At 39.4% G+C, this 144179-nt stretch overlaps 2 protein-coding genes across 7 annotated transcripts in view; one reads left to right on the forward strand and one right to left on the reverse strand.

The window, feature by feature from the left end:
• The first annotated feature begins 31116 nt into the window (after positions 1 to 31116).
• ERO1B (endoplasmic reticulum oxidoreductase 1 beta) lies at positions 31117 to 96027 on the forward strand. Of its 6 annotated transcripts, none has more exons than XM_058542970.1 (17): positions 31117 to 31411; positions 39148 to 39267; positions 45771 to 45854; positions 50381 to 50422; positions 52006 to 52088; positions 62067 to 62140; positions 67833 to 67953; positions 68087 to 68133; positions 70553 to 70564; positions 72434 to 72460; positions 82454 to 82546; positions 82678 to 82924; positions 83942 to 84011; positions 86353 to 86439; positions 87823 to 87956; positions 92995 to 93051; positions 95706 to 96027. In XM_058542970.1, the coding sequence occupies exons 1-17, from the start codon at positions 31310 to 31312 to the stop codon at positions 95719 to 95721; spliced, it is 1416 nt and encodes a 471-aa protein (XP_058398953.1). In that variant the 5' UTR covers positions 31117 to 31309; the 3' UTR covers positions 95722 to 96027. The 6 variants fall into 6 exon arrangements, 5 of the variants coding, with proteins under 5 accessions (XP_058398953.1, XP_058398954.1, XP_058398958.1 ...); XM_058542972.1 differs by lacking the exon at positions 31117 to 31411 and adding an exon at positions 33762 to 34017; XM_058542973.1 differs by lacking the exon at positions 31117 to 31411 and adding an exon at positions 37551 to 38501.
• Positions 96028 to 103414: 7387 nt separating this feature from the next.
• The window catches only part of GPR137B (G protein-coupled receptor 137B), a 50428-nt gene continuing 9663 nt past the window's right edge, over positions 103415 to 144179 (reverse strand). Inside the window, exons 2-7 of the mRNA XM_058542976.1 lie at positions 131626 to 131675; positions 123565 to 123787; positions 121243 to 121392; positions 118470 to 118598; positions 105324 to 105448; positions 103415 to 103825 (exon numbers count right to left, since the gene is read on the reverse strand). Coding sequence (XP_058398959.1) covers positions 103714 to 103825; positions 105324 to 105448; positions 118470 to 118598; positions 121243 to 121392; positions 123565 to 123787; positions 131626 to 131675 — 789 coding nt within the window. The 3' untranslated portion in view covers positions 103415 to 103713. The remainder of the gene's footprint in view (positions 103826 to 105323; positions 105449 to 118469; positions 118599 to 121242; positions 121393 to 123564; positions 123788 to 131625; positions 131676 to 144179) is intronic.

Below are 144179 nucleotides of genomic sequence, written 5' to 3' on the forward strand. Positions count from 1 at the left end.
CAAACATAGCCAGGTGGCAGTGTCAGCTTCTGTTTCAGTGAAAAACTTACTATTTTTAGGGTAGGTTGGGAAGGAGGGAGAACACATCAGTCAAACCTTCACACTTGCAGAACCAAGAGTCCTGGGGAAAGGAAGCAAGGGGTTCATGAGCTCTAATTGTGGGAAGAATCCTCTTGTCCCTCCATCACCCCACTTTACTCTTGGGTTCCTGTATCTGTATATTCTGCTATGGGAAAAATAAAACTATATGTATCGCTAATTCAAAGCCTACATTGCATCTGAAAGGCATTAGCCAATCCCCCATTGTGTCGTTCTTGGTAGCATAGATAAAGCTGACCCACAGAGGAGGGCAGAGCAGAGAGAAGATGTGAGAAAATGAGCAGGAGCTCTGATCAAAATGTGCCTGAAAACTAATATACCTTCTGACTTTCTGTTCTTGAAAAAATGAAGTTCATTGTCTCTGATTCCGTTTTAAATGGAGTTTCTGTTACTTCATTCCCCCCAAAGCATCCAAATAGATACACTGTGATACAGTGGAGGCCATGAAGAGAATGGTGAGAATCTGAGGTCCATTCTGGGATTCTTCCTTAATTCCTATTCCCAATAGCAAAGGTGCATAAAGATTACTTTTATCCTTCACTGGCAAAAGGACCATGGACTCAGAGCCCTCGGGAATGACTCTACTGTGGGTTCAGCCACTCTCCTGAATACAGATCCCTGACCAATAGAGCTGCTGGTCAGATGTGGCGATGGAGAAGGAAAGACATGAGTACTAGCTGTATCCTTTTAATCAAGCTTTACCTCAGTCTGTATTTCTTTTTTTCTTTGTCCTTTATTTGTTTTTGAAATTTCCCTTCTCTTTGTGCTTACCTCTGCCATCATTAGCAGTGTTTGGGCAAAGGTTAAATTCATAATGGACTTCAGAATATTACGAAAGTATTGAGATGAAATAAGAGATGGAATGGACGTTATCAGAAGCTGCGTAAACTCAGAAAACATCTAAATCTTTACTTCTAGATGCAAGTGGTAGGCGTGACTTTGGATTGCCTTTCACGGGTAGCAGGATGAGAGTGTTTACAGTTGTGTGTGGAAACTTGCATGATCTTAGGAAGATTTTTGGAAAGCCTCAGAAGAAGGATTTCTAGTGTGTATGTGTGTGTGTGCTGGGAAGCTAAGTGCTGGAATACAGTGCTGTTGGAATATAGGTGTATGTTTTCTGCCCAGCACCCGTCATTTGGAGAACTGTCCTCATCCACTCCATATGGTCGTTGAAATGTTAGCCCAGTTCCTTCGAGATCAGATGGCAAGATGGGATTAAATGTGTAAGAAATTTATTGGAAGAAGTGCCTGTCAGAGAAAACGGGGAGAAAGCCAGGAGAGGACGGAAGAGCTGTCAGATTTGGATGAAAGAAGAAGAGGTCTGATTAAAGAAGAGAGAGAAAATAGGAAGGAAGATGGAGTGGAAGAGTCTTAGACTGAAGCATAGTTCTCAAATCTGTTTGAGGGAGTCCTGTGTCCGAGGAGTCTGCGTCTTTCAGGAATGGGCTTGCCTCACAGCCCTGCTGAGCTCAGTTGTTGGCCGGGAGCAGCCTATAGAGGAGCGTAGGCTCTGTGCTAACCTAGTAATGGATTTCAGAGCACAGCGTCAGGGCCCTGCGTCAGTTAGGGCCCCTTGCAGTCGAAGATCTGAGAGGTGCATTCTGCTTGACTGCACAATCAGTAATAGAAGGGAACATGCTGGACTACCCACTCTCACCACAGGGAAGTGAGACTAAGTTGGGTCAACGACATACACTTTCAGGAATTTCAATTTCCATGGAGAAAACCCACCAAGGACTTAAGGTGTCAGCAGCAGAGGCACACAATGGCAGGGCCCACGCAGAGGTTCCTGCTGCTGAGGACTTTGATCTTGCCTTGATTTCATTTCAAGATTTTATGGTTCAGCACTTTCTTTGACTATGTGCATTGTTCAGTATAATTTGAATACACCCCTGTGTTTTAAAAAAATGTAGAGCTATTTTCCATTGCTTATAAACTTCCAAGAACCATAGCTGAGGTGGGAGTAGGGGGCTAGCTTTTAAAAATAACTAAATGCTTTTAGAGAAATATAAAAGTAGGTATATAATATTGTTCAAAAATTTTTTTAATTTACATACATGATATATTGTATGTGTTCTTCTGGAAAGTTGCTTTTTTATTTATCATTATTAAGATTCCATTCATGTCTATAGTTCATTATGAAATATTCCTTTGAATGAATATACTGTTCATGAAGAAGAGAATGGATATACCAGATGGTATATGGTATGCCAATGGTATATCCATTCTCTTCTTCATGAACAGTAAGAAGGATTATAATTTTTTGCAATTACAGATCTGTCTCTGAATGTACATTTTTGTGTCTTTTTGCATGCATTTCTATAGAATACGTATCTGAACATAATTGCTGTGTCCTAAAGTACCCTCTTTAACTATACTGATATTGCCAAATGCTCTTCATAATGGTTGTAACAATTTATTCCACTGTCAAGAATACAGACAATTTCTCATTGTTCCATATCACTGAAATACTTGATATCGTTAGATTCTTAAATGTGTTATATCCATAAAATGGAATTATTTGTCAGTGAATGCGGTACGGACATATACTATGACATGGATGAACCTTGAAAATATTACGCTAAGTGAAAGAATGGAGTCCTAAAGACACCATATTGTATGATCCCATTTATATAAAATGTCCAGAGGAGGCAAAGTGACAGAGACAAAGAGTAGATTAGTGATTGCCAGGGGCTGAGGGGTTGGAGGGAAATGGGGAATGAATGCTAATGGGTATAGGGTTTCTCTTGGGGGCAATGGAAATGTTCTAAATTGATTGTGGTGATGGCTTCACAATTTTTTGAATATACTAAAAGCCATTGAATTGTACACTTTAAATGCGTGAATTATATGGTATATAAATTGTATCTCAATAAAGATGTTACCAAAAGAAATATTTGGAAACTACTGGTCTAAATAGGGTAGGAAATACTAGCAAATAGTAACAAAATGGCTGATGGACAAATATGAAATAAAGAAGCCACAGATTTGTATTGCTTATTGGCAATGGGGTTAAAAAAATGTAAAATTAGAGGCGACGGAGTTTGCTATCCAGGTAGACTTGCAGACATGTGGTATTATGAATTGAAATGACATCAAGATGAGAGAGGGTACAGATTTTGTTGGCAGCACTGTGTGTCTCCAACAGCTGTGATTTCAGAGACTGTCAAAGCCTAGTGATGTTGAGTGGCAGAGAGCCTTTGGGTGTCCTATAAAATATAAGTAGACGACTACCTTCTTTCTTTCTGATGTACTGTGGCTAAAGTATTTTGTGAAAGTTAAAGGTAAACAAAACCACGAGTCACTTTATAAATATTTAAAAGGACAGAAAGCAATTTTAATTGCGTCAAATGTGGGTACCCTAGGACTGCAAATATAAGACTTCAAACTACGTGGACGCTCCTTGCTCTTTCTGGATAGCACACCTGCTACTCAGCAATGTTTTCTCATTCCTAGTGGAGGAATGATAAATTGCAATGCTTGTTATAGTATACAGTACATACTTTTGAGATGCTAAATATAACATAAATTTGTAGTTACTGATTACAGTATTCCCAATTATGGTTTTGGTGATACTGCCATCCTGGTTCACATCCACTTACATCTGAATGGACTTTCACTCTATATGGAACTATAGTTCTAGATTTTCCAGAGATCTTGATTTAGTGTGGTTTAACTATTGTCAAGAATAATGAGTTGTGAAGTCTATCTAAAGGTAATCCAGAGTAGGATATTCTCTTAGAAAGTATCAAAATTATAAAAAAAAATTGTCAGATCACATATCTCCTTTTGGAGGTTTGAAAATTTTCTCATGAAGAATTATCATGAAGAAAATTCTCTCTATGGAAGATTCTGTGTTATTCACTTATGTACATACTATTTCAAGAGTTTTCAAGAAAGGGTCCCTTAATAAGTTAGCTATAAGCTGATTATCATTATAGCTTTCTGCAGGCATGACATTTCCACAGCATAACATATATTATCTATATAACTCTGGCATCTTGACATTCATTCTTCAAAAGGTTCATTTGTGAAATAAAAACTTAAAAAACACTATAGTCTTAAAATGTTTATATTTTATGCTCTAAAGATGATTTATCTTCAAGCAAGCCCTGCCAAAAGGCCATTTGATAAAATGGATTTTCTAGATACCTGAAGTCCTCATTATTAACACCATTCCTTTAATGGCTCCTAAGGAGACGTGTGCATTTTAGCAAGGCTAAGTTTTTGGTTATTTTTTTTAACCTGGAAATAGTCACTAATTGAGTAAATGAAGTGGACAGCCTTCAACCAGAAAGGTGCTCGGCATCTGGTGAAAAGGGCTGATGTCAGGGAAAAGCCCTAAGAGGCTAGGACAGCGATGGCCACTTCAGTTGCTAGTAGGAGTCCGGAAGGTATGGACATTAGCGACATGGGCTGCTGGGGGTGGTGTGAGGGGGGCTGTAGGGAAGTGGTGCATATGCCCGTTCCAATGGCAGCAGCATCTGCTGAGCTCCAGCTGATGGTTGACACGTGGGACTCTTGTCTAAAAACTTTAGGTTTTTCAATAGGCCAGCAACTTGGATATAAACATGAACTCTTCTTATTGCTAAATGTTGACAACTAACTACATGTTTTAAAAACCTACAAGTCAACAATTTGCAAGCCAAACAGGTTAGTTCTGTGGGCTGTATGAGGCCACAGACAACCAGTTTGAAACCTTCACAATAGAACAACTCCCAAAGGAAGCTGAAGAATATTGAAGACAAAAGTGGCCCTCTTCTCAGCTGAACCTAGAGCCTACAGCGCCAGGAATTCTCATCTCTGCTCTTTGTAGACCACTCATGATTAAGCTCTGTACAATAAGTGTCTCTATGGGCTGGGCCAGCTCCCTCCCTGGAGATGGAGTTCAAAGGCAATACTCAACTCTCTGACCATTTTTAGAACAAGTAGAGGCCCTGTCCTTTCCCAGAAGTCACAAGTCAATCTTCTGAGTGGAATAAAATCATGGGGGATGCTGCTGCTACTTTTGCCAGGGATTTAAGAACATAAAAGTTATTGGATACTTACATTAATCTACTTTCCTCCGACATAATGATTAGTACTTGGCTTTTTCAATGACAAATCACTGAGAGCTTGGAGTATGAAAGTCAAGCCAGAGGGTTGGGAGTTGGCGTTATATACGCGACTAAGCCAATAAAGGTTCTACTACGGTTAAACGCATTGAGCTCTGGAGTCAACTGCTTCGTTCCAATTCTGACTCCACCACTTACTCAGTAACTATCTGAGCTTAACCCATCTGTAAAATGGGGATAATAAAATACCTATCTATGAGGTTGTTGTGAGGATTAAATAAGTTAAAACTTAGTGTGTCATATAGTTGTTTGCTATCATAGGGAAAAGGTTATTTTAGAAATTTGAGGAAACTGGGGCTCAGAGAACTAATTGACTTGTCCTAAGTCACACTACTTAAAAAAAAAAGCAGGTGCTGAGACTTGAACTCCAGTCTCTCTAATTCCACATACAGTATTGTGGTCTATTTACCCCACCCCCAAATTTTCTCGTAATGATGTTGGGTTTGTCTGACTGCTTACTATAAGTGATTTGTACATAACCAGGTTTTGCTACAAATCCTGGTTGCATTGGAATTTAGTATATCATCGGAATCAATGGTGGCACTTCTGGGCAAATAGCCTTCTAAATGATTAAGTGTGAGTTCTTCAAAGAGGAAAACAAGTTCAAGACAATAAGGGAAGATTCACAAGGCAAAGCTGGTATGGGTCCTATAACCCAGAAACAGTGGATTCCAAATAAAAAAGTTTGTCCCAAAGTAGAGAAAACTGAAAGCTTATCATTTGGTGCTTGTTTTGGGATGTAGTAGATCAATTCAGGGTTGAGTAGTAAACTAGGCAGTAAAGATCAAAAGAGGCCTCCTGAACTAAATGGCCTTGCAAAATTAGTGTACACCAAAAAGTTCACTCAAAAATATTTTTATTAGTTCAACATCTATCAGAGAAGGCCTTCTAAATAGCGAGTGCTTGAATAACAGTCATAAAACCTCAGCTCAGAAGCAGCTTAGTGATCATTTACAGGTAAGGAAAGCAAGGCCCAGACAGGTGAATGACTTGCACAAGGTCACACAGAGAGTCGTAGCAGAATTAAAACTAGACTCCAGGAACATGTATGTTAGTGTTAGGACCACGACCCTGGAATCAGATCACATAGAGCCAAATCCTACATTGTCTCTTGTTTCTTCTTGTTTCCTCTGTTACTATAACAATTTCTGAACTTCAATTTCCTCATTCTGTAAGCAGGAGAAAGAGCAGCCCTTGCTCCTGTGGTTGTTCTGAGGACGTGATCCATGACAAGCACCGTGAAGCCTGGCACAAAGTGAGCACTCCAATGCCATGGTTACTGCAATGATTGGCTGATAGCACAGTGCACTTTCAACTGCATAGTCACCTAACCATTTAGTAAGTAAATGATTCGAATGGACAGTTTTATTGGGCTGATGTAGAAAGACCTTTTCATCTCCGCCCACATGTCAGCTCAAAGCAGTCAAAGCCACGGGCAACTTGCACCTGCTAGATTTTGCCGGGCCTGGGACGAGGCTTCTTAGGAGACATGTTCACTCAGGGAACCAGAGTCTATCAATAATGGGTGGCAAACAGGGTTTCAGTGGGGTAGTCAGACTGTGGACTGGTAAATCTGGACACGTGAGCTAACACGCTGTTAACTCCCTTTGGAAACTGAGGGAGAAATCTCAGCCAAGGGAGAAGGGACAGGCAGGGGCCCATGAAGGAAGAAAGGAGGGACTGGACTTTTCAGCTTTCACCTACGGCTACTGGAAGCTGGAGGAAGATTTTTCCAGCCCTTTTGAGTGACCAGCTCACTGATTTTGCTGTCTTTCATCTTCTGAGACCTGTGCTATGGAAGGGGACAGGCTGGGCTATGGAGGTGACTGCCTCCCATTAGCTTGCCGAGGAGCTGCTGGTGGTGCTGGGCTTTGTGGGGCACTCCTCTGAGGCACTGGAGGCACAAGTAGGCACAGGTAGGCACAGGTGTTGGCCAAGGCACAAGCCCAGGCACCGGGTGCAGCCAGGGCTGCCAGGCTGGAGCCTAATAGGTGGATGCGGATGGGATGGGCTCCTTATAGCGATATCTCTGGTGAAAAAGTTGATGAGAAATGATGACAATAAAGTGAGTAAAATGTATTGGATCAATGTCAAAACTTTTAAATGTATTCGTCATACCTCTTGACTTGGGGTGAAATTCTTCATCAGCTGCTATTCTCATTCTCCTATGTAACCCAAAGTAACTTTATTTTAATTGTGGCAAAATATACATAACATAAAATTTACCATTTTAACCATTTTTTTTTTTTGCTTGAGGAAGATTAGCCCTGAGCTAACATCTGTGCCAACCTTTCTCTATTTTGTATGTGGGTCACCTCTACAGCATGGCTGACGAGTGATGTAGGTCGGTGCCAGGGATCTGAACCCGCCAACCCAGGCTGCTGGAGCAGAGTGCGCTGAACTTAACCACTACACCTCGGGATCAGCCCCCATTTTAACTGTTTTTAAGTGTACAATTCAGTGGCATTAAGTACATTCATAATGTGGTACAAGCATCATCACTATTCATTTTCAGAACTTTTTCATCATCCCAAACTAAAACTCTGTACCCATTAAACACTAACTCCCATTCTCCCCTCTCCCCAGCTCCTGATAACCTCTATTATACTTTCTGTTTCTATGTATTTGCCTATTCTAGGTATCTCATATAAGACGAGTCATATGATACTTGTCCTTTTGCGTCTGGCTTATTTCACTTATTATACAGTCTTCGAGGTTCATCCATGTTGTGGCATGTCAGAATTAAATTCCTTTTTAAGGCTGCAAAATACTCCATTGTATGTATGTACCACATTTAGTTTGTCCATTCATCTGCTGATGGCCCAAAGTGATTTTTAAACAACTAGATATTTCATTTCCAAGATTTCTAAAATTTTTAAAATATATAATAGCCTTTCATGCATGTGATCCCTTCTCTTAAATGTTTAAAGACATCAATTATACTTTTAAAATACATAAAGCCCTACCCTGTTTGCTCTGTTACTTCTGTTTTCTCCCAAGCAATTTAGTCCCTTTATTTTCTCTCTTCCACAGCGTCAGCTCGCCCCAGGTATTTGGTAATTTTAGATCATGAGGCTTATCTTCCTAGATAAGACTCTCTATAGAATGTCTGTTGCCTTTATTTGTACATCCTCTTGGGAGAGGGGGACTGTGAGTCCAGGGAGCACCACAGACTTATATCCTGGCCAATTTCTAGTGGGAATGAGGGAGAAGCAGGATGTGCTCCCCCTCTCACAACTCCAGCCTAGAGGCAGATCTCCCTCCCCTCTTATTGCGCTCCCCTCTCATTGCTAGAGAGGGACAGGGGAAGACCCAGATGACTGGGCTGCCTTTGCTTCAGTCTCCCAACTCATCAGCTTGGCTGTTGTCCCAGGTCCTCTTCCTGTGATAATTTCTCCCACCTCCATTTCCACATCTGTAAAATGAGTACGAAAATAGAAAGAATGATTCTAATAAATTAACATTAAATTTTTATCCTCTTTTCTTCAGTATTTCCATTAGAGAGAATCTTTTCTGGCACTATCAAGTGAATAATTAATTTTTTTAAAGAAACTACATTGTACCTATGGGGTGTGTATGTGTGTATATATATATATGTGATTTTAAGTAATGCCATATAAAAAGGAACTGTGATTTTTAAATTATGTTTTAAATGTGATGTTATTTGGATATATTTATTTGGAAAATGAAGCATTAAAATATTTCCATAATGCCAGGGGCTGAGGGTTCATATTGTAACTTAAACTAACAATAAAATGATGATCCATTCTTCTTAGGTAAAAATAATTCTCTTAAAGCTGTATAAATAAGTTAATACCAGCTACTTAAAAAATATGGAACATGGTCCATTATAATTATCAAATCAGTTCTTATATGGTATAACAATTATAATTTTAAAATGGAAACAATGTCTTTAATAGAGAACTTTTTTGTGGATAAAGATTTAGTACTCAGCAAATGTTGGTTAGGCAGAAAAGACAAATATGAAATTTCTAAACCTTATATATGGTCTAGTGAAAAATAAAAGTAAATGATAATGAAATAAAAGGCTTCAAAGTAACACGTTTTTAGTACCGTATTCCTATTTTAAGTTACCATAATTTTTTGATGAAGAAATTATTGCAAGCCATCATAAAGTTCTGGCTGTCTGTAAGCCTGCACTCAAGAAAGCCTTGGGTACCTCAGTTCCCAGGCTCTATGGCCGGGCTCAGCTCAGTACAACCAATGCAGAATAAGGTTCTGCTCAAATTATAGAACGTAATCTTTCTCTTTCCGCTTTCTCATTTTCCCTTTTTCTTTTCAGGTGAAGGAAATGTTTGCTCCAAAGATACTAAGTGTATTCGTCTGGCTCCTGATAGAGAGAGACAGAGAAAGAGAGAGAAAGAATATGAGAGGACTTTTTACAAAATGACCCAGAAATGAAAAATTTTAAATCATTGTAAGGAGGCTCATTCAGCCCATCCTTTCTTATTGAACTATATAACCTGATAAAGAGAAAGAATAGTTACTAGGCCCTGTAACAAGAACTGAATGAACCATGAACAGCAATCCATCCAGCAAACACTCTGACTTGCCCCAAACTACTAACTACCTATAAGATTTGAAGAGCCAATGATTTTCTTAACTCTGTTTGCTATTTTGTATAATCTCTACCCATGTTGTTCATATCCACAGTTAAACAATATGTGGAGTTCAAAGTCAAACATAAAATACTGCTTAAGCAAGCAAGCAGAGAGTCATTAGCATACACTCTTCCAAATTCCATTTGGCTACCTTCCACGTCAGGTAGACCATTGAGCACTGCATTCAGACCCTACGTATGGGCAACTTTCTCAGTCGGTTTCTCCATATAGATAACCATGAAGGCTAATCTTCATGTCCATTTGACAAATATCTGTCAACCGACTGTTTTTGGACTAGCCTCTGGGCCTAGGGCTGAGCGTTCAGTTGGGATCAATACAGACCCTGTTCCTGTCTTCATGGAGGTTAAAGTTTGGTGTCATTTGGAAAGTTTGTCATGATGCTTACTTTTGCAGTTCTTGTAATCCAAAATATGTTTCTATTTTAGCCCTTGTCTTTTATTATCTAGTTGGATCTGCCAACAAAGTTTGGAACAGCTATTGCAATTAAAGGAAAAAGGCCTGGAAATAGCAAGGAGTCAGTACGAACAAGTCCTATCTGTTGTTTCATTTTCCTCTTGCAGCAGCCTCATCAGGCTTATGGAAGGCAGGTATTATTGCCCTCACTTTACAAATGAGAATATACAGAGAGAGGGTAGATGACTTGGTAGAGGTCACGAAGAGCTACTTGGTGGTAGAAAAAGGACTAGAATTCTGGTTTCCTGCCAGGCGGGTTACCAGTGAGTGACATCACTCTTTTTTGCGCTTTTTAAGCAAAGTCTCCTTTCTATTTCTTCCAAAGAGCCCACCTTTGCCTGAAAAGAAAAATTCCAGCGCATCGCATCCCAATGGAAATTAAGCATTATCAGAATTAGTGTTACTTAAGGCCCCTTTAATCAGTTGTCTCATGAAATTCCCACTTGAAGACAGCTTTTCCAGAGACTTCCCAAGTTCTGAAAGTCTGAACTTAGGGCTGTTTCCTAGAGTTGTAAACCTTTAAGAATAGAAAAGGGCTTATAGGTACTTAGATGTTTACCTCATTTGAAAGACCACAATCTTCAGAAAAAGAGTTGGTCATACATACTTACCCATCCCTATCCTATCTTTCTCCCTAGCCAGTAGATCTTTGGTGTTATCACTAAATTTAATATTTTTACAAGTTTATTTTTATATAAAGTAGCTATATTAACCTAAATTTAAAAAAAAATTCAAATGTACCTACATTCTTGCAAGCATATCATACTGCTTTCATTTGTCTATGCTTTCTGCCCAGATCTCATCCATGTACATACAAATGCCATATGTAGTTTTTAGTCATGGTTCAACTTTTATTTTAAAAATGTATGTAAATAATAATACCCTGGTTGACTTAAACACTCATTTTATTCACTTAAAAGATTTAGGATTGATCTAAAGGAAGGAAAATCAAAGACCATTGCTCTATACTTGAACTCTCAACTGAAGAATGAAGCCTTTGTAAGAAATTCTTTCCTTTGTGGGTCAGAGGGAGTAGAAGAGAGATGTACAGTTTTGCATTTAGTCATGGGAAGTACTTTGAGGTGAGATTACATGTGGAAGCAGAACAAGAAAAAAAATCCTTGGGGAGGAGAGGGAATAAATGACCCATTAAGAACTAGTCTAAAGATTAAAAAAGAAAAGGAAAGATTGATTTAAATGCTCTCTTACAATACAGATCATCTTATAAAAAATGGCAAATATAGTAGAGCATAATATTATTTTCATCAGAATATATGCTTTTTTTCTTTTTTTGGTGAGGAAGATTAGCCCTGAGCTAACATCTGTTGCCAGTCCGCCTCTTTTTGCTGAGGAAGATTGGCCCTGGGCTAACACACGTGCCCATCTTCTTCTACTTCACAGGTGGGATGCCTGTCACAGAATGCCTTATTTTAGCAGTACATAGGTTGGCGCCTGGGATCCGAACCTGAGAACCCCGGGCCGCCGAAGTGGAGCACGCAAACTTAACCACTACGCCACCGGGCTTTTGAACATTTGTTGTCTTATCATAAATCACCTATGTAGGTCCATGATGGAAAATAGCCATTTTAACAGAAAAGTGAATGTTTAACATGAAAGGATACCAGAACAACGGGGTGCAACAATGTCTTCACAATCTATCTTTATCACCTGAGGCTTCTCTCTAGTTTTAGTTGACCATTCTTTCCTTCAAGAAGCTTAGATAAGAATAAATAAATAAATTCAAGAAGTACATGCAGTTAGTGGCGCTGGTAAAGCATATGTCTTGAATCTTCAGAGTGTAAAGCCTTCTCCATAAAATGCCTAGCATGGTAAGTAAAAAGGAAAGGCTCCTTGAGATGTGGATTCTATGCTCACTCATTATATGTAACTCGCTCCCTCACTGTAGTCTCAAGTGAGCTAGATTTTAGATTTGTTCTTCAAAAAGACTGAATATTATTACATGCTGAGGCTCTTCAGAGCCCTTCAGGCCACTCAAAACCACAACTGGTAAAATCAAGAATTGTAAGATTGACTAGGACCTTGCCACTCAAAGTGTAGTTCCGGGACTAGCAGCGTCAGCAGCACCTGGGAGCTTGTTAGAAAGGCAGAATCTCAGGCTCCCTGCAGACCTCCTGAATCTGAATCTTCATTTTAACAAGATTCCCAAGTGACTGATATGCTTCTTAGAGTTTGAGAAACACTAGACTAAAACACATCCCAGTGTTTTAGGATTTGCCAATCTGGCGTCTGCTTCTGCTCTCTGGCAACTTTATGTAAGTAGCTCCCAGACCCCATGGAAGGATTCTTCCTTGATTTTTTCCTATTGAATGGAGACAAATGAGTGAGGGATTGCCTTGAGACATGGTATATTCTCATCTTGGTCTGTATTTATAGCAAATTAAAAATAGGGGGCTAATATTCATGACTTGACAACAAATAAAATAATAACTCCTAATCTAATAATAACAATAATTCAGAATTTCTAGACAACAGTATTTTTAGTCCAACAGTCTGGAGATTACTATTCACAATTCCAAATTTGTCTCTAATTTGTATAACATTGTGGTTAGTTTTAAGTTTCTGTTGAGCAAGTGTCATTGGTTGCTTATTATCAGGAGTAGAAGTCTGAACACTTCTGCCCACTGTGTCTTGGTACTGGAGTCGCCAAGGAAAAAACAACACAGTCAGTCACTGGATGGAACACCGCCTTCCTCACATAGAGAAGAAACAGAGCAAGACCAGCTTCAATAGTGATTATTGGTCCCCCATGGCCAGCAGGCCCCCCTGGCAGCCAGTGCAGGGCGGTGGCTCTCACACACCCTGCATGAGCTGGGGCAGAAGGACCCCATTCCTTCCCCACAGGGACAGATATGCCAGCGGGGTTGGCCAAGTGCCATATGACACACTTGCTTAAGCAGAACCAAGCAGTACGCATTGAGTCTGAAACAGAGAAAGACATTCCCACATAAGGCGACAAGTCCTACACGGGCTGTGACAACTCTTCATCTCTTGGTAAGGAAGCGTTCCAGGCCCAGGGCCCATTCTTACATGGCCTTGTGGGGGTTGAAAGACTGCATGCAGAGACTCCTTTCCCAACAGTTTTAATTTTAGTATCCCTCTATCTTACGTTAACTTTGTATAAAAAGATTTCACTTAACACCTAAATTGAGAAGGTTCCCAAAGTAAGGTAAATCCCATTTCCCCTCATTACCTTGGCCCAGGGATACAATTCCTGCTTCTTATGAATGCTGACCCAAGAACTACAGCCTTTTGAGATACTTTTTAGTTGATAAAGTAAGCCATTAATAACTGTCTGAGTCTTTATATGCTGTGGGCCTTAAAGTAAACAACTCACTTGTTTCACTTAATTCATACACATCATTCCTTGACCAAGAGTTAAGGTTTTTTTTGGGGGGGGTTTTCTTCCACTGGATGGCTGAGCTAGAATAGTACCCACTGTTCCTTGGCATTATGAAATATCTTTATAGAATTTCCAATGAATAGGATCCCAGGGATCCCAGGCTGTTGCTGGTAAACAAGATCCATGGAGGCCTAGCCTCATACCCATGTAACCATGGTGGTACTGAATGGCTACACACTGCGTACAAGTGATCAGGAAAAATAAAAACAAACTGACAATTATAATGCTTAAATTTAGATGTAACAAATCTTGTCAGATTGATCTTACTTTTCACACACTATAGGGACTCAGAGGATAATATGTGTTTTGTTATGTACCACAGCTTTGTTGATGACATCCTTAACTGAACAGAAACCCTTAATTTTGTTGTAATAAAATTTATCAATTTGGTTTGTAGTTGTATTTAATATTCCTTTCCCACCCTAAGTTCCAAAGATGTTCTCCTGTATCATTTTCTATTAACTTTATAGTTTTGCCTTTCAAATTTAGCTATTTAATCCATCCAGAGCCCTTTGGTATGATGTTATGTAGAAATAATTTAATTTTTCTACATATAGTAAACTGGGTTTTTCCAATAGCATGTAGTAAGCAGTCTGTCCTTTCTCCATTGATTTGTGGTACCACTTTTATGGTATATTTGGTTGCCATCTATACACAAGTCTATCTCAAAGCTCTTTCTTCTGTTCCATTGGGTTATTTATCTGTTCTTTGGCCACTATCACCATTTTTAAATTTATTTAAATGGCTTTGAAGTATGTCTTAATATCTGGAAGGGAAAGTTCTCCCTCTTTTTTCTTTTTTTAAAGATTGACTTACTTATTTATGGACTTCTATTTATTTATATAAAGTTTAAAACAAGTTTATCGAGTTTCTCAAGAAAAACTAACTGGAATTTTGTTAGGGATGGTACTAGATTTAGAGATTAATTTGAAAATAATTGATACTTTTACAACATAAAGATATTCAATCCAAAATCATGGGATATCTTTCCTTTTTTCCTTCAGACCATCTTCTATGTAAGTGTACATCCCTTATCTCTTTCCTTCCCCATACAGTGTTGGTCAGGACCTCAAAATACTATGTTAAACAGTAGCAATGATATTGGGCATCACTTGTCTCGTTTACTATCTTAAAGATACCTTAAAGATTTTCCATTAAGAATAATGTTGGCAGTATTTTTGGTGTATAAACTTTATTGAATAAAGGATGTTTTCTTCTTTTCTTAATTTGCTGAGTCTTTCCCCCTTAGTCATAGCTATTGAGTTTTATTTTTTCCTGCATCCTTTGATGATTATATGGGTTTTCTTCTCCAATCTGTTAATACATTGAATTGTGTTAATTGATGGTTTAATGTTATTCCACTCTTACATTCCTGGAATAAACTCAACTTTGTCGTCTTCTTTATATGCTGCCTTTATATGCTGTCAGTGTGCTAATATTTGATTTGAGATTTTTGACATCTTATTCATGAGTGAGAATGCCTGTCATTTTCCTTTCTCAAACTGTCCTTGTCTAGTTTTACTATTAAGGTGATTCTAATCTAACACAAGGAATTGGAGACTATTTCCTCTGCCTTTATTTTCCAGAGGAGATTTTGTATGTTTGAAATAATCTATTCCTTTCAAGTTTAACAGAATTTGCTTTCAAACTGGCTAGATGCAGGGTTTTTTTTCCTTAAAAAAATGTGTATATAAGAAACTAGATATGTATATATAAACATATACATATATACATATATTTGTATGTTTACTGAAGTATAGCATACATCCAAAAGAGTGCAAAAGACATAAATGTTTGCCTTGATTTTCACAAAGTAACTTCAACTATGTAATCACCGCATTAATCAAGAAATAGAACATTACCTGATCACCTCTTTCCAGTTTACATGCTATTATTGTCTTTTTAAACTGCCCATTAGACATTAATGTTATTTTTTATACAGATTGTGTTTATATTAATTTGTGTTTTTTGATTTCTTTACTCATCCATTCTTGCATCTCAGACTTTCATTTTGGGTGGTCTTTTTCTTCCTTTGGAAGTATATAGTCTATGAGTTCTTTTAGTATCTGTTAGAGATAATCTCTCAGGCCTTAGTTATATGAAAATGTCTTTATTTTGCCCTCTTTTTTTTTTTTTTTGTGAGGAAGACCAGCCCTGAGCTAACATCCGATGCCAATCCTCCTCTTTTTGCTGAGGAAGATTGGCCCTGGGCTAAGATCCATGTCCATCTTCCTCTACTTTATATGGGACGCCATCACAGCATGGCTTGAGAAGTGGTGCGTCCGTGTGCACCCGGGATCCGAATCTGCGAACCCTGGGATGCTGAAGCGGAGCATGCACACTTAACTGCTGCACCACCAGGCCGGCCCCTATTTTGCCCTCATTTTTGAAAGATAGGTCTGATGGTACATGATTCTAGGTTGACACTTGCTCTCTGATTTTGAAGTTGTTTATTCCACTGTCTTCTCGCTTACATTTTTGCTTTGAGAAGTCTGCAGTACATTTGTCACTCCTTCAGAAGTGATCTGCCTTTTCTCTATGGTCGCTTTTAAGATTTTTTTCTTCGACTTTCTATTTTGCAATTTCACAGCAAAGTATCCATGTGTGGATTTTTTTTTATTCATCCTGCTTGAGATTCATTCTTAAATTTGTGGATAGGTGTCTTTTATCTTTTCTAGAAAATTCTTGCCCATTATCTACTTGAATATTGCCTTTCTTTCATTTTCTCTTTTCTCTTGTGGAGGACCAGAATTGGCCACCCCAAAATGTGTCTCTTTGGCTTGATTATTTTTAAGGACAAAAGACTCTGAAGGAAACTTTGACCTTCCCCTTAACTGCCTAAAAGAATTCAAGATAGAAGGCCTGTCCCAGGATAGGCCATCACCACAGATAACTCTGGGTATTGTTAGACAGGGAGGGTCTTTGCTAAGCCCATTTTTATCAAAGTTCTGTCTCTCAGGTCACATTGTCTATAGATAGCCCAGCAAACATTTGTTTATTAAACATTTGCTTTTACATCTCCACGTAAATTACCTTTCTCCACTTTGAAGTCCCAAACCACTACCCCCAACATCCTCCTTTGTCTTTAGCTGAAGATAGTATTTAAGGTGGTGGCTTTGGCTATTTTGTTGGGTTACTCAGTTTTCTTGGCTTTCTCCCATGTATATATGTTATTAAACTTTGTTTGATTTTTCTCCTGTTATTCTGTCTCATGTCAATTTAATTCTTAGACCAGCCAGAAGGACCAAGAGGGTAGAAGAATAGTTCTTCCTCCTCTATGCTCTCCTCTTGGGATTTTGATGCAGTGTCTGTTGGACCTCCTTGTTCTAGATTTCATGTCTCTTACCTCTTTTTCATATTCTCCATCTTCTAGTTTCTATGCTGAAATCTGCATAATTTCTTCAGAATTATGGTCCAGTTAACTAATTCTCTCACCTGTGTCTAGTTCTCTTTTTCATCTATCTGTTAAGTTGAAGTATCCATGATTATATTTTTCATTTTTAGATGTCTTTTTCTGTTCTTTTTAACATCAGCTTTGACAGTTCCTTGCTGTTTGTTCATTTTTAAAATTTCCTCTTTATTTAATTTGATCATACTTGAAATATGTCTTACATAGTTATTTTATATTCAGAATCTGATAATTCCCATACTTGGAATCCTCAGAGGCCTAAATCTGTTATTTGTTGTTTCTGCTGACTTTAACTGATAGAAGATGATTCCTGATTGTTAGGTGATTTTTTCAAAATTGTGACTTCATATTTGATTGAACTTAACCTGTGGGAATTCAGAGTGCCTAAACTGGAGTTGCTTTTCTCCAAGAGAGCTTTCGAGTTTGTTTCTACCAGGAGTAGGCGATACCACCAACATGAGATCACTTTAGTCTGATTTGAGGGTATTGGCTAAATGAGGAGCCTTAGACTGGACTACTTCATCACGCAATGCACCATGGGCTTAGCCTAATAATCATGTAATGTTATCTTCAATTGCCCCAGGAAAAGCACAACTTTCCTTTCTTTTCTACTCATCAGTCAACTTTCAACTCACTAGTCCTTTTAATATCTCTATTTTCCTTGGTTCCCAGTCTATTGATTGGAATAACTCCCTCACAGTATAAAGTGTAGGACTGCTTCCTCTTCCTCACAGTATAAGATCTTGTTTTGTTTTGATTACATCAGAGTTCTCCAACCTTGGATTAAGAGAGGCTGCTTTCCCTTTCCTCTGGAGAAGGGAGGTGGACTCATAGGGAAGATGGAGGCTTGAGGAAAGGTTATTTAAGGCCCTGAAAGTAGATGCATGGAGTAGGGTATGATATAGAAAATCTCAAGTGGAACAAGGCAAAAGTATCTCCACTGATTATAGCCTAGTCTCTGCTAAGCCTCCTTTAAGCCATAAAGCAGGGTTGAGAGAAAAGTGGGGTGGTGAGGCTGCAGTAATAGATTTACAGTGCTGATTCCTGACTCTTGGTAGGAGCTCCTGTCGCCCATCAAGTAAAACAATAGCGAGTTGTTTTTGTTACTGCTGTCAATGTATCAAACATGAGAGGGAAATTAAGCCAGGGAAATTAACCACTAGTGATATTTGATCTTTTGTTTCAGATGTCTATTTATTGTGATAAGGATGCACACAAGATTAATGTAAATGAAAATCCTATCCCACACTACAAATACAGGTTGAAAGAATTTAGAGAGATTGACACCCTGGCCGTCTCTGGAGATACTGATTTAATGAATGTAAGGGACCGGTCGTTGACAAGTCTATTCAGGATTGTTGAAATACACCGTGGCTTATGTAATATGAATTCTCTTTATCTAGCTATTCATTTATTTGTTTGACTTTCTCTTATTCTGTTGCAATGATCCCTAATAATGTTAAATCCTCCTGGCTGTTGTCAGTTGCTACCACCACAACACGTTTTGGTTCTATAACAAGGTCAGAGAAACTGAAATATCTGTGCCATTTAAGGCTTTTATTGAGGACACTGTACTGTCCTCTCTCGTAACTCTTTTTTTCCCCCCACATCAATAGTAGTCAGTGAGTTTTGTTGAGTTCTTATTATAATAGTAACAGTTAACATTAACTGAGTCCTTATCCAGGCTTGATATGATGAATGGGGATTCAGCAATGAACAAGTCAGGTATGGTCCTTCCTTATTCTCCCTGAGCTTAAAGTTGTCTCTTCTTTTTGACAATCCCACTCTCTTTCTTATTTAACCTCACTAGGGGCACTCAAAGTAAAAATGGTTGCCCCAATCTTACTACAAAATACTTACTGCCTTCTTTGAGAAATCAAAAATTGACCCTGAATTGAGGGGTAGGAGAAAAGGTAGTATTGTAAATTAACATTTTATCATGAATTTCCATGAAACCTAAGTATAGTAGATATCCGTTGGGTTGCCTTAATCAATCTGAGATAGGTAGCTAGGTAGACCCGAGTGGGGGATCACAGCTGGAGACCTTGCTACATCAAAGAAGCATCTTGCTGGCATCCTACAAGATACAGATAAGGGAGAACTAAGACCCACCTGGCACCGCCACTAGAGTCTGAGACCTTCAACCACGACAATAAAGATAACAAGTGCACAAACAACATATACAAAGCCTTCTGCTATACCTCTCTAGAGGACATTGACCTTTCTTTAATTTACATACGAATTCCATATGCATTAGCCCCCCTTCCTCTGGGGATGACTGCCAGGACAGTTCCGTAGATTCCTCTAGAAGGTCAAGAACTCCCCCTCCCGACCTTTGTGTGGAGGGAAGACCATTATTGGCAGATAATCAGATAATACAAATTCCCTTCTAAACAGTCCAAATAAAAATAAAACTAACCCAAGACACAGGGCAGATGCATTCTCTGGCACTGCCCGCTACCCACTTGGAGTGTATCTGACATTTCTTCTAATAAATCTTTGCTTGCTTGCTTGCTGTTGCTGTTGTGTTGGTGTCTGAATTCCTCTCTTACACTGACCAAGAACCTGGGCGATTGGACTCTTCAGTCTGGTTACAAATCTGCTCCCCAACTGACTCCCAAACGTCTGGCAACTGCCCACTTTCATCTACACAGTTCAAATAAAAGCATCTGTGTTTACACAAATTTGGTGATTCTGGGTCAAGCAGGTTCTGAGAATTTGGAATTGGGACCAAGAGATTATATTCTCATTCCAGAAAGGAAGAGAAGTAAATCTTAGAGACAGGGGCTGCCATATTCTGCTCATGTGGGCTGATAAGCAGAGAAAGCTGCTGTGCAGTGAAAAATAAAAGTTGACAACCAAAGAAGGGCAGAGAGATGAGAAACATTGAGATTCCTGAGGAATTTGAGCCCCTAATTCCAGTTTATTCCTACAGCCTGACTGCTTCCTTGCTCTTGTGGCCCATGAATTACTCCTACATCCTCATAACACATTCCTCCTTTCTGCTTAAACTAGTTCAGGTAGGTTTCTATTAATTTTGCACTAAGACATACAATTGGAATAGGTATGTATACCTAAAGGAAATTTTCTTCTGTTTGCCAAAGGCTGAAAAGGAAGATTAAAACTAGAAACATTTGTTTCTTGATCAACTCTGGGCTTTCTAAGAACCATTAGCAGGTTTAGTAATTTTGGCAAAAGTCTCTAGGCTTCATGGGTCAATTTGACCTTTGCAACTGTTCCTTTTCTGCCTTACTCCATTTGTATGCCCACTAGATGAGTCCCTATTCTGAGAGAACCTGGAGAAGTGCAGCAAGGCATCATTTATTGTTTATTGCATAACAAATTACACAAGTTTGGCTTAATTATACTTACGTTGTGATACTATATGTCTTGAGTCTGATCCAGCAACAGTATAAATTTCTTGGATAGTACTTACCTGCTACCTGGAGCACCAGAAAAATCATTCATGAGTTGCCTTCACGATTTGTCTTTGGTACATTGTTTTAGCCATTCTAAAGAGGAACTCTGATCTTATCCTCAGCCAAGGCAATTGTATTATCCTAACTGCTCACAAGGTTACTTTTATAACTGAGGATTATAGGGCGTTTACTTAGCATGGGTTAGAAAGTGCTTGGCATAAAGTCTACAGTGTTATTCATTCTTTCAACAAATAGTTATTGAGTCACTGCTATGTGTCAGGTGCTATTCTGTGTGCTGAGGATATAGCATAGGACAAATCAAACAAATATCTTCATCCTCATGAAGCTGACATTCTAGTTGAAAAGAAAAGAAATAAGCAAGTAAAATATATGGTATTTTAATAGTGCTAAGGAGAAAATAAAGCAGAGAGAAGAGACAAGAAGTATCAGGGCAAGGGGGATTACAATTCTAGATATGAAAGGCTTACTGAGAAGTTGAATTTTGAGTGAGTATCTGAAGAGGGTGAAGCAGAAAGCCGTGTACATATTTGGAGGAGTGTATGCCAGGCAGGGAACAGCAGTTGCAAAGGCCCTGGGTGGAAGCTTGCTCAGTATGTTTGAGGAACAGCAAGGAGGCAAATATGGCTGAAGATGAATGAGCCAAGGAGAAAGTAAATGGAGACAGGTTAGAGAAGTAATGGGGGGTCAGATTACATAGGGCCTCATAGGTCACTGTAAAAACTTGGGCTTTTATAATGAGCAAGAAGGGAGCCATTGAAGGGTTCTGAGCAGAGGAATGACATGATCTGATGTACATTTTAACAAGAGTACTATGGTTTTTGTTAATTTTTTGTTGAGAAAAAACTAGCAAGAGGCAAGGAAAGAAGCAGGAAGACCAGTCAGGAGGCTGTTGCAGTAATCCGTATGAGAAATGGTGTGGCTTGAACTAGGGTGGTAGCAGTGCCTATGGTGAGAAGTGATCAGATTCTGGCTGTATTTTGAAGAGAGAGCCAGTAGAATTTGCTATACAATCAAATTGGGGCAGGGATGCTTGTTAGACATCAAAGTGAATGTGTCAGGTAGGCAGGCGTGAGTCTGGAGTTGAATGCAGAAGCCTACACTGGAAATATAAATTTGGGGCTCACTAACATGATGGCATTTAAGGTGACTGGAAGAAACCACCAAGGAAGTGAAAGTAAATAACAAAAGAGAAGACCATGTTTCGAGGTCATGGAGATGAGGTGGAACCAGCAAAGGAGACTGAAAGGAAAGAACCTAAGGGGTAGGAGGAAAACCAGGGGTGTAGTTTTTCTGGAAATCAAGTGAACAAAGTGTTTCAAGGAGAGAGTGACCAGCTGTGCCAAATGCGGCTTTAGGTCAAGTCAGTGAGAACTGAGAATTGGCCTTTGGACATAGCAATATACAGATCAGTGGTGAGCTCTGATAAGAGCAGTTTTGGTGGAGTAGTGAGGGCAAAAACTTAATTGGAGTGGGTTAAGGAGATAACAGGAGGAGCAGAATTGGATACAGCAAATATAGATAACTATTTAAAGGAGTGTTTTGTAAAAAGAAAGGCAGGACAGAAACAGGGTCAAGAATGTGTTTTTAAAAGATGGAGGGGCTGGTCCCATGGCATGGTGGTTAAGTTCGGCATGCTCCAGTTTGGTGGCCCAGGTACGTGGGTTCGGATCCCGGGCACAGACCCACACCACTCCTCGGCCATGCTGTGACGGTGACTCACATACAAAATAGAGAAAGACTGACACAGATGTTAGCTCAGGGCAAATCTTCCTCAGCAAAAAAATAAATAAAAATAAAAGATGGATTAATTACATGTTTTTATATATTGATGGAGTAAGCCTGTAGAGTGGGAAATCAATCACGCAGGAAAGAGATGAGAGAACTGTTAGAGCAATGGCCTTAAATTGGCAAAGGGAATAGGGCTAGTGTGTAAGGGGAGGGATTGGCAGTAAGAGAAGAGGCAGAGCATGTGGGCACAGATGCAAGTTGGTGGGTAGATGTGGTAGTAGGAGACATATGGCTATACTTTGGTTTCTACATGCTTTTTGCAAATGAAATAAAATTTTTGGTTAACACACTTTCTTAAAAATATGATAGTGATGTGTGAGATACTCACTTTGGGATGAAAAGATTATCTTTAAAATCTGAAAAGTGCTAATGCTGCTAATGCTGTTGCTGTGAACATTGAGAGAAATGGTGTGCTAATATTCCAAGACAGTCTGGTGACTTTTCTCCCAAATAGTTCTTTCTGACACTGCTATCTGGATGTTTTAAAGTGTTTCCTTAAGGGGCCAGCCCGGTGGCGTAGCGGTTAAGTGCGCGTGCTCCACTTCGGCGGTGGGGCAGGTTGGGATCCCCGGCGCTCACCAACGCACCACTTGTCAAGCCATGCTGTGGCAGCGTCCCATATAAAGTAGAGGAAGATGGGCACAGATGTTAGCCCAGGGCCAATCTTCCTCAGCAAAAAGAGGAGGACTGGCAGTGGATGTTAGCTCAGGGCTAATCTTCCTCACACAAACAAAAAAAGTGTTTCCTTAATAATCAACTCTATTAAAATAACCCCACAATAATTCGTTCCGTTCATCTAAACATAAGCTCTTTGTTAGTTTGGATCTTTGAATCATAAAGTTTTTCTTGCTATTTTTTTTCTCAAAGTATACTACATTCCTATTTCCTGGGCATCATTATATGTAGTCTATTCTATTTCAAAAATTGGTAAAATTTACACAGGATAATGGACCATTTATTGAGTTGCTGGCATTGATGCTTGTACTGAAGATGAGAAGGGATAATTCTAAAATGTTTAAAATATGTTAGAAAAAGGCTTTTTGTTTGTTGGTTGCTTGAAAAAAGGCTTGGTACAGCTCTGTATTTTTTAGGTGGAATCACTGAAAGTCAGAATTGAACAACTCTTAAAAATCATCTGGCCCAATCATTCATTTGATGCTTAAATTCCCCTATAACACCCCTTCGAAGTGTTTGTCCACCTTTACTTAGCTGTAGTGCCAGGGAAGTAACTACTTTACTCCTCCACATCATAGAAATTAACAAACAAGAACGCATTAGAAAGTTTCTATTTAAAATGATAATGAATTGTATGGAACTTCTCAGGACAGTCAAGAGATTTTTCAGTTGTTACTCAAAATACGTAAATCAGAATTGTGCTTTTTACATAGATACAAAATGGGGAAATGCAGGTGGCATAAATACCTTGTGCAGCACGCTGAGGCATAGAGTCCCAAGCAAATTCTGGTCTGAAGCACTAGTCAATTCATACGTGAGGGCACAGAATGATGTGGGAAGTCTGAGCTATACAGTGCTATCTCAAAGCTACCCAAGGAAGGTCCTGTATCTTGATTTTCTTCCATAACCTTGACAGTGCTACAGACACTTTTGTCTCCAATTTAGCTCAAGGTAACTGGATTGCTGGAAGATTTAAAATCCCACCTTCCTCGTTCATAATTTTGGTCAGAAGATTGAGTTGATAATCATTAATGTTTAATAAGATAACTGGACACAACCACTCATCAATGTTTTTCTCTTGAAAGCACATTATGCAGACAGAGTGGAGAGACACCATTTCAGCTTGATGAATTTCATGTTTCATTTTGTTTTAATCTACATGGTTAAAATTAATTCCAGCTGATGTGGACTTTTTCCATTTGTGACATAAATCTCAGGGTAGGAAGTTTACTAAAAAATAATTTCAGTGGGGAGAGGGGAATAAATAGGTGGAGCACAGGGGATTTTAAGGACAGTGAAATTCTTCTGTATGACACTATAATGGTGGCTACATGTCATTATGCATTTGTCAAAATTCATAGCATGTACAACACAAAGTGACCCCTAAAATAAACTGTGGACTTGGGGTGATAATGATGTGCTCGTGTTGGTTCATTGATCGTAACAAATGTACCACTCTGGTGGAGGACTTTGGGGTAGGGGAGCTGTGTGTGTTGGGTGCAGGTGTATACGGGAACTGTATTTTCTGCTCAATGTTACTGTGACCCTAAAACTGCTCTAAAGAATAAAGTCTATTAAAAAATGATTTCTCAAAGCTTTCAGATATAAACACAAGTTTTTGAATAAGCATAACTACTAATTTCCAAACTATTCTTTTGTTATTAAAAAATTAGTTTTGATAAATTAGTAAATTTTTGCACATGGTGATTAAAAAACTACAATGAAGGCATTTGGTAAGGGACTTCTTTGGTAAATTATGTTGTACAGCGAAGAATCACTCTAATTTAGTTGTATGATAAATCCAGGGATGTTTGAAAAAAGCACCCCAGACTAGGCGTATCAGATTTTAAGACATTTTTAAAACAGAACCTGATAACTGGGGGGAAAGATTTTCCCAAGTAATTGTAAAGTAATCTCTGAAATAACTGGATATTTTCTCCAGGTTTTCTGATTGTTTTATAAGCTGGTAGCAATTGCAGACTGGTGAAAATAGGTAGTATTTTCTAAGAAATAGCTAGTTGATTTTATTGTATAGCAGAATAGAAAGTGAATCCTTGGAATCATGGCAGAAAGGAGGGGTGTAATGACCTGTTCACCCTTGGGGGGACTAGAAGAGTCCCAAGAATGTATTTTAGAATGGCGGCTCATCCTGCTTCTGGGGGTGACTGTGGACAGTCACAAACAATGAGACTTCCACCAGGATTCTAACCCTAAGAGATATTAGGTAAGATGCATGTGCCTTGCTTGTCTTTTTTCCAGAAAAGAGCACAGGGTTTTGATGCAATATTCTAAATGCAAGACGGTCGTCCTTCTCAAGTAGAAGGACAATATTCTTAAAGAATGTGTATCTGTGAGAGATCATCAAAAGTCCCTAAATAGACCAAAGGAAATAATACAAAATGGAAACCAGCAAGTATGTGATTCTGTTAAGGCCAAACGGAATCCTAATCTGAGTCAAGATGTTGGCAAGTGAGAGAGAATGATGCACAGGAGGTCGAGATCCTGCCCAACTGAGACTGCACACCCCCTACTGGGGGTGGGGGTGAGTAAGAGGGGACAGTAGGGCAGTAGAGGGGAGGAAGTGTGAATGTGCCCCTTGGACAAGAAGCAGCAGGACAAAGCAAGGACGAAGCAACTGACTGGACTCAGTACACATACTTGATTGAACTCAGGAAAAAGGAACTAAATTTGGAAAAACTAAACTTCTTGAGGTTCCCGTGACTGGCGGTACAGATTGACAAGAGGGAGGAACTCAGTCAGTGCCAACACAGAAACCCCTCCAGCAGCCACTTTTGGCCGAATATGACCTTCTCTGCCTTTCCTTATCTGCAGTCACCATCTCCATGACCTTGTCCCTCTCTGCTTGCCGTGATGTTTGTTTTCACAATGTGAAAGCATTCTCGGGGTTAGCCCTCCCTGTGAGGTGCCCTGGGCCCTATGTGGAGTGGACTGGAGTAGGAGAGTGGATAGAAGTCAGATAGTTCCAAAGTGTAGGTAGTTACATACAACTTTGTGATTATCTGAAGTCTCTTGCATTGTAGAAATTAGGCGGGAGAATGAAATTGGCAGAATTATGATGCTAGTTTTCCCAACTATTTACATTTAATAGATTTTCCCCGATCACATTACATATTAACTTCTATTATAATACCATAATACGTTTGTTATATAACAGAAGGCATTATCCAAACTGCACATATCACCAGGTAAACTCCTTTAGAAATGGAAATAATTCTAACTTACTCAAGTTTATCAGCTTTCATGCTGTTAAGTGAAAATACTTGAGAGTGTCACAGCTGAGTAAATATTAAAGAAAAACAATGAATGCTTTAGGTAGGGAACTCATAACAAGCCACAGGCCAGCCAAGTTCTTTCCTTTTGATTACTTTTAATCTCTATTATTTCTCAAAAGAAAAGGGGAAGAAAGTCCCTTACTAAAATTCAGAAATCCTATCATCAAGCAAAAATTCCCCTTATAACTAAGTTAGAGGCGGAAATCCTCTTTTAAAAAAATTGCCGTGACCAGTTAACACATCAGTACTATCTATAAATACAGTTGTTTAAACACAACAGATAGCCATTACTCAGCAGGTTCATTAATCACAATTCAGCTTGCTATGAGGAGTGAAAATTACTGGTGTTATTAAATTTCCACCCCATTACCTTAACATTTATTTAGAACCATTCATCAATGATTTCCTCCTTCATTAGAAGTCACAAGTTAACCAAGCCAAAAAATCATCAAAGAAACACAATACATTTGATCATATCTTGAAAATGTAAATACTTAGTGCAATTTTGTGGATTCACAAAGTCTCTTAAGCATTACAGTAATCCATTCGAGACAATTCTCAAGCCTTCACTTCAACAACCATTATCTATAGACATATCAAATAGTGCTTCAGAAAAAAAGTAATGGATTTCCAGTGATTGGTCTCAACCAGTCCTCTGACAAGTCTGTTACTCCCTCAGTCTTTCTGGTAGTCCCCCAAATACACCTCTGTTTAAGGAACTGTAATCTCTTGTCTTAATGAAAGGCTGCCAGTTTCATCTTATTGTCTTCTCCAGCAATGTTCCTGTCCAATGAAGCCACTTCCCAGCTGTCCACAGGAAACTTTCCGGGGCACCACATCCAGGACTGCTTCTGAGATAGACATCTTCTAAGATAAATTGAGATCCCAAATAGTATTAACCAGTCAATCAACAAATACTTATAGACTGCTGTTCACAGGAACTGAGATAGCCATTAAAGAGAATATAGTATAAGAAGATAGAGTCCTCTAAAACTTTACACTCTAGATGTCTATAATACACATATACACAAGAAAAGCTAACTCCTAAGACAGAGCAGCAGATTGTTAGTGCTAAATGAATGTCTCGGGTAGGAGCTGCACTAGGACTCTGGATGACTCACTCTGGCCTATGGGGATGAGATAGTTAGGCCATCTTCTCACAGAGGAGGGAGATATGGAGTGCAAAGGAGGGGAAGGGAAACAAAGACATAAGAGGGACGGGAGAATCATTTGTATTTGAGAGCAAAACGGAGTGAATCTGCAATAAATATAAATCTGCTTTTGTGCGTGGTAACAGTGTAACTACATTTCAAATATGAATAAGATTAATCTTGATTTAGGCATATTTTGACACTCTTCATTTGAAAAGGTGAAGCACACTGAGGTCATCCAAGGCTAGTTCTGTTTGGCTCCACTAAGAAACATGGGAAATATAGTCATGGCTGGCCCTAGCGTAATTACCTCTATACAAAGATTGTTCCTTGAGGTTAATCCCCTCCCATAATCTGTCCCAACCAAATCAATGATAAATTATCACTGTTTGCAATGAGGGAGTTGTTCTGATTGACTTCATAGCTGGCCCTGACGCTTCTCTGATCAATAGATCTGGGAGGCTGATAAGTTCTTCCATTAGAAAAATGTGGTCAATTTTTCTACACCATAGTTCCAGATAATTAGGTTCATCTAATCCAGGTGGTGTTAGTAAATCATAAATTACATTAGCTACAATAGGCATATTGTTGCTATTTCTGGGCTGCCAGTGTCCTGATGTGTGCTTTTTGGTGTTCCACACTCAGGACATCTGTGATGATTTAATGAATGTGTAAATACCAGCTGAAGAAAAAAAAAAAGTAAGTGCAAATGGAGGATCCGAATAAAAACATGACTTCCTGACGGGGACATCTGTTGCTTTTGTCTGTTTAGCATCATTTCCCCTTCTATTAATAATTGAAAGTAGTAGCACTCACTATTCATACACTCACTGGGTAATTATCTCTTGCTCATTCTGTGTAGCCTTGTGGGGTTGTCAATCAAGAAGCTTGCTCCCTCCCTGCAAGCTAAACTTTACAAGGAATTTGAATTTTGATAGGAGGGACAAAGAACTAAAAGTGATTGGAATTGATCAGTCCAATGGCAGTGCCCTGGAAAAGACTCTCCTTGCAGTCCTTCAATGCTGTCCTGATGGACTTATCTTTCCAGAGGCATGAGTGGTGAAGCCTTCCTGGTACTGTCAACTAATCCACATTTTTTTCATTTGCTATTAAAAAAAAAAATTTACCTAGAGCCCATTTTTGTGGCTTGCAACCAAAGGGGATTAGTGTGTGCACTTTCCTTTCTCTGCTACAACTTCCAACCATAGTGTTAGGGATGGAAAGATTCAAATGGCACGTCACTGTGGAACTCTGCAGGAAGCAGGGGTGACACCATCCATACATCTCACAGTGCTGGTTTCAGCATAGTTGATTTTACGGAAGGTAAAAGTGAATAAAGAGGCCAGAGTGAGAGAACAAAGAGAAGAGTAGTCTGTTCACAAAGGAACAATCCTTTCTTAACACTCATAACAATGAACAGTAAAACAGATCCCAATCGACATCACTCTGAATAAATTTGGGTACACCGTATCTCATCACAAACACCTGCAAATTCCAATTTCATTCACGAAGAAAAACACCCACTCATCCCCAGAAGTTGCATGTTGGGCTTCTGAGCTAAAAACAAATAGGGGGTATTGTTGCTGTTACTTTCTGGATTAGATAACCAAGAGGACAAAAGCCATCTGATTGCATTGGAGTTCTGTGCCCGCTTTCCTCTTTCCATTAAGTGAGCACTCAAATTGTTCTTCAATGACAAATCTAGAGGGGCTCTAACTACAGGCCATGGATTCTGCACGATATCACAAACACTAGAGGACCTGAGATTAAAGGTGCATTCAAGGACCTGAGATTTTATAATAAGAAAATTTATAATCCACTCTTTTTTAAACAACAATCAAAAATTACCAGGATTTTTTTTATAACATAATCCTGGGAAGTATGAGTTACCAATAACATCTAATGCAGTGCTGAGACAAGGAATCTTGAGAAAAGTCCACTGATTTGATAAGGGGAAAGCTTTAGTAGAATGATGAGGACAGGGCACATTTATATGAGGGAAAGAAGGGAATGGGAGGATAGAAAAGAGAGGTTTGGCCAAGAAGAGGAGAGATGGGAAAGTAGTTGGAAGAATCAAGCAAAAATTCTGTTTGTTTTCAACCTAGGGAAGAGCTGGACGTGTTTGGAGGCAGAAGAGAAAGAGCTGCTGAAGAGGAAAAAGACTGACAGGGCTGGCTTCTGGCCAGTCACACAGGGCTCTGTGCTTAGAAGAGCTCTCCACTTGATTTGGTGCTCTATTGTCACTGTCTTGAAATTCTTAATATTTTTTGAACCAGGACCTTGCATTTTCATTTTGCACTAAACTCCGCAAAATATGACCATGCTCCAAAAGGTATAAAGCACTATGTACAGACTCATTAATGCCCCCTTGCCCCCCACCCCCAAAGAGATGTGCATGCCCTAATCCCCAGAACCTGTGAGTATGTTACCTTATATGGCAAAAAGGACTTTGCAGATGTGATTAAGCTTATGGCCTATAGAACCTGGAAAAGGCAAGGAAGCATATCGCCTCCTAAAGCCTCTAGAAGGAATGCAGCCCCGCTGATCCAACTTGGATTTCTGACCTCCAGAACTACAGATAATAAATTTGTTTTGTGTTAAGCAAATAAATTTGTGGTAACTTGTTTTAGAAGTGATGGGAAACTGATACACATTACATAAATGTAAGGTGATGTATTACTAGTTTTCTAGAAATCAAGGATATGAATAAAACTAATAGCAGCTATTATTTATGGAACACTTCTTTGTGTGAGGCACCATACTAGGCCTTTTATGTATATAAACTTGTATATATGTAGTCCTACAACAATGTTTGAAGGGGGTATTACTGTGTTTACTTTATAGATGGACAAACTGAGGTCCACAGAGGTTAAGTGTTCAAGGCCACATAAACTAGAGTGTTTTAAAAGTGGGGCTGAACCCAGTCACTATCACTCCAAGTTTTTCTGTGTGTTTATCCCCATTCCCATATTTTATTATAAACTTTTGCGTTTGTTCCCATTCTTTAGCGTGCATTATGTTTGTATGTGTCAACAGAGGAGTGGGAATGGGAAGAGGCAGAGGATGACAACCACGTCTGCGGCGTATAAAAGAAAAGAGTCGCAGGTGGCTTATCTAGGCACCCGCAGTAGATGCGAGGCTATAGAAAAGTCGATAAGATAATACGCTTCAGACTGAAAGTCGGAGACCCCGCATGTTCGTTTCTAATTTCCGTAGGTGCTGGGCGAATCCTGGAGCCTCGCGGCTGTGTGGTGTCAGTGTCAGGGAACAATGACACAGGGAGGGCCCCCCACCCCAGCCTCGTTTCCGGGAGCAACTGCCTAGGGACAGGGCGCAGCGAACGCGGCCGGCGGGAGGGGAGGGCGCACCGCTCCACCCCCCCGCCCTCCTCTTGTTTTGGAGGCCCGCGTGGTCCCGCCTCATTGGCCGCCTTGGAGCCCGAGGGGAGGCGGAGCGGTCTCTGCAGTTGTAGTTCCCGGGTTCGCTCGACCGCGGGCCCCGCCTTCCGGCCGGAGGCGCCCTCTTAGCCGCGCGGGACCACAACTCCCACAAGCCCCGCGCTCGGAGGGGGCGTGGCCGGGGCCAAGGGGAAGCTGGGGGCGGGGCCGCCTGGGGGGATGAAGTGGGGGCGCTCGGCGCTCCTGCCTCATTTGCCGCTGCCGGGGGCCGGGGAGAGCCTAGGCGGCCTCCGGAGGGTCGTGCAGACCTCTGACCCTGGAGTCTCGCAGCCGCCGGGAGCCGTCCCGTTGGGTCGTCTCCCGGGCTACCCGCCGTTCTCCGGCCCCCAGGGGAGCGGCCGGCCGCAGTGTGGGGAGAGGTCAGCATGAGCCGGGGGGTCCGGCGGGCCGGCGCAGGGCAGGGGGCGGCGGCCGCAGTGCAGCTGCTGGTTACCCTGAGCTTCCTCCCGAGCGTCGTCGAGGCCCAGGTAAGCGCGAGTGATGACGGGCGGGGACCCCCGGCGAACGGGCCGCGGCTGTGGCGCGGGGAGGGCCGGGGCCGGCCCCTGAGGTGGGTGGTGGCGAGCGGAAAGGACTGGGGGCTGAAAACCTGACAGTCAAGTCCAGGAAACGTCTGCGAACCGCTTGCGGTGTGCGGAGGTGGCAACACTCATTGGGTAATGGCAGTAAAAAGAGGAAGATAGTGACGGTCCCCGAGGTGTTTTCGTTTGTATTTTTATTATTTAAGCGGCTGGGAGTGTGGCGGGAGATGGGACGGGAATGAAAGCATCCTCGGCTGCTTTGCGAAGAGAGCACGCAGAGAAACGGTGAAGCCCGCCCCTTCAAGGGTTGTGGCGGGGTTGGGGGTGGGGTACGGAGGAGAGGTGACAGACCCTGGGGCCCCTCAAAAGCGGACTGATTGGGAGGAGGACAAGACTTAACTTCCTTGAACTTCTGGCCTTGAGAGTCCCTCGGCTTTTACCCTTGCTTAAGCATCTTCCCTTGCTCAGGACTGCTATATGTTTACCCAGCTTTTACCCCTGTCTGCAAAGTCGCATCACCACGTGAGCCCAAGTAGGAGCATGGGGGTCTGTGTCTGGCTTTGTGGCTCTCTCAGTAGTGAGGTCATGGCTGGAGAGTAAATTAGGGTTTGAGGGTTGTCTTTGTGAAGCATATGATTCAGAAGTGTTCTCAATATGCTGGAAATGGGAGGGTTAAGTGGTCCAGAGCCTTTTGCCTTCAGAAAGGTGTTTACTTCTTGTTTATATAGTAGAATTTGAATAGACTGCTGCCAGGGGCTGCCGTGCCTTGTCTGCACCTGCTGCAAAGTGGCAAAACTGCTAAGAGCTGGGAGAAAAAAAGGTGTCTCAGATGGCCGGATAATGAGGGGAGATGTCATTTGAAGCAATTAAATGCTGATTGCTAAGAAAAATGGAAGGTAGCTGAGTGTAAGCGTGTAAACATGTTTTCCTGACTTTATTCAGACACTTTTTCATGGCGTTATGGTGTCCTGAATCCCAGAATGTCTGAATATTCTATTTGTGTCCATGTTTGAATATTTTAAAAATGAATGATAAAAATAAGAGGGGCAAACTTTTGGTTTTGGTATTGGGGAGCGTGTTAAAAATGCAGATTCTCTGGCCCTACTGCCAGATGTTCTGATTTAGTGGATCTGGATGTGATCCAGGAATCAGCGTTTTAAACAAGCCTTGCAAGTAGCTGTAATGTATTTATTCTTTGCACTATCTTTTAACCCCACTTGGAAAACACTGAAATAGTGGAAGTCTGGGTCTATCTACCAGACTTATGAATAATAAATTTTCCATATTGTTTTTGGCAGAATTATTTTCTAGTTACTTGTTGGGTATTTTTGAGTGGAAATTAATTTAGATATTTTTCTAAAAGGAAATTTTTCTCTTTTTCTTTTTATGTAACAGACACTAATTGTGTACTTTGTCACCAATCTAGAAGCTTCATTTTAGATTTCTTCACCTACCACTAATTATGTGTATTAAAGTTTTATAATTGCATACGTACTTTAAATTTTATTATATCCAAATAAATATATGTAGTTTTAATTTCATTGTGTTCAAATGAATATATGTAGTTCAACAGTTAAAGATTTGTGCATAGTCAAAGTAGCATTGAGCCAAACAATCCTCAAAAGTGAATACATTTCCAGTGGTACTTTCTAATATAGTGTTTGATTTTATTTTAGATAGTACTTTAATCTGTAACATGTTTAAATATACATTATCTCATTCTATTTGATACATCTTTCAGAAGTGGGGCTGTTGAGATAATTGAAGTTCAAAGCGCTTAGATGACTAATATCGCACATTTAAGTAAGTGAACAAGATTAAACAGAGCCTAGTGGGCTCCTTTCTGGTCTCTAGGGGACATCTCAGTGTGCTTTCTTCTTTGTATAGAAATAAAGCAGAGGGAGACCCAGGAAAATAAAAAAGTGGAACTTAGCCAGTTCTTCCACTTCTCTTCCATATACTAAATTGGAAGAAAAACAGTAAAGCATTAAGGGAAGAATTAGAGTTTTGAAAAATACCTCTATTCACAAGAAATTATTTAAGGAGATGAATATTTTGAATACATCTCCTTGCAATAAAAGCATAAAATTATTTTTGAGCACATAAAATGATAGGCATTTATATATCTCATACCCAGTTTTCTTATAAATGAAATGCAAATGTGCACTGTAATATGGCAAAGCACTAGGAACTAAAGACAGTGCATACAAGCGATATAACAAGTTAATCTTCCTGTAAAGAAGTAATTTCAGTAGGATATATTTTTAAATCTTTCTAAATGCATTTCCGAGGTGGCATGAAATCAAGGAATACACAGAGCCCCCTCCACCCCCCGAAAAAAATGGAAAGCCAGGACCTTGGGACTCAAACAGTGTGGTTCAGTCTCTTAGCGAGGATTTTTCCCAAACTGGAAGACCTTGAGCTTCTGCTTTAACAGCTGCGTGGGGTGGAATGGACAAGAAATGAAGCGTGTGTCTGCCCAAAGAGAGGAAACTAAAAGGAGGTCCCACCATAAAACTTGGACTCCGAAGAGCTACATCCTCAATATCAGGGTAAATGAGAAATGAGTCCCACTACGAGTAAGGGGAAAGCAAAGAAACTTGCTAAGGGAGAGGGGAGAAAGCTCCCTTGAGAATTTGTAACCATGAACAGCTCTTGTATAGGTTTGCAGGCTATATTCATGGCATCTGTGCTGGGAAAAGCTGCAGGTGGAAAACTGAATTTATAGCAGTCCCAGGTTGATATGCCCCAGTTTACTGGTAAAAGCAAATATCCATCCCCTCTGGAGGAATTTGTTTTCAACCCAGCCCTAAAGAATTCTTGAAGATAAAGTGCCAAGAAGAATAACCCACTAACAGTCAAAAAACCACAAAACATACAAGGCATCATGAATGAGGTATTAGAAATATAGACTACAGAAGTAGACCTGTAATGACTTTAGAGTCTGAAAATATCATACAATAATTTAAAATCACTATGTTTAATGTGTTTAAATTATAAAAGAGACAGAGAGAAACTTGCTTAAAGAATGACCAAAAAGATTAAAACATAATGAAATAGAAGTTCTAGAAAGAAAATTAAAAACTCAATGGGTAGATTAGATAGCTGATTATACTCAGCAGAAGAAATGATTATTGAATTAGACAACCATTTTATGTCTTTTTGTTTCTACTTAATCCTCCAACACCTCTTTTTCCATCCTCGCTCTTAGCTTCATACTTCACTAACAAAACTGAAGTAATCAGAGCAATCCACATCTATCCACCTGCTGGTCTTGGTACCCACATGTTTTGACTCCCTGTCAATTAACATAGATGAACTGTTTGTACTCTTATCAAAGGCCAGTCCCTCCACTTGTATATTAGGTCCCATGCCTTCTTTCTGTTTTAAGGACATGGTTGAGCAAATCTTCCCTTTGTCTCCTGGATCATTAATTTTTCCTTCTCTAATAGACTGTTACTGTCATCATAAAACATACTGTTAATTCTGCTATTTTAAAGTTCTCTCTTGACTCACCCCTCCTCCGGCTCTGCTCCATTTTTCTGTTCCCCTCTATAGAAAAACTTCTCAAAAGAGTTATCTTTAGTCCTCCTACTCTGGCCCTTGCTTCAGCCCATTTGTGAGACTTTTGCCCCTACCACTCCTCCAAAACTGGTCTTGTCAAGGTCATTAATGTCTTCCTTGTTGCTAAAGCCAATAGTTAGTTTTTAAACTTTAGCTTTACCTATCAGCAGCATTTTTTCACAACTCATCACTCACTGGCCCCCACTCCGCTTCACCCTTCCCTGCAAAAAGTATGGCTTGTTCCTTTCCCTCGAAGTTTTGCCAAAATTTCAGTGAGACCTTCTATAACTATCCCTTTTTTAATAGTAGCAGACCCAATTTTGCAATAGCTGTCTCCATTCTCTAGTTTTCCTCTGTATCACTTTATTACTACCTGACAGACTCTATACTTTGCTTATTCATTTTTTTTTCTCTCCTCTTATAAGAATGTAAGCTCTTGGAGGGCAGAGATTTTTGTCTGTGTTGCTTTTCTTTCTTCTAATTCTATTTTCCCAGCATTTAGAACAGTGCAAGGCTTATGTTAGGCCTTCAATAAATATGTTGAATGAATGAATAAATGAATGGAAAATAAATGCAAGTTAATTATTCAGAATGAAGCCCAGAGAGATAATGGGATAGTAAATATTAAAGAGAGCTTAAGAGATATGGAGAATAGAATAAGAAGGTATAATATGTCTGATTGGAGTTCCAGAAGAATGTAATAGAATAGGGAAAGAGCAGTATTGATTCCTGCATGTCAGTATGAAAAAGAACCTAATAGAAACATGAACAAAAGACATGAACAGACATTTCACACAGGAAGAAATACAAATGCCTTATAAAACATAACCTTGTACCGCATTATTGCATTAAAAAAAAATCAGATACCCTTTCGTGCTTATTAGATTGGCAAAAATTAAATTACAGATTAATATCAAATATTGGTGAGGATATGACTTAACAGTAACTTCTATCCACTGTTGGTAGGATTGTAAATTGGCACCACTGTTTTGGAAATAAGCCTGCCATTCCCTTGTAAAACTTATAGTAATTCCACTCCTAAGCATATTATCTGGAGAAACTCTTACACGTATATATTGGGAGATAACGTCCAAAAATGTTTGTATAGCATTGTTCTTTGTATAGGAAACAACCTAAATATGGATTGTATTAGTTTCCTGTTGCTGCTGTAACAAATTACCACAAACTTAGTGGCTTAAAACAACACAAATTTATTATCTTATAGTTCTATAGACAAGAAGTCTGAAAATGGGCCTTACAGGGTTAAAATCAAGGTATCAATAGACTGCTTCCTTCTGGAGGCTCTAGGGGAGAATTGATCCTTGCCTTTTCCAAGCTTCTAGAGGCTGCTGTGTTCCTTGGCTAGTAGCCTCTTCCTCTATCTTCAAAGCCAGTAATGTAGCATCTTCCAGTCTTTCTCTGACTCTGACATTCCTGTCTCCTTCTTATAAGGAGCTTTGTATTGAGTCCACGAGAATAATCCGGTATAATCTTACCATTGCAAGATCCTTGACTAAATCACATCTGCAAAATCCCTTTTGCCATGTAAAATAACATATTCACAGGTTTCAGGAATTAGGACATGAACATATTTAGGGGGCCATTATTCTGCCTACCATATTGATCACAATAGAACAAAGAAGTGGTGATATTTTCACATAATGTAACACAGCAGGGAAAATGAGCTACTATAAAACTTATCATCTTGGATAGATGCCAAAATGTTAGCAAAAGAAGCACATCATAGAAGAATTCACACATTAGATTCCATTGATATTAAAGTTCAAAAACAGAAAAAAACCAACCCTCTAAGTATATTGTTTAGGGATACATCATATGTGATGAAATTACAAAGAAAAGTAAAGAAATTAACAAAAATAAAATTTTGGGGGGCCGCCCTGGTGGTGCAAGTGGTTAAGTGCGTGCTCTGCTGCGGCGGCCTGGGGTTCGCCAGTTCAGATCCCAGGCGGGCACCAACGTACCACTTCTTGGCAAGCCATGCTGTGCTGGCGCCCTACATAAAGTAGAGGAAGATGGGCACGGATGTTAGCCCAGGGCTAGTCTTCCCCACAAAAAAAGAGGAGGATTGGCAGATGTTAGCACAGGGCTGATCTTCCTCACAAATCTATCTATCTATCTATCTATCTATCTATAGATATATATATATAAATTAATTAAATAAATAAAATAAAATTTTTTATCTCCAAAGGGAGGAAGATGGATGTAATTAATGAGGGACTTAAAAGATACTGGCAGTATTCCATGTCTGTTTTTTAAAAGTTTGGTGATACACTGGTTTTTGTCTTAGTAGTAGTCTTTAAGACTTAGAAGTATGTACATGGTAGTTTTGTATATCTTACCCCAGCCCCTATCACAATTAAAATATTTTTAAAAAATAAAACAAAATAGGGTGCTTTACTAATTATAAGTCAACAATTTAAGAAAAATTCATAAGAAAGAGTAATCACTGGATAAAATATTTGTAAAACCTAGACAGTTTTTTGGTTTGTATTTTTTTTTTCCCTATTATTTAGGGGGCTAGAATTTGAAGTTTCATAAGTAGTAAGCTAGAGCAGTAGAATGAAATTCAGTAGAGCTAGTGACAGGATCTTAGTAAGCAGAATAGCAAAGCATATAGAATTCCAGAGCCAAAATTCTTGATAATGATCCCTTGTTCTTTATCTCAAGGTAATATAGCTCTAAGTCTGTATGTTGTAGGGGAGTTTGGTGACACATTTACACTCCTCGGAAGACAGCATGAGAAAGAAACCACTGGGAAAAGACCGATTTCCGTTTTCTGATCACTCTGCACATATTCCTTCTATGGATCACATGAATAACCTTTAATAGGCTGAGTCCCATTTTTGTTTTTAAATTTTAATTTTCATTAAGATAATTGTAGGTTCCATGCAGTTGTAAGAAATAACACAGAGAAACGCCATGTACCTTTTATCCAGTTTTCTCCAATGGTGACGTTTTGTAAACATACAGTGTAATATTATAACCAAGACATTGACATTGGTACAATCTACTGATCTTATTTAGATTTCCTGTTTTACTTGTCTCATTTGTGTATGTGTGTATTTGTTCTTTTATCACAGGTGTAGGTTCGTGTATCTACCACCACAGTCAAGATACTGAATAATTTCCTCACCACAAGGATCTTTCCTATTGCTCTTTTATAACCACACCTACCTCTTTTCCCACTCTACTCCCTTACTCCAGCTCCCATCCCCTACTCCACTCCCTAAGCCCGGGCAACCGATAATCTGTTTGTTCTCCATTTCTAAAATTTTGTCATTTCAGAAATGTTATATAAATGAAATCACACAATATATAACCTTTTGGGATTGATTTTTTTCACTCAGCATTACTTCCTGAAGATTCATCTGAGATGTGCATGTCAGTGAATCCCATTTTAAAATTTAGCTGAAGAATGTTTTATGGAATTTTTGGAGTCAGCACTCACTTTGTAAATATCAGTTTCTCTTCTTAGATTAATGTATACTTTGAGTAGTAGATAAGAGCATGTATTTTAAAGTGTGATAGATGTGGGACTAAGTCGCATTCCTACTTTGGAAAAATTATTTTAACCTTGCTAAGCCTTAGTTTCCTTATATGTAAAATGCGGATAATAATACCTATTTTATAGGATATTTAAAGAATAAATGAGATAACATGTAATGCTCTTAGCACCATGCCTGTCACATAAGTGTTCCATAAATGGCAGTCTAAAAGAAAGATAGGGTTACAACAGCAATATTATTACAGTCTGTGACTTCCAGGTTAGTCTTAGAAAAAATTGCTTTACTATTCCAATGACTACTTGGATTTTATATATGTTTAGGCAGAGGGAGGAGCATTCAATATCTTTCTTTTTGACCACTAAACAAGAATGTTTAGTTCTTCAGAATGGGTATATCTAATCCTTCTATTGATTTTTATTTAATTGATCATGGTAAAAAAAGTGACTACTTTAATGTTCTGTATCTTAATTAGCAAATACTAGCTAATTTGAATGTATAAATTATCTTTTTATATAAAACAGATTTGTTAAGGTTGAAACATCAGTAATTTACATATTTTAAATTATATATATATATATTTTTTTTTTCTAGGTCATCGGAGTCCTAGATGATTGCTTGTGTGATATTGAGAGCATTGATAACTTCAACACCTTCAAAATCTTCCCCAAAATAAAAAAATTGCAAGAACGAGACTATTTCCGTTATTACAAGGTATGGTTATAATTTTTTGATTCTGTTGGTACCAAAATTTTTATATAGCTGTCTACAGATGTGACTTTTATCACCCTTTTGAAAACCCGTTTTGACTCTTCTCAGAACCCTATGTATATCTTTTATCATTGGAATGTGTTAAGTATTGTAGTGAAAACCTGTTAGTCGTTTTCAACACCAAGAATCTGAACCCTCTTCCTGTGTTTGGGGAATTCTTCATCTTTTAGTTTTGGTTTTGAGGCAGAGACTCTGCCCTCTACAGAAGCTGAAAATGCCAGGGACTTATTTTGTCAGCCTCCCTTGTAACTTAGATTCTGCAATCTAGACACACGTAGCCAGGTTTTGAGTTGTGCTGATGGCAGTGTCATGTGCTAGCATTGTTAGCAGTGCAGAGCATCACAGCAGGAGACATTCATTGGGTTACTCACTGAGAGGGCTTGCAAACCAGCCTGAGGATACAAGTAGAACACCATCCGTGGTAATACTGTAGAACTGGTTCTGAAATCTAACAGTAGTCTACTCTAGACCTCTACAAACTAACCAATGATAGTTTAAAGGCCACAGCAATAAGTCAATATTGAAAAGAACAATATTTTAAATTTAAAAACTGTATTTTAAAAGCTGCTGTTGTGCTTTGTCTGTGCTTTTGCTCTCAGTATTCAGTTGGGTTTATAATTTCCTTGATTTTCATTTTAAAAATTGAGCATGATTTTTTTTTAATCATGATTCTGTAAAGGTTATCTTAGTCCTTTAAATATTTTTGAGGATTAAAAAATCCAGTATTTTGGTAGTTTTAGGTTGTGCAGAAAGATAAAGTATAAAATTAAAGATTTGAGAGCCCATCCCCTTTTCCCATCAGCACCAAGAATATCCCAAAAAGGTGAATGTTTCTCCTCTATACAAAATCCTTTAGGAATGCAGATTCCATAAACTTGTTTTGAAGAGTAATCTTTTCCTAAATAAACGATTAAGTATCTATTATTCTAGGCATTTTACATACAAATAAGACAGGTTAGAGAATAGCTTCTTCTAATTCCCGCCCCTAAATCTACAAATCTATCTGCATTTGTAGCTGCTTTCTCCTGCTTCCTTTCTACTATTAAGTTTAACCATATGAAGTTGTTGCTTTTATAGGTCAAAATGGTTGAATATTGCCAATTTCATATGGTTCAGGATAATACAGTGGAGGAAGTGTTCCTTCTATCAAAGATCATCCCTTCACAGAACGTCCAGATCACATCTCCATTCAATATATCATGCCCCTCACTCTTTACTCCTCCATTTGGGATTGTATCTTCTATTTCTGTATCCCCACAGGCCTGGTCAATAGTAGGCACTCAAATATTTGAATAAATGAATGAATATCTTGTTTAATCTTTACACTGAAATCCTGTCAAGTCAGTATCATCCACATTTTACAAATGAAGAAGCAATGGTTTAGGTATCCTAGGTAGGGTACTTTTGTTGGCTAACAGAACAGAAGTTTTATTAAGAAAAGATGTGGAGCAGCTCACAAAATTGAAAGATAAGCTGAAGAAGCATACATCAGAAAAGATAGAAATCAGACCAGGAACTAATGGCCATTCTCTTTATGGTACCACCAAAATTTTGCATCCAATTCACCATTTTCCCATATTTTTCGCAACACTTTATACAAGAGTCAGATTTCTGGGAGAAAGGGTCAGTTGGTCTAGGTAGAGTCATGTGACCCATTGACTGAAAGAGGGAAAGACACTTTGGTTAACAGTCCTATTTGCATAAATATAAGGGGAGTCATTGTTTCTCAAAAGGAGATCAGGGGATGTTACAGAAGACGGAAAGTTGAAAGTTGGATAGGCAAAAATAACAATGTGGTCCTTAGCTAGCCAACATACAATTCATCCTTCTTATACGTGCAATTTAAAAAATGTTCTAACCAACATAATGAAATTACTCCATATGTAACCAGAACATACTCATATCCTCTCCCGAGGGAGGGTAATGCAATGATCTAGTTAATGCGTTTATCTCCAACTCTAGGATATTTGGGTGATATATACACCCCTTCTAGTTCTGTCAACCTATGAATTAAACAAAAAGGAACTTTAGCCACCACCAGTATACTCTACATACAATAGTGGCTGAAAAGGAAAGCTAAGAGAAGAGGTTAATTTTAAACATACACATACATAGTTATGATTCAGCAAGCAAGGAAATATAGGTAGAAGCAACAGTCTATCTCCTCAACTGGTCAGTTGGCTGCTATAGCTGGTATTTATAATTTCTCTCTTGTACCGTCCATTCTGTGTCTTTATTCACCAAATATTTATTGAATGATTACTTTGTAGCAGGCTGTATTCTAAGTGCTGTGGATACAGCAGTGAATAAGACAAAGACTCTGACCTCATAAAGCTTTTATTCTGATTAGGGAGACAAACAGTAAACAAGTAGATGATAAAATATAATTTCATACGGTTATAAAATAAATGATATGGAGAAAAATAAAGCAAAGTAGGAGATAGAGAGTAATTTGGGTGAGGAAGGTAGGTAACCCTATTTTAAAGAAGTTGGTCAGGAAAGGAGGGTACTTATGCTGTGCCATTGGAGCAAAGAGTAAGCCGTGACAAGTTCTGGGGAAAGAACATTCCAGGGAACGGGAATAGAACTGCAGGTATAAAGCTCTTGACTGCAGGTATAAAGGTTTAGAGTGTTTATACTGTGAGGAATAATAATAATATTGGTATAGCTGGAGCGAAGTGAATGAGAAGGAGAGTTGGAGAGGCAGCTAGGGGCTAGATAAAAAAAATTAGAGAGCCTTGTTAACCACAAAGATGTTGGATTTTATTCTAAGTATGATAAGAAGCTATTGGAGGGATGTGTACAAAATAGACTGTAAAGGTGAGACAGGAAATAGAGAAACCATTTAGGAGGCTATTGCAGTAGTCCAGATGAAAGATGATATGGATTTGGAAGAGGGTAGTAGAGTTGGAAGAGGAGAAAAATGATCGAATTAAATTTCATGTATAAAAGGTAAGACCAACAAGCGTTTCTGGTGGAGTGAATGTAAGGTGTGAGGGTAGAAGTGAAATCAAAGATGATGCCTAAGTATTCAGCATGTTACAAAAAAATATATCACGACCACATGGATTTTATTCCAAGAATGCAAAGATGAAGCTTTTAGGTCTTCAACAAAATTCAACACACTTTCCTGATTTTTAAAAAAGTCAATAAATTAAGAATGATGGATACTTCCTTAACATAATTTCAATCCTAGCATTAGCATTGCCAGCAACTTTCTTATGGGGAAACACTAGAGGAATTCTCATTTAGGTCAGGAACTAAGACAAAGGTACCTACTATCTCCTTCAGTGTTGGAGGTATTAGTCAGTATATTTTCAAATAAGAAAAAACAACTAAAGATATAAAAATTTTAAAAGAATATGTAAAATTATATTTATAAATGACAGAAGTATACCTAGAAAACTCAAAAGAAATAAGAAAATGAACAATAAAAAATGCACTGATAGGCTATAAACTTAAACAAAAATCAGTATCTTCATGATTACAAATAAGAACAAGTTAGAAGACATAATGTAAAAGAAATCCCCATTTACATTAGCAATGGAAAAAGATAAAATATGTAGGAATAAATGTATCAAGAAATGTGCAAAACCTAAAAGAAGAAAGCTTTAAAACACTCCCGAAGGACATGCAAGTAGGCTAAAACAAATGGACAGATGTCTTTTGTAGCATAAAGATGTTAATCCTCCCCACGTTAATACATAAATTTAATAGGATCCTAGTAAAAATACCAGTAGTTTTTTTTCTGGAGCTGGACAAGTTGTCACAACTTAAGTTCCCTGGGAAGCAGACTCAGAGACAGTGATTAGTGTGTAAGAGGTTAACTGGGGACTGTTCTTGGAACCAACAACTTAGGGAAGGAAAAGGAAGGGAGAAAATCAGGACTGGGCAAAGAGAGATGTAAAGCTATGATGCAGCCTCAGGGGAAACCTCAGGTGACCCTTTGGGGGCTTCTTAAGATGGGATGACCCTCCAGAGCTGTCCCCACTTGAGAGAGAGGTCTAGGCCTTTTTATCCCTATACCAGTCATTGAATGAAGGCCATCATAGGAAGGGGTGGTGTGACCTTGGGCAAAGTGGCTCTCTGCAGCTGAGGTTGGCTGCCTGCAGCATTTCCAGCAGCTGGAGTAATAAGACCTTTATTCCTGAAGGGTGATCTGAGCAGTGTGTTTCAGTGTCTACCACAGCCCACTCCTTGCACTGTATATTTGTTATATATTGCTGCATAACAAATTAGCCTAAAATGGAGCAACTTAAAACAACAAACTGAGAAGGTGGCATTTGAGGAAGACCTAAAGGGAGTGAGAAAGCAAGCTATGTGGATATCTGGAGAAAGAGCATTCTAGGCAGAGGGAACAGCAAGAGCAAAGGCCCTGAGACCACAGCGTGCCTCATGTGTTTGAGGAACTAGGAGGCCAGTGAACAAGAGGCAGAGAGCAGAGGAACCAGAACATGTAAGGCATTCTTGGCCATTATAAGGACTTGGATTTTGAACTGACCTGATTTTCATAGGTATTGTATGTGGAGTGAGAAAGAGAAGAGTCAAGGATGATATCCAGGTTTTGCCTGTAGAACTAGAATAATGGAGTTGCTGTTTACGGAGATGGCAAGAATTACTGGAGGGAAGAGCACAGTGGAGATGTCGGGGAGGCAGTTAGATAGACAAGCCAGGAGTTCAGGGGAACCTGGAGTTCCCAAATGTGCCATACTGTTTTATGCTTGTCTTTAAACATCCTGATCCCAATGCCTAGAAATCTCTTTCTCTAGGAAACTTCTAGTCGTACCCATGTTACCGAAAGGGGCCTTCCCTGACCACTCCACAGAGTTGACTACTCTCTCCTCGTGTTGCCAGTCTGTACCTATTTTTGCCTCTTCCTCTGTAATGTAGGTATTTACTTCTAACACGTAATTATTGAGGTGTCTATTATGTGTTCTAGGCACTGAGGATAAAACCAAGAACAAGGAAAAATCCTGGTCCTTACAGCAGGAGATGTAGAGAGTAAATAATAATTGGCTTATGATAAGTGCTATGAAAGAATATATAACAGTGTGTGGAGGCTGCATATTGAGCACTACTTTAGAGATTCTGGTCAGGGAAGCTCTCTCTGCTGAGGTGACATTTGAGAGAGTCCTGAAGGAGGTGAAGGGAGTGAACCATAAAAAGATCTGGAGGAGCAACAGTACAGGCAAAGAGAACAGCCACTGTAAAGGCCCTGAGACAGAAGGGGGCTTGGTGTGTCCCAGCAAGAAGGCCAGTGTGGCTGGAGGAGTGTCGTAGGAGATGAGGTCAGAGAGGTGGGCAAGAGGTCAGGTGATGAAGGGCCTTGCAGAGCTTGCTGCAGAGTTTGGATTTACCCTAAAGGTGATGGGAAGTCACAGGAAGGTTTAGAGCAGGGATTGATGTGATCCGAATTGTGTTTCAAAGAGATAATTATGGCTACTGTGGAGAGTAGATGGTGGTAGAAGCAGGGAGACTTGAACAGTCTAGGCAAGAAATAAGTGATGACTGTGGAGGTGATGAGAAGTGGATAATGAATTATTTGAAAGGGATAGAGAAGGGAAGAAACAAGAATAACACTTTGATTTTTGGCTTGGGCAATCTATGTGGAAGTCCTATTGAATTCCTGTCTTCCCATTGTGTTTAGAATATGAAAATCCACAGTTTTTACAATGGCTACAATGTCCTGTGTGATCCGTCCCTTGCCTATCTCTACCCTCATTCCCAGCCACCTCCCCCTCCCCCTCCCCACAGAAAGTTAGCTAAATTGGTGTTTTCCATTTCCCAGAACTGTCCAAGCTCTATCACCTTATCCAAACGCATGCTTCCTCCAACTTTCACCCATCCTAAAAATATTACCTCCTCAGAGGCCTCCTTCCTCCAGCCCCATTATTTTGTGTCACAGAACTCTGGATTTTCCTTTGTAGCGCTTACCACAACTTGTAATTAAATAAACATATAAATATCTAATGTCTGTTCTCTCCAGTAGACTCTATGTTCCAGGGGGGAAAGTGCTTTTTCTGCCTTTTTCCCCTAGATCCTACATGGTGCCTGATACATAGTGGGTGCTCAGTACACATTTGTGAAGTGAATGGGTGCGTGACAGAACCTTGGTCAGTGAAGTGGCAGTAAGGGGCTGAAAGACACTAACATAGTCCTAACATGCTTTTCCAGGCTCTTTTGATGAGCACTGTACTTGGACTTCATTCTTTTTTTGAAGTGTCAGAGAACTAATAGCAGTCATTTATTTTTAAAAATTAATATTACATCAGGGTGTCTGAAAAACTGCAGTCATTTTAAATTCTGAACATTATAGGTGCCACAGAATAGGAAGCTTTTCCTTCTTATTCACCATCATGTCACTGGTGCCCAGCACAGTGACACTTAGAGAGCATTGCAGAATTGCAATACACATTTACTAATGTTCATTCATTCTTTCTCTCAAGGTTAATCTGAAGCGACCATGTCCTTTCTGGGCAGAAGATGGCCATTGTTCAATAAAAGACTGTCATGTGGAGCCCTGTCCAGAGGTAAAATAAATTAAAAAAAAAATAATAGGGAAAAAATTGTTTTCTCTTGGACTTGTAGATAAGCGTGAACTCTGTATTTCAGGCTAATATCGATGGATTTGGATTTGTCATCAAATTTGTATGCTCTCAGCTCTCTCCTTTTTAACTAGATTATTGAAGATTTATTCTATACTTGTCACCAAAATGGGTTTGAAGAACTCTCATATCCAGTGGTATTGGTGATTGGATGTGGAAGTATAGTTTGATACTAAAATGGATGGAAAATCAGAGGCCTGTTCTAGGATTGGATCTATAGTTGACTAACTCTTATTGCATGCTTTATTGAATCTGCATCTTGTTTCATAGGCAAAGAAAATGCTACTGGACCTTAAATTTCAAATTTAGACTAGAAATTAGTGCATAAAGTGGGGAAATTTCAGGTTTGGAATTAGGTCTTTACTTGGTCTTGTTAGAATTTTAAAAAAAGGCTATACTTGTTGGTAAGGGAAGGCTACGTTTTAGACTTCGTTTTTTGATGTCCAGCATAATTAATTATATTCTTCTTCAACAGTAATTAGTTACGTTATATTTTCATTTTACTTTTGCTTTTCTTACCTAACCAGTTAGTTTGTTGTTCTTGAAAATAGGAAAAAATCATCTGAAGCCGTGTCCTTCCTAAAGGAAAAGTTAAAAAAAAATTATCTTCATTTTCCTTTAGGAATAAAATATGTTTTTTAACTTTTTAGTTTGAAATAATTTCAGATATACAGAAAAGTTGCAAGAATAGTACAAACAATTCCCATATACTTTTTATCAAGATTCCTTAAATGTTAATGTTTAGCATGTTTGCTTTATTATTCTCTCTATATGCATATATTTGTTAATATTATTGTTTTCTAAACCATATAGGTATAAGTTACCAACATGATGATCCTTTATCCCTGATACTTTAGTGTGTATTTCCTTAAAAACAAGATTATTCTCTTACCTAACCACAGTGTAATTAACAAAATCAGGAAATTAACATTAATTATAATACTAATGTCTAATCTATAGACCTTAATCACATATTGCCAGCTAACTTAATAATGTGCTTTTTATAGCCAAAAAAAAAAAAAGTTTCTGAACCAGAATTGTACATTGCATTTGGGTGTCATGTCTCTTTAGACTTCTTTTAATCTGGAATGGTCCCTCAATATTTCCTTGTCTTTTGTTATCTTGACTTTTTTTCTTTTTTCTCCCTCCCTTCCTTCCCACCAGTTATTTTGTAGAATATCCTCATTTTGGGTTTTTCTGATGTTTCCTAATGACCTAAGATTAGGTCATGCAGTTTTGGCAGGTGTACTGTAGAAGTGATGTTGTATTCTTTTCAGTGTGTCATAGTGGGTGGCACGTGATGTCATCTTGATCACTTGGTTAAAGTGGTGTTTGTCAGATTTCTTTTTTTTTTGTGAGGAAGATCAGCCTTGTGCGAACATCTGCCAATCCTCCTCTTTTTTTGCTGAGGAAGACTGGCCCTGGGCTAAATCCGTGCCCTTCTTCCTCCACTTTATATGGGATGCCTCCACAGCATGGCTTGCCAATCGGCGTGCGCCCAGGATCCGAACTGGCGAACCCTGGGCTGCCACAGCGGAGCACGCGCACTTAACCGCTTGCGCCACTGGGCCGGCCCCGTCAGATTTCTTTTTTAAAAAGAAGATTACAGATTTCACTGTAAAGTAGGAAAAATCTTTGAGACTATGAAAATATCCCATTTTACTTAATAGTTTTAGCATCCATTGATGACTTTTGCCTGAATTAATTATTTATGTGATATTTGCCAAATAGTGATTTTCTGATTCCATTTCTTCTGCATTTATTAGTTGGCATTCTATTGTATGCAAGAGATTTTTTTCTTTATTTATCTAATTGTATGTTCATGTAAGTATGAGCTTGAATTATTATTTTAATATTTTATTACTATCATTGTTTTTTATAACAGCTTTATTGAGACATATTTCACATACCATAAAATTCACTCTTTCTAGAGTGTACAATTCAGTGGTTTTTAGTATAATCACAGAATTGTGCAACCACCACCACTATCTAATTGTAAAACATTTTCATCACCCGAAAAAGAAACCCCTGCCCATGCACAGTCACTCCGGGTTTCCTCCTCCCTCCTCCCACCAGAAACCACTAATCCACTCGCTGTCTCTATGGATTTGCCTATTAGGGACACTTCATGTAAATAAAAGCATACAAGATATTGTATTTTGTGACTCGCTTCTTCTGCTTAGCATAATGTTTTCAAGATTCATCCATGTTGTAGCATATATCAGTACTTCGTTCCTATTGCCCAATAATTCCATTGTATGGACATACCTCATCTTGTTTATTTATCAGTTGATGGACATTTGGGTTGTTTCCACTTTTTGGCTACTATAAATGCGAACATTCAGGTCCAAGTTTTTGTGTGGGCATGTTTTCAATTCTTTTGAGTATATATCTTGGAGTAGAATTGCTGGATCGTATAGTAACTTTGTTTAACTATTTGAGGAACTGCCAAACTGTTTTCAGTGTGGCTGCACCATTTTATATTCCCACCAGCAATGTATTTTCTAATTTCTCTACATACTTGTCAACACTTGTTATTGTCTGTCTTTTTCATTTTAAGCATCATTGTGAATGGTATCTCGTTTTGATTTGCATTTCCCTCATGGCCAGTAATGTTAAGCATCTTTTCAGGTTCTTATTGGCCATTTGTATATCTTCTTTGGAAAAGGGTCCATTCAAATCCTTTGCCCATTTTTAAATTGAGTTCCCTTTTTATTGCTGAGTTGTAGGAGTTATTTGGCTTTGCACAGTGTGTATTTCTAAATTGTTTTCATATTGAAATAATGAGTTATTTATTGTCTACAGTGGATTATCTTCTTCAGTCTTAAGTTTCTAATAAGAATAAATGAAAGTGTTTATTTGTATGTGAATCCCCGACATAAATAGAATATTTATATGCATTCAAAAATTCCTGTTTATTCCTTTCCCAATCCCATTCCCTTCCCTTTCTCTCCAGAGATAAAAATTATCCCTTCATGTTGGTTCTTTTAAGTAATGGGAAGATATTCGTATTTCTCTCTCTTTGGGGGAAAATTCAGTAAGCATGTCACTTTGAACCCAAACTTGTCATGATACAGAGTTACAATCTGCATTCTATAATTTGAAGTCTAATTTAATTGTGAGGGTCTCTTAATTTTGTAATTTTGCAGCAGACTGCTTCAGATTGTGTTAGTGGCAACAACCAGGTTTATTTCATGCTTGATTTTAGTTACTAGCTTTACATTTATCATTACTTTTAATAATTCTTTTTTGTGATTTGTATGTTATTCATGATGATCATCTGTGGTGCTTACCCCAATATTTCTAAATGACCTGTATTAAGATTTGCTTAAGTGAAGTTACTGCATTTAACATCAAACCTTTTATAAACCTGCTGACGATTTTGACTTTAGCATATTATGCTATAGCAGTTAGAGGACATACAGTAGTCAGAGGGTGCTTTTAGTTAGCATTTATTCCATATTTTAAGTTCAGGATCTTATAACTGATTGCTAGATTTGACTCACGTTTTATAGTTTTCTCCTTCTGCCCTCTGTTAGAGGTACTCAAGACATTGAAATGATAAAATACGGACAGCAACTGACATTTCTATCTCTATGATCTTTTTATTGATAAGGAAAAAATCTCTTATCATCATTATTATTATTTACATTCTTCAGCCTGAAGGAAAATATTTATTCTGAATACTTGGTTAAAATTTATCTATGAAACCTGAAAATTTTTTAATAGGTAATTTGCTATTAATAGGCATAGGAAATTAGTCCCCTGGGTTGATCAGAAGATCAGCCTGTGATTGTCTGCTTTCAGATTTGATTTTTGTGTAAAATTGTGCTTGATAACCAGTTGTTATAATTCATAGATTTGTTTATTAAAGCCTAAAGCTAATAATTGGCTTTGTAGAAAAGAAAGTTGGAACTACATGTAGTTCTTCCATTGGTAAACCCTAGATTTAACCCTAGGTTAATCATATGGGTCAAAGAACTTACCCCTGCCTTCTAGTATTGATCCAAAATTGCCCAAACTTTAAATGTTAACTTAGAGTAGAAATTAAAATTGAGCATAACATATTTCAAGTAATTTTGAAATTTTTAAAAACTTCTGTTTCTGTGGTAAGAAAGGTCATGAAAAAAGTGATTTAGTCAGTTTTTTTTTAACCTAAAAATTATATAAACTTAAATACTGCATTGAGAGTTTAATTTAGAGCTGATTTTGATGCTCTGATTTTGTATATGACATTCGGTTGTCTATACTATGATTTACAAGTCTGTAAATTGGTAAAACTCATTACCTTTTACCTCAGAAGATAGTATGGAAACAGAATTTGAATGAATGTATATTTTCTCCTCATAGAATAAAATAGTCTTTGTATTAGAGCAATAGCATTACTAATTTGTGAAGAAATCCCAAAAAAAAATCATCATTTTTAAAATTTTTGTTATTGTTCTTTTAAGAGTAAAATTCCAGTTGGAATTAAAGCTGGGAGTTCTAATAAGGTGAGTCACTCTTCTTTGAATATTTCTGCTTTACATAGTGAATCTTATCATTTACTGTTGACAGTGGTTGCCGAAGAGAACCATAATGTGGTTAGTTGGAAATGGACACCTTTTGCCTCAGAATCCCAAATCCCTAATTGTTGTAGAAACAGAGGGTGTATATTCTTGCAATTAGATTATATAGCCTCTTTTGAAATACTTCAGTTCTGTTTTCAGAACCTCTAGAAGAACTATAAAGTGTAACTACAGTTCAGGTGGCCCACACAACAGTTGTTTTATCATGCATGTATTTTTAGTTTTCTATTTTAACTACTCAACTTGTCATATTCAGGATTCTATTGTATAGAGTAAACACTTATCAAGGTATTTTGAGCATAGTACTTGTAAATGGCATTAAAATATTCCTTTATTAAAGATTACCCTTTTCCTTTTATGAGCATGCCATCATTTACTTTGCCATTCATATGTTCTTAAGTAACAGTTTACTTCTTGTTCTTTACTGTTGTACATACGTAATAAAGATCATGACACCCTCTCTCTCTGCTTCCTTACGGATCCTCTCTTCATTTACTTTTTGTGTTCTCTGCCCTGTGTGGTCTTTTGTTTGTACTCACTCTCTTTCATTTATTTTTCTTTCAGATCTAAAATAAATAAATAAACAGTGTAAAGACAGTTAAAATCCTTCTGGACTCCTTCTCAATCCCATTCTATTTCCTCCCTTCCCAGAGCTAGCCACTTCTCTGAAGTTGATGGGTATCCTTCTGTGATACTTTCTATTTTATACTTTTATTCCACAAGTAATATACAAATATTTTAATATGAAATTTTAAAACATTTAAAGTAATAGTATATTTTTGTATTTCTTCAGGTTAAAAACATTTTTTCAGTTTTAATTTTTACTCAGTATTATGCTTTTGAAATTTTGTCTCTGTTGATATATGTAGATTTTGTTTTCACCGCTGCATAGTATTCAATTGTATGACTATGTCATGGGTATCCATTCCTCTGTTGATGAACGTTTCAATTGTTTTCAGTTTTTGGTGTTACAGACAATGATGCAGTAGCATCTTTGTCCTTTGTCTCATTGTGCACCCATGTAAGAGTTTCTCCAGGTCTGTATTTAGAAGTAAGATTGCTGAGCCATATAGGGTATGCCCATCTCAACATTATGAGATAGTACCAAATAACTTTCTAAAGTGCTTAGTACCTCTTTTTTGTTTTTGTTTTTAAATGTTGCTCTGGATGTGGTTTCAGTTGTGGGACTGCTGGTTCAAGAGTTGATGTGTTTTTACAGATCTAGATAAATATTGTCAAATTATTTCCCAAGAGGATTTTCTCAGTTTACGTCATCACCAACATTCCAATGCTAATTGTTATATTTTGAATGTCTTTACTTATTTAGTTGATGGAAATTTGTGACTCATTTTCATTTGTATTTCTTACATATGTTAGCGATTTTGATAATAGGATGTATCTATATTTAGTGTGTATTATCATTGACAGACTGACTATTTTGCCTGTGGAACCCGGAATAGAGAAAGATAATAATTACTAAACTTAACTTATTATGAACTTCCTTTCAGTACTTGAAAGTGGCAAACAATACCAAAGAATTAGAAGACTGTGAGCAAGCTAATAAATTGGGAGCAATTAACAGCACTTTAAGGCAAGTTTTATTTTAGTAGTATTAAGAAAATATTCTCTTATTTAGTTTATTTATATCAGAAATCTTCTGGCTTTTTTTTGTGATTTTGATAAAAAGTTAAAGTTTCAACTAATTTTTAAAAGGAAGAAGTTATTCTTTATCCTAAGTTCCATATAGCTTTGCTTCCTCTTCTAATTTGTTCTTTATATTTCTAGAATGTATCATCAATAGTGACTCTATTAAAAAGTAAAAATTTAGAAGATTGCTCAACTAGCAGGGCTTACGGATCCATTCTTCCTGATTACTATGAGAAAAGGAACTTGAACTTCCAAGTCTTTTATAAATAGTAATTCAATCTATATGTTACATTTTGAATGATAAAAGTTACTGTTAACATAACTGTTGACTTTTCCTTATTTGCGCTAGTTTAAACCTGCTTTTTAAGGCCAAGATAAAACAAGTGGTCTCAGATTATACAGCATAAAATGACGGAACATATCTATAGTTGGGAGTGGGGAATGGAATATTACTGAAATTTTAAAAATTTCGCTGTTTGTTTAGTTTTGTATTTATGTACTATACTTGTTAAAGACTTAGTAAAGTTAGCAGTCTTATTTATTATCTTATTTATTGAAGAAAAATTTTAGTATAGAAAAATAGAAAAGATAATATAATAAACACTCGTATATCCTCCACTCCTAATGAATAAATGTTAACATTTTCTACTATGTTTTTAAGAAAAGAGAAATATCAAAGATAAATTTACAATCCCCTATATTCTATTCCCTAATCCTGTTTTCTTCCCTTATTTCTTAGAGGTATCTTCTATCATGAATTTGCTGTATGTCCAATCCATGTTTTTTGTTTTTATTACATATATGTATATATATAGTTTTGTGTATGTGATTTTATTTTTCCTTTACGTAAATGATATATTACTGTACTTAACATTCTGCGTTTTCTTTTTACACTGAACATTTTGCTTTCTAGATCTGTCCATGTTAAAACATAGAGATTTATCTCATTCTTTTAACTGATTAATGGTTTTCATCATAGAAATATACCATATTTTATTTAAATATTCCTCTACTGGTGGACATTTAGGTTGTTTCAAATTTTTTACTTCTACAAATTATACCACCTCGAGCATCCTTGATAGTGTTTTTTTTGGTGTACACAAGAAGTAAAACTGCTGAATCTTCAGATTGCTCTCTTGCAACTGTTCTTGATATTGCCTAATGGCTTTCCAGAGTACTTGTGTGGATATATACTGCCTCCAGTGCTGAGAACTTTTTTGATTCTCCACGTCCTTGCCAAAAGTTGATAATGTTTTATGAGTGTGAAATAGTATCTCATTTTTGTTTAATTTATATTTTATTGATTACTAGTGAGTTTGAGCATTTTTTCATCTGTTTATGGGACATTTGAGTTTCTTACTCATTCAGCAAATGCATGAGTATTTGCCAAGCACTGTTCTAGGGTACTAGTAATGTAATAGTGTACATGACAAACAAATTCCTGCCCATGTGCAGCTTAATCCTAGTTGGAGGAGATATGCAATAAACGAGTAAAGTATATGGGAAGTGAGTAAAATGAAGATGAGTGCCAGGGAGAAAAATAATGCAGGGAAGAGCAATAGAGAGGGCTAGGAGTGAGGGGGCTTACACTGGTTTAAATTGGCTGGTCAGAGAAAGGCAAAGTGATAATAGGACGTTTGAGCAAAATGCTCATGAAGGCATGAGTCATAATATGGCTGCCTGGGAGATGATTATTCCAGGCTTGTATAATTTATAATTGTTAGTAAAACGGCCCTGAGGCAGGAGCATGCCTAGACTATTTGAGGAACCACAAGAAGGCGAGTGTGGCTGGAGTACAGAGATAAAGGACAAAGAAGTAGAAAACAAAGTCGTAAGATGCTAGGGATGGGGCAGTGGTGGGGTGTGGCAGGGAAGAGATCCTGTAGAGCCTTGAAAACAATTATTATGAGTCTTGCTTTTTTTTTGGTTTATTGTGGTAACATTGGTGTATAACATTATATAAATTTCAGGTGTACATCATTATACTTCTATTTCTGTAGGGATTACATCATGTTCTTATGTTCACCACCCAAATACTAATTACAATCCATCACCACACACATGTGCCTTATTATCCCTTTCACCCTTCTCCCTCCCCCCTTCCCCTCTGGTAACCACCAATCCAATCTCTGTCTCTATGTGTTTGTTGTTATTATCTACTACTTAATGAGTGAGATCATATGGTATTTGACCTTCTCTCTCCGACTTATTTCACCTTGCATAATACTCTCAGTGTCCATCCATGTTGTCACAAATGGCTGGATTTCATCATTTCTTATGGCTGAGGAGTATTCCATTGTGTATAAATACCACATCTTCTTTATCCATTCTTCCCTTGATGGGCACTTAGGTTGCTTCCATGTCTTGGCTATTGTGAATAACACTGCAATGAACACAGGGGTGCATGTATCTTTGTGCATTGGTATTTTCACGTTCTTTGGATAAATACCCAGCAGTGGAATAGCTGGATCATATGGTAGTTCTATCCTTAATTTTTTGAAGAATCTCCGTACTGTTTTCCATAGTGGCTGCACCACTTTGCACTCCCACCAGCAGTGTATGAAAGTTCCCTTCCCTCCACATCCTCTCCAACACTTGTTGTTTCCTGTCTTGTTAATTATAGCCATTCTGATGGGCGTGAGGTGATATCTCATTGTAGTTTTGATTTGCATTTCCCTGACAATTAATGATGCTGAACATCTTTTCATGTGCCTGTTGTCCATCTTTATATCTTCTTTGGAGAAATGTCTGTTCATGTCTTTTGCCCATTTTTTAATTGGGTTGTTAGTTTTTTTGTTGTTGAGATGCATGAGTTCTTTATATATTTTGGACAATAACCCCTTATCAGATGTATGATTTGCAAATATCTTCTCCCAGTTGTTAGGTTGTCTTTTCGTTTTGTTGATGGTTTCCTTTGCTGTGCAGAAGCTTTTTAGTTTGATGTAGTGCCATTTGTTTATTTTTTCTATTGTTTCTCTTGCCCGGTCAGACCTGGTGCTTGAAAATATGTTGCTAAGACCGATGTTGAAGAGCATACTGCCTATGTTTTGTTCTACAAGTTTCATTGTTTCAGGTCTTACATTCAAATCTTTAATCCATTGGGAGTTAATTTCTATGTATGGGGTAAGGTAATGGTCTATTTTCATTTTTTTGCATGCGGCTGTCCAGTTTTCCCAGCACCATTTGTTTAAGAGACTTTCCTTTCTCCATTGTATGTTCTTGGCTCCTTTGTCGAAGATTAGCTGTCCATAGATGTGTGGGTTTATTTCTGGGCTTTCGATTCTGTTTTCATTTTCATTTGTCTCCAAGTATTTTTTGATTTCTCCTTTGATTTCTTCGTTGACCCAATCGTTGCTCAGTAGCATTTTGTTTAATCTCCACATATTTGTGGCTTTTCTGATTTTCTTCCTATAGTTGATTTCATACTGTTGTGGTCAGAAAAGATGCTTGGTATTATTTCAGTCTTCTTAAATTTATTGAGATTGTTTTGTGGCCTAATATGTTATCAATCCTGGAGAATGTTCCATGTGCATTTGAAAAGAATGTGTATTCTTCAGTTTTTGGATGGAATGTTCTGTATATATCTACTAGGTCCATCTCTTCTAGTGTATCATTTAAGGCCAATGTTTCCTTATTGATCTTCTGTTTGGATGATCTATCCATTGGTGTAAGTGAAGTGTTCAAGTCCCATACTATTATTGTGTTACTGTCTATTTCTCTTTTTATGTCTGTTAATAATTGCTTTATATATTTAGGTGCTCCTGCATTGGGTGCATGGATATTTACAAGTGTTATGTCTTCTTGCTGGATTGTTCCCTTGATCATTATGTAGTGCCCTTCTTTGTCTCTTTTTACAGTTTTTGTTTTAAAGTCTATTTTGTCTGATATGAGTATTGCTACCCCAGCTTTCTTTTCATTGCCGTTAGCATGGAGTATCTTTTTCCATCCCTTTACTTTCAGTTTGTGAGTGTCTTTAGTTCTGAAATGTGTCTCTTGTATGCACCATGTATATGGGTCTTGTTTTTTTATCCAGTCAGCCACCCTATGCCTTTTAATTGGAGCATTTAGTCCATTAATGTTTAAAGTAGCAATTGATAAGTGTACTTACTGCCATTTTTTAACTTTTTTTTTTTGGTGTTTTAGTAGTTCTTCTCTGTTCCTTTCTTCTTCTCTTGCTTTCTTCCCTTGTGGTTTGATGGCTTTCTTTAGTATTATGTTTGGGTTCCTTTCTCTTAGTTTTTTGTGTGTTTATTATAGGTTTCTGGTTTGTGATTACCATGGGGTTCATACATGGTAACCTACGTTTATAGCAGTCTATATTAAGTTAATAGTCTCTTTATTTTGACCTCTATCTGAAAGCTCTACTCTTTAACTCCCCTCCTCCCACATTTTATGTTTTTGATACCATATCTAGCCTCTTTTTTTTGCGTTTGTATCCATTACCCTCTTATCATGGAAATAGATCATTTTTCCTTTTTGTGGTCTTCTCTTTTCCCCTTAAATAAGTCCCCTTAGCATTTCTTGTAGTACTGGTTTCTTGGTGACAAACTCCTTTAATTTTTGCTTATCTGGGAAACTTTTTCTCTCTCCTTCCATTTTGAATGATAACCTTGCTGGGTAGAGTATTCTTGGCTGTAGGTTTTTTCCTTTTAGCACTTTAACTATATCATGGCACTCTCTTCTAGCCTGTAGGGTTTCTGCTTAGAAGTCAGCTGATAGCCTTATGGGGTTTCCTATGTATGTAAGTTGTCTTTCTCTTGCAGCTTTTAGGATTCTCTCTTTACCTTTAATTCTGGACATTTTAATTATGATGTGTCTTGGTGTGGGCCTCTTTGGGTTTATCTTGTTTGGTGCTCTCTGTGCTTCCTGTACCTGGATGTTTGTTTCCTTCCTTAGGTTAGGGAAGTTTTCAGCAATTATTTCTTCAAATAGATTCTCTGCCCCTTTGTCTCACTCTTCTCCTTCTGGGACACCTATAACACGGATGTTAGTGCGCTTGATGTTGTCCCAGAGGTCCTTTAGACTGTCTTCACTCTTTTTAATTCTTTTTTCTTTTATCTGTTCAGCTTGGGTGATTTCTTCTAGTCTTTCATCCAGCTTACAGATGCATTCTTCTGTATCCTTTACTCTGCTTTTGAGTCCCTCTAGTGAATTTTTCATTTCCAGTATTGTTTTCTTCATTTCTGATTGGTTCCTTTTTATATCTTCCATTTCTTTGTTGACATTCTCACTGAGTTCATCCATTCTTCTCCCAAGATCAGTGAGCATCCTTAACACTCGTTGTTTGAACTCTCTGTCAGGTAGGTTGCTCATTTCTGCTTCGCTTAGTTCCTTTTCTGGGTTTTGTCCTGTTCCCTTACTTGGAACGTATTCCTTTGCCTCTTCACTTTGCCTCTTTCCCTGTGCTTGTGTCTATGTATTAGGTAGGTCGGCTACGTCTCCTGCTCTCCTAGAGGTGACTTTATATAAGTGATGCCTTAGGAGGCCTGGCAGTGTGCTTCCCTCTCCTCTCCAGTTGCAAATGTTCCAGGAGTGACCACTGTGTGGGCTACATGTGTCCTTCTGTTGTGGCGGGGTTGTGCTTCCCGTAGGTGCCCAGGGAGGCTGAGCTTTGCCCTTGGCCAGCTGTTGTAGTGCTCAGCTGCATGTAGTTGTTGTCGGCCCTTCACTCTCTTTATTGGGTGTGAGGTGTCCCAGCACAGTTGGCTGCAAGGTCTAATAGCACATTCGTGTTGCTGTATTTCTATTAAGTGAGTAGGCCCCCAGCGTGGCATGTTGTTAGGCTCAAGGGCTTACAATTGCTATAAACCTCTACCCTTTAGGTCCCTTGTCAACTCTCTGAGGATTGCAGCCTGGTGGGGCTGGCCTCAGGCACGGGAGCACCCAATTGTTTCAGGCTTTGGAAGGTGGGGCCAACCCCCATGTCACTCTTTGAGAAACACAAGTCTTCTGCAGCTGACAATCCCCGCTGCCTACAGGTGTACACACACAGTCAACACAGTCCTGCCCTGTGCGTTTGCCCCTTCCCCCTGAAGTGGACCATGTCTCTCCAAGTCGGGAGCCCCACACTCTCCACCCACTCCTTGCACACATCCTGCCCTACAGAGGCACACCCAGTCACCAGGCTGTGGAGAATCCAGGCAGCTCCCTTAGCAGGCCCACAAGTTGCCCGAGGGCTTGTTGTTGGGTGGGGTCAGTCCCTAGGGTGGGCTGCTTGCCCTGGCTGAGCTGAATTAAATTGGTGCTCTAGTGGGTGGGGCAGACCCTGGGGTAGCAGGCCCCAGGGAGAACTCCAATGGCGTCTGCCAGCCTCTGTGTCAATATGCCCACAACAGGCCACCACAATGGCCACCGCCAGAGTCCCAGTCCCTGGAGAGTTCTCACGTCTCACTGAGATTCACTCAGAGCCTATCAGGTGAGTCTCTTTTCCCCAAAGGGCTATGTACCTTTCTTTCTGCTGATTTTAGGTTGCTTTCTGAAACAGGTGGGTTTGTGCATGGGCCCTTTAAGAGCCGGTTTTAATTTCTTTGTGAACCAGCTTTTCTGGGGGTACTCCCCAATGTTTTAGTAGCAGGCAAAGTCAGATATTATGCCACTTGTCTCGATTGTGCTGGGTCCATAAAATGCCTACAGCAGGAGTGCTCCCCGGCTCAGGGCCCTGCTCCTCCAGGGAGGGCTGCATACCTTTGGGCTGTTCCTGGGCGGCCGTGAGGCGCTGTGGCTTGTGAAGGTGGCATTTTTTCTCTCCAGAAGGGACCTTCTGCCTCTTCCACCTCAATTAGGATTGTCATTTGTTGCAGGAGGTCCTCGTATCCAGTTTTCAGTTCTCTCTCAGGGGTAATTTTTCCAAGAGTACTTGTAAATTGGCTGTGTCCGCGGGAGGAGGTGAGTTCAGAGTCTGCCTACGCTGCCATCTTGACTTCTCTCTGAATCTTGCTTTTAAACTGAGTGGAATGAAAAGTTATTAGAGGATTTTGAGAGAGCGTGTTGAGGGAGCCATGTGTTATGTTGTAGAAGCCTGGTTATGTGATTATTATAGTAATCCAGAAAAGACATGATGGTGGTATAGTTTACACTGTGGTGATAGCAGTAGAAATGATAAGTGGTCAGAAACTGGATAGATTTTGAAGGTAGAGCCGACAGGATCTGCTGAAGAATTGGATGTGGGCTGTGAAAAATGACAGGAGCTTTGAATGACTATAACATTTGGAACTAGAAAAATTTGAAGTTGCCATTTACTGAACTGGGGACATCTGCAGGAGGAGCAAGTTTGATGGAAAAGTATAGTTCAACTTTGGACTTGTTAAGTTTGAGCTCCTATGAGACATCCAATTGGAGAGGTCGAGCAGGCAATTAGATATGCAAGTCTCAATTTCATGGGAGAGGTCTGGGCTGGAGATAAAATGTGAGAGTCATTCACTGAATATATGGTATTTAAAAACCATAAACCTGAATGAGATTACCAAGGAGAGAATATAAATAGAGAAGTGATTAGGAACTGGGCCTTAACTCATTACAAAATTTTGAGGTAAATTGCTTGTTCATATTTTTTGCTATTGTTTCTCTATTGGGGGGTTGCATTTTTAAATTATTATTGATTTGTAGGCATTCTTCATATAATATGATAATTCTTTGTTGGCTATAAGGGTTGTTAGGGCTTGTCTTTTCATTTTACGTATAGTTTTTTTTGTTGAACAAAAGTTATTAATTTTTTAAACTTTTAAATTTAAGAATAACACCCATATAATAAAGTATACAAATCTTAAGTGGGAAGGTCCATTTATTTTACAAAGTGAACCCAACTCTATAGCCACCATCCCAAACAATATACTTGCTACCAAGATTACCATGTGTTCTTTCCATGTCATTACCACCTTCTAAAGTTTACCATCATTTTGGGTTATATTAGCAGAGATTAGTTTTGCCTAGTTACATAAATAGAATATACAGAATGTATTCTTTTGTATCTGACTTCTTTTATTCAACATTATGTCTGTGAGATTCATTCATGTTCTTGAGTGTACTAGCATTTAATTCTTTTTCATGGTATACAGTATTCCATAGTAAGAGTGCATCATAATGTTTCCATCCTACTGTTGATAGCTGGATGTTTTTCCATGTTGGGGCCATTCCAAAAAATATTTTGGTGGACATTTGATGGTGCATTTGGTATGCATTTCTATGAAAAATATACCTAGGAATGGAATTAAGTACTGCCAAATGGTTTTCTAAAATGACTGTATTACATTGTCATTAGTAGTACCCTAGAGTTCCTCATTCTGCAACTTTTCCAACAATTCGTAATTTTTAGACAGCTTTATTGAGGTATAACTGACATACAATACACTGCATCTATTCAAAATGTATAATTTCAAATATATACTCACGAAAATCAGCACAATCAAGATAGTTATCATATCTATCATCCCCAAAAGTTTTCTCATGCCCCTTTGTAATCGTTCCATCCCATCCCTTCCTGCCCCTGTGTTTCCCACTTTGAAGACTGCTACTTTAACTCATAGCACCATCTTGACATCCTGGGGTAAGCCCAAGAAATTCTTACATAAGTAGCTTGGCATCCATCTTCAGACTGACTTTTAGAAAGTCTGGACTAGATGGCCTCAAAGGTTCTTTCTAACTTATTTATAAACTAAATGAGGCCAGCTCTACTAGCATTAGATTGGCATTGCATATCTTTTCTGCTGCCATCACTTTAGGCAGGGGTTAGATGAAACAATCAGCAAAGCCTCATCAAATAAGAATGCTCAAGGCAAAAAGTTCCTTTAAGTTAGTCATACTGCTAACAAGAAAATAGGAATTTATGTCACAATTGCTTTATTCTTTCCTATTTTCAACAGAAGACATATCTGATTAAACATAACTATAGTTATTTTAGCTGTAACTAGAACTTAGGCATTCTTGTTTTATGGTATCGTATATTTCAACTGAGTCAACTACGATACAAATTTTTCTATTAACTCTTATTAGTAAGTTAATTATGTATTCCTATAGGAGAAAAAAATCCCACAGTAAATTGAATTGGAAAAATTATTGATAAAGTTGATGTAGTGCAGCTAGCCTTATATACTTCTTATAGTGGTTATGTTATGCAGCAGTTTCTCAAATACAAAATAAATTCTTGCCTGTGACAGTACTGCATTTGGAAATTACCTGATTTATACTTGGTACACAATTTTTTTACCTTTTTTTTTTTCCTTTTGCGTAGTGAATAAAGAAAAGTAATAATATTCTTATAGATGCTGCTATCATACATTCAAGACAGGTCAAGAAGGTCTGAATATAGATTAAAGAAAATGTAGCTCAAAGTTTATTTGAGTGAAGGTAATTGTTCCTTTATCAGTTCTCCAAACCAGAAATCTTGATCACAGATTTTGTTAAATGTGAGGTAGTATGTAAAATGAATGGTATACCATGATAAAAGTGACATCAGTATTACCAGTGATATGCAATTCTTGGTATTTTGAATCCTATAAGTACAGAAGCAATTTGAATTAAAGCAATTATGAAAGTAAATTTAATAACTACTGTAGGAAAAAATAATAAATATTTACTACAATTTCTAAGTCAGTTGAAAAGGCCAGCTTGAATTTTGTGTATAACTACATCTTATATATATTTGTAAATTGATTTTCTAGTCAAAGTAATTATTATTGAACTAGGTCTAATAATAATTTTAATATAGTTAAGAAACAAATCACTCATGGAAGTTAATAATCTATGTTTTTCATATAATGTGTTTTCATCATTTCTTCATATAACTACTAATAACTGAATTTGTGACACCATCTAATTAATAATGAAGTGACCTCAGATTATGTATTTTTGATTAAATTAGAATACAGTGTTAACATTTTCAACTTCAAATTTAATCATTTTTCTTTTTCATTCCTCCTTCCCATAGTATTCAAAGCAAAGAAGCTTTCATTGACTGGGCAAGATATGATGATTCACAGGATCACTTTTGTGAACTTGATGGTAATAAAACAAACTATTGTAATTAAATTATTTTAACTTTAACCCTTTTATAAGACGCTGAAATCAATGAAAACACAGAGTTATAACTTTAATAAATTGGATGTTGCTATCTGGATCTTATTATTCATAATGGCATTTATTGAGAGCCTATGTTCCAGGCCCTGTGCTAAGTGCCTTAAGTACATTATTTCTAATCTTTACAGCTACCTTAATAGGTGTGAGGAAACTGAGTCTCAAAAAGACTAAGTAATTTGCCCAAGATCACACAGTAGCAAGAAGCTGAGACAGGATTCAATTCCAGATCTGACTGAATTCAAAACCTGTATTCTTTCCATTATGACACACCATCTCCTATGGACCTTCAATTCAAGCCACTTAGTTATAGGTCTGTAAACATATTATAAAAATGTTCACACTAGAATTTGCTGGAGGTCTCAACAAACTAACATAAAGGCACCTTCAAACATTAGGGAGGACTCTAATTTGACTTGCCTTCAGCCCTGTTTTCAAGAGTCTCCTGAAATGGTACAAAGATAGGGCACTGTTCAAGAGTAACTACCACTTCTCTTGACAGAAGATAATTGAAGTGACTCAAACTTTTTTTTTTTTTGGTGAGGAAGATCAGCCCTGAGCTAACATCTGATGCCAATCCTCCTCTTTTTTCTGAGGAAGACTGGCCCTGAGCTAACATCCGTTCCCATCTTCCTCTACTTTATATGGGACGCCGCCACAGCATGGCCCAACAAGCAGTGCGTCGGGGCGCACCTGGGATCCGAACTGGTGAACCCGACCCGCCACAGCGGAGCGCGAGCACCCAACCGCTTGTGCCACTGGGCCGGCCCATCAAAATTTTTTATCTATAGGAGCATATTCCCAAGAGTTGTGCTGAGTAGGCTTACGTAATTCATTTGGCCTCTCTTCGACTTTTACCTTGCTATTGTTATATTTTTTGGTGGTGGAAGACAATTTGAGGTTCAAGCATGCACAGTTGGAAACAGCAGAAGTTCTTCTGAACTCTTAAATCATCTAGAGTGGTCATACTGGTTTCTAAAAGTTTTAAAAAGATTCATATATAGAATTAGGCTTTTAATCCAGTCTGTAATGGAATAAGTTACACTGAGCTTCTGCAATAGTATGGTAAAGTGAGAAGAATGCTGGGAGATGGAATGTTATTACTGTGGTTTATATGGTTTCAGCAAGGAAATTTTTAAGAAATCTGAGCAAAGGTTTTTTTGGTATCTGATTATAATAATGGGCAGTTAATAAAATACCCCTATTATGATACTTAGAATTGGCAAAGATTTTATCAAAGCAAGCCATTGTTCTCGGTTAAGTCATCTTATCACTGCTCATGCTTTCATTTTGGCTTTGGTTGTCATTCTAATTATATTTGAGTGTTTAACATTCGTAGACTTTCCAGGTTCTCATTTTACCTATTCTTTGATTAAAATAAAAAATTTTTAGTAGTGCTTATTTAACAGGTTTTCAGATTTAAAAATCATTTCTGTGAGTATATATTTCTCTTACAGTAAATAGGTATTTAATAAAAAAAATACTCCATTGCACTTGCTATGATTAAATTGATATGCTCAATTCTTTGTCATCAATATAAATAGTGTTAACTACTTGTTTAACATTAGCTTCTTGTAAAAGTGGAAGAGATGTCCTATAAGAATTTACATAAAATCAAGAGTTTTAAGATTACATAATTAAAATAATTAGTAATTTTTATATTTTATGTAATTATTAAACATATAAAACCATGCTACTAGTTGGATTAGCACTACTCTTCTGGGTAGTAATGTTTGTATGTGTCCCAATGATTTATACTTACAATTTTTTTAATACTATCAGAGTACCTTTAGAGTCATTTAGTTATTTCAGTTATCAAAAATTATGGATTAAAACAAAAATATAAAGAATATTCACCCCAATTTATTGGAATATATCCATACAACCCTGCTCTCTGCTGTTTTGTTGTTGATACTGTGTTTGAAAGGAAGATGATCCCTATAGATCAAACAGTAGGTTTTTAAATAATTTAGCGGTTTAAGGTAAGCTGCTCTCACTATCCCTCTCTATTTTTTTTTTATTAATTGTCTTTATGCTTGGCTTGCTTCTTCCTTTGTTTCAGGTTTCTGCTCAAATGTCTCCTCATCAGAGAAGCCTGCTGTCACCTCCCTATATAAAATAGTAACCACTATCACCCTCTGTCTCTTGGCACTGCTGCCTGCTCCCAGAGCACTAAGAACTACATGACAGTACATGACATGTTATTTAGTTTATCTGTTTGTCGTCTGTCTTCTTCAACTAGATTGTGAGCTGCTTGAGGGCAAGGGCCTTGTCTTTTGGGTTCACTAGTGTATCCCTAGTGCCTAGAACAGTGCCTGGACATGGTACATGCTCAATAAATATTTGCTGAATGAAGTAGTTGGTTCATAAATAATCTAAATAGTATGATAGAGTTTTACTTTTATTTTTTCCCTTAAAACATGTTCATTAATGAGTTAAAAATATTGTTTAAAACAGTTGTCTCTCAATCTAGCTGTGTATCAAAATTACTTGGGAGCTATATAAACTGTAGATTCTCCTTGATTGAGTAAATCAAGTTTTAATGGTGAGTTAGTAGCAATTTGAGGTAGAGTTGGTGATGGCGGGTTGTAGGCTCAATGTTGAGTCCATAACTTAATTTTTTTGATCTCTGTCCATAAACAAAAAGCCTGCACACTAAGTTGGCCTATACTACCATTATGTTTTAAGAGCTATTTGAGTTAGGAGGCGGGAAGGAGTGTCTAGCATCCTAGAAAATGCAGTATGGCCTCATAACTCTAATATTAGGACAGTGAAAAGAAAATTCAGTTGGGAAAAAAGGTATACTTGAGGAGAAGGAAAAAACATTAGTTCAAGTTGATGAATTCCCAGAATTAGATATTTTGATTCAATGGAAATTCTTTGAATCCTTAGGTAATAGTTAACATGATCAAATAGAAAGAATAGCTTTGGAGCAGCTTTGTAGAGGGAGGAAAAAGAGAAAACTTTTTTGGGAGTGGACATACTAGGGATCCAAAGAGAATTGTCTGAATGAATGATACGGTTGTACAAATGAAAAGTTAGAGTTTAGGAACAAATTAATTAAAATCATGTCACAGGTGGCCCTGGGGTAAGGATGGGCACCAGTACTGGTGCGTTTATAGGGAGATCTCAACCTGTATATGCTTTCTCCCACATACATTCTTCACTCTGGATGTCATGAAATTCTTGTCAGTATAGGTCAGAGGTTGACAAACTTTTCCCTCTGTAAATGGAAAGATAGTAAGTATTTTAGGCCTTATGGACCATATGATCTCTGTTGCAACTACTAACTCCGTCATAATAGTGTAAGAGCAACATATAAGCAAATGAACATGACTTGTGTTCCCGTAAAAATTTCTTTACAAAAATACACAGCAGGGGCTGGCCCGGTGGCGCAGTGGTTAAGTTTGTGGGTTCCGCCTCAGGTGGTCCAGGGTTTGTGGGTTTGGATCCCGGGCACGGACCTGTGCACCGCTTATCAAGCCGTGCTGTGGTAGGCATCCCACATATAAAGTAGAGGAAGATGGGCACGGATGTTAGGCCAGGGCCAGTCTTTCTCGGCAAAAATAGGAGGATTGGCAACAGATGTTAGCTTAGGGCTAATCTTCCTCACGAAAACAACAAACAAACAAATAAACAAAATATACAGCAGACCAGATTTGGGCCATAGTTTGCTAACCCTTCCTTTAGGTTAACAAAACCCATCTTTTTCATGATTTGAAAAAGTATTAAACATTTTTTAACACCTTTCGATTGAATTAAGGGAATATACATTAAGAACATTGAGAATGTAAGTTTTATTTAAGAAAGTAATTAAAAAACTGATATAATTGATTTTACTCTTGTGATTTTCTGCTTCCTTAAAACATATTTTAAATCATTCAACTTTAATATCTGAATCTAGTTTTTTTTCTTTATTGGTTATTTAGTTGGTTTTGTTGGGAGATAAGGTTGATACTAGTCCAATCTGCACATTCATAGATGACCCTATATACATGTAGGCTTACATGCACACGCACACTCTTTATACATGTATACATATATGTATATGTCAGTGAATATATATTTATGTTATTCAATAATATTTGTAAATTATGTACATAATTGAATCAATTTTACAAATGAATTTAATCAAGAACAGCTCAAAGAAATTAAAATATATAACAAATTAGTGAATTTGTTCAACTTCTGTTTGAATTTTACTATAAAAGCCATACTTTTATTAACTTCATAATTTGAATTTTTATTTAAAATTAAATTACTGTTTTTAAGGCTTGAATCAATATATGTCGTTGGACATTTCTCTTCATCCCTCTGTAAATTGTTTTCTGTGCCTTAACCTGTAGAATATCTATATAATGTTAGGGCTAGAAATAGAGCCAATATTATTCAAAATTATGTTTCCATTGTCTATAAGTTAGATACAACTCATTCAGTAATAAGCTGTAATTATCTTTGTACATCACGAAGTACCAGGTAGTTCTTGGAAGGCATGGATAAGGATGCCATTTTCCCCTTATGTTTACGGATAATCTCAGTCTGTGATCATTGTATGGCCAATAAATATTGTTGACTGGCAGGAAGATGTACTATCAGGTAATGAAACACGAGGGACTATATTTTAATGACCATATTTGGCCACTGTTTTAGGTCAGGTGCCTATATACTATTGATTTAATCTCAGGACACAAAAAGGTAGGAAGCATATAAATAAAGGAACACATCTGTGCCAACATATATAGCACTTCAGCTTATATGTATTGTGATCATACGTTTGTGAAGCATAGTCATTATGATTTTTCTATAGGTATGAAAGCCTGTGTTACCGTTTTCTACCCAGAATGCGAACCTCAATAATTAAGACCATTTTCTTTATCTTTTGTGTCCCTCAGAGATTTCTATTAAAATATTGTCCAAATAGTGGCGATCTAGTAAATACTCATTTGGGTTTCAACATGGAAAATGGTTATTTAGTTTTAAATGTTTTAACAAGTTCTCGAAGTGCTTACTATATATTGGTTTGAGGGGGAAAAAGCATGTCAGTGTATAACATTGGTAAAAATAAATTAGTAATGTATTTTTTTAGTTAGAGCATTGTGTAAGTCTATGAATGATCAAATTTGATCACAAAGTTACTGAGCTGTTTACTTCATAAGTCCAAGTAGAGAGTAGCAGAGAAATCTCTATTTTTAATATAATATGTGCCAACAAAATTAATGTTTCTAAGCATGTGTTTAGGTAGGGGTATACACAGGGAAGAAATCACATAACATTTTAAAACAGATTATGATTCTGTTAGGTCTTTTTAGTCCTGGGTGGTTAAAACTTAAGAAATGGATAATATGTCTAATAAGGTGAGGGATGTTACATTACTTAAGAGAGCACTGAGTAGCCAAAGGAAAGGGAGGAGTTATTTATTCCTCTTTCTTAAGTCCAAGTTGTGACTGCACTTGACCCAGGACGTATAACAAGTGTGCTAACCATTCTACCATTTAAGTTGGAGATTACTTGAAAAGTGTAGCATTCCTCTAAGCTTTGGGTAGTCCTGTTTGCTTTGTAATGCTAAATTTTAGATAAATGATGAAATATGGATGGTTTTTATGAATTATTTCTTGTTTAGATGAGAGATCTCCAACTGCTCAATATGTAGACCTGTTGCTGAACCCAGAGCGTTACACCGGCTATAAAGGGCCCTCTGCATGGAGAGTGTGGAACAGCATCTATGAAGAAAACTGTTTCAAGTAACTGGAGGGGGCCAGGGGAAGGAGGAGGCATGACTAAAGGGAGGGTGGAGGAAGGGGAGTATTTGCTTCTGTTGGAAAAAAGTTCTATAAAAAAGTCAAACCATTTTGAGTTTTGTGCTTTCTTTTTCAGGCCTCGATCTGTTTATCGTCCTTTAAACCCTCTGGCACCCAGCAGAGGTGGGTTTTTCATACATCTTCGTGCTTTTACCAATTGTTTACAAAACATCTTTCTAACTAAACTTGAGAAAATTTTCAACTATTTTATATTTTGCTTAATTTGAATGATCAAAAGTATAATATTAGTTCACAGGTATGTCTCGAGATTTCTACATTTTATGTAATTACATTATTTGAGTGTCATTAATTGAGTGCCTGATATGTGCCAGGCCCTAAACTAGGAACTTTGTGTAAAATAAATTAGAATATATGAGTAATATATGTCAGAGGTTTCCTGGGGAACTCTTAAAAATCTGGATGTCCAGGCCCTATCCCATACCACTTAAGTCAGAATCTTTGGGACTAGATCCAGGCATTGGTATTTTTTAATCTCTTTAGATGACTCTAGTACACAGCCAAGCTTGACCAGTGGCTCATAGAGTGCTTCTCAAACTTCAGTGTGCATACAGATGACCTAGGAGCCTTGTTAAAATCCGGGTTCTGATTCTGTGGGTCTTGAGTGAGGCCTAAGATTCTAACCAGCTCCCAGGTGATGCCCGGGGTGCTGATCCACGTAACCACACTTTGAGTCATAAGGATGTAGAGAAGTTTCAGAAAGTTAGGTTGCCTGCAGCACTGCTCTAAACCTGCACTGTCCAAGAAGGTAGTCACTTGCTTCATCGAGCTATTGAGCACATGAAATGTGGCTAGTGTGAAACTAAATTTTACATTTTGTTTAATTTTAGTTCATTGAAATTTAAAAACTAAAGCAGTGTAAAATATTTTTGCCGTTAAACAGAACTTGATTGTTTCAGTAGGACTACTTTAACTCTTGTATCACATAACATTGTTGTAGTGCATGTATACCTTTTACCTTTTAAAATGTAGATATTAGAAAAAATTTTAAATTGCATATGTGACTGGCATTATATTTCTGTGGGATAGCACTGCTGTAGACAGTTGGAGGTTATTCACTACAACACTACTGGGCACATCCTCAGTCTGTTCTCAACGAGGAGCCGAAGCCTGGGAGCAACCCTGTAATTGATTTGCCGTTCTAATTGATTTAAGAACTTGAATTTCTAGGTCTAGATTTGTATGTTTAGGCATTTCAGAGAGCCAAAGAGACTTAGAAAGGTTGAGTGAATGGACTGCTTTTAGATGCTCACTTTATCACAATGTGGCAAATATTCTTCCCCAAATTCATTTTGACACTCCCTGGAGAAGGGAATTGGATCATGAAAAAGACATGCATGGCTTCTTATCCTTTGTCTCTTTTACTCCTTTTACATCATAACTTTTCTATTTTCAACTTAAATGTTTTTATTACACAAGACTTTATATAACTTTTGTATTGCTTCAATTTTTATAAAGTAAAAAAGGAAAGCTCCCCCTGCCTCCACACGCTTTCTGTTCCACAGTACTGAGTTTGGAAGATATTCTTCCAGACTTTTCAATGATCACTTACTTTTAAAGCAGAAAATATAATTGTTCATTTAATAAAACCATCAAGTCCTAAGAAATACTTCACTTCCATATTATGATAAATTAGAGACATGAGACTGCTGGAAAGATGAGGAGAGGAAGGAGAGCATTATATAGGAAAAGAGGGAGGAGTGAGGAGACAAGAATAAAAAAGAAACGTGAAAGAGGGAGATAGAAGACTAGGTAAGGGGGAGAGAATGGGTCCTAGCTGTTGGGTGGGTACTCCGTGAAGTAATTAAATAGCTCTTGCTGATGCTGTTTGTATGCAGTCTCCATTGAAACTGCTAATTGTTGATTCACAGCTCTTTAATATTCTTGCCTTAATGTTTCTTCCACATTATTCATGAGCCATAACAGCTAGGCTTATACAACTAGCTTTCCAGCAACTTTTGAGCAACAGAACCTTTTTTCCAAAAATGAAATCATATCAGAATTCCATATATAAATCTAATAAAGGCAGAGCTGCTGTGGAGCCCTAGAGCCCAACCTTCTGGCCTCTTCCCCCTGTCCAGGCAGGCCTGTAGCACCTGCAGTGAGGATTTCACTAATTACAGTTGGGAAAGTACTTTTATTAAGGTGTATATGGGCTGAGGAGCAGTAATTTAAAAGAGAAAAGTATTCCAGCATGGAAACACTAATGTTCAGAGAGGGTTGTATACGTAGTGATTAAAGAAGTGGCTTTGTATATTTGTTAGTTAATTATTGAAACTTGTGGTCTTTATGAAGTACTTTTAGTTGCTTTCTTATAATTTATTGTATGAAACACGTGCAAGTCTTGTATTCTTTGGTCAATATTCTTATTAAGAAGTCTCCTTTGCAGGATAACTACACACTGACCAAGGTTCATGCTATAATTAATAGCTTAACACAGCAAGTTTTAATCCTATAATAAATAAAATTGGAATCTGAACTGTAAGACATTTTCTAAAATCCTGTCTATTGTTTTCTCTTTCAGGAGAAGATGATGGTGAGTTAAAACTCTTGTGTTTGTGTTTGCTTCAAGTAGAGGAAATGTTTTTAACTATCAGATTTGATTTTTCCTCTATTTAATTCAAAAGAAAGTATTTATCCTATTTTTTCAGAAAATAGCTACCAATGAATGGTGACAAAAAAGTAAGAGTATTTTTTATAGTATAAAGTTATCCTATGTAAAAAAAAAAAGTATAAAGATCATTTTACATAAGTGTTTAGTTTAGAAACCAGGATCACATTCCAAGTTCCCCATTTTTTGGTTATTATAATCTAATGGAATGTGTTCTGAAGAAACAGAGAGAAGTTAAGATAGTTTTACCAGATAATTTGTCTTGTGACTTCATTTTCTTATTGACTTTTATATTTATAACCTCAGTTATCATTATAATACTTAATCTGATGAGTAGTGATTTATCAACAATTGGTTACTGCAGGTTACTGAATATCAGTCATAAGGTGCCCCAAGACAGCCAAAATAATTATTTCAAATGAATGTTTACTTATCTATGTTGAAGGGCACTGTGATGGGCTTTTTGCAAGATAGAAAGATGTATAAAACATGATGCCTTCCCCGTAGGAGCTAACAACATATAGCAGGGGTGATAAGCACTATACATAAACAATGATAAAGAAGTATTACATACATAGTACCAACAGGTGATATAGGTCTTTAGAGGTGGAACAAATCGTAACTCACTGGAGTGATATAGGAACGCTTACTGGAAGAGGTGGCATTTGAGATGAATTTTAAATAATGGGGCAGATTTAGGCCGGTAGAATTGGATAGTATGTGCTATTTGGAGGAAGTAGCATGGACCAAGGAGTTAAGAAAGGAAAAATCAAGCATGTTTGGGGATACCCTGTTAGCAGGAGGAAAGTCTTTATATAGGGGTAGTTTAAACTGGAAGGATAAGTAGAGGCCAGGTTATTGAGGACCTTGAGAGCTAGACTTTTCCTGTTAGCATCTGGGGGTTTTTGAATAAACAAGTGAGATAATGATGAATGATCCTTACTAAGTATGTTGAATGAATGAATCTGTAGGAAGATGTTTGTGTTGTTTTGCAAAGTGTGAAGACTCTCAGGAGGCAAAGTAATTCCCCACCATCTAATTTATCCCTTAGACTCCTTGCTCAGCTCATCTATGTTTGCGTTTTTCTTATCATGCTTTGCTTTTCTCATTGAAATAAGGATAGGTAACTTAAGAAGTGCATCGACTATTTTGATCTTTATTGACATTTTTTCCCGCACTCAAGAGAACAGTGTTGGGCTAGAAATAATTCTTTTATCCTTAACTACACAGATAAATCAGGCCTCTCCATATTCTAATCATTCATTTTTTCTGAAGAATTATCTTGAAAATTAAGAGATTTCTTACTATCCTTTGAAACTTAGTAGTCTTAGATAATTGAGGCACTATATCTAGCTTTACTGGCTCAGGAAAAATGGAATAATTAATAATTTAATTTTTTAAATTATAATTCACTATTTTTTCTGGAATTTTAAAACAATGCTATGGTTATCATCAAAAGCAAATTTAAGACTATTAAACTCTTTCCCCCCATACTTATGGATGTTTAAGCCTTCTAGTGAATAAGATTTACATAACATTTTAACTGAAATGTTTTCCCAGAAATTTTACTAGTCAAAATATCATTTATAAGAACATTCTCCCAAAATTAAATTACTTTTGGGCTTTATTTTCTAGAACCATATGCCTATTTTTCCACTTCACATGAAGCAGTGGACATTATTTTAGAGATATTCCTTAATCTATCATAAGAAATATTTGATAGACTTAATTTATTCTAATTTATAAATGACTATTTAAAATATTTTAACCCAATTCTGTGTTTTTTTTTTTAAGGAGAATCATTCTACACATGGCTAGAAGGTAAATTTCTGTGCTGCTTTTTAAATTTATTGGCTTCTCATAAAAAATGTATTGATTTATTTAATAAATTTTTGTAAGTTTTAGGATTCACTACCCAGACAACTAATTTTGACAGTGTTTGAAAGAAAATAACATTTTAGGTTATTGTATTTGGGGATAAAATTATTTGAAAAATTTGGTCAGCCAAAACCTAGCATTATGGAAATACACAGGGCAGATACTGTCATTAGGTTTTCATAACTGGTTCCTCAGTCTTATTTCCATTTTATATGTAATTTTCATCCAAACTACTTTTCTAGTAACCATTATGCAAATCTGTTTTTTTAAGTAGAGACATTCTTTTTGGAAGGAAGTACTTGTTTTATATATGAAATTGAGGGAAGGTAAATTTGCATTCAGAAGATTTTTTAAAAACATATTTACACATACTAATATAGTCTAAACTTGTCTAATTAGAGGATAAGCGATATAGATCCCAATATTTTCGATACTCTTGCAATCGTATATTTTCTAGTGTTGAAAATATAAAATGTTATTAATGGAAAGCTGAAACATTCTAGGATTTTAAAAACTTTGGTTAATAACTGGATATATGATGCTTTTAAAAATTTTACCAAATTGCCATTAATTTATGAAACCAAAAGTTAAAATATATTAATGAAAGATAAGCAAGTTGAATGATATAGGAAAATTGATATTCCATAGCCATAACCTTATAGGAACTCTAGAGAGATAAACTAAGTAGTTAATTCTATTTTATGTGTGTTCATCAGTCATGTTATCTTGTGATCATGATTTCTTTTTGTTTTTAATAAACTATGTGCATATATTGGCCATTACTAAAGTGAACATTAATGATGTGCAAATACTGCTAGGAATTTTATTGATAAATGGCCTTTGTGGAAGAAGATGCTTAGCTTTGTTTAATTAGCTTTATTCTAAAGATACAAATTGTGAAAAGTAGTATTTAGGTGAAAAGAGGTGGTCAGAGACTCTCCATATTGATCATGGATGATGAGAATGAAATTGACGGGCAATATTGGATAGTAGAGTATATTGTATTAGCCACTCTTCTAGTATCCTACTGATGGGAGTCCCTGAATATTGATACATTGTTCCAGAGGGCACTCCTATTTATAGGCAACTGACTCAACTTTTCTAAGATTCACTTTCCTCATCTGAGGCACAAGAGTGGCAGTAGCCATCTGTTATGAGAGGTTCGGGGATTCGATCGGAGACGTAAAAGACACTTTCCACTCCAAACAAATGGACTGAAGGTATATTTTATTATATAGAGGATAGTAAAGGCGACAGTCTGCACACAGATCCAAATAGGTCAAATATTAAGAGGGAAAAAACATCAGCCCGACTGGAAAGGGAAAGCACCCACATCGGCTGAAGAGAAATGACACAAATCAACCAGAAAGAGAAACACCAGGTTGACCGAAAAGAGAACACATCAAATCAATTACTTCATATCAAATCAATTACTTCACATCAAATCAGTTACTCACAACATCCACGCCCCACTGCCGGGAGAGCCCTGTCAATCGACGCGGCTGGGCAAGGATCACACGTCCTGGGCAAGGTGTCCCTTCCACAGGTGGAACTCTCACCGGGTCTCAGTTTCCAGCAGTTTTTATACCATCAGTAATTTTCAGAGTAAGCAATTACAGAGTTTGCAGAGCAAGCATTTAGTGTTTCCATGCACAAATGGTTATCAGTGGCGTACGTGCACTGAGCCCCCTGGCTAATGTCCCAGCCCAGTAGTTGTGTACGTGCATTGTTCTCTTTGGTTATCGTCCTAGCCCGGCACAGATGGCCAGTCCATCCCGTGCTACGACGCTCCAAGAGCCTTGAAATGTTACAACTTGCAACTCCCTCCGTGAGGGAAAGGCCAGTTCCCGGGAAAAGGCCAGTTCCCACCACACAGAAAGCAGCTTTTATATTTCTTTTTGTGCTGGTGGCTGTAGGTCAATGGAGCGGCCAAACATGGCTGTACTCATGTCAAGACATATTTGGCCGTGGCCGTCTCCATTAACCATAAGACACCATACGCACAGACAATGAACTTCGTACACAAGTACATAAGGCACATCCAAGAATCCAAAATCCAATGACTACAATAATTATAAAACTATCTCGCAATAAAGGACCCAAACCCCAAGGTAACCAATCAAATAACCCCTTAGAATATGAAATATTATTAACTTGATTTTGCAAATCATGCACAGCATCAAAGATAACATTAGATAAGGTAACACTTAGGCCTAACAAATTAGCTTGTAGAAGTCTAGACCAGCTCCCATCATGGAGGGTAGCAGAAGGCAGGGCAATAGAGAAATTATCTTATATTGAGAAGTTGCTTGATGTTTCTGAGATCAAACTTCTCGGCCATTCGTAGTCCAGGTTATAGGCCCCACTGGTGTAGAGCAGTTGGTCTAACAGTGCAGGGTCAAAGGTTGTCCTACAGAGGCAACTAATGCCTCTGTGTGTAGGTCTGCAGCAGACATGGAGGTGCAGCACAGCATAGCGAACACAGCAGGAGTATCTATTCACGCAAAGAAACAGAATTTTTAGGAACATGATATAACTGTTCATTTCCTGGATACATAACTATGAGTGTTGCAGTGGGCCCTTGGGCCACTACTTCTGCGGCACGGGGAGCTGCATTGGGTGGATGTGTCACCCACACTTTTGCTCCAGGTTTCCATCCATCTGTAGACCCAAATCCTTGCATTCCTCTTTTAGTTAATTTACTTGGAGGTTGTCCTTGTGACACATTTGGAGTCAAGAGGGGAAGCACCAATAATTGTCCCACTCGTTCTCCAGACTCTACAGTTAGTACTGTGTCACTACCATTATATAATATAAATTTTATTTCTCCTTGGTAATCTGGATCAATGACTCCTCCCAGTACATCAATACCTTTTGCTGCCAGTCCAGAGCGTCCTTTTAACAAACCAAAGGTATTTTTGGGAAATTGTACCCCTATCCCAGTAGGGACTATAGACTGCTTCTTAGGGGGCAATTGAATAGAATGAACAGTAGATAAATCCAATCCAGCCGCTTCGGCCGTGGCACGAAAAGGCGGTTTAGCAAACTGAGTCAGGGGCCAACAGGTTAAGGTCATAAGCTCATGGGTGGCGGCTGCCACTTCTGTAATCTTTGCTGGTAACAACCTTGACAGAGGAGTCTCATTAGGGCCTAGTGGCCTGTTATTTAACATATTTAGAGCAGTACTTAGATGGTTGTGCCACCCCTTTAATGAGCCATGACCAAGTTTCCTCAATTGTTGTTTAAGCAATCCATTCATTCGTTCTATGAGGCCTGCAGCTTGGGGGTAATAAGGTATATGATAAATCCATTCTATATAATTTTCCTTGGTATAGGTTTGAATCAACTTACCTGTAAAGTTGGAACCGTTGTCACTCTGAATTTGCCTTGGTGTTCCATAATATAACTTAATTATATCTAATAATTTTATGGCACTCTGTTGGGTGGCCACTTTAGCTGGTATAGCCAATAAATAACCAGAATATGTATCAACAGCAGTGCAGGCATAAGTATATCCACAAGAATTTGGCAATGGTCCAATAAAATCTATTTGCCAGGTAGGGGCGGGAAATAATCCCTTTTGGATATGACCTTGGTAGGGGTGTGGAACTCCCCGTTTATTTAACTGTTGGCATAACTGACATTGTTGTACTGCAGTGGCAATATCATCGTGAGTGACAAGGATTCCCCTTTGTTGTGCCCACCTGTATGAAGCTTGTTCTTCCAAGTGTCCACTCTTTTTGTGGACCCATTGTGCTAAGCCTGGGTTGTGTGTTGCACGAATCTGCACCAGCTGATTAGCATGAGAATTATGCTTTCGTTCTGCAGAAATTAAAGAACTGTGAGCATCAACATGAAATACAGTAACAATTGTGTTTTGACACCATAACCATATGTCTTCCCATAATTTCCTTTCCCATATTTTTTTATCATTAATTTTCCAATCATGTTTTTTCCATTGTGGCATCCACGTTGCCAAACCTTGTGCCACTGCCAATGAATCAGTATATATATGACATTGTTGCCCCTGTTCTTGTTGAAGTGCCTGATACACCGCATAAAGTTCAGCATATTGGCTACTCATCTCCAGTGGTGACAATTGTTTGTTGGGTGGATGGGTTATAGGCAACTGCTTTCCATTTCCGTGAGCCTGATATCATTTTGGCAGAATCATCCGTAAACCAGGTATGTTTTTGTTGTTCTTCAGTCAATTGGTCATATGAGATACCCCATTTAACAGGAGATTCTGTTATATCAGTAATCAAATCAGGGACGGCCGCTTGAATTGCCAGAGTCACTTTGTTTAGCTCTCTGTAATCTGCAGTCATTCTCCATGTCCCATCACCTTTTTTAACAGGCCAGATAGGATTATTCCAGGCTGTAGTTACTCTGCGAAGGACTTTTACAGCCAAATAATCTTCTATGGTCTCAGATATTTCTTGTTGTCCTCCAGGGATGCGATATTGTCTTTGATTGACCACTTGCGTGGCAGGTGGAATTTCTACTTCATGATGCAAACATCCCACAATTACGGCATTAATATGGAAAGACAATGCTCTAATAGCAAATTGGTATCGTCTATCAGCCAAATTTAATGTCAATCCTTTTAGAATATCAATCCCAATTATATATTCTGGTATTGGCACAATCATAACTAGATATGTGCGCCGGGGTAGTTGCCCAATTTGCATAGAAAGATTAGTGGTAACTGCCTGGATTTCTTTTCCTCCCAATCCAGTTATCAAAATTGATGTACCTTGAAACTTAGTTGGATTCCCATAGATAAGGGTGGCCTCCGCCCCTGTATCTACAAGTGCCTTCACACTAGTTGTAGATCCATTCTTCCAAAATATTTTAATTGGTACATGTGGTCTAATATCTTTTCTTATAGTGGCACTAATCGATACAGAGGTTTGGCCTTCCCCTCAATCACATAAGTCAGCAAGAAGAGGATCCAAGGGAGGAGGTGGTGCACTAGGTGCAGTAGGCACTGGGTTGGAAGCATCCTCTATACTGTCCCTTCTATTCACTTGTTTTACATTCAGCCCTTTTTCTTTATATAATTTCCATAATTCTCTAGTGTCAACTCCATCAATCTGGTCTTTAGGTACTCCTGCCTGGAGTAGAGCCAAAAACATATCACCTCGAGTCATTCTATCTTTTTTAAAGAATGTTTCTCTTTTTTCCCTTCTTGGAGAGTTTTCAGTTGTCTGCCAGTCTCCCAAGTCTGCTAGCTGCATAATCTTATCTGCAAGTGTTGATATAGGGCTTTCAGTTTCATTCATGAGAAGGGTTGTAATTATTTGTTTGTATGCCGGAGGTGCAGTTTTTATTAACTTGTTTCGCACCTGGACACTTAAAGTCATTTCATTTAAAGCTTCACCACACCCCAGAAACACAGCCCGTTTCATGGTTTCTTCTCTCATCTTTTGGACACAATCTTTTAAAGTATACCATGGTCTATTAGTGTCTGGCCACATATCATCCGTGGGGTATTTATCTTGAGCTCCTTTTACTGCAAGAGCCAATAAAGTTGTACCATCAGTGTCTTGTCCACGATCATTTGGGGGGTGAGCATTCATGCTCCAGTCTCTGAAAGCTCCCCGTATTACTGGATCATTGGACAAAATTACAAATTTAAAAGCATCTCCTGCATCCAGATTAATTCCTGTAGCACCCATATCATATAGGCGAACAAGCCAGGTTATAATGGCTTCTCCAGGCTTTTGTGTAGCCCGGGCTAAAATATCAGAAATTTCTTGTTGGTTAAAATCCTCAATCACATCTTTCCTTACAGGATGATTACCATCCTTTTCCATCTGCGGACGGCGAAGAGGACGTGCCTCTGTGCGTTTGGGCGGTTTTTCCTCTTCCTCATAATCAGTTTCAGAATCATCATCCCAGATATCACCATCCCATGTGTCCGGGTCCCACTTAGGACCGGCCGATGCTATGGCCATATGAACTTTTCGTTCGTTTACCTTTCCTCTTCTCTTTCTATATTTATATTTGGCAACTCTTACAGCAGCCTTTTCTGCTATAGCTTGGTAGTTTCGAGCCTGATCTCCCAGTGCGAGATATTGACATTGAATCATAGCCAAGCGAGACTGCAAATCTAAATTTTCTTTTTCCGAGAGTGCCTTCTCTTTCTGTATCTTATCCCTATCTTCTATAGCCCGGCGATAAGCAGTCAACAAACACCAACCTCGCCGTGCCAAAAAAGAAACATCATCTTTCTCTTTCCTTTCCACCGTCTGCAAAGCTTTGGTCACATCCAACGGTTCAAATCGTCGCAGACGAGCATCCCAAGCTTCACATAACCCTGACCTACGAGCCCACTCCCCAGCCAGAGTGCAAAAGGGAGGGTCCTCCCATCCTGGAATTTCTTCCACCTTGACTTCAGGCAACTGTAAATCTGAATATTCTTTTTCCAAGAGTGCCTTCTCTATCTGTATCTTATCCCTATCTTCTGTAGCCCGGCGACATTCCGTTTCCAAGAGTGCCTTCTCTGTCTGTATCTTATCCCTATCTTCTATAGCCCGGCGACATTCCGTTTCCAAGAGTGCCTTCTCTGTCTGTATCTTATCCCTATCTTCTATAGCCCGGCGATAAGCAGTCAACAAACACCAACCTCGCCGTGCCAAAAAAGAAACATCATCTTTCTCTTTCCTTTCCACCGTCTGCAAAGCTTTGGTCACATCCAACGGTTCAAATCGTCGCAGACGAGCATCCCAAGCTTCACATAACCCTGACCTGTGAGCCCACTCCCCAGCCAGGGTGCAAAAGGGAGGGTCCTCCCATCCTGGAATTTCTTCCACCTTGGCTTCAGTTACCTTTCGTTTGAATAGGAAAGGCATCTCCTTAATCGAATCCTGCTCACAGCGCCAATTATGTTATGAGAGGTTCGGGGATTCGATCGGAGACGTAAAAGACACTTTCCACTCCAAACAAATGGACTGAAGGTATATTTTATTATATAGAGGATAGTAAAGGCGACAGTCTGCACACAGATCCAAATAGGTCAAATATTAAGAGGGAAAAAACATCAGCCCGACTGGAAAGGGAAAGCACCCACATCGGCTGAAGAGAAATGACACAAATCAACCAGAAAGAGAAACACCAGGTTGACCGAAAAGAGAACACATCAAATCAATTACTTCATATCAAATCAATTACTTCACATCAAATCAGTTACTCACAACATCCACGCCCCACTGCCGGGAGAGCCCTGTCAATCGACGCGGCTGGGCAAGGATCACACGTCCTGGGCAAGGTGTCCCTTCCACAGGTGGAACTCTCACCGGGTCTCAGTTTCCAGCAGTTTTTATACCATCAGTAATTTTCAGAGTAAGCAATTACAGAGTTTGCAGAGCAAGCATTTAGTGTTTCCATGCACAAATGGTTATCAGTGGCGTACGTGCACTGAGCCCCCTGGCTAATGTCCCAGCCCAGTAGTTGTGTACGTGCATTGTTCTCTTTGGTTATCGTCCTAGCCCGGCACAGATGGCCAGTCCATCCCGTGCTACGACGCTCCAAGAGCCTTGAAATGTTACAACTTGCAACTCCCTCCGTGAGGGAAAGGCCAGTTCCCGGGAAAAGGCCAGTTCCCACCACACAGAAAGCAGCTTTTATATTTCTTTTTGTGCTGGTGGCTGTAGGTCAATGGAGCGGCCAAACATGGCTGTACTCATGTCAAGACACCATCCAGCTTACCTACACTGTGAGTGTAGGTGATGCCTGTAAAAATTCTTTGAAAAATCACTAAACAGTGTCCAAATGCCAAATCATACTGTTAAAGTAAATCTATAGCCCTTTTGGGAGAGAAAAAAATATATGTATCAATGTCTCATAATTCAGTTGCCGAAAATGAATTTGCATGAAATTAAATCCAAAAGAGAAAGAGGAGAACCACTTTCTAAACTGAATAGTTGAATTTGCTCTGTATTGTTAGAAATAGGAGTTGGTGAATTTTGCCCTTGTAGATCAGCTTTCGAAGGTGTTACTATGAGTATGACTGTGAAGGCTTTTGCTTGGACCTCAGTAGTCAGAGACAGCATCGGGCCTGGCAGCAGACTGTAGGTGGGGAGAAGCTCTCCAGCAATTTTCTGCTAAGTGTGTTGTGTGTCTTGCTGGTGCACTCAGTTGGCACATCTTTTGTTATTACCATTCTGCTTGAAGTTACCTGATTTTCACAGTTTATGGAAGTACATTTTTACTCCATCTTGCTCATTTATCATGCATCCCCATTTCAGGTAAGGAGCTTTGTGGGCTTTCTAAATTAGAATTGCTTCTTAGTTTTTCATGTTCTTGTTCTTAGGCATATGAATTTTCACAAGCTTTGCTTTACTTTGCCTATTTTCCCTTCTCTAGTCTTTAGACATTTTACTGGATATAAGCCTGCTTAGAGAGGTAGGTTGGAAGGAAAAGAAAGCAAACTTCAAATCTGATCATTTTGCTACTTGATAACAGATTTAATTAAGTTTTACTAGAGAAGAAGTTAGTACCTAATGTTTTATCAAATTTATTGATATTGTTTGTATCCTTTGTTACCCTAAACATTCAAAATGGACCATATACTTTTATGAGGAAGCTACAAAACAGAATTTAATTTCTACTTTTTGTCTTCATCCATGACAATGAGAATATTCTAGCAAGAATTCTGAATTAGGGAATGAGATCTCAAATTAATTATTTTTTCCTGTTAGAAGCTAAGTGCTTCAGAGCCATCTGTGGTAGAACATAAAGGGGAAACTAAAGATCTTTTAGATCTTGAAAAGATGTAAAGTAAGCCACATAACGTACTCTTACATTTTAAAAATCCCTCAGCATATAAATTAGGTTATTTCTTAGTTTCCACTATTGAAGCCCATTTTTCCCCATGGGGAGAGTGTAAAAAAAAACAAAAAACAAAACCAACAAAAACAAAAACCTCTGTTGGGTGGTAAGAGAGGGAAAAAGTTAATTGTTCTGCATCCAGAACAGTGGATTTTTAAAACTTACCTTTATTTTTAAATTTTTCTATAAAAAATATTTTGTAAAAAATTTTTTTGTGGTAAAATATGTACAACATAAAATTTACTATCCTAACCATTTTTAAACTTAAGTATTTAGTGGCACTAAGTACGTTCACAGTGCGTATTACTCTTATAGTAAGAGAAAATCTTTTAAGATGGAGCCAGGGGTAGGATAGGATGGTGGAATTATCTTGACCTTTATTTTGAGCAAAAGCCTGTGTGGCTTAATAAGGCTACATAAGACAATTTTCCATCATATTCCTGAACTCCATCTGACATGATTCTACTCACACAGTAAATGGTCATACATTTTTTTATTAGTGAAATTCCTGGATGTCTGTTTTCCAAGTTTTGGCTCCTTACTGGAACATAGAGGAGCATATAGTTAAGTAGAATTAGAGAATTCCAGGGCAGAGGATTAAAAAGACACACTAAAGGATCTGGAGGAAGGAGAGAAACAGATTTCAATCTCTTCTCTCAGTATCTAGTAGGTTCAAAGAAAGAACATCTAAGGGAACGGAAAGGGAGAAACAGCTCTTGTTAAGCCAAAGCAGTGACTTTAATAATTATGTTTGCTTTAATAAAGTCTTAGCCTAAACCATGAAAAGTCTGTGCTGTTGCCTCTGGGTAACATGGGAACTTGCCAAGTGCATCCACAGTGTTTGGACCTCCAGTAGCCCAAACCTTTTCTATCATATTCTCCATCAAGTTATCATATTCCGTTAACTCCATTCTGAAGTTAGAATCTTATTTTATCTTCTAGTGAAAGAATCTTGATCTACTTATTTTATATTATTCCTTGATTTATTTATAATGTCCTTGAATCTTAACTTTAAAAATAAGCCTGAATACTCAATCTTCTGATTCAGTATTTCTGTTATATAAATGAGTGTGATTTCTTTCTCAATATTTTTCTGAATAGGTTTGTGTCTGGAGAAGAGAGTCTTCTATAAGCTTATATCGGGACTTCATGCTAGTATTAATTTACATCTATGCGCAAATTATCTTTTGGAAGGTAATCAGATTTTTACATAGAAATTTTGCCTTCTATTAGTATAAAAATTGTTGGGGGGAAATACATATTCTCTATAGAGAAAAAATATCCTACTTACTAAAAGTATATAATGTATTTCTCTTTCTCTTTAGAAACCTGGGGTAAACCTAGCTGGGGACCTAATATAAAAGAATTTAAACGCCGTTTTGACCCTGTGGAAACCAAGGGAGAAGGTCCACGAAGGCTAAAGAATCTGTACTTTTTATACTTAATTGAGCTTCGAGCTTTATCAAAGGTGGCCCCATATTTTGAGCGCTCAATTGTCGATCTTTACACTGGAAATGTAGAAGAAGATGCTGACACAAAAACCCTTCTACTGAATATCTTTCAAGATACAAAGTAAGAATTGAGTATCAGTGATTTGAAATTCTTCACTCTATTTGAATGTGAGGTAGTGCTTGAAATACAACAAAAACTGACTCCTAAAAGTTAGTTAGGAAAAGGGAGAATTAGAACTGAGAAGGAAAATGGCCAATAGAATAGCAGCAAAATTTAAAAATTTTTCTATAAATGTTGACTAAAAAGCTTTGTTGCATTAACTTTCACACTTGAGAAGAGGATGTTTCTAAATATAACTTTAAATTTTATGTAGTATGTAATTTAAAACTATGATCATGCACCACATAATGTTTTGGTCAACAACGGACTGCATATACGACGGTGGTCCCATAAGATTAGTACCGTATAGTCTAGGTGTGTAGTAGGCTATCCCATCTAGGTTTGTGTGAATACATGCTATGATGTTTGCACAACGATGAAATTGCCCAACGACACAATTTCCCAGAACATATGCCTGTCATTAAGCGATGCATGACCGTACTTTAATGCTCTTTCTACCAATTTTGTAATCTTCCAGTTGTTATTTAAATTCAGATGGTCTTGTGTTAGCATGAAGATAGCTCAGGGAACATTAGCCTTACCTTCTAGAATATAACCTTTTAAAAAAAATTCTTGGTCTATAAAACTTGAGTTTACTGGTTGTTAAAATGAGCATGGAGGAAAGTTGGATTAAGAAGTGTTTAAAGTATAAATTATGCATTTAATTTATAAAGACTTTTTAAAATGTTAAGAGGGTGTTGCATACTTTTCATATAAATTGTTTTTAATGTTTCAGATTATTTTTATCATGTAATTTTTTAAAACATTACAATATTATAAATTACAAAGCCATCTGTATCTTACTTTAGTCTTTTATTGAATAATTTATGTGAATTGTTTGCTGCTGTTGTACATTACTAAACCTTACCTGAGTAAATAATGAACTTTAAATATTTGTAGGGATAGAAAATTGTACCAGTGCTCTAATACACAGTACTTGAATTTTTCATGTAACTTATAATATTGTCATTTCATCAGGTCCTTTCCCATGCACTTTGACGAGAAATCCATGTTTGCAGGTGACAAAAAGGGGGCCAAATCATTAAAGGTAAAGAGTTCTTGATTGGGGGACAGAGTGGGGAGCAGATTACTGGCTGTGTTTTAATCCTATTCATGTAAATTCTTCTTTCCCAGTTCTCCAACTTGTTGAAGTTAGTCTGATTGGATTTTACTATAAATGATTTGAAAAGCCCTTTCTCCATACTTTCTTCTCATTTCTTTTCTCCTTCCTAGTTTGACCAAGTGCTTAGGATTATCTTCAGTCATTAGTATGACCAATGAGTATGGCACCTTTGTAAGTGTCTTTCTAAGGTATTATTTTGAGAGAAAGTTTTATTTTGAGAGAAAGTTTTCTTACTTTAAAATCACAGTGTGTATTGTTTTGATGTGTCTTTCAAAAAATCATGAACTGTTAGCCACTTTGAAGGCAATAAATAGTATATTTTTCTAAAGTTTCTTTTATGGAATGTTACAGTTTTTGAAACTATTATATCTTTGTCCTTATGGAGTAACAAAAAAGGCAAAAATTACTTGTTAACCTGTGATATCAGAAGGAGAATATATTGTAGGAACATTATGAAACTTCACATTAGGAGCTCTTTGTTTTCCTCTGCTTACAATACTTTAAGGAATACACTGTACCCTTGAAATGTTCATAAAAGTATTTGAAATTGACTGGTAAATAGTCTTCTAGTACACCTCCATGATCTTTTATATGCAGTTGCGAAATCCAAAAAGCTCCAAAGACTGAAAGATTTTTCTTACATTTGGTGTAAATTAATTTGTTAGCTAAACCTACCCTGAACTTATGTAAGAATATTTATAGTGTTTTTTTAAAATTCTGCTTTGTATGAATATTCTTACATTTTGTTGGAGAAACATTAATGTATTTGATTACAGGGTGTTTCATAATAAATAGCATATGTACTGTATTTCTAAAATCTAAAAAATTCTGAGTTCTGAAACACATTTGGCCCCAAGATGTTTTAAATGTGGATATATTACAAGAAATAGTAAATTAGCACTGAGTGATTCTCCATTGGTAAGAGTTTCTTGGTATTTCTGAAATTAAGTAAGTAATTTAGCCACAACTATATTTCAGTTTTGGAAGATTTGTTTTGTTATGGTTGTTTTAGAGTTATATTGCTATTATGGTATTTAAGATAATGTCAATTCCTTTTGGTAATGCTTTCTATTTTCTAAATATTTATACAAATATACTTTTGATCTTCAGAATGTCCTTGTGTAATAGATAGGACAACTATAATTATGTATCTTTTTGTAGATGAGGAAGGTGAGACTGAGGTTTTACAACTAGCTTTCAACTACAAAATGCTGGAAATTTTGTTTGCTGTTTTTCAAAGGTGTATAAAGGAGAACCTAAGTCCATTTTCCATCTGCTCCAAAGAACATGAATTACATGAGAATGGAGAGCAAAGGAGTTTTTGTGTTCTTTTTATATTGTCTTTCTTTTGGCCAAGGTATTGATTCCTCGCAACTCTTTGGGCACCTGGGCAGGGCTTGTGGTGGCCAGAGTTTTCAGGCTACTTGCTTCTAGCTTCATGCAATAAAATGTCTACCTCAGTACAATAAAATGATTTTTATGTTTAAAGTTTGCCATGGGAAAAAGTTGAGGGAACTTTCTCTTAACTAGCATTAACCTCAGATAAGGTAAGACTGACCTTAAAGTTATAGAAACCATGTACAGGTGCTCACAGTCAGAATTCTCCCCTGTATAGGAAACTATTACAGCAAAAGACAAGGATCCAGTGAGCAAGCATCCCTGGAGAAGCTGCATTAGCAAATGTGGGGTTGTGAGACCATATACCTTGTATAGCCCTATGATTATCGATGCTGTTCAGAGCACATTGAAGCACCTGTTACAAATATAGTGTGGTACTAAGGAGAGAGATGAAAATTGATCATTGTTGCAGGACTAGCTTTCTAATTTAGACTCACACAAAACAATACATCAGAATAAATAAAACATAAAATAGATATATTTACCACTGTTGTATGCAGATATTAAATGGGAGCAGCAGTTAAATTCCTTAAAAGTAAAAACCATGTATTATTTACTTTTGTGTCCCCTATAGTGCATATCTTGGTGCTTTGCATAGAGTAGCCCCTCCATAAAAAAGTTTGTGGAATTAATATGTAGAATGAATTTTATAAAAATTTCCATTAATTTAGTTGGTTTATGTGCCATGTTATGCAATACAAATTCAAATATTTTTCTTCAACTGTGGAAAAACACAACTAAAAAACTTTAAAATAAACTTCATTAATAAATTCATTAATAAACTTCAAAACTTTATTTCTTATAATTCAGACAACTGCAGTTTGATTTTAAAAGTCTAATTAGAATGAAAATATTTTCTGCATGTTAGGAGGAATTCCGGTTACATTTCAAGAATATCTCCCGCATAATGGACTGTGTTGGATGTGACAAATGCAGATTATGGGGGAAATTACAGGTGTGTGTGCTGTCTTCTCTTTTGAAACTATTGCCTTAAATTTTTCCACTGAGGAGTTGAAAGTTTTTATTAAAATGTCCTCATTGTTCATTGAATTAGAGCTTAGAAATAGGCAGAGCCAAAGTGTGGTTTTTTTGGTTTTATTGATGAAAAAAATTAATATTAAACTCTGTGTGTTACATATGTATGTATAAGGATCCTTTTCCTATTCTATGTTAATGATTTTGGTTTTATTCATCTCTTTCTATTGGTACGATCTCAGATTCATTTCTGGAGTTGGTTATAAATAGAGTATATTAGTACTTTATATACCTATATAAAAGGTAAACTATAATCATATAAAAAGACTTAATTATCAAATTTTGGTCACTGAATTTGTTTCAATGATTAAAAGAAGGCCACACAGGGGCCTGCCTCGTGGTGTAGCGGTTAAGTGCGTGCGCTCCGCTGCTGGCAGCCTGGGTTCGGATCCCAGGCACGCACTGATGCACGGCTTGTCAGGCCATGCTGTGGTGGCGTCCCATATAAAGTGGAGGAAAATAGGCACAGATGTTAGCTCAGGGCCAGTGTTCCTCAGCAAAAAAGAGGAGGATTGGCATGGATGTTAGCTCGGGGCTGATCTTCCTCACAAAAAAAAAAAGTAAATTAAAAAAAAAAGGCCACATAATCACAAAATAGGAAAGTTCTGCCACGCAGGCCCATTTCTCTATATATTCAGTATAAAAAGGATTGTTTGATATTTATGTCTTATTTTACAAAGATGATATGTCAGAAAATGAAGAGATAGAATTATTTTAATGAAGGCTACACTGAAATCAGATTTTTTCATTTTCTCTAGTGCTAATAATTGAGAAATTATAAAGTGTAGGTATCACTAATAATCTCTCAGTTTTGAATTGCTAGGGGCTATAAAGAATGCTTTCAAGGTTACATATTGAATGAACGTTGTAATTCTAATATATTTTCTAGGTTAAAAAAGGCATTTTAGTAATTTGCAATAGGAAAAGAGGAAGACTATGAGATGGATTGATTCCATAAAGGAAGCCATTGGCATGAGTCTATAGAAGTTGAGTAGGGCTGTTGAGGACAGGACCTTGTGGACATCACTCATTCATAGGGTTGCCAGGAATCGGAGCCGACTTGATGCACATAACAACACAGATGACACGTGTCTAACAAATGTTAAACTATTCAGATTTCCTTAACAGTTTAGATAAATTTATCATTACATAATCTGTGAGGAAGTAGAAACTGTATTTTGCATAGTTTAACATGTTGGTGAAACAGTCCATATGCATTTCCTGACTCTCATCACAGTGACTATTTCTTTAAACCTTTATAGTAGTTGTTATTATATGAATTTAATTGTAAGCTTATCTTTAGACTCAGGGTTTAGGAACTGCCCTGAAGATATTATTCTCTGAAAAAGAAATCCAAAAGCTTCCAGAGAACAGCCCATCTAAAGGCTTCCAACTCACTCGACAGGAAATAGTTGCTCTTATAAATGCTTTTGGAAGGTAAGAACCGTTTTCACAGTGAAGACTTGATTCCCAGGCTGGGTTCAGCAAACTGCAAAGATCATCTTCTCTGCTAACGTAGTTTTTGTTTTGCTGGCAAAGGGATAGAATTATTATAATATATTATACCTGTACTCACTTGACTTAAGAGTGTCCTTAATGCAGACAAATCACTTTCTCTACAGGTCATAGGAAAAATAAATAATTTCAGATAGCCAGTATTTCTCAGTTTGCCTTCTTGATTTTGTGGGGAAAATATTCTCCTAATAATATTCTCTTTAGCTGATTATAACTTGTTCAATTGCAGTAGCAGGAGTAAGGAAAGCTTGGTTGAGAAGATGATGAAAGAAAAAGAGATTAAACCTTTCAACTGTACTTTATTTCTAAAGCTGAGGAGGCATTTTTCTTTCACTCGTTATTACCCCATTTTTTTCTGTATATGGACATAGAGTTTGCTTTTTGTCTGTACCACAGATGGTTTCAAAAATAATTTGAATTTGCCTACAGTGATACATGAGATACCAACTAACTGAGGAATACAGAACAGAAGGAAGAGAGTTATAGAAAATAATACTATGCTGCCCTGGGAAAAAAAGGCAAAAAGTCAAGTCAAGGAAGAATTTTTTTTACAAATTAGGGAACCAAGTGATACAGAGATTATTTCTTATGTTTTATTAACATCATTTAAAAAAATTTTGGGGGGGTGCTAATATAAATTATGTGGTGTTTTTTTAAATTTCAAATTCTACTTGTTCATTGCTGGTATATAGGAAAGTGATTGATTCTGTATATTAGCCATGTATCCTACAACATTACTATAATTGGTTATTAGTTCCAGGAGTTTTCTTGTCAGTTGTTTGGAGTTTTGTACAATCGTGTTACTTGTAAACAAGGACAGTTTTATTTCTTCCTTCCCAATCTGTTCTTATTTTTTCTTCCACTCTTTTTTCTGACTTTTCTGTTCTTTATTGATCAATTTATCTTATTCCATTTTCTCTTTTCTTCCCCTATCAATTATACATTTTTTAAAACTTTTTTTAGTAGTTGCCCAAGAGTTTGCAATATACATTTCTAACTAATCCAAGTCCATTTTCAAATAACACTATATTGCTTCATGAGTACTGTAATTACCTAATAATAACCAAGCATTCCCTATTCCTCTGTCTTGGCCCTTGTATCATTGCTGTCATTCATTTCACTTATACATAAGCTATAATCATCAAATACACTGTTACTATTATTATTATTTTGAACAAACTGTTATCTTTTATAACAATTAAGAAAAATAAAACTTATTTTCTTTATTCTCTGATGCTCTTCCTTTCTTTATGTAGATCCAAGATTTTGACCTATATAATTTTCCTTCTCTCTAAAGAACTTTTAACGTTTCTTGTAAGGCAGGTCCACTGACAACAAATTCCCTCAATTTTTATGTTTGAGAAAGTCTTTATTTCTCCTTCACTTTTTTTTCTTTCCTTTTTTTATTCGGGTATAACTGACACACGTTATATAGTTTCAGATGTACAACATAGTGATTCAATATTTGTAAACACTGCAAAATGATCACCACAATAATTCTAGTTACCATCCATCACCATACATAGTTGCAAACATTTTTTTCTTGCAATGAGGACTTTTAAGATTTATTCTCTTAGCAACTTTCAAAATATGCAATACAGTATTATTATACTCACCATGGTGTATAATATATCCCCAAGACTTATTTATTTTATAACTGAAAGTTTGTACCTTTTGACCTCCTTCACCCATTTCACCCACCCCGATCCCTCCTCCCCTCTGGCAACCACCAGTCTAATCTCTGTATCTATGAGCTTGTTTTGTTTTTTAGATTCCACATATAAGTGAGATCATACTGTATTTGTCTTTCTCTATCTGACTTATTTCACTTAACATAAACAAGATTCCATTCTTTTTTATGGCTGAATAGTATTCCTGTGTGTGTGTGTGTGTGTGTGTGTGTGTGTGTGTGTGTGTGTATCACATCTTCTTTATCCATTCATCCACTGATAGCCACTTAGGTTGCTTTCATATCTTGGCTATTGTAAATACTGCTGCAGTGAACGTGAGGGTGCATATATCTTTTCAAATTAGTGTTTTTGTTTTCTTCAGATAAATTCCCAGAAGGGGAATTGCTGGATCATGTGGTAGTTCTATTTTTAATTTTCTGAGGAACCTCCATATTGTTTTCTGTATTGGCTGTACCAATTTACATTCCCACCAACAGTGCACAAAGGTTTCCTTTTCTCCACATCCTCAGTAACACTTGTTATTTCTAGTCTTTTTTGATAATAGCCTTTCTAACAAGTATGAAGTGATATCTCATTGTGGTTTTGATTTGCATTTCCCTGATATTAGTGATGTTGAGCATCTTTTCATGTACTTGTTGGCCTTCTTCATTAGAAAAATGTCTGTTGAGATCCTCTGCCCATTTTTTAATTGTATTGTTTGTTTTTTGGCTATTGAGTTGTATGCTTTATATATTTTGGATATTAACTTTTCATCAGATATATTATTTGCAGATATTTTCTCTCATTCAGTATGTTGCCTTTTCATTTTGTTGATGGTTTCCTTTGCTGTGCTGAAGCTTTTTAGTTTGATGTAGTCCCATTTGTTTCTTTCTGCTCTTGTTGCTTTTGCTTTTGGAGTCACATCCAAAAAATCATCATCAAGATCGATGTCAAGGAGCTTACTGCCTATGTCTTCTTCTAGGAGTTGTATGGTTTCAGGTCTTGCATTGAAGTCTTTGGTCCGTTTTGAGTTAATTTTTGTGTACGGTGTAAGATAGTCTAGTTTTGTTCTTTTGCATGTGGCTGTCCAGTTTTCCCAGCACCATTTATTGAAGAGACTGTCTTTTCTCCATTGTATATTCTTGGCTCCTTTGTTGTAAATTAATTGACAATATATGCATGGGTTTATTTCTGGGCTCTCTAATCTGTTCCATTGATCCATGTGTCTGTTTTTATGCCAATACTATACTGTTTTGATTATGGTAGTTTTTAATATAGTTGAAATCATATGCCTCTAGCTTTGCTCTTCTTTCTCAAGATGCTTTGGCTATTTGGAGTCTTTTGTGGTTCCATACAAGTTTTGGGATTGTTTGTCCTGTTTCTGTGAAAAATGCCATTGGAATTTTGTTAGGGATTGCATTGAATCTGTAGATTGCTTTGGGTAGTATGGACATTTTAACAATATTAATTCTTCCAGTCCATGAGCACAGAATATCTTTCCATTTCTTTCTGTCTTTTTCAGTTTCTTGCATCAGTGTCTTGGAGTTTTCAGTGTACAGGTCTTTCACCTCCTTGGTTAAATGTATTCCTAGGTATTGTATTCTTTTTGATGCCATTGTAAATGGGATTGTTTTCTTAATTTCTCTTTCTGATAGTTCATTATTAGTATATAGAAACACAAGAGATTTTTGTTTTTTATTGATTTTGTATCCTGCAACTTTACTGAATTTGTTTATTAGTTCTAACAAGTTTTTTGGTGTGGAGTCTTTAGGGTTTCCTATATATAAAATCATGTCATCCGCAAATAGTGACTTTTACTTCTTCCTTTCCAATTTGGATGCTTTTTGTTTCTTTTTCTTGCCTAATTGATCTGGCTAGGACTTCCAATACTATGTTGAATAAAAGTTGTGGGAGTGGGCATCCTTGTCTTGTCCCTGGTCTTAGAGGAAAAGCTTTCAGCTTTTCCTTGTTGAGTATGACGTTAGCTGTGGGCTTGCCGAATATGGCATTTATTATGTTGAGGTACATTCCATTTATACCCACTTTGTTGAGAATTTTTATCACAAATGGATGTTGAATTTCATCAAATGCTTTTTTTTTTTTGCATCTATTGAGATGATCATATAATATTTATCTATCATTTTATTCATGTACATCACGTTGATTGATTTGCAGACATTGAACCATCCTTGCATCCCTGGAATAAATCCCACTTGATCATGTTGTATGATCTTTTCAATGTATCGTTGAATTTGGTTTGCTAATATTTTGTTGAGGAGTTTTGCATCTATGTTCATCAGGGATGTTGTCCTGTAATTTTCTTTTCTTGTGGTGTCTTTGGTTTTGGTATCAGGGTAATGCTGGCTTTGTAAAATGAGTTTGAAAGCTTTCCCTCTTCTTCAGTTTTTTGGAAGAGTTTGAGAAGGACTGGTATTAATTCTTTGAACGTTTGGTAGAATTCACCAGTGAAGCTGTCTGGTTCTGGACTTTTGTTTGTTGGGATGTTTTTGATTACTGATTCAATCTCCTTACTAGTAATTGGTCTATTCAGATTTTCTATTTCTTAATGATTCAGTCTTGGAAGGTTGTTCGTTTCTAGGAATTTACCCATTTCTTTTAGGTTATTCAATTTGTTGGTGTATAATTGTTCACAGTAGACCTTTATCCTTTGTATTTCTGTGGTTTCTGTTGTAATGTCTCCTCTTTCATGTCTGATTTTATTTATTTGAGCCCTCTCTCTTTTTTCTTGGTGAGTCTAGTTAAAGGTTTGTTGATTTAGTTTATCTTTTCAAAGAACAAGCTTTTAGTTTTACTGATCTTTCCTGTTGTCTTTTTAGTCTCTATTTGATTTATTTCCACTCTGATCTTTGTTATTTCCATCCTTCTAATAACGTCAGGCTTCATTTGTTCTTTTTCTAGTTCCTTGAGATGTAAATTAGATTGTTTGGGATTTTTCTTGTTTCTTGAGGTAGGCATGTATCAATATGAACTTCCCTCTTAGAACTGCTTTTGCTGCATCCCATAAATTTTTGTATGTTGTATTTCCATTTTCATGTGTCTCAAAGTATTTTTTGATTTCTCCTTTGATTTATTCATTGACCCAGTTGTTGTTCAGTAGCATGTTGTTTAGTCATACTCATTTAAAAATGGAAGCTTCAATGTTCAGTGTTGTTTACGTTCTTTTATTTTGGATTTTGCTTTCAAATTATAGCCTATATAACAATGTCAGTAATTTGAAATATGTACATATATTAGCTGTACTAATATGCTTTTTTTTTTTCCTCCTATAGGCTTTCTACAAGTATAAGAGAGTTACAGAATTTTAAAGTCTTATTACAACACAGTAGGTAATAAAGGCTTTTGTATGTCTAATTAGAGACATAAAGTGACTGTGTGAAGCCTTTTAGTCTTGGACATTCAGCAGAAAGAGACTAACCTTCAAAGACTTCAAGAATTCTGAACTCTTAAAGAGAAAATTCAAATGTTCACTTGAATATTTATGATTCTTAATAGATTATCAATTCAAGATATTTATAAATGAAGTATATACTTTTAAAACATGTAAGTTATACTAATTCTGTGTTTAATTTTGTATGTTTCAATCTGTTAAATAGTCTGCTATTCTGTTTGTGTAGAATTGGTTTTGTTCTATGTAGTATCCTTTACTTCCAGTTGTCAAACTTAAATGGCCATGTCTCCATCCTAATAACACTGTTAACATTCTGTTATGGAAAAGGAGAGCTAGGGAGCAAGTGTTGCTTAGGGCTAGTATCAGTGATAAAAATTTATCAGATTTTAAAATGTGTTTTTAGCCTTGCCTAGCTTTGGGTGTCACCTTCTATATGAAAGTGTCAGTGTGATGAATGGCCCTTTCAATGTATAGTTAGAGAAGTTACTTAAGACTCCCCAGGACTTTAATTTCATTGGTTTTTATTTAGGATTTTAAATTGCTGTTGTTGTTACTGTTTTGTTTTGGTCTAAAGGACCTGCTTTGGTAAAGGTGAATAAGTACTGTCCCCTATGCCACCCAGCCAGATTTCATGTGTGTATAGTGGGCTGGCTCAAGAGGATTCTTTACTTAGAACCTGTAAATCAGTTTATTTCGATTTTGTGTTTCTCTGTCCTTACTCCAATTTTAGAAGTTTTTGTTTACTTTAGGAAAACAAAAAAAATTGTATAAATATTTAAGTTTCCATCTTGATAAAATTTGAATGGGATTATATGGATTTATAATGTCAATTTAAACATTATTTACACAAAATTTACTATTTTAAAGTAAGCATTTTTAAAGGATTTTATTTTATAATACAATCTATGCAATCCTCTCTCAATCTGATTTTCTTTGGTAGGATATTTAAGCAGGTAGGATAGTTCAACCCTCCTTTAAACTTCCCCTCTCTCCACTTTTTCTTTTCATTTTAGTTCTTTGTATATAAATGGTACTTCATGTGACTTGTACCAACAGATGACTCCTAAGTCCTTGTCATTTTTCTAAACCTGGGATTTAAATATCCTTAATATTTAAAATATTGCTTCTTTTTAAAGGTGTTAGTAAACATAATGTGATTAATTTGGAGGTTGCGTCTGTGTAGAAGTAATGCGGGTACAAAATTGAGTTTCTCCTTAGACTCTTCAGTCTTTTATGAAGCAAATAAGTGCTCTTAAATCTGTATCTTATCCTGACAAAGTCTGGAATGTGTTTATTGATGATTTAGTGGCATATTTTAAATTGTATTTAGTTGGCTCACCCCTCTCTTAAAAATATTTAGTTGTCCCTTGGAGGAATATGGTTGGAGGGAGTAGGGTCTCACTAGTTAATTATTTTCTTACCCAATTTGTAACCTTTATAGACCCTGTTTTTTTTGTTGTTATTGATGGTGGTGGTGCTTTTTGTTAAGTTAAATAAAACAGGCTCGCTTGATTGGAGCCTCCTCCACGTTCTATTTTCATTTTTAGGGATGCAAGTATTGTATGGTGGGAGAGGGGACCTTAAGGTAAATTTGTCTAAAAAGTGAATATCTAAGTAATCTTGCTGGTAAATTAATAAGAATTATTCTTAGTGTTCATTCAGAGTTTAAGGAAATGTGAGAGTTTTGCACTTTGTGTCTATGATTACTATAAGTTTAAAATCTTTTTGGTAGTGTTACTTCATTCCCTCAGTTAAAGATAAAGGCTATTATTTAAACTATTTACTGGCGAAAATCCTTGGTCATTTCCATTTACTGCTTTTTTTCTTTACTGTGATTTGTTTCAAGCTTAGGAAAAACTGTATATTAGAGTGAGTTCTAGGAAATTAAAAGGTCTGGTTAGGGTAGAAAGTTGTTTTCAAGATTTTAACAAATTTTTTCATTACCAAGAAAATAAACAAATGAAGTATTCTTAAGCTGAAATTTAACTTTATTACCATAAATTAGATTGTAGGGGCAGCCTACATTTTTGTGTACATGTATATTTCTTAAATGACTGTAAAAGCTGTAGGAATCTTTGTTTTGTGAGCCTGGTGATGTTTTATGATCCTTGTGATATAAACTTTTTCTAATCCATATACCTTTTGTTGTGAAGTGGTACTAGAGTACTGATTGCATTGTGAAAATGCCTGGCTGGTAATACCTCTTTGCATTTTGTCTGTTATCTCATCGCCTAATTTAAAAATCCAGCACTTGATAATATAACTGACAGAAATGATTGTACCAGCTGATGAAGTAATGAAAATGAAGAAAAGGAAAATATTCCTTCCTTCAATGGAATGAGTTTATTTTTTTCTTAAGTGGCATCTATGTTAAGTTAGAAATACTATATATTAAAGTTGGTAAAATTTGAATGTTTCTCCTGTGTTGATTCTTAGATTATGAGGAGGATCAGACAGAATAGTAATAGTATTCACAGTTTTGAAATTTGATAAGTCAGACGTTTTATTTTGACATTTTAAAGTGAATTACTCAATACTTGTAATCTCTGTATTTATATAAAACACTGTGCCATATTTTCCAACTTTACCTAGGTGCCATTGTATATAAGAAAGAACAGCTATTTTGATCTTCATCAGCATTGCCTTCAGCTGGAAATTTGGGAACAGGTCACAATAAACCTCTCAGCAGTTTGCAAACTGAAGTACCTGCAGAAACCATAGCTACTCACCAAAATACACATACTGGGTGCATGGTATCATGGAATTATTTGGTAAAACAAAACAACACAGACACACACACACAAATTTGTGTACTTTTAGCATCTACAGGTACAGCTTTTATTTTAAACAGAATTCCATATAATCTGCTGTTGTACCCACCAGATTGCAGAAAATGTGAATTAAAGTAAATGTTTCTGCAATTTTTCTTTCTTGTTTTTTTCCCTCTTTTTAAATGCTTGCTTTTATAAGATGAAGATTTGATTATAATTTGTGGAGAAGGGAGAATATATATAAATAGTCTAAGGTTGTTTCCTATAACAGCAAGCATTGGCAGCCATTGTAGTAAGGGCTTTGCATGGATTATTTAATCTTCACAACAGCACTAGTAGATAGGTACAATTACTTCTCTGTTTTACAAATAAGAAAACTGAGGATAAGAGAGGCTAAGTAACTTGTCCACAGTCACAAATTCTAGGTTGTGGGACTAGAATTTGAAACTAGAAAGTCTGACTCCAGAGCCTCTCCTCAGAATGTGGTGTATTTGTGTAATTTCATAAGTTGGCTTATTACCATTCAACTAAAAATTGGGAACTTCTTTTGATTTGTATTGAGTCATAAGGCTTTTTAAATATACTTATTTAATTTTTTGAATAGGTAATACATTCACATGGTTCAAAAACCAAAATATATAAAAAGCTATACAGTGGAATGTCTTCTTTCTGTCCTTGGCCCAACTTCCCATAATGCACAGCCTCCCCCCGCCCTCACCATAAATAACCTCTGTTCTTGGTTCCTTATGTTTCCATCCATACTTTTTTAGGCATATACAAACAAATACAAATGTAAAGTCTTATTTTTTTCTCTCATTTTTACCCAAAGAATGGCATCATATACATACTGTTTGCTTCTTTTTCACTTAGTTTTTCTTGGCAATCTTCCCATATCACTCGATAGCTTACTCATTTTTTTTTTGTAGTAACTGCTTAGTAGTCCACTATATGAATGTGCAATCATTTAACCAGTTGCCTATTAATGGGCATTTGGATTGATTCCAGACCTTGTATTTATGTCACTTCAGATGTATGTAATTATGTACTTGTAGAAAAAATTCCCCAAAAGGGACTTTTTGGGTCAAAGACCATGTGCATTTGTAATTTTGAAAAATATTAGAATATTGCTCGCCATAGGGCATGGTTACCAGTTCACATACCCACCTGCAACTTAAGACAATGCCTGCTTACCCACATCCTTACTAGTAGTTGTTATTAAAAAGTTGGATTTTTGCCATTCTGATAGAGGCAAAATTATATATCAATGTGATTTAGTTTGTATTTTTCTTATTACGAGTAAGACTACCTTTAATATCTTTAAGAGTCATTTGTATTTCCTTTTGTGTTCACATCTTTTGCCTATTTTTCTACTGCATTATTCATCTTTTATCAATTTCTAGGAGTGCTTTGTTAGGGATATTAATCCTTTGACTTTAATGAGCTCTAAATTTTTTTTTTTAATTTGTTGTCTGTCTTTTGACTTTACTTATGGTGGCCATGCAAATTTTTTATTTTTATGCAGTCTAATTTATTAGTTTTTTAGTGGTTTCTGGACTTTGAGTCATAGTTAGAATGCCGTCTTCATTCCACAGCAATAATTCACCTATGGTTTCTTCTAGGACTTTTATGGTTTTTTTTTTTAATATCTAAATTTTGATTCATTTGGAGTGTATCTTGGTATAAGATGTAAGTTATGAATCCAAGCTAATTTTTTCCCAGATGATTACCCAGTTATTCCAATACCATTTATTTAACAGTTTATCTTTTCCTCACTAGTTTCAGAGGCTATGTTTATCATATCTAAACTCCCATATGGATTTAGCTGTCTATCTGGGTTCTCTTTCTGTTTCATTGGTCTATTTACTCATGTACCAATACCACATTGTTTTAATTACTGGGAGTCTGTGTTTTAATATCTGGTGTGTGACACCCCCTCTCATCCCCCCCTTTAGTTTTTTTACAATTTTATTTAGCTGTTCTTGTTTATTCCGTATGAGCTTTAAAAAGTCCTTTAACATATGGATCATGCTAAAACTCTGCCCAACTCAGTGTTTTTTTCTGGAGGGTTGCACTTTTAACCACTTAATGTGTCACTGTTCTTTTAATCTGATACTTTATCTGATCTTTTTTTTTTTTTTTTGGTGAGGGAGATTTGCTCTGAGCTAACATCTGTTGCCAACCTTCCTTTTTTTTTTTCTGCTTGAGGAAGATTAGCTCTGAGGTAACATCTGTGCCAGTCTTCCTCTATTTTGTTTGTGGGTCTCCGCCACAGCATGGCCTGACAAGTGGTGTAGGTCCATGCCCGGGTTCCGAACCCAGGCTGCCAAAGCAGAGTGCGCTGGACTTAACCACTACACCATAGGGCTGGCCCCTAAGGATCTACTTTTTACTACCTGTTGTGTCAATTATTTCAGTATTCCATTTGCCCATGCCCAAACAGGTGAGGGCAAAGAGACAGAAGATGTGGTGCCTGTGTACACAGAATTTCATCTCAGTGCTTTTATTTTAGACTTAGCCTCTAAGAATGATTTGAGAACTATCTCTCTAAAAATCCTTATTTCTTCTTTTATTCCATTATGAAGTCTGTCCCAAAGTTGATATCTGTCAAACATTCATGAGAAAACAGGGAGGGGCTCTTAAATGAGTATTAAACTTTTAAAATCAACATGCAATGGATAAAAGTGCAAGTGCAAGAAATTACCTTATAAAAAAAAAAGATGCTATCTAGCAGAAGAACAGGATTTGACTATTCATTCACTGTTCTAGGCATTGGGTATGTAGCAGTGAACAAAACAGACAAATATCCCCACATCCCCCCATCATGTAACGTATGAACTCTCTAACCTAACTAGAGTCTATCTAGTTTATAGTGAGAATGCACCCAGAAAAAGAATATACCAATTGAAGAGGAAGAGCTAACATAGAAAACTATGTAGTAGAGAAGGTGCCCTCAATGTGAATGAATCTTGGTCTGCTTGACAACGCCATTAAGTTGTCACAGACTGATTAAAATCATCCACCTAACACCCCTTGGTCAGAGGAGAGCCAGCATTCACCATGCAACATTCTGATATAATTTAACTTTCCATGTGGCTTTCCGTCACAGAATATACTTCCAAATGAGTAAGTGTTCTGCTCCCTTTGACAGGTTTTAAGTCTGCAAACCCAAAGCCCAGACTCTGGGCTAGTGAATTCACCAAGGGGATAGTATACCAAGGATACTCAGTAACACAAACTGGCCGTGGTGTAAGGCATTATTTGTTTATCCCGAATGTGCCCTTTTTGTAACTCAAGGAATGCATTCAAGGAGCACCATGACTTGGGACTGCAAAGAGACTGGAGAGACTGTTATAGGTTAGCAAGGTTCATGGGAAATTCAGGTTCAGAGTCAAGAAAGGTCATACTGACAGGGATCAGTAGAGAAAGGGAGGGATTTTGTGGCTCAGATAGGCTAAAGAGAAATAGGTCACAGATCTAGCTGAAGAGAGCAGGCATCTGATCTCCAGTTCTGACTAGGCTAAAGTTTGGAGGCAGAAGATCCATTCTGGAGATGAAGAGTCTAATATTCTGAGTGGTAGGGCAGCCAGGGTCAAAAAGAGCAGACCAGGTTTGGAGGCCGAAGAACTAATGTTGGCAAGGTATCCTCAGTTTCTGGGAAAACAGAGGATAGGTCCCGGCCACAGGTCAAAGAAAAGAGATAAGGAAGCCAGCTTTGGAGGAACCAGGTAGATACCATTAGGAGCTGCTGAGTCACTGGATTTGGATCTGAGGACTTTGAACCCCTACTTGATGACCTGGGCAGCCAATCTCAGAACCTCACACTGAATGAACCCACCATCAGTGCCCAGGCCAGAGGAGCTAGGCAACAGATACGGGAATCAACACAGAGATCTAGGTTGGGGGCAGACACATTTGCAGACTTCAAGGTATTTTGACCCTTTGGTGCAAGGGCTCTTCATAAATCCCTGCTAAGGGCCAAGAGTAGGGCTAGTATAAGGGTGTTGCTCTGAACCCACAGACACATGACTAGTATCTAGCCCAGTGTCTGGTACATAATAGGCACTCAACAGACATTGACTGAATTCCATTCCCTTATCTTCATTGTCCCTCTTTAAATAAATGTTTCCTCACTTTAATCAGTTTATTTATAGTCTTTGTGAGAATTCCACTATTTCAGCCTGATCTTTTCCAATTGCTTCTCCATCTGGACCTTGAGAAGTCTTAAGTAGCATTATGCACAGTTAGAAATGTTTTTAATTAATAAAGTTCTCACTTAACATGGGATAAAAAATGGAAACATATATTAGATATGTCTTTTACCAGACCTATACTAGTCTATATTTTATCATGCAGTAATCTAAAGTGAAAGCAAAGTATTTTTTTAACAAAGTTTTTTAGTGGGAAATCTTGATAAAGTTTCAAATATTAAGATCCATTTAGTTCTAATGTAAGATTACCTTTATTGTTAAAAAAATAAAAGCAATATTCTAGTAATATCCACTATGTAAATATAAATGAGAAGCTTTTTCTTAAAGTACTTCTCACGTTCTAGGGTGTACTATTGCGTATTCCTTTCCTCTTAAAAGGGGTTAAGTATTCAAGCCCAACAAAGAGCAGTTCTCTTGGATTTTGGTAAAAGAAGAAATTTGGGGATGCACAAGCAAGTGTGCCTGATCTAAGCAGCTAAACGTGGTAATAAGCATAGTTATTAACAACGTGCCTGATATATTCAAGAAAGAATTGGCGTAACTAAATGTGCTTGATGTGTATATTGTAAGAATCAAAACTTCTTACAGTCCACAGCTCTGTGTGTAACACACTCTGGATGTTTTAATCATCAGCTCAATTAAATGGGTTAATTGTAAAAAGGAAAAAGAGCCAATGAAAGACATCTACACAAATCAGTTGGAATTCTTAGACAAATAACTGCAGAAGTGGACACCTATTTTGTGTATTTTCAACAGAAACACAGAAACATTCACAGGCAGCCTTTTAGTGTTGAATTGGGCTTAGATAAATGATGGTACAAAATTTTCAGTGATGTTGCCTCTTCCCCATACATTTTTAACTTTCAAATTATCAGGGTGTTAATTTCATCATGTTGCCTTAAAATAAAAGGACGTTTGGGTATTTTAGAACCAGTAATCACCATTCCTTGCCTTCTCTTAGCCTTTAATATTTCACAAAAAGAGTAGCTTTGTTAGTGTACTTAGCAGCACAAGTAAATTTGGGAGCTAAAGGGAATTTTAATTTTCCTTTCCATACCGTACCTGCAACATTTCACAGGGTGTACATGATCGTTTACTATGAGAGAAAGATAGTTTGATACAATTATAGTTTTTCATATTCTAGATGTGTTTACGACACTTGTGCTTTAGGATTACTTTTAAAAGGGGGGAAGAAGTGAAAAATAGGCACTTAGAACATTTTTATTCTTTCCAATAAAAAATAATGGTTCAAATAAATACTAGCAACTTTATCATAAAAATAGATTATGGCTTTTATCAGTTAATGCTGGGTATTTCAATTTTCCTGCCAGTACTAACAGAATAATAAAGTGTTTATACATCATAGGATGAGTATAATAATTGCATGATTTTAGTGATATTTTTATCACTGTTTTTTAAAAAATATATCTACCCTTGACTGACCTAATATTGAAGAATTACCGTACTTGCTGAAAGCACGATTTAAAAGAGTTTTAAGCATATGCTGAGTCTGCCTTTAAGTTCTTCTAAGTATTAGTAACAAAGACAATGTGACAAGTAGCGTGTTCTGAAAGCTATTTAGAATAACAACTTTATTATAATTCTTTTAAGGCAACGTGAATAATCAGTGCAAATTTTGCTTCCGTGTAGAATTTTCCCTGATAGTAACTATTTTAAATGATACGTGACCCAAATTCTTCCATATACTGACAGGCAAGAATGTGTTTATGTGAGATTATGCAGGGTAAAGGTGTCCTATACAAATGAAAAACCCAATCATGACCCATTTAAAACTTGAGATCCCAATTTTAAATACCATCAAGGTAAGAGAAGTAGACTTGATCTCTGTGAAATCCATGCCCAGAGATCAATTATTCCTGAAGACCAAAATGGGAAGTAGGAGACATGTGAAATGCCTTTCATCATGTAGAGAACTTATTAATATAAGTTCCTTTTCATCTGCCCCTCCCTCTGTCCCAAGATGTGAGATTTCCTAGGCAGAGCAAAATACTTTCTCTCACGTAACAGTACTTACTCTAGTACCTTATCTCTGTTTTGTAGAAAATCAGAGCATTTAACCTCCCTCACAGAGCCATGTACCATAGTCTCCTATTAGAGGCAGTTTTATAATTGCAGAATATATATCTGTATCTTGGAAGTTTTAGAATAGCACAGTTGGGGAGCTAGTATTTCTTGACATGTGTTTCACCTAAATGAAAGATGACTTTTGAACAATCGTCTGGAACATGCCCTTTTACATGGCTAAGAGACAGGAATCATGTTACTAAATATTGCAATGCTATTCCCATTTTAAACATGCAGCTTCCAGGAGGCTGCTTACAGAGCTATTTAAAAATAAAGGGGGCAGGGCCAGCCCCGTGGCTTAGCGGTTAAGTGCGCGCGCTCTGCTACTGGCGGCCCGGGTTCGGATCCCGGGCCTGCACTGATGCACCGCTTCTCCGGCCATGCTGAGGCCGCGTCCCACATACAGCAACTAGAAGCATGTGCAACTGTGACATACAACTATCTACTGGGGCTTTGGGGGAAGAAAAAACAGGAGGAGGATTGGCAATGGATGTTAGCACAGAGCCAGTCTTCCTCAGCAAAAAGAGGAGGATTAGCATGGATGTTAGCTCAGGGCTGATCTTCCTCACACACAAAATATAAATAAATAAAAAAAAATAAAGGGGCATTATTTTAAATATGGTTGGAAGTAACAGGAAAACTGTTAGGATTCCACATGGTCTTTTGGCTCAAGGGCCAGGGGTATTTATTATTAATCCCCTTTTGAGAACCTCTTGTTTGTTCCTTGAATGTAATGAATATGCAGTGAGTTGGGAAAGGTGCAGTCTTGCTGAAGTCCTGAGGTAATGGATATTAGATTTCATTGGGCTGAAAAACTATGCAAAATCTCTAAATATAGCAGAGGAGGTTTAATAATGTAAGTCAACTCTATCAATGTTTTTAACATTATCAACTTTTCACTGACATGTGTTGAACTGTTGGCAAAATTTAGGAGATTCTTTGAGAGACCAACCATTTAGGCCTTAAACAAACTCTAAGGAGCCAATTACCTTAGTCTGTTGAGATTCTGCTCCATTATAACTCAACACTGGAGTTGCAATTGCAGTTTCGAGATGTCAATTGTATTTAGAGTCTACCAGCGTGGAGCTCAGACTCTGAGGGACCTGAAGAGGTAAGGATTTGAGGAATACTTTAGTCCAAAAGCCTTAAAAAACCATCAGACCATATACTGTATACTGAATTATGCATAAAAGTCTGTGCAAACTACAACATATATTGCAATAACATTCTCAAAAAACCCGAGGATATTTTAGCATTATTATTTAAGTTATATAAAATACATCTTTATAAAAGTACAGATTTTTTTAAAGTTAAATTACACCCACTGAAATAGGCAGCCAGGCTCACGTTTTAGTACTAAAATAAGGTTTTATCAATCTAAATTATTGCTTAGTCCTACGGAGCCATTAGAGACCTGTAACAAATAAAAATCAAGTCCTATTTCTTAAGGAAAAGTGCCCTAAAAATTCCGCTGTCATTAAGTTAGTCTTTCTGAAGCTTTTCAACTGATGAATCTTCCATAAAACTCCAACGATGCTACCCATGGCTTGGTTTGTCAGGATCCGAAATTGAGTCTGGTTGTAAAGTTCCTACTTGTGCCAGGAAGCTGTTAGTTTGTTGTCCCCAATCATAGTAGTCTGGAGCAAAACTTAAAAAGAAAAAGATATTTCAGTCACTTAAAACATTATACTTACTATTGATGACATATCTATTTTAGGTAGAAAGAACTGGGATTATGTATAAACTATAGACAGTCCCAAAGTTTTTTAAAATAGCTTCTTTAAGCCCATTTTCCCACAAAACAGTGCTATGCACAGTGGCTAGAAGTCTGCCCACAAAAGTCTACTGAACTCTATAGAGCCCAGAAGTGTAGTACTGCTAGAACTATAAAGCAATCACTAGGTATGACAAAAAGTTTTAGCTACAAATTGTATTTGAATCCTAAAGTATAGCTCGCCACCTGTGTGTCTTTGGGCAAGTAACTTCTGTGCCTCAATTTTATCATCTGTAGAATGGGAGTATTACTAGTAACTACCTCGTTGGGTTTCTGTGAGTTAATACCTGTAAAGTGCTTAGAACAGTATCTTAACATATAGTTAGCACTCAATAACGTATGTTTTTATTATTATTATTTTCCTCTATGTAGTCTTCCACATAGGTGGTGAGGACTCCCTTGGCTCTATGTCACTTCTGGCAGGTGAGGGGTTAGGGCTGCTCCAGCAGGGTACGAAGGGACAGGCATTGCTGGTAGAAAATGCAAAGGGGTAACTGAATAAGAGAACAGTTTTAGGGAAGAGGGTTAGGACAACCTTTGACTTCGGAAGGCCTTCTTGTTTTTTTGGCTAACTTCCAGATTAGCTATGTTCTTTACATCTGCTGGCCTGGTGGATTGGTCTACTTTCCTCTTTTTTCCCAAACACCATCTTTTATTCTATCTGACCAGAATTTCTCTGCTCTCTGAACCACTGAGAAAGCAACGTATTCTCCCAGCTTTTTCTCAGTTCTCCTGTTTTGTATGGACATTTATTGTCAGTGATAAGGAGCAGAAAGGCAAGCATATCTTCTTTTATCCTTTCATCCCAGAGGAAAAAATAAAGTTTACATTAAAATGTTAATGATAGGTCTTTAAATTCACAAGGATTGTGTAAGATAAGCTTTCATTTCTAAGAAACACAGCCTGAAGCTTCTCTTTCACAGGAACAGTACAGGGTCCTGGGAGGACAAGCAGAGAGAAGAGGGGCTCGCAAGCACTAGGTCAGCCCTTTGTGCTCCTCTTGCCCTTGCTGGTCTTGAAGTCCCAGATCCACAGGCTGAAAGAGGGGACATGACGGCCCTTGGGCAGTCGAGTGTGGCTAAAGCATCAGCAGGCTGAGGAAAGGGGAATAGCTTTCCACTCCTCCTGTCTGCAGACCATGCCTGTGGCAGAGGTAAACAAATCGCATAATCCTGGGAGAGGGTCTCTGCTCTGGTTGCAGTTGGTTTCACGTACTCAGGTGCTTCCCCTCCTCTTCCTATCTGCCTCACTCTACCTCCAGATCCAGAGTTTTTACAGAGGAATTTTCTTTTAGTTTGAGCCCATTTCAGTGGACAGTGGTGCAGCCCTGCCCCTCCTAACCATGCCTCTCTAACACGAACTGGGGTCTTACCTTCCCTGAAGTCCCTGAGGGGCAATGTTCCAGGCGAGGTCATCATCACTGTCATATCTTCGAGGGTTGTCAAAGAAATAAGATCTGGGACTGAATCCATGGCTGGGGACCATTCCAGGGTTGGTCTAAGAAGACAGTTAACTGTTAGCATACTTTCAGACACTGTGCCTTGCACTAGACAAAGATAAATCAGATATGTTTCTTGCAGGAGACTAAGGATGTTCTATTCATCTGGATGGAGGATGTACCTGTTCAGCTGGAGTGTTCACTTCAGTTGCTTTTATATTTAAGAGAGATTAACTTTTTCTTTCATCAGTATGGACAAAATTTTCTTTCAGAGTCCTGTTTACAACAATGAATTATCATTGTTTTAATCTCTTATCAAAAAGCCAAACAATAACCAAAAGCCAAACTAGAGTAGATAGTCCCAAATTAGATATAAACCCAAACAATAATGTGAGCATTCACAAAAAATTACAATAATGAAATAATAATGATGAGACAATTTTGAGAGGGTTTCTTATCCTGCCTCTATAATCATTTCATCCTGTTTCTGTCCCCAAGCTGAGTTTACCTCTCAAAAAACTTCAAATGACTAGTTTCAAGTAAGCAAAAGATCAGAACTGTATTATATTGCAAACCAAATCTGGCATAAAATCCAACATCCTTGTACATATCATTAGTGGTCTACTTAAAAGTTATTCAATAGAGTATTAAACAAGGTTGTTATATGATGGGTACCTATGTATGAATTCCTGCTTTTCTAAGACTAATCTAGCCAAATATAGAAAGCAAAGTGGAACTTATACAAGGTATTAAAATTTACTATTTGTAGCAAGAATGTCTATGCAAAAGAATGAAGTTAGACCCTTACCTGACATCATATACAAAAAGTAACTCAAAATGGATCAAAGACCTAAATGTAAGAGTGAAAGCTATAAACTCTTAGAAGAAAATACAAGGGCAAATCTTCATGACCTGGAATTTGGCAAAGGATTCTTAGATATGACACCAAAAGCATGAGCAACAAAAGAAAAAACAGATAAACTGGACTTCATCAAAATTAAAAACTTTTGTGCTTCAAAGGATACCATCAAGAAAGTTAAAAGACAGTCACAGAATGGGAGAAAATATTTGCAAATCGTATATTTGACAAGACATATCTAAAATACATAAAAAATACTTCCAACTCAATAATAAAAAGACAAATAATCCAATTTTAAAATGGGCAAAAGATCTGAATAGACATTTCTCCAAAGAAGATACACAAATGGCCAATAAGCACATGAAAAGATGTTCAACATCATGAGTCATCAGGGAAATGCAACTCAAAAGCCAATGAGATACCATTTCACACCCATCAGGATATCTACAATTAAAAAGTCAGATAATAACAAGTGCTGGGGAGGATGTGAAGGAACCAGAACCTTCATGTACTACTGTTGGGAATATAAAATAGTACCCCTTTTCTGCAAAACAGTCAAAAAGTTAAACATAGAGTTACCATATGACCCAGCAATTGCACTCCCAGACGTAGACCCAAGAGAAATAAAGATATATATGTTTGCATGGAAACTAGTACATGAATGTTTATGGCAGCATTATTCATAACAGCCAAAAGATGGAACAACTCAAATATCCATCAATGGATGAACAGATAAACAACATGTGGCATATCCATACAATGAATTATTTGGCCATAAAAACGAATGAAGTATACATCCTACAACATGGATAAACCTTGAAAACATGTTAAGTGAAAGAAGCCAGTCACAGAAAACCACATATGATCTCATTGATATGAAAGTCCAGAATAGGGAAATCTATAGATACAGAAAGTAGATTAGTAGTTGCTTGGGGGCCAGGGAGGGAGGGGGAGGATGGGGAGTGATAGATAAAGGGTATGAGGTTCCTTTCTGAGGTGATGAAAGTGTTCTAAAAACTGTGGTGATGGTTGCATGTATCACAATATACCAAAAACCATTAAACTGTACACACGAAATGGGTGAATTGTATGGCATGGGAATTATATCTCAATAAAACTGTTTAAACAAAAAAATATATGATATGGAGAGAGATTCTCAAACTTTACAGTGCATTCAAATCACTTGGGGGTGCTAGATTCCCAGAACCTACCCCAGAGATTTGATCTGGGTCCAAAACATGGCCTAAGAATTGGTACTTACACCAAGTACCCTTCAGGATTCTGGTGTGGATCGCAAAGAGCTACACCGTTACATTGGCTCTAATGATGCCAAGTGTAGAGGCTTGTTTGTACTGACTGAATTATGGATACAAATGGTAAATAACATTTTAAAGAAATGCCCCACCAGCAGTCTGCTTTTTTTTTTTTTTTGGGTGAGGAGATCAGCCCTGTGCTAACATCTGCCAGTCCTCCTCTTTTTTTTCTGAGGAAGACTGGCCCTGGGCTAACATCCGTGCCAATCTTCCTCCACTTTATATGGTACGCCACCACAGCATGGCTTGCCAAGCAGTGCGTTGGTGAGCACCCGGGATCCGAACCAGCGAACCCCGGGCTGCCGCAGCAAAGCGAGAGCACTCAACCACTTGTGTCACTGGGCCGGCCCCAGTCTGCTCTTTTAAAGTCAATGAGTGAGTGACATCGGCACCATGGTGCCGTAAGTCATTCCTTTTTTCTCTCCCCTTCAATTTACAACTAATTGGACATCCATAACTGAACAGAAGTGCCTCTGCACAGCACACCAGGACACCCAAAAGATCCATCCATCTGTACATCCAGAAGTGGGTGTACCAGACCTCGAAGGAGGCTGCAGAGCCAGGGGACTGGTGGGGGAGGCGGCAGCGGAGGGCGGTACCAGGCCAGCGGTGATGATGGTGAGTAGGGGTCTGCGCAGCTCCATGTGCTGCAGGTGGAGGGACCCACTGCTCTCTCTGAGGAGAGAGGCAGTGACTAGAGGGAAGGAAAGGAAAGAGAAGAAGGCCAACAGAGAGCCGAAGAAAGGCATTTCTTGCTGTCTGCCTCAGAATTCTGGCAAGATATCTGCCCATGGACCTCTGGGATCCCCTCACATTTGAGGATTCTCTTACCGGGACATAGGCAAACCCAAAGCCCCAGGTACTAAACACACACATTCCCCTACTCTGCCGCCACCCCCTTTTTTTGTTTCTCCTCCAGCTTTTTTTTTTTTTTAATGCACATGATCCCAACCTTAGTGGCAAGTCAGCTCTGGTTAAGAAAATCCAAAAACTTGTGCTATACCACCACCTTCTGGAACACAAGAGGAAGGCTCCTAATTACCAATCTGTTGAATTGTTAAAATCAGAGTAAACAAGCCTTACCTAAATGAGAGAGGTGTTGCTACTTCAAATGCCATGGCAGAGGCACTTTTCATCAAATGCTATGAAAAATCACGGTAATATGGTATCACAAAAAGAAAATGACAGTTTCCAGCAACTAAACCCAAACACATGGAATATTGTGGTTTAACTGATAAAGAATTCAAAATAGCTGTTATGAAGAAATTCAGTGAGCTGCAAGAAAACTCAAGAAAGGCAATACAGTGATCTCTGGGATCAAATTAATGAATAGGAGTACTCTACCAAAGAGACTGAAATTCTAAAAATGAACCAAACAGAAATTCTGGAGCCAAAGAACTCAATAAATGAGATGAAGAATGCATTAGAAAGCATTAGAAATAGAGCCAATCAGATGGAAAAGAGACAACGCAACTGTGAGGATAGGAAACAGAAATGATTCAGGTGGAAGAGGAGAGAGATTTTAAAAAGTGAAGAAACCCTACAAGAACTCTCAGACTCCATCAGAAGAGCCAACATCAGATAAATGGGTATACCAGAAGGAAAAGAGAAGGAGAAGGGAGCAGAGAGCTTATTTAAAGAAATAATAGCTGAGAACTTCCCAAACTTGGGGAAGGAACTGGATATACAAGTCTATGAAGCCAAGAGAACACCTTATTATCTCAATGCAAAAAGACCTTCTTGAAGACACATTATAGTCATGCATTGCTTAACGATGGGGAAACCTTCTGAGAAATGCTTTTGTTAGGTGATTTTGTCATTGCGTGAAGATCATAGAGTGTACTTACACAAACCTAGATGGTATAGCCTACTACACACCTAAGCTATATGGTACTAACCTCAAGGGCCCACCATTGTATATGCAGTCTGTCGTTGACCGAAACATCATTATGCAGCACATGACTGTATATTAAAACTGTCAAAAGTCAATGATAAAGAATTTTAAAGGCAGCCAGGTGAGAAAAAAAAAGACAGTAACCTACAAAGGAACCCCCCATTAGGTTATTAGCAGATTTCTCAGCAGACACTCTATAGGCCAAGAAAGGGTAGAATGACATATTCAAAGTATTGAAAGATAAAAACTGCCAGCCAAGAATACTCTATCCAGCAAAGTTATCCTTCAGATATGAAGGGGAAATAAAGGCTTTCCCAGACAGACAAAAGCTTAGGGAGTTCACCACCACTACACCTGGCTTATAAGAAACATTGAAAGGATCTTGTCAAACTGAAAGAAAAAGATGAAAGTATACAAAACTCTGATAAAGGTGACAAACAGAATTAGAAAACTGTAACTCTTTTTTAGAATAGTATATTAAACAATAATAACACAAAAGGTTAAAGGAAAAAAGCATTAAATATAACTATAGCTACTACAACTTGGTAACAAAATTACAGCATAAAAAGAGATAATTTGTGACATCAAAAATATAAAAGGGGAAGGGTAAAAGGGTGAAACCTTTTTGGGTCAATGAAGATAAACTGCTATTAGCAGAAAAAGGACTATTTTATCTATGAGATTTTTATGTAAACCTCATGGTAACCACAAAGCAAAAATCTAGAGCAGAGACACAAAACATAAAAAAAAAAGGAAGACTGAGCACATCACCATGGAAAACGACCTACTTACAAAGGTAGAGAAAAACCAAAGAAAAAAGCAACAATTTAGAGACAAAATCACCAGAAGGCAAAAGATAAAATGGCAGAAGCAAATCCTTACATATCAATAATCACCCCAAATGTAAATGGATTGAACTCAACAATCAAAAGGCACAGAATGGCTGTATGGATTAAAAAAAACAAGACCCAACTATGCGTTGCCTATAGGAGACTCGTTTCAGCTCTAAAGACAAATATGGGCTCAAAGTGAAACAATGGAGGATGATATTCCAAGCAAACAGAAACCAAAAGAAGGCAGGTGTAGCCACAGTTACATCAGACAAAATAGACTTCAAGCCAAAAAGGGTAAGAAGAGACAAAGAAGGTCATTATATAATGATACAGGAGTCAATACAACAAGAAGATACAACAACTGTAAATATATATGCTCCCAACACCCGAGCACAGAAATACATTAAGCAAATACTGACAGATCTTAGAGGAGAAATAGACAACAATACAATAATTGTAGAAGACTTCAACACCCCACTATGAGCAATGGCTAGATTGTCTAGATGGAAAATCAACAAGGAAACATTGGAATTGAACCACACTTTAGAACAAATGGACTTAACAGACATACAGAACATTTCATCCAACAGTAGCAGAATATACATTCTTCTCCAGTGCACCTGGAACATTCTTCAGGACAGATCAAATGACAGGCTACAAAACAAATCTTAGCAAATTTAAGAAGACTGAAATCATACCAACTATCTTTTCTGACCACAATGGTATGAAACTAGTAATCAACAAGAGGAAAGCGAGATCTACAAATATGTGGAAAATAAACAACAAACTTCTAAACAACCAATGGGTCAAAGAAGAAATCAAAAGGGAAATAAAAAATTATCTCAAAACAAACGAAAATGGAAATATATCAAATCTTGTGGGATGCAGCAAAAGCAGTTCTGAGAGCAAAGTTTATAGCAATAAATGCATATATTAAGAAATTAGAAAGATCTCAAATAAACAACCTAACTTTACACCTTAAGGAACTAGAAAAAGAACAAATTAAGCCCAAAGTTAACAGAAGGAAGGAAATAATATAGATCAGAGCAGAAATAAATGAAATAGAGACCAGAAAAACAATAGAAAGGATCAATGAAACTAAGAGCTGGTTCTTCAAAAAGATAAAATTGACAAACTTTTGGCTAGACTAAGAAAAAAAGACATAAGACTCAAATAAATAAAATTAGAAATGGAAGAGGACACAGTACAGCTGGCAGTACAGAAATACACAGAATCATAAGAGACTACTATGAACAATTATATGCTGACAAATTACATAACCTGGAAGAAATGGATACATTTCTAGACAAACACAACCTATCAAGACTGAATCAGGAAGAAACAGAAAATCTGAACAGACCAATGAGTAGAGATTGAATCAGTAATCAAAAAACTCCCAAAACAGACAACTCCAGGACCAGATGGCCTCACTAGAGAGTTCTACCAAGCATTTAAAGAAGAATTAATACCAATCCTCTTTAAACTCTTCCAAAATATGGAGGAGGAGGGAATGCTTCTTAAACTCATTCTGCAAAACCAGCATTACGTCGATAACAAAACCAGATATGGATACCACAAGAAAACTATAGGCCAATATCCCTGATGAATATAGACACAAAAATTCTCAACAAAATATTAGCAAACCAAATTCAACAATACATTAAAAGCATTATACACCATGATCAAGTGGGATTTATCCCTGGAATACAAGGATGGTTCAACATATGCAAATAAATACATGTAACATAATACATAAATGTAATACATCACATCAACAAATGTAATATATCACATCAAAAAAAGGAAAGATAAAAATCACATGATCATCTCAATAGACGCAGAAAAAGCATTTGACAAAATACAACATCCTTTCATGATAAAAACCCTTAACAGATTGGGTATATAAGGAACATACCTCAACATAATAAAGGCCATATACGATAAACCCACAGCTAACATTATACTCAATGGAGAAAAACTGAAAGCATTTCCTCTAAGATCAGGAACAAGACAAGGAAGCCCACTTGCACCACTCCTAATCAATACAGTCATGCACCCGATAACGATGTTTCAGTCAACGACAGACCACATATATGACCGTGGTCCAATAAGATTAGTACCATATAGCCTAGGTGTGTACCGTATAGCCTAGAGTAGGCTATACCATCTAGGTTTGTGTAAGTACATTCTATGATGTTCTCACAATGACGAAATTGTCTAACAACACATTTCTCAGAATGTATCCCCCTCGTTAGGCGACACATGACTGTACAGTACCAGAAGTCCTAGCTAGAACAATTAGGCAAGACAAAGAAATAAAATGCATCTAAACCAGAAAGGAAGAAGTAAAATTATCACTGTTTGCTGATAATATGATTTCATATGCAGAAATCCCAAAGAGTCAATCAAAAAAACTGTTGGAATTAATCAATGATTTCAGTAAAGTCACAGGATACAAAAGCAACATACAGAAATCACTTGCATTCCTTTACACTAATGACAAGGCATCTGAAAAAGAAATAAAACTATCCCATTCACAATTGCATTAAAAACAATAAAATATTAAGGAATAAATTTAACCAAGGAAGTGAAAGATCTGTACAATGAAAACTATAAGACTTTGAAAGAAATCAAAGAAGACACAAACAAATGGAAGGACATCCCGCGTTCATGGGTAAGAATTAATATTGTTAAAATGGCCATACTACCCAAAGCCATCTACAGATTCAATGCAATCTGCATCAAATTGCCAAAGGCATTCTTCACAGAAATAGAAGAACCAATCCTAAAATTTGTGTGGAACCACAAAAGACCCCGAATAGCCAAAGCAATCCTAAGAAAAAACAACAAAACCGGAGGTATCACGCTTCCTGATTTCAAACTATACTACAAAGCCATAGTAATAAAACCAGTACGGTACTGGCACAAAAACAGACACACAGACCAATGTAACAGAATAGAGTGCCCAGAATTAAATTCTAGAAAATATAGTCAACTAATATTCAACATGGGAGCCAAGAACACCCAATGAGGAAAGGACAGTCTCTTCAACAAATGGTGCTGGGAACACTGGAGAAACATATGCAGAACAATGAAATTGAACCCATATCTCACACCACTCACAGAAATTAACTCGAAATGGATCAAAGACTTAAATGTAAGACCTGATACCATAAAACTTTTAGAAGAAAAGGTAGGGAAGAAGCTCACTGATACTGATCTTGGCAATGATTTTTTGGACACGATGCCAAAAGCACAAACAACAAAAGCAAAAATCAACAAATGGGACTACATCAAACTCAAAAGCTTCTGTACAGCAAAAGAAACAGTTAACAGAATGAAAAGACAATCTACAGAAAGGGAGAAAATTTTTGCAAACCATATATTGGATAAGGGGTTAATGTCTGAAATATATAAAGAAGTCATATAACTTAACAAAAAAATAAACCTATTAAAAAATAGGCAGAAGAACTAAATCGATATTTTTCCAAAGAAGATATCAAAATGGCCAATAGGCACATGAAAAGATGCTCAACATCACTAATCATCATGGAAACACAAATCAAAACCACAGTGAGCTATCTACCACCTCAGACCTATTAGAGTGGCTATCATCAAAGACGAGACAACAAGTGCAGGTAAGGATGTGGTGAAAAGTGAACGCTTATACATTGTTGGTGGGAATGTAAATTGGTCCAACCACTATGGAAAACAATATGGAGGTTCCTCAAAAAATTAAAAATAGATGTATCATATGATTCAGCAGTTCACTTCTAGGTGTATACCCAAAAGAAATGAAAGCAGGATTTTGATGAGATATATGCACTCCCATGTTTATTGCAGCATTATTCACAATAGCCAAAATATGGAAACAACCCAAATGCCCATCAACAGATGAATGGATAAAAAAAGATGTGGTACATAGACACAATGGAATATACTCAGCCACGAGAAAGGAGGATATCCTTCCATTTGCAACAACATGAATGGATCTGCACACACTATGCTAAGCAAGATAAGTCTGATAGAGAAAGATGAGTACTATATGATATCACTTATATGTGGAATCTAAAAAAAATCAAACCTGTAAAGAACAGAGAGTAAAACGGTGGTCACCAGAGGATGGGGAGAGGGAGGATAAGATTGAGTGTTTAGGCGTACAAACTTGTAACAAGTAGTAAATAAGCCATAGAGATCTAATGTACAGTATAATAAACACAGAAAATATTGTTCTATAATTATGTAATGTGATAAATATCACTACAGTGGCAATCATATTACAATATATAAATGTATCAAAGTAACACACTGTACACATTAAATTTATACAATGTTACTTGTCAAATTTATTAATTAAAAACATAAAGTCAATGAGTATGAGTTAAATATAAACTTCCTCCCAAAAGAATATTAAACTGTTTTTTCTCCAATTAGATAAGTTATAGATAATAATATTATTATTATTAAGCCATTCATATCAGGAATTTAGTTTCTTCTCCAAACCTTATTATGCTAAGAAAGCCACCGTGTAGCACAGTAATTAAAATCATGGACTCAGGAACCTGACTGCCTTGGTTTGAATCCTGGCTCTGTCTCCTACTAGCCATGTGACCTTGAGCCTCAGTTTCCTCATCTAAGAATGAGTATAAGTTTCTACCTTTCAGGGTTATTGTGAGGATTAAAGAATTTAATATGTTTAAAATACTTAGATCAAAGCCTAGTATATATAAACACTTACATAATTGTTAGCTATAGTTACCAAATTCTGCACTAACTCTGGTAGTCTTGCCCAAGGATATTTATGAACAACACTGGTTCTTCACCAAGACAAATTTGACAGTCAAATTACCTGCTAATGAGAGTTACCTCATGAGTACAATATAAAAAAGGGAAAATGTTTTTCTATTTATGATTATGCATCCTTCATACTGAATTCCCTCCCTGACGCTAAATTAGGAGATAATGTCGTTTAGGACATAAAGAATCACTTGAATTCATTAACATGCTACTGTAGACGAGCAGTCACCAGTGTGGTCCATGGAGGTCCCTGAGATCCTTTCAGGGATCTGCAAGGTCAGAACTATTTTCATAATTAGTATATTAAGATGTTATTTGCCTTTTCCATTGTGTTGACATTTGCACTGACGGTGCAAAAGCAGTGGTGAGTAAAAGTACGGCTGCGTCACCACCAATCAAAGCAGTGGCACCCATGGCACAAGTAGTGACTGTTCTTCACCACCACAGAATCACAGTGACAACAAATATCTTCACTTAATGTCCTTGACAGAGTAGTAAAAATTATAAATTAAATCTCAGTCTGTGAGCCCGTCTTTTTAATATTCTGTGTGAGAAAATGGAAAGTATGCATAAAGCACTTCTGCCCTAAGATGATTGTTTTTAGGAAAAGCACTTGTACAACTGTTTGAGCTGTAGCTACTCTTTCACGCAACCTGACAACTCAGACAAACCATGGTTCTTCAGACGTGGAGATTCAGCAGACATTGTCTCAAAAGTGAATGAAGTGAGCTGTCACTTCAAGGAAAACAAGTGACAATATTTGTTATCAGTGATCAAATCTGAGCTTTTAAGCAAAAATTAAAGCTTTGGAAAACTTGTATTCCCTACCATGAGCTTGGCTTGACAAGTTTCCAATACTTAAAGATTTTTCTGATGAGATCAGATTTTTTTTTGGTATTGTGTAACGAAACCTTAACATCTGGAAGATCAGCATAACTTGGTAAACCAATATTTTCCAAATGACCAGTGCATGACATTACAAAACCATGCATGGGTAAAAGATCCATTCAAAGTGCAAGTTAAACCAACGGATGTTAATATATAACACAATATGAAAAGTTCACTGATATGGTTTTAGATTCCATATCGCAACTAACTTTTACGAAACTACAACTTGTTGAGTTTGGGTGGAGTGCCAAAGAAGAATCTTCACAATTATTTTAAGCTATTAAAATCCTCCTCTTTTTTGCCACTACCTACCTCTGTGAGGCTGGATTTTCTCCATATATTTCAACAAAACAATATATCACAACAGACTGAATGCAGAAGCAGATACGAGACTCCAGCTATCTTCTATTAAGCCAGACATTAAAAAGAATCATGAGGGGCCGGCCCCGTGGCTTAGCGGTTCAGTGTGCGCGCTCTGCCACTGGCGGCCCGGGTTCAGATCCCGGGCGCGCACCGACGCACTGCTTCTCCGGCCATGCTGAGGCCGCGTCCCACATACAGCAACTAGAAGGATGTGCAACTATGACATACAACTATCTACTGGGGCTTTGGGGAGAAAAAGGGGGGGAAAAAAAAGGAGGACGATTGGCAATAGATATTAACTCAGGGCCAGTCTTCCTCAGCAAAAAGAGGAGGATTGGCATGGATGTTAGCTCAGGGCTGATCTTCCTCACAAAAAAATAAATAAATAAATAAATAAAAGAGTCATGAAGTTTTAAAACAATGGTACTCTTCTCACTAATTTATTTTGTTTTGAAAAGCACAGTTCTTTTTCACAATTTTTTATGGTAACAAGTGATGAGTTTATTATTTTTAATGAATTAATAAATGACTATTTAAAAAAATTTCACACACACACAAACACCCCTCCAAACAAAAGCTTTTTGGGATGCTTTATAATTTATTGGTGTAAAGTGTCCTGAGACCAAAGTCTGAGAACTACTCCAAATAATACCCCAAACAGTAGATGTATTCCACCACAATAGCCAAGTAGCTCTATATACACACAGAGTGTGTTAAGGATGACGTGTTTCCCTGGATAATGAGATCTGAGAGTACAGATCAGACTATCAATATTATTCTGTGTTCATTTAATAAAACAGTACTTTGAACAATAAAACATTAGCTTTTACTCCTTAGGGTTCAGATAAATACGCTCCTTCAGAGTGGCTTGGTTTGAGGGGGTACAGTTGCTAAGCCTCTGCGACACTAGAGATGAAAACCAGGAGGTGATGAAAAAGCACACCAAGGGCCTAGTGAAGCCTCGGCGAGCACTGAGATCTTCCCTTAAGAGACCCGTCACTTATTCCTGAGTCAAATAAGGTTCCCAGAAAACTTCAGCTGTCTGTCTTCAGAGAAGGAAGGAAAACAAGGCACTGGACTCAGCCTAGATCTGCTGCCTACCTTTCACATGTTCCTTTCCCAAGGATGAGGAAGTGTTTAGGGTCTGACTTTACAGAAGCCTCCAGGTGTTCCCAAGGCAAGTAAAGGTCAGATAAAGTGCAGAACCACTGTTCTGCAGCTAAAAATAATGAAAAGAGAGGAAACTGATCCCGAGAACTAGAAAACTGTGCCCACTGCTGTTCTCTTTTCAAGGGCCCATCACTAAGGGTGTGCTTCTCCACCACCCACCCCATTCCTGTCTCACTTTAATTTTTTCTATTCCTGGCTCATTAGTGACTCCCAGAGATGAATAAGAAAAAAATAAGATAAAACACAACAGGTTGGTTATTATATCTATGCTTTCCTTACCACCCACACTTAGCTCACATTGGCCAAAAACCATTCATTATACTTTTCTATGGGTTTCATTGATCCGTGATTCAAAATTCCACCACTAGTTAGTGTGGCTGGAGTAATTTATGCAGCAAGGCTCCCAGGAGCTCCCTCACTCTACCAGGTTTTGCATTTTCTGTCCTGCCCTCATGAAGATATTTATATAAAGTTGGCTAAGCGGAAATATGACCAAACTGGGGGAGTGGCTCTAGCATTCTTCACAATAATGTTTTTATTTCTCTATCACCCCATTCCCTAATCACCATCCAGCATAACACAGGGGTGAAGACCTGAATTACTATTCTCTATTTTTCCTTTGCTAAAAGGAAAGCTTATATATTTGGTTCACAGCAATTCAAGGCTCAAATACTAGTGAGGATGTTGCTGCACTGGGAAAACACATAATCACGAGCTCTGAGAAGGAAGGCCTGAGAAGCAATTTCATTTCTTTTATGAAATAAAGGTAAACTGACAAACATACCTCCCTCAAAAGAGAATCAAGAGAAAAGAAAGTCTCAATTAAATAGACAAGGGAACTTTTTATACCACAATAGGATGGAAGAGGCTCTCTACTGAAAATCTAAGAAAAAATTCTAACTGTATATGTTTTGTGATTAGAATTAGGAGACATTTTTTACAAACAGAAACTGGTTTACTTACAAGGTCCTTTGTAGGATTTCTAACTCGGAAGAAGTAAACTACTAAGGTGGTAGGTAAGAGTTCCCACACAAAAAGGACCACTCCAAAGACTACATATCCGGCATCTCCCAGCTGATTCTTCAGATCTGCCTGTTGAAAAGAGAGGGAGAAAATGGAGAGTCACTAGACTGAGGGCACAGGGAATAACTTTGATTTGAGTCTTTCTAATGTGAACAGAAATTAATTCTAATATGGTATAATTCCTTTCCCCTAAAATGTGCATGTTGAAATCAGATAATACTAATCGTCCAGACCTCAGATGGGGGGTTATTTAAACCATACAGGATAGATAATTATCTTCTTCAAAATATTCAAAGACAGAAACTGCCAATCTCTGATGTTTTATTACTTCACTCTCCAAAATCTTCCTTATCTCCAAATTAAGTCTCGCAAATTGAAGCTGATTTTTTTTCAACAATTGAATAATGAGAATGTTATGTTGCCTCCTCCCAAATCCTTGAGGGCAGCATACAACTGTTACCCTTGGTCTCACTCCTAGGATAAACATGTCAATTTTTAAACTTCTCTTCACATTAACTATATCCTATTCTTTAACCTTCAAAGCTTTTTACAGGCTATATTGTCTAGAAAAAAATTCTCAGAGTCCAGGATGAGATGGCTAAATAGACTTGCTGTCATAGTGTTCTCCCTCATGCTGCAGGGCAGATGGAAGGCGTGTGAGGAACAGGCACCTTCGGTTTGGGCGACTCTATCAGTAAGGCCATCATTTCAAAGAAAGACAATGCACCAAAATCAAGCCATAAAGGGCCAATGACCTACACTTAATCCTTTTTCCTTCTCTATTACATCATATTTAAAGTACAGTAATCAAAACTAATCATGCTACTCTTGAGAAAGATTACTCTCAAACTTTGCATCTCATATCCCATCTATAACGTCTCAATAACATGCTGTTCTTTTTCCATTCTACACAAATAATGTGCACCACGTGTAGCCATTTGTCTTGCTTGCTCCTAGATTATTTTGGTTGCAACACATAGGTCTAGATATCCATAGATAAATACCCTCTAAAAACAACAAAATTTTAAAAACTGTGATCATATTTTAAATTTGTTATATTACAAGCTCTTAATTGAAGGAAAAATTTAAATAATAATTTTTTAAAAGCCCAGTCTCTGTTGTTTAATGGGTACAGAGTTTCAGTTTGAGAAGATGAAAAAGTTCTGGAGATGGACAGTGGCGATGGTTGCACAACAACATGAATGTACTCACTGCCACTGAACTGTACACTTACAAATGGTTAAAATAGTAAATCTTATGTATATTTTACTATAATAAAAAATCCTTTGCATATTATGAATAAGTCTTTAATTTATCATTGTTTAAAGTTTAGATTTTTATATAATTGATTTTCTCAAAACAGGGCATGCCTTTAGCAATGCCTTGCCCAACTTCCTCCCATTCTATATTTATGGTATTGGTTTGGGTTAGGGGTGGTTATTGTTGTTTTAATCTTTCCTAATGATAACACCGTGCATGTCCCTCTTCTGAATTTCATCTTGTCCTCACAGGTTTAACTTAACATGGTCGTTTTATTCTTTCTTCCAGAGTCTTAATTCAGTCCAGGTTTTGAGCACTGTTGGGATTTAAGAAGAGGATTTGTATATAGTTAGGTATTCAATATTTTTCCAGCAAAAGCTAAGGTGCTTTTGCAATTCAATCCAGTCGAGTCCTATTACAGAAGTTCTATTTCTCTATTGTAATGGCTTATCTGTGTGTCTCTTTTCCTCAGTGGATATAAACTCCTACAGCAAGAAATGAGTCTGTTCATGTTTGTATCCCCAGCCCTTTGTCCAGGGCCACAGACAAAGAATCGATATTTCTCAAATGAGAGAATGCTAACTCATTCTCATTCTTTTTTATTTTGAGCTTTTGTGAACATGGATGCCAAATGATATTTCACTACCTTGGTTCATTTGCTTTATAATTTATGAATTTCTAGAATATGTTAAAAAAAAAGAGAGTATCATACTGAAACCACTGATAAAATAAGCTTTTACTAACACCTGAATATCCTCAGTCACTGTTGTATAGATTTCCCCAAATGCTGTTAGTATACATGCTCCATTAAAAAAATTAACTTCATAGTTTTTGTATTTTCTGAAACCTGAATACTATTTGTTTTACCTTTGCAAATTTCACCCTTTAAAAAGACCATCTTATATTTACGTGGAAGTGCTTTAAAAAAATTAGGGGCCGACCCGGTGGTGCAAGCAGTTAAGCGCACACGCTCCACTGCGGTGGCCCGGGGTTCACCAGTTCAGATCCCGGGCGCGCACCGACGCACTGCTTGGCAAGCCATGCTGTGGCGGCATCCCATATAAAGTGGAGGAAGATGGGCACGGATGTTAGCCCAGGGCCAGTCTTCCTCAGCAAAAAAAGAGGAGGATTGGCAGATGTTAGCACAGGGCTGATCTTCCTCACAAAAAAAAAAAAAAATTAAGGACTGCTTGACAAGACCCTCAGAAAGTAGAAAGGAAAGTGTGATAGTGTGAGAGAGAGAGAGAGAGAGAGAGTGTGTGTGTGTGTGTGTGTGTGTGTGTGTGTGTGTGTACATATATATATCTCTCTCTCCTAGTTTTCTCAGAAGACGAGAGCTGAAGGCAGGTCTCTATTTGGCAGCAGAAGCAAGGAGCTTATCCCCTTTTGCCACATGGGATGCTGCAAAGCAAAAAGTCGCCATTCAGGTGATGCCTCACGGGCCCCCACTGACCTGGTCTGACACATTATACCAGTCATAATCAAAGGAGTGGACATTGCTGCTCTGAGAAAAGGATAAGATGAACAGGTTGTAGCAGGCTCGGGAGGCGTAAAGCAGGATGACGGTCACACCGATGGCAGTCACTTGACACACGGAGGAGCCCTGGAAAAGCGAGAGCCATGAGGGGTGCACCCATTCCAGGTCCAGGACACCAGACTCCTCCCGGAACACAGCCTGTGTTTGCACCTTGTACACCCTTCGGATCTCAGGCACTGCAGTCTCCTCCAACCGTCTGTCAGACCCTCTACCCTCAGACCTTAATCCCCACTCCAAACCTCAACTGATTCCACACCCCTTTCCTACAATTACAAATTATCTTCAAATAGGTGCTTCAAAACCTGCAATTTGATTTGGAGATGCTTTTAACAGGGTTAAAACATGGGCCATTTGCCTAAGACCTAGGTTTCTAAGAACAAGCAAGTCAGACGGCTCGTTTTGTTAAATCTCTGAGTGCCTCTGCTCAGCTCCAACAGGACCCTCTTGACTTATGAGCCCAGTGCCCGGCCTCTGGCTTGGGGACAACCTCATAGGGATGGCGGCCGGGAGAGAGCTGTGCTGCTGACAGTGGCTCTGGGCTGTGAGAGCTTCCTCAAACCCAGAATCTTCTAGGCTGGGAGTACTGGAGTCCCGATGTGATTCAGGGCTTGGAATTATGTGGAAATTGGTGATTTGTGCCCCAATTTATGAAGCCATCAATTTCTAAAATCAGTTAAAGGACCTCTAGCTAGAAACAGATAGTTAACATAACCAAAACACTGAAATTAATTTTTGAGTTTTGCATTTGGAAGTCATTAACTAAATCCAAGATATTTTTTTATTTTGCCAGTAATAGATTGTTAGCTTCTCTGCCACTAGGGTGACCTAAATGGTATTCTGACAATCTAAAATTTAACCTCTCCTGTTAAAACCACAATTCTGTTTTGAAAAGCCTTGGATAGCCCCTATATGGGGGACAATACAAATAACAGAGAAAGTTAAGACAAAATCAAGTTCAAAATTCATCAAAAGGTATAAATGAACAAACTACTCTGCCACACTAATTTGCAGGATTTTGTAAGAGTTCAGCCAAATCACAGAATGCCCTGATTAAAGGCTTTGTGTTTCTGATATTAGAGGCACAGATTGTGATCTACTGATCACTGCTGAAGACACAACACTGTGGGAGACAGAGCTGCCTCACAATCTTCAGACCAAAGGTATATTATAGCCAGATGGGCCATGTGGCAATGAAGGCAGACATGGGGGAAGCCACAGGACACACAGTCACTGAACAGAAGCAGAGGAGCTACACAAATCACTCAGCCAGCGTACAAGTGAGAAACCAAGGCCCCGAGAGGTGAAGTGACTGGTGGGGCTGGGGTCCCACAGCCAGTGAGAGGCCCGGGCATCCGCTCCCTGGCCTCCACACTTCACTAGGCTTCTCAATGACGGCAGAGTTGGGGGTCAGGCTGATAGGGGGCACTTCGGCCACAGCTCCAGGCATCATATCTGCCCTTCTTTATAACCCTGGGGAACGGAGAGGAGAAAATCGAGATTCTAGGGTGTGAGGCATAGCTGAGAAATAAGAGAACAGGCCAGGAGCTGCCCTCTCATACCATGTCCGGCTCTATTTCTGAACAATCAGCACGAGAGGAGTGTTGTCCTGAACTCCAGGAGCGGCTTCCACTGTGAAGGAGAACCATCTCGGGGACACAGCCAATTCAGGGGTCTGAACCTGAGTCTCCACAGCAGTATGACGAGGTGGTGAAGACGACAGACCCCGGAGCCAGACTGCTGAGTCTGAATCTTGGTTCTGCCTCTACTAGCTGCATAACTTGGGGCAAGCGACTGCCCTCTGTGTGCCTCAGTTTCCTTATCTATAAAGGGGGGATAATACCTACTCCCCAGAGTCGTGAGGATTACCTTAGTTTATACACATAGAGTGTTTGTAAAAGTGCCAGGAACACTAGATGTGTGCTGTATTAATATTATTAGCACAATCAATCCCAGTAGTCCTTTAAAATTTTGGTTAAACTATTGTCCGTATAAACCAGAGACCTAACTCTCTTACAGTAATTCTGCACAGTCCAACACACCCTGAGCCACCCGGAACGGAACTCTCCTTGCATACAAAGTTCAGTGAACTACATACCTCTGTGTTTTGGCATCCACACTATGGCTAATCATTTGTAGGAGGTCAGGTGTGAAAGGTCTTTGTTGAGCTCTGTTTGCAAACCAGGGAACTATTTTTACAACAAGTTTAATGGAAGGATCTCGACCACATTTCTACCTTACCTTAGACTCCAAGTAAATGTTGGCTAAGGACATCTTAGAAATTTTGTAGAGACAGATGGAGAGAGAGATGGCACACAGCACGAAGAGTGTGTCATTAATGGCCACACGCACGGAGACGATCACCTTCCTCTCCCAATGTCCTGTCTTCACCAACAGGGCACAGGTTAAATTCACCAACAGGAAAACGAGGCTGATGAAGAGCGAGGCCAGGTAGAGGGGTAACCTGGAAAAGACCCAGAGAGAAATTTAAGGCACCATTCCCTGCATGCTGGCAGTATATTTTGGATCATTCCAGAAGGAAACCGTGATATTTTTTGGTTAACTGCTAGAAGCAGAACACGCCCCAAAGTTAACAAACATTTAAGAGCTTGGACTTTAGAGGCAGCCATTCCCAGATTCAAACTACAAATCAACTACCAACTGTGCCTCCAGGGAGGTACTTTACCTCTCTGCGCCTCACTTTCCCTGGCTCTGGGAGGGGGTGAGGATTGGCTAAGACATGCACACATCGGCTGAAGTGCCCCCTGAACGCCCACTGCTCACAGGACATGAGGAGAGAAAGAGCAGGGCTCGGAGTCAGAGCTGGTTTCCATGAGCACTGACAGTTCTGCACTCCGTGAACTTGGGCAAAACCAACCTGTGTGAGCCTGAGCGTCACCATCTGAAAACAGACCCAACAACACCTACCTTGCAGGCTGTTTGTGAGGATTACATGAGACGATGTTTATAAAGAGTTTTACTCCAAAAAGGTCCCTGAGTCTGAGCAGCACTCACTTTTGCTTGGGAACACTCACTCTTGGATGCTGTGGGCTGTCTGCTCTGGTTAAAAATCTGCCACACCACCTTGCCCAAGGCTGGACAGACACAAAGCTGTCCACGTCATTGGCCATTTATAACTCGCAGTTTCTCAGAACCACACACTTCCCAAGTGACCTGTGTGAGATCTATACAAAGACTTCTCAGATTTACTAAAAGCAAAATCAGCAGCCTCAAGTTTCTCTTTAGGACTGTCCGTATCATGTTTACGTCAGGCAGACGCTGTTCAATAGGCATGCAAATAAGGAACAGACTTGCTTGGCTCAAAAATAACTACTATCAAGACTGGTTTAAGCTGAATATGTGTGCAAGTCCAAAAGCAGAAATCCATCAGTTAGAAGTGGTTTTGAAGCTACAGAGTGATGTTGGTGTCTTCAAAAGCCATCACAGACCAGGACACAGAAACCTGGATTCTAGTCCCAGCTCCAGACATCACACCACTGACAGGAGCCCATGTGATGAGGGAGGGAGGGAGGAGAAAAGGGAGGGAGAGAGAGGGAGGGAGGGACCAGGCTGGGGAGAGGGAGGGAGGGAGGGAGAGAAGTGCAGAGGTGGAGGTGCAGTTTTATTTCCTGCCCTCGATGTCGGGGTGATATAATAAACCCCCCTTACCCAAGCTAATTTGAATGGGATTTTATGTCTTGCAATTAATAATTTACTATCCACTGGCAAAGTCTCTCACACAATTTTCAGAACTCACATTCTACCAAAGAAACTTTGCCTACCTCACTCCTTCTCATCCTTCAGATCTTAGCTCAAATATCACTTCTTCCAAGAAGCCTTTCCTGACTCCCTCCTGCACCCCCCTTACAACACACACGCGCGCGCGCTATCAGGTCTCTGATATCTGCCTTCCTGCCCCCTGGACTTTAGCCTTCAGACTTACCACCAGTTTACAATAAAGCATATGGACAACGGTCTGACCAATGCCTGCCTCTACATAGGCAGTAAACTCTGTGAAGATAGAGATTCTGGCTCTTTCCTTCATCCCCCTCTATCAACACTGTATACAGTAGGAGCTCAATAAATATGTTTAAGAGGAGGGAGGGAAGAAGAAAAGAGTCAGTCCAGGTGAAGATGTGCATTTTGAATCCAAAAGTGTTACATTAGATCTCCAGGCAAGGGCTGCCCTTTTCTTTCCTATCAACACTCCATCGCAGCAGTTACTAGATCTTTCCCTTTCTTGGGGAAACAACCAAAAATTGAGGAACTGCATCTTTCAAGGTAGAGAGAAAGGACTGGGGGCTGGCCACTCCTCAGGAATAGGTTTACAGTAGATTGCAGGAAGAGAAGAAACAGTCCTGCATCGAATGAATACTGTCCACGTTGCAAGATGCTCCTGATCTTAGCAATGTGCAAGTGCGAAGCAGAGTGTCCTCTCAAGCTGGTGCTGAGATAAGGAGACGGAGAAGGCACGGCCGCGGCCTGGGCAGCAGCATGGTGGGATACTGGACGGACGGACGAAGTACATGGAAGGGACAGAGGAGACAGTATAATATGTACCCAGTTGGAAAGGCAGGAAAGAACATGCTCAGCCTGGGCTGGTGAGTGTCTGCTAGGCCTGACTGAGCAAAAGCCCACAGGAGAGGGAGACGGGGTGGGAGAGAACCCAGAGGGGGCCAGGCAGGAGACACTGGGGAACACACAAGGCTGATAAGCAGAGGAATGACAGATGTGGCCCTGTTTGTGTCTGAGAAAGACGATTTGGGGCACAGTGTGGAGTCTGGACGGATGAAGAGATTGCAGTTAGGAGAGACGATGGCCCCAGGGAGCTGAGGAAGGCAGCACGCCAGAGGCAGGATGATAGGGACCCAGCGGGACCAGGACACAGGGTGGAGCCATGAAGGGAGATAAGAGATATGCAAGAGGGGCACCAGGCGGCTACCACCCACTGGCCCGGGACAGGGCTTGTATGAACGGGGCCCCCTGGAGTCGTGCCACGTGAGGGTAGTGGCAGGCAGGGCTTTAAAGACTTGGAGATTCCATCTCGTGTAGTTATGCACTCAAAACTTTTCAAGAAGAAACAAATTTTTTTGTTAAAATAAACACGAATTAGTTGCCAAGGACAGTATCTTTTATAGGACGCGATCACTAGTCAAGGCCCTTCCAACCACCCCACTCTCTCACGGACTGTGACGGTCCTGCCGCTCCCTCTGCAGGGAGTGCTCGCCCCCAGCTCCTCCCGGCCAGCTGCTTCTCAGCCAAGTCTCTGCCTCAGGGAGCCCAGAGGCCCTCCCTACTGCCCACTGTCCTTCCCTCTCACAACATGCTGGGGGTTACCTCCACAGCACACGGGACAGCTGTGCAGTTCCGGCGCTGGCACCCCCCCGAGCAGACAGAGCTCAGGAAGGGCAGCCCCCATGTGTCCCCAGCACCCAAAAGCCATGCTGGGCTCATGCTAACCGCTCAGTACTCCTGCCCTATGCTTCAAGTCTAGGACACTCTGCTTCACACTTGCACATTGCTAAGATCAGGAGCACCTTGCAATGTGGACAGTGTTCATTCAATGCAGGACTGTTTCTTCTCTTCCTGCAGTCTACGGTAAACCCTGTGGTGTGCCTTCATCAGGAAATCATGCAATTTGCATGTGACCTTGCGCCAAGGACCTAACCAGGCCAAGCCTGAGCTTCCTCCTCTATACCACGTGAGGCGGGAGTTCTGCGCCAGTCTCGAAGGGCTGCTGAGAGGGCCAGGGGAAACAACGCATGGGGGACAGTCAGCACAGCGCCTGGCTCACGGTAAATTATTATGATTTTTATTTGTTCCCCTCCACGTTTTCACAGTGATGGGGGAAATCGAGCATGGAGAGAGAGACAAAGGCAGGATCATTTGGGAGTCACCAAATATCTGCATTCTGGTACCCTGAAAGCCCTATTTTTTATTGTTTTATCACTGTGTGCTGTGTTTTTGTGAAAAACACACAAGGTTGGAAACATCCAGTTCCTGGAATTGGCCCTATTGTTTCTGGACCTTTGCTGGTGTGTGCACACACTTTCTACCCATGTGACAGCAACAAGCCTCCGGAAAAAGCACAATCTGGACATTTAGCTTTTCCAGATGACTCCTCATAGGTGTTGTTTTCAATACTTTTGTGGATACAAATTCTCATTCCTCTTTCTTTATTATAAAAGTAATACATGACCGCTAGAGGACGTTGGGAAAGTACCAAAGGGTAAAGGCAAGGAAGCAAGGCATAACTCACCACCCAGACGGTGCGGTGCCCACGACTGCGCGTGTGGCGTGGCTCCCTGCCGCCCTTTCCATCTTGGACTATCACACAACGGCGACCAAGCCGCCACTCCACCCTCCTTCCTTCCTCTTGTCCTGCCGTCATCTGCCCTGCGTGACAGAGAAGTCGGCGTGGGAGACAGAGTCGCGACATCAGGAGAGGCTCTTGGCCACTCTGGGAGCCGTGTCCTCCTCTGTGAAGCGGAGGTGACACCTCCCCTCCTGTCTCAAGGAGCTGCTGAGAGACTTCACGGGGCCCTGCGCCTGGTGCCTCACTCTCTCCTCTGACGTCACCCCACAGAGCCTCACAGGAGCCTCTCCTTCCATCAACAGCAACTTCCAGAAAAAGGCTTCACTTCCTCCCATCATTACTTCCTCCACAGATACTCCCCCTTGTAAATGGGCTCTGCCGGTCCCCGAGCCCCCACAACCTACTCACTAAACTCCCAGCCGCCAACCTTCCCCACCTTCCCGGAGCTGCCCTCCCCTCGCTCCACAGCCCTCCCCCCGGCCCTCATTCTCCCCCCACCTCAGCCTGCCCCTGGAGAGCCCCTGGTTCCTCTTCCTCGTCGTCTTTCCCCCGTGGCTCTCCCCTCAACACCCTCTTCCAGGGGAAATACGTTCCCTTCTACGGCTTCAGTTACAGCTTTTGTACGACCATGTTCAAAAAGCTCGTCTCGGGCGGCTGCCTCTGTCCTAAGTCCAGACTCCTGCTCCAGACAGCCTGCCTTTGATGCCTTGTCACCTCAGGCCGTGTCCAAAGCTCAATTCCTAACGCTCCTCCTCCAGCATGTCTCTGAGTTTTCCTAATAACCACAATTCCACCATAATTTTTCACAGATTCCTAAACTGTAAAGATCTTCTTTGATTCCACCCCCGACCCCACCCCCATTTAATCAGTTGTGAGGCTCAACAGATTCTTTATTCGCACTCTCCTACCTGTGCCCCTTTCCCATCCTCACCACCACACACCTTCTAGCTAGAAGTAATGTCACAGTTTCCTAATCCACCTCTGCCCTAAACCCCACCCTTGCACCCTCCAATCCCCTGCACTGTAGGGCCAGACCCATTTATGGGCACCCATGTGCTCATTAAACCAATCTACCCACAGTCCCCAAACCCGTACAGATGTCCCCACCTCCCTGTCTTCACACAAGCTGATTTTTCTGCCTAAAACCACCTTGCCCCTGATTTCTATCAAATCCTACTCTCAGCCTACAGGACCACCTGCTAAACAAAAGCCTGTTATGTCAGCAAAGCCTGGCTTGTTATATTTTTTTTTTTTTTTTTGTGAGGAGATCAGCCCTGAGCTAACATCCGCCAATCCTCCTCCTTTTTTGCTGAGGAAGACGGCCCTGGGCTAACATCGGTGCCCATCTTCCTCCACTTTATATGGGACGCCGCCACAGCATGGCTCACCAAGCAGTGCGTCGGTGCGCGCCCGGGATCCGAACCAGCGAACCCCGGGCCGCCGCAGCGGAGCGCGCGCACCTAACCGCTTGCGCCACCAGGCCGGCCCCGTTATATTTTTTATTTATTAAAAAAAATTAAAAATGGAAGGAAAACAGTTGAAAATGTTTAAAATCAAAGTTACTTTTGAGCACTCGCACACCCCGTGTTCCCATTTCCCAAGCCAAAGATTAAAAAATATAGACTGAGAAAGAGAAAAACCGAGTCAAATGGGCACCAACTCCAGCAACACTCAGAGCTGGTAGATGTGTTAGTGAAAGGCGGATGGCAAGCAGAAAGTAAAGGGGTTCTTGCCTGGGTTGAACATAAGTTATCTTCAAGAACACAGACTTGCTATCGGAGTAGCTTGGGGTGGGAAGTTTCAACTAGCTCTAGACTAATGGCTTGTGATGCATTTCAAATGCGTTGTGATTAAATGAGGGAAGCCAGGCTATCCTGAAGCCAAAATATCAAAGCATTTCAAGGGATAAATCGTGGCCTGAAATATCTACAGTGGCCTCTGGCTGAAGAGAAATGGGGAATTAAATAGAGGAGACTAAAGATGTGCCTAAATATGAACAACTCCCAGGATTTCTTTACACTTGGCAACTAAGTTACTAGATCTGAGTTAACAGGCTTCTCCCATTGAAACCTCACCGTCCTGGCTTCAAGAAATTCTTAGTTTCTCTGGCCCACACATCCCACTTCTAATATCTGGACCCAGTGTATTTCTCCTCTACTTCCCCCTTCACCTCCGCAGATCCCCTCCCAGTCAAAGCAGTCACACACACCAGCACAGCCTCTCGGGCTGTCTGTGCTTTGGTTCACAGGTCAAGTACTGTCCCCATGCTCACATCCTCTCATGCATCTTCCCACCAGAAAGACCCCATCCCCCAAGTGCTCAGAGGTTGAAAACAGTCTTCCTTTCCCACCAGTGCTTTCATATTTCCCTTCTAGAAAACACCTCATTACCCCAGCCTCAATGAACCATTTCCAAGGTAAGATTGGCTCCATGATCCAACCAGGACATTCTCCCCTCCCCGCAATCTTTACTCATTCTCTGCTCCCCAGTTCCCCCAGCTGATCTACATTTCCGGGCGAGGGGACGGAGGGCCAGAATTATGGGTAAAGAGGAAAGGCCAGCTTTTTTCCTATGAGAGAAGGGAGGGAATCGTCTACTTGGACTTGCTACTGTCGCCTGTCCTCCTTAGCACCAACATCATCCATGGTGGACTCTGAAGTCCCAGCTGAACAGTCTGGTAGAAACATGACCCAAACCACCCAAAAAGTAGTGAAGGGAGACTGCAGATCAGGTGAAAAATAAAGCATGGCACCACGAGTCTCACTACTCGTCTCCTGGCCAGAGTGCTGTCACCTAACTTCCTGAACTTCAGTTTCCTTGGATATAAGATGGGGATTAAAATATACAATTTAAGATGATATATATTTCAATAAAATATAATATGTACACATTTTTACGTATTTTTAAAATAACAAAATTTTCATTTTGACTCAAGAAGATAACTGGTCAAAGTCGCCTTTCCAGAAATGCTTGCCCGTGGCAGCAGAGCTCTCCCGGGCAGGGACATCAGGCCTGCCCCAACTCACACCTTCTGGATGCCCTGTCTCCCTTGCCCCTCCGGCCAGTCTGACCAGGCTGTTGTGGGGGAGTCACACTCTTTGAAAATTTAGGGAAAACTATGGATCCTCTGCACAGGAAAAACATGCATACGCATGTCTTCACATAAATTTGGCAGGAGATTTAAGGCGTTCCCTTCCAGATCACAAGCCTCTCCTGTTCACCCATACACAGGCTGCTTCTACAAAATTGCGGTGACTCCCACAGTTCACAGCGGTCCGCGGCAGAGACTGCCCACGCTCTCAACAGGTCACGTATGCTGCTTTGCCTGATCCTACGAGTTTCTGTGTTGTTTAGGACATCTTTACAGAGTGTGTACTTCTCAAGGACACAGACCACACTTCGCCTCAGGAGCTTAACTGAGTACTAAACAGTCAAAGATACATTCGCCGGATGTGGATGGAGATCCAAATGAGCAGCTGTGTGGCGCGTTATGGTAACCGCACAACGGACTGTGGAGTTCCGGAAAACAGAGCCTACCAGCAGTCAGCAGCAGAGACGAGGTGGGTCAGGCCACCAGGTGGAGGGCAGGGCTGCGGGCACACGGCTCTACCATGGCTGCACCTGCACCCAGAGGGGACCTGGCCAGGGGCTGGCATCTTCAGGGAACCCTTCTTCCTTCTGTGGGGCTCTCCGGAAGGTTCAGATGCAGCACGCATTGCTGCATTCTCCTCTACTTTCCGATGGCTGTGAAAGGCACCAGGCTCCTTCCTAAACAAGTTAAATATGCTGCAAGACCTAGTAGGCGGTGATGCAGTGAGCTGACTCTTACGGGCAACGGATACGACGCCTGCAGTCCAACCCTCAGCAAGCAGGACTGTTTCCGGCAGCTCACAACGGCGAGATGTGTGCAAACCCCAGCAGTAGAAACAGGGTCAATGTGAGTCTTTCACCCGCCATCACAGAGAGAAATGCCCCGGGGTACTTACCGGTATTTGAGTAATTCTGGAGAATATTTTGACTTGGCTTTGAAAATCACCTGCAATGACAGAAAAACATGGCAAGTTGGGGACACAATAGGCTGACACCAACACACTGATTTCATTGCTTGGAATTCCCCTTTCCCTTCATGCCCAGGCTGGGCACAGTTTCTGAAATTGAGATGACTGCTTTCTGAGAAAGTTTGTTAAGGTACACATTTTTTTAAGCTGTGCATACAATTTTAAAAGTAAAGGTATTTAAAAATGGTAAAAAAAAAAAAAAAGTAAAAGTATTACTGGTCTACCACTGCCAAGTACTTCTCTTTTATTTTCAGATTCACATTTGAGCCTATACTTCTAGAGAAAAACAGTCCACCCTTACACTTTATTAGAATTTTCAATGGCACCAAATTAACATTGTTTGCTACAAGTGTCCATTTACCCAGGCCTCAAACTTTGCAGCACACTCAAAATGTCTCCGGATTATGGAAGTCTCAAACTCGATCGTTTTCTGTAGGAGAAAGGTTGCGTGTTGGAATTTCTCCAGAACCTCAGCAGCCTGTACAATTGCTAACGCGTCCGTGAGGACGCAGCGGCCAGCCTGGTGGAGCCTTTGAGAAGGTGAAGAGGAGACAGAAGTAGGTATCAGCTCAAGCTCCAGCCCCAATGACGTGGCTGTGTTCCCAGTGTGTGCAAGGAGTTTCGGAGGCAGGCCCAGGTGGGTCGCCAGGGTGTCGGGGGGCGGGATGGGGGCTGATGGAGTAAGTGGAACAGCAGCACAGGCGCTCATCATCTGCCATCCTGGATCCCCAGTGTTGGGGGTGGGGGGAGCAGCACTGGGAGAAGGAAAGAAAGGGTATGGAAGAGTGGAGAAGAGAGGACCTTTTTTCAGAGATGGTCTGGGGAGCATGAGAAGACCTGCATTCCTGCTTCCAAGCACGCTCCCCTGCACGGAGTTCCTAAACACCCCTCGGCCTCAGCCTTTCCTCTGCTGGCCCCACGGGCTGCGATGTCCCTCTGGGAACCCACCGTCCTCCCAGTCCCCCTCCTGGTCCCACCTCTCCTCCCTAATCCCCAGTCACTCGTGCTCTCAGCTCTCTTTGCACTTGGTACCTCCCTCAGGATTTGCTCAGCCCCTGCAAATACTTGTCTAAGTAGGGGGGAAACACTGCCTGTGGTGGAATTACCTAAGCCATAAGGAGTAAAGGCCAAGGAAACAGGTAGGGAGTATGGGCCTGGCAGGTGGGAGAGAAGAGAGTCAGGCAGCTCGGGGACCCGGGGGCACAAAGGGGTTAGATCCTGTTGCCCTCCATCTGAGGAGGAAGCAGTGAGAAACTGGTTTGCTGGAGGGATAGTTGAAAGTAATCCCAGGAAAACCCTCGGTGGATCCCAAGTGCCTGGCCAAGTCTGCTGGTGCAGACATTATGAGGGGTGGGGACCCTCTGCGATGACTCTATGGCCCAATTCCCAGAACCCAGATGCAGTAGGAGAAGCCATTTCCCTTTGGGAACCTTTTAGAAGACCTTCTGCGGACCTTCAGTCATGGTTTTTACTTACTTACATGTGCACAAGAATCACCCGGGGAACTTGTTAAAGATGCAAGCCCCAGGGCCCCACCTTCAGAGATGCCAAGCTCCCTACCCTGCCTGATTGTGATTCAGCTAGCCCAAGGACCCCCTTGTGAGAAATACTGATCTAAAGAGAAGGAAACTGCCTGACCTAATATTGTTGAATAGCTCTTCAATCACTAATTTAAAACACACTGAAATACGCAATGGCAATAATCAGACGACACCAGGCGAGTCAGGTATGGTGCTAAGAACGCAGATGGGGAAGCTTGAAGTCCCCAGTCAGTCCCACAGGGACGCACTCACACCCCAACGCTGTGCTGCCAACGGAGGACTCTAACCCACAGAATCCACATCTAGGGGAGAGAGGAACCACAGGAATTCCTACAGATTTTACAACAAGCAAATCCACCTCCCCTCTTTTTGAAAACACATTTTCAGAGCCAGCCCTGGTGGAAGAATTATCTGGTTTTTGACATGAGTTTTGTCTCTGTTCTAAATCCTTTCTGGAAGGAGGGAAGAGGCAGGGGTTTATATAATAAATAAACTAAAATATCTGGTAATAACACAAATAGATGGTGTGAGTACAACACCCTTACTCTACAGGGGTCCCGAGTGCAGCTTTATCTGACAACCTCCCATGGGATTTTTGGCAAGTCACATCACCTTTGGCATTTCTCTGCAGCCCATAAGAAGGAGAAACGTTACAAAACAACCTCTCTTAGGGACAAGGAATAGATTAATACTTGACTCCAAAGTTCTGTTACAAAATATAACACTGATTCATGCAACATGTAATAATGCTCTCAGAAGAACGCTCTTGTGTTAAACAGGACTTGGCCACCTCACTTTTAATAACTGAGACTTCTTCACAGACACGAATCAAAGTGAAGAGAAGAGACTACAGTATTTTAAATAAGCGTTTGACCTTGTCAAGGAAATATGCAAATACTGTCCTAGTATTTTGCCACACTTAGGGGGGCTGACTCAGGGGCAGGTCACTTCAGTTCAAGTCACTCAGTTCACTCTTAGACACGTGGCCTCTCACCGCACTTCGGGAACCACCCACAGGGCACTCCATGGGATGGGATCCCCAGGCGGGGGTCCACCCCGGGCCCTCGTCCTATGGACACAGCTCTGTGCAAAGTGCTGTCAGGAATTAAAGAAAAATATGCCCAGTCCTGCCTTCAACAGGCTTATAGTCCTACTGGAGAGGTGAGACTTGGACAGAGGAAATGAAAAGGGCAGATGCAAACCAGAAAGGCTCTAGCCTCCACTGGTCAGAGCACAGGGAGCTGATTTGCAAGTCACGGGCTCTGCCTCATGGTGGGCACACATCACCTGTTCTCCATTCCTTGGCCACCTGTTGCCCCATCTTGCACGTGCAGCTCCTGGTCACAGGGGACGGCACGAGAGAGTATGGGTGGATCAGGGTCAACTCACGGCTAACTAGGCTCCCAGCTCCCAGCCACCACTTGGCCAGTGCTGGGTCTTCGGGGCCCGGGACCCGCAGAATGATACAGCGAGCCAAGAGCTACAAAGCAGGTGAACACTCCCAACTGGAAGTGCAGCCCACCTACCCACCATCCTCCTTTATAAACGAAACAAGACGTTTCTTTACCTCCCAGAGCTCCTGGCCCCTGCAGCTCCATCCACACGTTTGGTGGCAGGCGGACTGAACGGGTGTGGCAGGATGGCCTCTAAGGCCAGCCTGGACCCCAGAACACCGTTCCTGGAATATGATGATGGACAGCGTTCCCAGGCATCACTGTCAAATATTTGCTCCAGCATTTGAGCCTCATAAACAATGATATGCTTTGCCCTAACAATTCCACTTGTAAGAATTTATTAGAGGGGCCGGCCCGGTGGCGCAAGCGGTTAAGTGCGCGCGCTCCGCTGCGGCGGCCCGGGGTTCGCTGGTTCGGATCCCGGGCGCGCACCGAAGTACTGCTTGGTAAGCCATGCTGTGGCGGCGTCCCATATAAAGTGGAGGAAGATGGGCACCGATGTTAGCCCAGGGCCGTCTTCCTCAGCAAAAAAAGAGGAGGATTGGCGGATGTTAGCTCAGGGCTGATCTCCTCACAAAAAAAAAAAAAAAAAAAGAATTTATTAGAGGCAGGGCTTCTCAAGGTGTTCCCACAGAACCGGGAATTAATAAATGTTACTGGAAATAAGCATCATGTGACCAAATTTAGAAACTGCTAGGCTAAACAGTTTTTTCCTGCAGGAATTCCCAGGGCCTTGAAGAGGCTAATCTATGTTGCAAACCTTTAGTGAAATACATGGTCTGCAGCGGTCTTCCAAACTTATTTGTCCACTTAAGGTCTTCCCAACTAGGGTCCCTGGGAACAGAGTTTGGGAAACATTGCCCTCTGGCACTAAGCACAGGGGGATGAATGTTCACTGCAGCCTTAATAATAGTAACAATGACAATAATAGTACTAATAACCACAACAAATGAGAAGTAACGACAACTCTAAAGTGATACTCAGCCTATCCCCCTGGGAACACGAACACCAACCAAGCACAACACGGACACCTCACGGAGCACGAGGGCCCATAAGGTTAAGCATTCTACCCGAAAGGTAGCGCTGTGGGCCCCACCTGGTACAACGACTTGAGCAGTAAATGATGGGGAAACCCCACAAAACTCAAACTCATACCATCGTTAAGTCCACGTCTCCGCCCGGAGGAAGAGTGATCGCCAGGTAGGGCACAATCTGATATTAAGTAAATCACATGACTCTCTCTCAGCCAAAGGCAAAGGTGAGGACGACAACAAAATAAAAGCCCTGACCATGATTTGTTTATAATTCGTGGCAAGTATATGTCTTGAATTCAACAGGGCCTATTCAAGCTGTGCCTAGAAACCCTTCCTTTATCCTTCAAGTTAATCCTTAAACTTAAGTTCCTTAAAGTTGTATTTTAATTCCTGGCATTTTAAACTGATATATATATTTTTGTAATTACAGTATCATTTTTGCCCTTATTAAAGTGCATAAATGTCTGGACCACGTTTTCACAAAAAAAAAAATCCAAACTCTCCTTCCCACCCCACCCCCACCCCCGTCTGTGCTCCAAGAGGTTTCACTGAAGATTGAGTGGTGCCCAGAACTGGAGCTAACCCTCCTGGGCTAACTCTTGCTCTCTGGCCACCGGGATCTCTTATCGGGCTGCCCATCTCCTCCAGTCTGCACTGGCTCCCACTGACCTCAGCAGGAACTCGGCTGGGAGGAGATAGCTCCTGAGGGGGAGACGGACAAAGATTAATTACTCCTTCATAGTTTACAGAGCTACTGACAGCACAGGCTCTGCCTGCTCAGTGCAAAAGCAGAGCCACAAAATCAGAAAGGAGGAAGACTGGGTTTGTGTGAGTGGTTAGGAACAAATAATGCCAGATAAAAATTTGAATTGTCCCCACATTCAGATTGCTGGTGTTCACGACGGGTCATCTGACACTGAGCACTGAATGTGGACTCAAGAATTGTGAAAATAAGGAAAAGCTGGTCCCTGACCTCAAGAAACTCACAACAAGACACAGACATGCCAGTGGTGTGAGGAGGTGTGAAGTGGTGTGGGAGATGTGAGGCGGTGTGGGGAGGTGTGAGGAGCTGTGAGGTGCTATGGAGAGGTGTGAGGTGGTATGGGAGGTATGTGGAGGTGTGGTGTGTGGAGGTGTGAGAAGGTATTAAAAAGGTGTGAGGATGTGTGGAAAGGTGTGAGGAGGTGTGAGCTGGTGTGGGGAGGTGAGGTGGTGTGGGAGATGTGAGGTGGTGTGAGGAGATGTGGGGGGTGTGGGGAGGTGTGAGGAGCTGTGAGGAGGTATGGAGAGGTGTGAGGTAGTGTGGGGAGGTGTGAAGTGGTGTGGGAGATGTGAGGTGGTGTGAGATGTGGGGGGTGTGGGGAGGTGTGAGGAGCTGTGAGGTGCTATGGAGAGGTGTGAGGTGGTATGGGAGGTATGTGGAGGTGTGAAGTGGTGTGTGGAGGTGTGAGAAGGTATAAAAAGGTGTGAGGATGTGTGGAGAGGTGTGAGGAGGTGTGAGCTGGTGTGGGGAGGTGTGAGGTGGTGTGGGAGATGTGAGGTGATGGGAGCTGTGAGAAGCAATGGGGTGGTGTGGAGAGGTGTGAGGTGGTGTGAGGAGCTGTCAGGAGGTATGGAGAGGTGTGAGGTAGTGGGGAGGTGTGAAGTGGTGTGGGAGATGTGAGGTGGTGTGGGAAGGGTGTGAGGAGCTGTAAGATGGTATGGAGAGGTGTGAGGTGGTATGCGGAGGTGTGAAGTGGTGTGTGGAGGTGTGAGAAGGTATAAAAAGATATGAGGATGTGTGGGGAGGTGTGAGGAGGTGTGAAGTGGTATGGGGAGGTATGAGGTGGTTTGGGAGATGTGAGGTGATGTGGGGAGCTGTGAGAAGCAGTGGGGTAGTGTGGAGAGATGTGAGGTGGTGTGAGGAGATATGGGAGGTGTGGGGAGCTGTCAGGAGGTATGGAGAGGTGTGAGGAGGTGTGAGGAAGCATGAGGAGGTGTGAGGAGGTGTGGGGAGGAGGGGGGAGGAGGCAGCCTGAGGGAAGCCTGGTAGCCCTGGGGAGGGCAGGGTGGGCAGCAGGAAGGCTAGGCTGGGACGCAAGCCCAGGCTGGGAAGCAGCAGCGTGAACCCAGGTAAGGAACGCGCACTTCCCTGGGTAAGAGAGTGCAGAGGGTTTTCAGTAGAATTCATACAATTAGAAATCAGATGTGTGCTTTACGAGAGGGGCCAGGAGTGGGGATCAGAAGGAGAGGGCCTGACTCTGAGTTGAGAGGGAAGATGAAAACAAAGTGTAGGTTTAAAGGCAAATCAGAGACAAAACATAGATGAGTAGCTGCCTAGGTCTGGGGAGCTGGGAAGAAATGGGCAGTGAGAGCTAATAGCGTCATGGTTTCTTTCGATAAAAACATTCTAAAATTGACGGTGGTGACGGTTGGTTGCACAACTCTATGAATGTAGCACAGTTGAAATGGGGGATTGTATAGACTGTGAATTATGTCTCACTCAATATAAAGGAGTAGAAAGGAAGCGAGGAGCAGGCCCAGAGCTAGGTAGTCAGGCCTGAGAGGCCGGGAGACAGAGGCTTGGGTCGGGGCCAGTCAGGGTGACTGAAGCTGCCCAGGGTTCAGGGAATAAATGTGGGGAGGCCGGCAGACAGGGAGGGGAAGTGGGCAGACGCTGGACTGCAGCAGGAGGAAGTGCAGGCGCTGAGTCAATTCTAGAGCATAAGCTTCTCTTCACGGACGTCTTTGTGAAATGAAAAAGAGATCATTCAAGGGGTCAGGACCTTGTTTTTAAGATTGGGAGACCAAACATAATGAAGACGGCCCTGGGCCCCAGAAAGGCAGAGCAGAGGGAGGGAGAGGCAGGAGGGCAGGGGTGCGGAGGAGGGTGCCCCGGGGAGGGAGGCACATGGGCTGGGAAACTGAGGCAGGAAGGAGGGGGCTGAGGGAGTTCAGGGGACAGCAGAGGGAGGTGGCCGCCTGCTCCCCAACAGGGGCCCCAAGGGCATGGGGAGATCAGGCTGGAACCTCAAGGGGAAGGGAAAGTCCCAGCCTCTTCTTGGGGAAAAAATGAAGACTCGGAGGGAGAGGACAGCAGGGTCCAGCCTCCCTCCCCTCGGAAAACACCAGGTTTCTTCAAGAGTTGCCCTGGGGTGGTGAAGGGATGGGAGGCAGGGGCGGGGAGCAGGTCAGAAGACAGCAGAAATAAGCAACAGCTTCCATCGGAAACTCCTGTCATCTTGTGGAAATGAAGCATTTTTCCCCAATCACAAATTCCTTTTGGTCTCAGCAACACTTCTTTAAAACGTCCTACCCAGAACTAATGGCAGTGAGAGGAAAGCTAGGTGACTCCGAAGATTTCACTCAGGTTTGAGGATGCCACTGCGAGTGATCCTGGCTCCTCTGATTCTCGTTTGAGCACTGATTCCAGGTGGGCATGAAGCGAAGCTGGAAGTCACCCCCAGGGCCGGTGTGGGGCTGCCCTGGTTCCCGGCTCTGCCCTCTCCCAGCATGGGGCCAGGTCCCCTCACCGCCCACCATGGGCAGCTCAGTGTCCTCTCAGTGACCCCAGGCCCTCCACCTCTCAGATGACGCAGGAGGGCCCAGAGACTGGTATATGACGTACTTGCTTCGACCGTCACAGAAAAGCTCTAGAAGCAGCTGCTGAACCCTGCTCCCCCCACAATAAATTCCAGCCTCTGAATGTCTCAGCAATTCTGTTCCCACCCTTTGAACTCCGGCCTGCCTGTTTTTCTCCTACTAACTCAAGTTGGCATTCGCTGTCTTACAATCATTTTTCCTAATGTCATGTTGGCTGCTTCTGGCAAAAATGTCCCACACTATTCTTTGTGCGTATGAGAGTGTTCCTTGTGCATTCAGCAAAACTAAACAAAAGTCACCTCTTCTGTCCCCAGAGGCAGCGTCAGTGACGACTAAATGCAGCACTATGCTTCCAGACTTGCACTTGATTCAGAATTGCTCTGTGTAGCCATTCTGCTTTATGAAGCCCCCTGCAAAACAAGACCCGTGTCTCCGAGTCTGCACTCCTGGGCCACCCCTCCCTGAAATGCTGCCCCTTAGAAACGAACAGGCAGAGTGAACACCGCAGAACCCTCCCACCCTCTACAGGCTCCCAACCCCACGCCCAGGCCAGATACCTGATCCTGTGTGCCGTGGTTCCGCCTGTGGGTGGGCTGCGGCCCCGGGAGACCCTTGAGTGGGTCCAAAACTCTGTGCACGAAGCACAGACTGAAGTCCAGTCTGTGGAAACCATCCTGAAGAAACTGAAGTCCATGCTGAAGACACCAGTGTGCCTCTCTGTCTCGTTCACACACATACACACTATTTTTAAAGGTACGTATGCAAATTCATTTGAAAAATGTTACCAATTTATGGTGGGTTTAAACTTTATTATAAAATATGTCACATATACACCAAGAAATGACAGAGCCAATACTCACGTACCCACGGTACAGCTGTCAACCTTTAACACTGCCATGATTGTTCTAGTTGTGTTTTGTTTTCAATAAATAAAAATAATATCATTGAAGTCCCCAGCATCTCCCCTTGGTTCTAATCCTCTCTCCTCCACAGAGGTAATCACTATCTGAATTTGGTGTTATTACACCCAGGCAGGCTTATACTTTTACTATGTATGTATGTAGTCACAAATAATATATAGTACTGTCTTGCATGGTTTTCCACTTCATTTGAATGTATTAACATCTTCCATACCCTTCTACAACTTGTTCATGCATCATGATGTGTTTGCAATGTATGGGTGTTGAAACACACAGCTCTAGTTCATGCATTCTCTCGGAGGCACAGTATTCCACTACATACAGGCCACAGCTGTGTGTTCATCTCCAGCACAGAGACATCTAAAGATGGTTCAGAGTGTGGACTCTGGAGCTGGCTCACCTGGGCCTGAATCCAGGCTCCACCAGTTAACAGCTGTGTGACTTTGGAAAAGTGACCGAACCTCCCTGTGCCTCAAGTATCTCTTCTGTACAATAAGACTAATAACAGTGCCCACCTCATAGGTTTTTGTGAGGATGAGGTGAATGAATACATGTAGAGCACTTAGACAAATGCCTGCCACCTAAAAGACACTATCTAGGTGTTTATGTGTTTGCTGCCCCTGTTGTTATTATTAGTCCTTGTATATGTTCTCACACCATGATTCTAAATGCACAACTACTAAACTGTGACCATAAATGCCTTCTTGACCATAAAAGGAACTTTCTCACTCAAAAACGTTAGGAACTACTGACACATTTGCTATTTGCTCTTGTGGTCCCCCCCATGCTGCCCACTTCCTGATATATTGGGGAAATTATGCAAACCCCGGCCGTGGTCTCCCCGGGTGACAGTCATTAGTCAGCTGCCTTGCTCTGTGTTTCCACATGCTGGGCATCCTCACTCACCAGAGCAAGGCGACAAGACAATCAGAGTCCCTGAAGCCCAAATGCGGGGTTTCTCCCCTTCTGCAGCAATCCCTGAAGAGGAGCAAAGGACAGCTCTAGCGGGGACCGGCACTTCAGGTCACCTCTCTGGGACAGCAAGGGCAAGGGCGACGTCTCTATGTTTACAGAGACTGTCCACGTTTTTAAAGCCATGGAACTTCATGAAAGAAAAATGAGCATGCTGTTCATGCCACATAATTCTGGGGTGCAGCAGCCTGAAGCCAAGGTGTCCTCTGTCCGTGTCCTGGGCTGGCCAGGTGTGAGATGCCCCCAGGAGGTGACTGGGTTCCAGGGTCAGGTCTTCACTATGTCAACTCCTGCCTTTGAACTTGGCGAGCGCGGGGCTCCAGGAGCGAGAGTGCTGCTCACCTCCTGGCCTCACGCTGACCCTCGGAGAACGGAGCCCTCGGCATTCAGGCGAGCTTCTTCACATGGGATCTCAAGACTCACAACAATACTGCTTTCCTCTGAACATCTGGAAAGCCCGGAACTCCCCGGAAGTATTGTCAGCCTTCTCCTGAGAGGCCCACTGTGCCGTGCCGTCCAGCTGACCGGGGACCTAAGATCCCTTCTCAGGCGTGCGTGTATGTGTGTGTGTGTGTGTGTGTGTGTGTGTGTGTGCGCGTGCCTGTCTTACCCCCACAGTCACAGTGGGAACCCTGTGAGGCAGGAGCCGGCCTCACACCTGGATGGCCCCCAGCACTCACTCAGTAAATGGTGGAGGGGCGGAGGCCTCACGTGAGAAGTCATCTCCACTTGCTTCCTCTCCTTCCTGAAGGGCTCCTCTCCAGTTTCCAATCCCACCCGTCCAGCCAAGCTCCTCTCTCTCCCCCACCCCTGCACGGGTTCACGAGAGCCTCCCTGGCCTCTACTCCCTCCGACAGGCCCACACCAGCCGGGCAGCCCCAGCTCGGCCCGTACTGATGAAGTCAGGCCGGGCAGGCAGCTGGGGAGGGGCAGTGGGGCCCAGACACTTAGAGAGCACCTCTCCACTCAAAGGCCCTCAAAGTCAACCTAAAGACACAACAAACGCTGGCCTTCAGCTTCCCTGCTTTTCTGTCATCTCCTGTCACCTGAGTGTCTAGATTCAGGGGCGCAGCTGGCCAGACCACCATGAACATGCTTTGCTTGCCCCTGATGGACTCTCCACCTTTCTGGGCCTCAGTGTCTATCTGTAAGATAAGAGGGCTGGTATAAACATTCCTTAAGGTGCCTGCTCCTTTTAAACCTCTATGACATGAAGCGCCTTCCCAGAGGGCAGCTTGTGTCCTCACTCTGTGAAACCCCACACGGTGGCTGCAGCCTTACTTCTAAGGGGGTGTGGGGCCTACCTGTCAGGGGAGGGAAGGGAGGCAGGCCTGACAGTCCCCAGGGGCAGCCCCGTCCTGCCCAGGCTGCTGAGTCCATGGGGCGGAGGCCCTGTGGGGGAGTCGGGCACTCTTGCTGGCGCAGGTGGAGACTAATAATGCAGACCAGCCTCCCAAGCAGGATTCTCTCTTCAGTATCGTGAATGCCAAGGGCTGTGGCCACACAAGGTACCATTATCGTTATTATGTTTCTGAACTGCTCTGGCCACAAGTGCAGTTCACGTTTACCAGCCAGCACCCTGCCCGTAATTGTTCCAAATGTGCTTAAATAAGGTAACACATTATAGCACAGAGGACACACTTCTTAGCCTAGGAAGGTTGGCTGGGGCTTACTAGCGAGCCAGGCCCAAAGACTCCAAGAAGGAAGGTCTCTGTGCCACTGCAGCAGTGTCATGTCCTACCACTGTACCCTGGTCCTTGGAGCAAATTATGCAAAAGCTACCAAATAAGTTAGCAGTGAAAATGCCTGTTTTTTCCCCCTCTCCCTACAAAATAACTTTCTGCCTCAGAAGTGAGGAGGATTCTGAGGTTTCCTGGAACTCTTGCCCTGCTGGGAGCAGTGTGGTACTTGTTACGGACTGTATGGTTGTGTCCCTCCAAAATTCATACACTGAAGTCCTAACCCCCAGTGTGATGGTATGAGGAGGTGGGGCCTTTGGGAGGGGATTAGACCCTGAGGGCGGAGCCCTCCTGAATGGGATTAGTGCTCTTATAAAAGGGACCCCAGAGATCTCTCTCTCGGCTCTCCACCACGTGAAGATACAAGGAGAAGCTGGCAGTCTGCAAACAGGAAGAGGGCCCTCACCAGAGCCCAGCCGTGCTGACACCCTCATCTCGGACTTACAGCATCCAGAACTGGGAGAAATAAACTTCTGTTGTTTAAGCCCCCGTCTATAATACTCTAAGAGTAGCCCGAACAGACTCAGTGTCAGATGATGGTCCTTATAGCCTGCCCCCGAGAGAAATGCCGTCGGTACCTCCTCGAGAGGAAGCAACATGGTGACAAAAACGGCTCACCAGCGGCGAGACCTCAGTCTACCCCTGGAGCTGCCCCCAACTCACTGTGGGACACTGGGCAGGCCTTTGGGGACAGCAACTGGGATGGTGAGGGACAAACCCACAGCCCATCAGAAACAACAAACGGAACTGAGAATGTCCCACTCCAAGCAGAGAGGACTCAGGGAGGACACAAAATATGCTGTCAAATCTGTGCAAGGCTGTGCATCAGGGGAGGAGGGATTCCAGTTGCTCTGCGTGGCCCCATGGGGTAGGAACGGGAGCTAACCAGCCTTCCCCCAAGCACCACCCTTCCATCCTGATGTTGGTATGGACCCCAGGAAGCTGCCGTGAACAAACCAGGGCAAACGGATTTGACTTACACTTAAATAGCAGCAAAAGCCACAGATTCTTTTTAAAACATGTATCATAGAGGGAGAATCACAGAGATGAAGGAGTGAATTAAGCCCCCAACCTTCTATTGGAAACATCGCACACTTCACGTCACCACTGTAAGGACTGCCACTAAGTAATGGCCAATGGCACAAAGAAGACATACATCATGTATGTAGTCTATCTTCCCTGCTCAACACTAAGTTCCAAGAAGGCAGACCCATGTTTGACCTTAATCCGAACTGCACAG

The sequence above is a fragment of the Diceros bicornis genome, chromosome 6, assembly GCF_020826845.1.
Source record: "Diceros bicornis minor isolate mBicDic1 chromosome 6, mDicBic1.mat.cur, whole genome shotgun sequence".
NCBI lineage: Eukaryota > Metazoa > Chordata > Mammalia > Perissodactyla > Rhinocerotidae > Diceros > Diceros bicornis.

What these genes read in the sequence shown, in the direction of transcription:
- ERO1B (XM_058542970.1), top strand. Translation starts at nt 31,310, where the DNA reads ATGAGCCGGGGGGTCCGGCGGGCCGGCGCAGGGCAGGGGGCGGCGGCC. An exon ending in CGAGCGTCGTCGAGGCCCAG is followed by an intron (nt 31,412 to 39,147) that starts GTAAGCGCGAGT and finishes TTTTTTTTCTAG; the next exon opens with GTCATCGGAGTCCTAGATGA. An exon ending in ATTCTACACATGGCTAGAAG is followed by an intron (nt 72,461 to 82,453) that starts GTAAATTTCTGT and finishes TTTTCTGAATAG; the next exon opens with GTTTGTGTCTGGAGAAGAGA.